The following is a 144,179-nucleotide window of genomic DNA, read 5'->3' on the forward strand; positions in this document are numbered from 1 at the left end:
CAGTAGATGTTGGACTTTGTCAAATGCTTTTTCTGCATCTATTGAGATGATAGTGGTTTTTGATTTTCTTTTGTTAATGTACTGTATGATGTTGATTGATTTGTGTATGTTGAACCGTCCTTGTGAACCCAGGATAAACCCCACCTGGTCATGGTGTATGATCTTTTTATATGTTGTTGGATTTGGATGGCTAAAATTTTGTTGAGAATTTTTGCATCTGTTTTCACCAAAGATACTGGCCTATAGTTTTCTTTTTTGGTGATATCTTTGGTTTTGGAATGAGGGTGATGGTGGTATCATAGAATGTCTTTGGGAGTGTTCCTTCTTCTTCAACCTTTTGAAAGGTTTAAGGAGGATGGGTATAAATTCCTCTTTGTGTGTTTGGTAGAATTACCTGAAAGCCAATTGGTCCTGGGATTTTATTTGTAGGAGTGTTTTTATGATATATTCCATTTCATTTCTAATGATCAGTCTGTTCAGTTGATTTATTTCTTTTCAATTCAGTTACAGTAGCCTGTAAGTCTTTAGAAAGTTGTCCTTTTCCTCTAGGAAGTCAAATATGTTGGTATACAATTGTTCATATTATTCTCTCATGTTTTTTTCTGTTTCAGTAGTATTGGTTGTGACATTTACTTTTTCAATTTTTATTTTTTTTTATTTGGTATTTTTCTCTCCTCTTTGTGAGTCTAGCTAGAGATTTGTCAATGTTGTTTACCTTTTCAAGGTACCAGCACTTGAATTTACTGATATTTTCTATTGTTTTTTTAATTTCTTTTTTTTATTTCCTCTATGATATTTATGATTTCCTTCCTTCTCCTGACTTTAGGTTTTGTTTGTTCTTCTTTGTTGATTCATTTAGGTGGTGGGTTAAGTTGTTAATTTGAGATTTTTCTTTTCTTTTCTTTTTTTTTTTTTTGAGGAAGGCCTGTATTGCTATGAATGAATTTCCCTCTAAAAACTGCTTTTGTGGCATCCCATAGATTTTGAGTGATGTAACTTCATTATCATTTTTCTCGAGTTATTTTTTAATTTCCTTCTTGATTTCCTCATTGACCCATGTGTTTTATAGTAGCATGTTTTTTAGTCTTCATGAAGTAAGTTTTTTCTCATTTCTCTTCCTGTGGTTGATTTCTAGCTTCATGCTATTTAGTCAGAGAACATACTTGATATAATTTGTATATTCTTATATTTGTTGAGGTTAGCTTTGTGCCCCAGGATGTGATCGACCCTTGAGAATGTTCCATGTGCACTTGAGAAGAATGTATATTCTGAATTTTTTGAATGTAATGTCCTGAAAATGTTGATTAAGTCTAACTTTTCTATTGTGAACTTTAGGATCTCTGTGGCCTTTTTGATTTTCTATCTAGAGGATCTTTCCATTGATTTGTGGGGTGTTAAAATCTCTTACTATGACTGTATTCCCAGCAATTTCACCTTTTATGTCTGTTAGTTTTTGTTGTAGGTATCTGGGTGCTCCTATATCAGGGGCATATGTATTGAAAATTGTAATATCCTCTTCTTGAATGGATACTATAACTGTTAAATAATGTCCTTCTTTTTCTTTCATTATGGCCTTTGTTTTAAAGTCTATTTTGTCTGCTATGAGTATTTCAAACCTGCTTTCCTGTCTTGTCCATTGGCATGAAATATCTGTTCCCATCCCCTCACTTTCAATCTATATGTGTCCTTTGCCCTAAGATGAATCTCTTGTAGGCAACAGATTGAAGGTTTTTTACTTTTTTACCCAATCTGCCACTCCGTGTCTTTTGATTGGACCATTCAGTCCATTGACATTTAAAGTGATGACTGATAGATATGTATTTATTGCCATTTTAAACCTTGTTTTCCAATTGATTCTATGTTTCTTTTTTCTTCATTTCTTTTTTGGGTTGGATGGTTTTGACTTATTTTATGCTTGAGTACTTTTCTTTTCAGTTTTTGTGAATGTAATATTTGGTTTTGATTTGTGGTTGCCCTGTTTTTAAGTATGTTAACTTCTTCTGATATCTGCTTGATTTTGCCTGATAGTCATATGGGCTTAAACACATCATTAAAATAAAAAATAATATCTATTTTCTTACTTACCTTCCCCACATTGTATGATTTTGATGTCTTTTTTTAAAACATCTTCTTGTTTAGATCTGTATGCTGGCTTATTTAAGTGATTGCTTTCCATTGTGGTTTCCTCCATCCTAATTCTTCTTTTTTCTTTTCTCTCTCCTCTCTCTCTCTCTCTCTCTTTTTTTTTTTTTTTTTTTTTAATTTAGAGAAGCCCTTCCAGTATTTCTTTTAGAAGGAGTTAGTATTGCTGTACTCTTTTGCTTTTTTGGTTGGAGAAATTCTTTATTTCCCCTTCTATTTTAAATGATATTCTTTCTGGACACAGCATTTTAGGTTGCAAATTTTTTACTTCAGCACTTTAACTTTATCTTGCCACTCCATTCTGGCCCACAGTTTTTCTGTAGAGATATCAGCTGATACACTTATGGGGGTTCCCTTATAATTAACACTTTTCTTTTCTCTTGCTGCCTTTAGAATCCTCTCTTTATCTTTAACTTTTGCCATTTTTAATATATTATGTCTTGGTGTGGGCCTATTTAGGTAAAACTTATTTGGGACCCTCTGTGCTTCCTGTATCTTGATGTCAGTATGCTTTAGATTTATAAAGTTTTCAGCCGTAATTTCTTCAAATATATTTTCAATCCCCTTTTCTTTTTCTTTTCCTTCTGGAATTCCTATTGTGTGTAGATTGGCCCACTTTATATTGTCTCATAGGTTTCATATTGCTTTCATGTTTTTTTCATTTGTTTTTTTTCTGCTGTCCTGATTAAGTGATTTCCATTATTCTATCTTCCACATCACTAATTTGTTCCTCTTTATTATTCATTCTGCTCTTTAATGCCTTTAGAATAGTTTGTATCTCTGCAAATGAATTTTCTATTTTTTCTTGGCTCCTTCTTATATTTTCCAGCTCCTTTCTAAAGGAATCTGCATTACTGTTGATATCCTCTTAATTCCTTTAGTACTTGCAATACCTCCCTTTTGAACGCAAAGTCTGTCAGACTGTAGAGGTCTGTTTCATTGTTGACTGCTTTAGGTCATTTTCCGTTCCTTTCACTGGGAATGCTTTCTGAGCTTCTTCATCCTGCTGGTGTTTTTCTTTTTATGCGAGTTTGGGGAAGCCAAACTAGTCTTGTAAGGCTACTTCTACGCAAGAATACCCCTTTGTATTTTTGGGGGAGGTCACTATTTATTTTTGGTGTGGGAGTTTGAATGTTTGCTGTCTTGAATATTTGCTGTCTCTTTCTTTGGTGTGAGAAGGCTGTTGTTCCCAGGATGCTCAGTGTGTTTTCAGGGAGAAGGAGGCAATGGGTATGGCCAGCAGTCAGAAAGGATGCATTACTTTCTAACCAGTTTCCTACAAATATATAATTATTTTATTTTCTTACTGAAATCAGATTAGTAAAATGATAAGCACTTCCATGTGAGGAAAGGTAAAATGAATAGAAGTCACATAATTTTTAGATAGATGTAACTTTAGCAATCCAATATTTATCTGACTTGTTTGGAAACTTAGAAATTTTCCTCCAATGAAATATTATCTTGGAGACGTGGAATCACATCTCTGCCTGTGGCAATTGAACTTTAATGAAATCATCTGAAAAAAAAATAAAACAAAAAATAAATAAATTAAAAAAATCATCTGGGTACCTTGTTAAAATGAAGATTATGGTGTGAGTAGGGCCCAAGATTCTACCTTTCTTACCAGCTCATTCTGGTAGCCACTGTTGCATGAAGATCCATATGGCAGTGGTAAGGCTGTAGTTCATTGGTTTTAAGTTTGTCTAAAACTTGGACCCATTAGGGAGTTTTAAAAAAATGCAAGTGTCTGTTCTCTCCCTACCCCAACCTAGGATTCTGATTTGATAGAAATTTATCCTGAGTAAAATCTCTTTAGGAGATTATAATGTGCCATAAAGTTTAAGAACATCTGCTCTATTAAAAAAAAATAGTGTATGGGACGAGCAGATATCATAGATCCCTTTTTTTTCCCCTGTATTTCTCTCCTACCTTCTAATCAAAATACACTTAAAATCAGATTGTGACTAAAACTATTCTCTGGTAACATTTTCTTGAACATAATGTAATACAAATACAGTTAAAAACAGATTGTGAGTAGAATTTTTTTTTTTTGTATTAGGTTTGATTTAACAATACACCAGACTAGCACTGTGATTGTGAAACATGAATGTTCTATGCTTCCACACACAACACATATAGGATCATTGAAAATTCAATATTGAGTTTTTGTATCCTGCCTTTCATTTCCATAGCATTCATTTTTTTTCTTTGCTTTTTCATTATTATTTTTAATGATAACATATTCTGTTTTTACAATTTATCTTGGCTAATCATTTTTAAGACTTAAATCCTCTTGTATTAAGCCCTTGTAAACATTATAGTAAAGTGTTTTTTTAATTTTTATTACAGTATAGTTGATTTACAGTGTTTTGCCAATTTCTGCTATGCAGCAAAATAACCCAGTTATACATATATATACATTCTTATTTTTTTATTATAATTTTTTTATTTTCCCACTGTACAGCAAGGGGGTCAGGTTATCCTTACATGTATACATTACAATTACATTTTTTCCCCCACCCTTTGTTCTGTTGCAACATAAGTATCTAGACAAATTCTCAATGCTATCAGCAGGATCTCCTTGTAAATCTATTCTAAATTGTGTCTGATAAGCCCAAGCTCCGATCCCTCCCACTCCCTCCCCCTCCCATCAGGCAGCCACAAGTCTCTTCTCCAAGTCCATGATTTTCTTTTCTGAGGAGATGTTCATTTGTGCTGGTATTAGATTCCAGTTATAAGTGATATCCTATGGTATTTGTCTTTGTCTTTCTGGCTCATTTCACTCAGTATGAGATTCTCTAGTTCCATCCATGTTGCTGCAAATGGCATTATGTCATTCATTTTTATGGCTGAGTAGTATTCCATTGTGTATATATACCACTTCTTCTGAATCCAATCATCTGTTGATGGACATTTGGGTTGTTTCCATGTCCTGGCTATTGTGAATAGTGCTGCAATGAACATGCGGGTGCATGTGTCTCTTTTAAGGATAGTTTTGTCCGGATAGATGCCCAAGAGTGGGATTGCAGGGTCATATGGAAGTTCTATGTATAGATTTCTAAGGTATCTCCAAACTGTTCTCCATAGTGGCTGTAGCAGTTTACATTCCCACCAACAGTGTGGGAGGGTTCCCTTTTCTCCACAGCCCCTCCAGCACTTGTTATTTGTGGATTTATTAATGATGGCCATTCTGACTGGTGTGAGGTGGTATCTCATGGTAGTTTTGATTTGCATTTCTCTTATAATCAGCAATATTGAGCATTTTTTCATGTGTTTGCTGGCCATCTCTATATCTTCTTTGGAGAAATGTCTATTCAGGTCTTTCGCCCATTTTTCCATTGATTGATTGGCTTTTTGCTGTTGGGTTGTATAAGTTGTTTATATATTCTAGAGATTAAGCCCTTGTCAGTTGCATCATTTGAAACTATTTTCTCCCATTCTTTAAGTTGTATTTTTGTTTTCTTTTTGGTTTCCTTTGCTGTGCAAAAGCTTTTCAGTTTGATGAGGTCCCATGGGTTTATTTTTGCTCTAATTTCTATTGCTTTGGGAGACTGACCTGAGAAAATATTCATGATGTTGATGTCAGAGAGTGTTTTGCCTATGTTTTCTTCTAGGAGTTTGATGGTGTTCTACATTCTTATTTTATATTCTTTTCCATCATGGTCTATCACAGGAGATTGGATATAGTTCCCTGTGCTGTACTGCAGGACCTAATTATTTATCCATTTCAAGTGTAATAGTTGGTTTCTACTAACCCCAAATTCCCAGTCCCTCCTACTCTCTTCCTCCTCTCCCTTGGCAACCACATGTCTGTTCTTTATGTGAGTCTGTTTCTGTTTTGAAAATATGTTTATTTGTGCTATATTTTAGATTCCACATAAAAGTGATATCATTTGACATTTGTCAAAAAAGTGTAAAATAAAATTTTATCTTAAAATAATGAAATAAGGAAAGGGTCTGTTTTCCCTTCATGAAAAATCAAAAGAGGAATTTTTAAAAATACATGAAACAACTGCTCTTAGGAATTGGAAAAAGGTAACATAAACTATGATCCATGAGAAAAGGGAAACAAATGATGTAAGCCCTGCAAACTTTTTAGGAAAGATAGTGTGAAAGGGTATCTAGCAATCTAATTTGGCTGAGGGAATGGATGTAAGTCTGAGGAACCAGGTAGCTAAAACTTGTGGGTTAGATACTTAAAAGGAGGGAGATACAATGAGAAAGAGTTTGAGAAATCTGCATAGGTTTTGTATATCTTTGCTGTATACCAGGGTGTGTATGAATAGGGTGAAACTACATGCAGCTGGGGAAATTTATGGGGAGGGAAAAATTACTAGGGAATTGTAAGGTGGAAAATCTCCAGAGCTCACTCAGAGCATTTGCTTGAGTTTCTGTGAGTTAAAGTGAAAACATATTATTGAAAATATCAGACATGCAATGGAGCCTTCAAGGGTACCATCCTGTAGTGGTGGAGCTAAAATATCACTAAGATGATTCAAGACTCATCATTTAAAAGCTAAAAGTCAAGATTTTAAAGATTGAGCTAATTCATAAGTAACTTAATTGACGTACCGAACAAACTAATAATCAATAAAAATACATAAATATGTAGCACTCAATAATGTTTAGTTTTAAATGTTAGAGATACATTTAAAAATTAATACATGAAGAAAAAGGAAATTATGATTCATAACCAGGAGGAAAATGAATCAATGTAAATAGAAATGACAGGATAGAATTAGCATACAAAGACATTAAAGGAACTACTAAAATATGTTTAATATGCTCTGGCTTTATAGAAAATAGGAAAATGAAAATCCTAAAAAGAAAACAATTAAATTTCTGCAATGGATTTACTAGTTGATTAACCATAAAAAGAATAAAATGTAGAAATAATTTGCAAAACAATGTCAGTGAACAAGAAGAAATAGCAACAGAATTATAAAGAATGAAGCACAGAGAAAATACCCAGGAATATGTGGAGATACTTCAGGTACCTTAACATATGAACAATTGGAGTTCAAGGTATGAAGGTTCAGGAAAAGTATTCAAAAAATAGTGATTGAGGAATTTTTTTTTTCCATGTTTGAGAATATTGCAAACCATAGGTCCAGGGGGTGTGAAGAATGAAGCAGAATAAGGCGAAGAAGAAGAAGAAGAACTAAGAGGAAGAAGAAGAAGAAGAACAACAACAACAACAACAACAACAAGATTCCACCACATCATTATGGTCAAATTTCTGAACAGTTGTTAAAAACAGAAAAGTTTGAAATGAGTCGGATAAAAAGGCATAATAGCCATACAAGTACAAAGATAATTACCATAGACATTTCATCAGAAACTGAAAAGCCAGAAGGCAAAAGAGTGATGAGTGAGTCAGAGTTCCCATTGTGTCCCAGCAATAATGAACCTGACAAGTATCCATGAGTATATGGGTTCAATCCTTGGCCTTGCTCAGTGGGTTAAGAGCTGGTGTTGCCAAGAGCTGTAGTGTAGATCACAGACATAGCTCAGATCTTGTGTTGCTGTGGCATAAGTTGGCACCTGTGGCTCTGATTGGACCCCTAGCCTGGGAGCTTCCATATCCCATGGGTGCAGCCTTAAAAAAACAAAACAAAACAAAGCTGAGTGGTAAGAAAGAAAAATGTGTCAATATAATATTCTATACTGGCAAAATTATTTTCAAAATTAAGGTAAAATTTAAGGTTTTTTCAGATAAAAAAGTATGAGAGATGGAAAGTAATTTTAGAACTAATCCAAGAAATGAAAAATATTAAACATGATAAACATGTGGATAATTTTTTAAAGAAAATTTGTCTCATTCTTTAATTTTCACCAAAGGCACTGGCCACTTAAAGTAAAATAATAACATGGTGTTCCTGTCATGATGCAGTGGAAACGAATCCAATTAGGAACCATGAGGTTGTGGGTTCAATCCCTGGCCTCGTACAGTGGGTTAAGCAACCAGTGTTGCCATGAGCTGTGGTGTAGGTCACAAATGTGGCTTGGATCTAGAGTTGCTGTGGCTCTGGTGTAGGCCGGCAGCAACAGCTCTGATTAGACCCCTAACCAGGGAACCTCCATATTCCACAGGTGCTGTCATGAAAAGACAAAAAAAAAAAAAAAGTAAAATAGTAACAATACATTGCAGGGTTTATAACAAAACAAAAACAAAACAAAGGCACAAAAGATGGAAAGACAGATATAAAAGTGGAATATGATTCTTATAAATGAATTGGTATAATTGAAGGTAGACAGTATGAAAATTACAAATGGATAAAATAAACTCTAAAAAAATCAATGACAGAAAGAGACCTTAATAATCAGGCATATATATAATATAGAGTCATAAAACTTCACAATTCATCTAAAAATATCAGAAAGGAGGGAAAAGGAGTAAGAAAACAGATGAGAACATTAAGAAGCAAAGACCAAAAAGATACATTTAAATCACTCATATCAATGATTACATTAAATGTAAACAGTCTGAATTTTACAATTAAAAAAAACAGAGATTATCAGTTTGGATTAAAAAGAAAAATTGAATTATATGATTTCTAAGAAAAAGCAAAAACAAGGAATAAAGACAGCTGAGAAAAAAAATTGTGGGAAAACATAGACTTACTAATCTAAGAAAGCTTGCATGACTGTATTAATATCAGACAAGGTAAATATCAAAATGTTGAATATTGCCAGGAGTAAAGGTAATCATTTCATCATAATAAAGAGGTCAGTTCATCAGGAAGATATTAGTCTAACATAAGTGTGCATTTCAAAACATTGCTTCAAAATATATTAAGCAAAAACTGACCTCACTAAAAAAAGGGGGAAGTAGACTAATCCACAATTCTAATTATACTTCTCCCTTGATGCTCATAGGGCAGAGGTGGAAAATTAAGGGGAATACCAAAAAATTAAACATCACATTCAATTTAGTTGATTCAATTCACATTTATACAGCATTCCTATCCAACAATTGCAGAATATGTAGGAAAATAGCAAATTAAATCCAAAATGAATAAATGCAATGAAACAATGAAAGTAAGGTAATCAACAAATCATGAGGTGCTTTACAAAATTAGTACAGAAATACCTACTTATTGAAGACCTGAGGTTGTAAATCACCAGTATACTAATAACTTACAGAGGCCAACGATCTTAACAAGAAAATCCTTTCAGGCAAGACCATGTTATATTTATCTTCCAATCTCTAACACCTGGAATGGTGCTATATATATTAGTGGCAGCTCAAAATATCTGTTAAATTAATTTATTACATCATTATTCGTGTTTTACCAGTGTCATCTCTGAATCCATCAGTTTTGGAAACACTCACTGTGAGACTTCTGCTAGTTCAATTAAAAAGCTAAATAACTGATAGTGTTCTATTAGCATCACTGAACTTTCAAGCTTAAAATTTCAGATAGTAGAACCAGTTTCTAGAAATGTTCCAACAACAATATGTGTGCCTAATAATATGTGATTCAAAATACACACAGAAAAAAATCAACTACATTGTCATGAAAGCTCGCTGCTAAAGCTGTCATGAATAGTTCTCATCTTATGGGAAAAGGACATTAAATGAAGGGTGAAGGCAGGCACTTAATCAATACTCATGATCTGAAATGAGGCAGTTATTTGAAATGGACTGGATTTGTTTATCTTCTGGTTGCAACTACTCCAGTAAAGAAAGATGAGTCATTTTGTTGTCCAAGTGTATGTAACTTTGCCTGTTGGAGACCAGGAAGAAGTCAGACAGGGTTAGTAAATGGGAGAGAGAGAGTGATGCTTTAATTAGAGAGGAGATCTTTTCCTTTTAGTATAAGTTTAAGTTTTTAGGTAGATAATACTATTTTGTTGGGTAGTTTCAAAACTCATACATGGTTTTTCAGTTTAAGCATCATTTTCTTAAATAAAGCCTTCTATAATTTCCAGACTAGTTTTGCTCCCTTTTCATACCATTATATGAATCTCTTGTCCTTTTCCTCAACATTCACTTGACTTTTAATAATCAGTTCAATGTCTGCCCCCCCCCCACATTTTTTCTCTAGATTTTAAATTCTATGAAGGCAGACAGAGTCCATGCTTGTTTTGTTAGCTGCTGTACTCCAAAGACTCTTCAGGTGTCTTGAACACAGTATGTGGCCATTAAATGCTGAATGAATAAATGAATGAATAACTAGAATTTAACAACATTAGTAGATTTTTTTTTTTTTTTTTTTTTTTTTTTTTTTTTTAGTGAGCGCCATTTGGCGATTTTCTTTTCATTTTTAGATCTAGCTTTGGCTTTTTTGGTCTGTCTTTATAATTTTAGTTTTTAAGTATATTTTGAAAGCCCAGGGATGGGAGTGTTACTAGCAGTGATTCAATTATGTTGCATAAATCTTAGGCATAATACAAGCTATTTTTTCAAAAGTGTATCCTATAACAGTCAGGGTCAAGTAGTTATAATAATTAAATATAATCTATAATCCATAAAATTTTTATATTTTAATTTTATCTATGTTGTTATCTTCAAAGGTAGTTTTCTAGCATGTTAAAAAGCTTCCTCATATTTTTGGCAATTATCCTGATATAATGACAACAATCATGTATAAAGCAAACACTTCAGGCAATTATAATGTCTTAAACTTTTAACTTTAGTAAGTCCCCTCATATTATGTAAAAGAGGACTTTAAGCACAAATTTGGGAGTCTCTGATCATGTGAAAGTAAAGGTTTTTTTTGTTAATCATAGAGAGATTAGCTAAAAAAAACTTAATTGTTTTAGAGTTTCTGCAACATTTTTCAGTTTACTCTTAACATTCCCAAAATAATACTCTACATGAGTTTACACTATATTCTTTTCAGGGTAAAAAAATTGGGGGAATAGAAAATATTCTGTGGTTGAGGAACATGAGTTTCACAGTGTTGGCTCTTTGATACATCTTAGTTCTTTAGTAATTAATGGCCCTTTTACAGATGAAAAGCTCTGAGCTTGCTGCTGCCATAGATATGTTAACTATCTCTCTAGTCTTTGTAGCCAATATCCCAAAAAGGCAATGGGGGTGTTTGCACAGTATATGGAATAAGTCCCATTGCCTGGGGGAGACACACACCATCTTCTAGGAGACTTCTGCTGCTGCTATTACAGGTCTGCTTCATGAGTTCTATAATGCATTCATGGAGAGAGAGAGCAGAATACTGATTTTAGTATATGCTTAGTTATAGATAAATATCAGGCAGGTAGTCTACACTTGAAGTTGGCTTCCAACATATTTATCTGTCATTTTACTAGCTAACACAGTTATCAACTTACTATTGTTTGGGGTCCCACCTTATTTAAGAATAGGATATGCAGTATATCTCATAGAGAGTCATAGAAGAGTAGACATGCATTGTAACATGATATTGACTTTGGGGAAGGAAAATAGTTTGTATTTATGGGACTTTTGACTTTTTTTTTAGCCCATCTCAAACAAACTATAATACAACTAGGGCCTTTAAAGTCAGAGCTCAAAAAATACAATAAAAATATTAATCTGGAACAAGAAAGATGTTTAGGTTTTCTGGTGCTAGTGCTGGATGTGCTTTCCTCTAGGAGAGTTTCTGGTGTTCTGGAGTATAGATGGAAGCAAGGATGATGTTAAGTTCAGCCCACTAATATCCCCAAGGCCACATTTAAGTGTTTCCCCACTTTAATTAACATTTGCCTTCAGAGTCTCTAGATGCTCTGAATTTTGACTGAGAAACCCAGCAGTAAATTTATAATGAAGGAAGAAAACTAATTTTTATTAATATCATGAGCTGGGCACTGTTAGACATGCTCAAAGCTATTGTTCCATCTGGTGCTTATAACTACTCCAAAATTCAAGTACAAATCCATCTTTGCAGTACAATATGAGGTTCAAAGAGGTTTATGACTTCCCTCTACAGTGAATAATTTCAGAAAAGCATTTCAGCCTTATTTTTCTCGCTCCAAAATGCAATTCTTTCCTTATACAACTTTATTGCACAGTAACTATACAGAAGAGGTTGATAAACTATTGCATGGTTTTACCTAAAAGAATCCTAAAATAACTGCATAAAGACTCAGGGCATTTCCTAAGCAGCAGCCTTTGAAACGTTATCTGCTAAAGAAGGCTCTGGAGTCTCTTTCACAAGGATATTTGTAAGTTAAGTGAAATGTACTGCTCTTTGTGCTCTTATTACCTGAGAATAGGAAGACATGGATTTTGAGGATTTTAAACATAAAAGGTAATGCTGATATGGTTTCCCACCCACATTCATCTTTTCCTTTGCTTCTATCACAGGAAGAATCTGAGACTGCTGCTTGGTCCAACTGTGTGACTGCAAATATGTGACTATTTTTCTGTGTAAAGAACAGATGTGGAGGGATCAACCTCACAGCATTGGTTCCACTTGAACCATGCAGCATCTACCTGAGACCAGAAATATTCTTATTTTCTGACACTAAAATTTTATTTTATCCTGTTTAATATATCTGTATTCTCATTTCAAAGTAACTGGAATTGCTGTTATTGTGAGTGGCACCATTTAATTTGATTTCTGCTCATTGTTTTAACAAGGACTTCTCAGCTGGTAAACCTTTCAATAAATATATTGAAATTAAAGGTCCCATGAGTTGCATGAGTTATTTAGTGTTTGCGTTTCCACTCCAGGTACATGTCATTTATTTTTGTATTTGTTTTTATGACTAAATTTCAATTTCTATCTCACTCTTTTCTTGGTTAATTTAAACCAAGCCTTACAGGATTTGAAAACTGTTTCTTGTATTCTTATGCAATGAAATTTTAATGGAACACAGAGGTGTCTCTCTGGATAAGAGTATAAGAATTTATCAAATCATTTGTAATGCAATGTCATTGGAATAAGAATGATGATAACACCTCTCCACATCAAAATGAGTTATTAAACTTTATAGTGCTTTCATAGTGCTATGTCTTTCCACTGCACCAGAGAAAATATCTTTACAGCTAAAAGTAGTATTAAATCTAGAACTGAATCCATAGACGGGAAAGGATTGATTTGGCAACAAAGATTATAACACTCCATTTTAGGACAAAATATAGAAAGAAGACATACATTGCTATATTATATTCACTATACTTTCCTTACCTAAAACTTGAATTATGATTCTCCAAATGAAAAACATATGATATAAAAATAACCTCTGGAGTTCTTGCTGTGGCCCAAAAGGGTTGGCTGCATCTTGGGAGCACTGGGATGCAGGTTGGATCCCTAGCCCAGCACTGTGGGTTAAGAATCCAGTGTTGTGGCAGCTGTGTCTCAGATCTGATCCCTGGCTGGGGAATTCCATATGCTGTGGGATGAACAAAGTATTAATAATAATAATAACCTCTAATTTCAAATTTGATGTATTCAAATGTTCATTCTATTGATTTGAAAACTGAAAATAATTTGCCACTAGAAAACCTAAAGAGGTTAAATAAAAGCATAATTTTTATTAAAACTGGTGGTTTCTAGCTTCTCAAATACATTTACCATGAGACTGGAAATGGGTTTTCATTAAGAGCCCTTTTACATATGTGTACAATATATGTGAATTTAGGAGTGTTTTATTTATTATCTCCTATACTTATCTGAGCTAATTAATATCTTGTAATAACTCAAAGTCCATATATTTTTTCATTTTAAACCACAGGTAAAGGAATTGAGTCCCATTTAAGAACTATAACAAATTTTAGGACAAAAATTCATTAATATTATCAGCATATGCTGAGTAGCATTGAGAACTATGTCTAGATACTCATACTGCAACAGAACAAAGGGTGAGAAAAAAAATGTATACATGTAAGAGTAACTTGATCCCCATGCTGTACAGCGGGAAAAAAAAAAATCATTAATATTATCAGCATACTCTGGTTTTTAATTTGGAAATAACTTTTGATAATAAAATATTCTAAAAATCCTGAAATGGCTCTTCAAGTCAGTGCAGTAAGAGTCAGTAGGATATAGATTTTAAATTTAAGAGTTGTTCTTTTTGCATCTATTAATTATGCACATTTAATGTATGGTCATTCAGAAGAGATATGCAAAGATTTTAGGCTTGTTCACTTCTAATTGCTTGAATTTGAGGCAGATAGTTTCTTTACATATTCACCTATTCATTCATATACAAAATTAACTCATTTATTCATTCATCTATCTATCCTAAATTTACATATTAAGGACACTTATTGAATGATCTTGGTATTTGAGAGATACTACCAAGTAGTATGGGGAAAAGAAAAAATAAGGCAGGTTAGGAAAGTTAGGATTGCAGCAGTTTTAGATAAGATAACAACTGAAGACAGTTGAAGGGGGAGAATTAGCTGTGTGCATATCTGGAGGAATAGCATTTTAGGCAGTAGAAAATGGCTGCTGCAAAATACAAACATGACAGTGTTTAGTGTTGTCAAGAAGTAATAGGTATTACTCTGAGTGCATTTTTTTTTTTTTTTGGTCTTTTTTTTTGCCATTTCTTGGGTCACTCCCACGGCACATGGAGTTTCCCAGGCTAGGGGTCGAATTGGAGCTGTAGCTACAGGCCTACGCCAGAACCACAGCAACGCGGGATCTGAGCCAAGTCTGCAATGTACACCACAGCTCACAGCAATGCCATATCCTTAACCCACTGAGCAAGGCCAGGGATCGAACCCGCAACCTCATGGGTCCTAGTCAGATTTGATAACCACTGAGCCAAGACGGGAACTTCCCGAGTGCATTTGAGGTAAACAAAACTGAATGGATTATTGAGAAAAAAATCTTCTGTTGGAATCAAAGACAAAAGAGATAAAGTGATTAGGGAATTCAGAGAATATGCATCTACATCATAAGAGCTAAAAGGACCACAGAGATCTAGCACTAATTTTATATGATTTTCTGTATGTAACAGACTTTCTAATGATACCTCAAGTTTTTATTATGTACAGGTGTATTTAATTTTATTTAATTTAATTTTGTACATAGCTCCTCTTCCAAGTATACTCCTTCCTTTGGTGAGCTCATTAATTTTCATAGCTTAGTTGAATATTTCAATGCTGATGATTCTCTAATTTATGATTCTCATCCTCTGTTCTCTTCTGGGGACCAGATACCTAATGTCAAATGACTCCTTGGTCTAACTCAGTTGAAAGGTTGACACTGACACATTTCACTGAACTAATTTCTAGTCATCTTTTCAAGGTTTTGCTTAAATACCACTCCCTTCTGGAGGGCTTTGACTTCTGTCATACTTTACTATGATAGCCCTCAATGTACTTATAGGCACTTGAATAGTGTTTTCTTTTTCACAAAACTACAGGTTCTGTGAAGGTAGAAACTATTACTATCTCGCTTTTCATTGCATCGCTAGTGCTCTGTACATTTTTTTTGACAAACTGAGCCTTAACTTTCTTATGGAGTTGCTATTTTACACATTTTACCATTGAATAGATACTTTTTTTTAAAGATAGTGGTAACTCAAAATATGAAAATTAATCAAGGATAACAACTTTTATTTAAGTGCTCAGATCAGTAAACATGATATAACCTCAAATTGCATTATTCCAAATTTATTATAGTATTAACATATGTGTAAGCTTGACCTGGAAAACTAATATCATTGCAAATGAAGGAGTCATGAAGTGACCACAAAATGGAGTTAAATTAAAAGTATGCCTTAGCTTCATTTATTCTCAGTTCTCTATAAATATATTAAGATGGTCCTACCAAGCTTAGAAAGTTTTGAAAGGAAAGTATTTTGAATATTTTTTGTTTGTTTGTTCGATCTCAGTTCTAATGATTGACTTTCTAAGAGAGAAAGGCACCTGCGATGCAATGAAAAGCGAGATAGTAATAGAGTCAAATGTGACATTAAGGCTTCAATTTAATGGGGAAAAAGAGAAAAATTAATCCTAGAGATTTCTAGGTATATTACATGCATGACATTGGAGAGAGAGGGAGGGATTAGGGAGATTAGAATTTGTGTTGTAGTCTTGGAAGTCTACAAAGTCAAGCCTACATTGGCAGTAAAGGAGTAGTACTTTTACTCTATACATGGAAAATTGAGGAATGGAGAGATAAAATGTACAAGGTACATAGTGTAGAATCTCCTTTGCTGTCTATGACTGATGCTATCACAACATTGTTTCCCTTCTTAAATGGAGTTAATCCAGACTGTTACTGTTCATTCATGACTTGGATTTCTTTTGTTCTTCCTCTTTTGCAATTAGTAACATATTAAGGAGCCATTAATATAATTAGCAGTTATTATTACAGTTGTAGATGAACATAGTATATTAGTTCAGTCATGTTTACTTCTCTAAGTATGAATACTACACAAAAGCTGCTTTTGAAGGTTGTAATTACATCAGGAATTTTAGTCAGCAGATGTCATATTTTATCCCATTACCCTCTGATTAAATAGTAGTTGTTTGTGTTAAGACGAGATTTATATGATTTTTAGCAAGACTGGAAAAATATTGAACGATTTGATATGTTGATAATTAAAATCTGGTGAGTTGAAGGTGATTAGAAGCTCAGACAGGTCTATTCAAGTAGTCAAATAACTTTTAGAATGTGAAACACTTCTCCCTAGGAGGTGTAATTCATTTTATAATGATTGAAATTCCATGGTTTGTAGATTAACAATCTATGATGTCTACCCTGGAGTTAAATGATGTGCATTTGGTATGGCTTATCATCTTTTAATTAATACATTGGTATCCTTCTCTTGTTTTCTGACATTGACTGAAGAGATATCTCACTATGTTCTCAACAGCTCCCATTCTGACTTGATGATGTATTTTATAGCAACATGAAATGGCATTTTCATTTAAAAAATGTGTTGACCTTATTTGGTATGTACAAAAGATATTGGAAACTTAAAAACATATATATTCAGGAAGTTCCCGTGTGGTTCAGTGGTAATGATCCTGACTAGTATCCATGAGGACACAGGTTCAATCCCTGGTCTCATTCAGTGTGTTAAGGATCTAGCATTGTTGTGAGCTGTGATATAGGTCACAGATGTGGCTTGGATCCTGTGTTTCTGTGGCTGTGGCATAGGCCAGCAGCTGTAGCTCTGATTTGACCCATAGCCAGGGAATTTCCATATGCTGTAATTGCATCCCTAAATGCAAAAAGAGAAGGAAAAAAAAAGACATGCTCAGTAACATTTAAAAACTGTCAAAATGAGTTTACACTCACCCTTACTACATGATTAATAGTTAAATACTTGCCAAGATAGCCTTAAATAGTTCCCCTGAGCTTGACTAAACTTTAGATAGGTTTCTTTCTGACCTTTCTTTTCTTAGAACACTTTCTTTAGAAAACATGCAATTGTAAGTTCTCTCTGCCCCTTTGAGATGTAAACCTTCTACAACTCAGAAAGGCCTTTCTCAAGGATCTGAGTGCAATGCCATGGAAATATAATCATAAAAATAATTGACTCTCTCTTGTGGGAACATGGGAGCCTAACTCAGTAAGCACCAATCAGCAAACACAGATGGTCCAATTACTCATGACCCCTAAAGTCCTCTGGTACCTAAAAACACCCCTGCCTTTTGTTTCAATGGAGTTAAAAACTCAATTCAGTATCTTTCTTCTATTGAAATAGTCTCTTTTCCCTATTGTAGTAATCTTGAATAAAGTTATCCTTGCCTTTTTAACTGCTTTGGTGAAATTTTTTTTATATGTATAAAAATCACTAATAAAGCACTTGGTATCAGGCATATTTCTATAACATTTCTTTATATGTTAATTAATGTAAATTCATGGAAACCCCATGAAATAGGCACTATTTTCATGATCCCTAGTTAACCTCGCCACATAAAGGTGAAATGACTCTTTCAGAGGACAGCAGGAAGAAAACAGACTTAGTCCCTCACTCTTAGCTCCCAGAGACACTCAATCCTAAAAATTCAGTCATTCTTTTCTCTTTCAATTAATGCCAGTCATTAATTTTTGCAGATTTTTTCATTCACTCACTTGGTCGATATACATGTATTCACTTCTATTGTGTACCAGATCATGGGATAAAACATCAGATAAGACAGACATTACTCCTTATCTCTTTGATCTTAGCAATGCGGATGTGGACATTACCCAGCAATTTGATAGAGACAGTAAATGCCCCTCTGTAGTGAATAGATCGGGTTCCAGTGCTTAGTGAGACTGGGAGAGCCTTCCAGGGGGAAGTGACGCCTATGTGGAGAAATAAGTCAAAGGAGGATGAAATGGGGTGAGTATTATAGGCTGAGAAAATATCACATTCAATGAAAATATTACATTCAGTACCTAGAGGCAAGAGAGGGCCAGGAAAATAAAAAGAATTGAAACAATAAAGCATGACTAAAACAAAGACTACATGTGCAAAGAGCTGGGGATAGGGGTGAAGAAGAGAATTAAGGTAAATACTAGGGGTTCGGGGCTTGGTCATCACAGCAGTAAGGGGGCAATTTGAAGAATTTTATGTAAGGGAGTTAAGATGGTTGTGATTTTTGAGTATTCTTTGTAGTATAGAGAATAAAATTTTAAATTATATAAATTATATATATATGCAATAAAACAGAGACAGATTGAATAATAGCTAAATTCTATATTTAAAAAATGGCTTTTAAGTAGAAAAGAAAAAGACATTTTATTTTTATATTTTTTTAAATTGTTATTTCCCTAATACAATTTTTTTTTTTCTACTGTATGTCATGGTGACCCAGTTACACATACATGTATATATTCGGAAAAAGACCTATTTTAAATGAATCTCCTAAATTTTACCTTAAACATTGGCTGCACCTTTGCAAAGAACATTAAGTTTAAGATTACAAAGGCATATTTGTTAAATAATGCCTGGAAAAAATGTGCATCTAGTTACTGGCTCAAATCATTCCTAGTGTATACAGTTAGCCTATAACCATTTGCAATTCAGGTAGTTAATGTTACAATTAGCTCCAAGCAGGTGTGTACATTTTTATAATACTCATTCAAAACAAGGGCCTTTGGCAAACAAAGTGTTTGTTCATGTTAAAATAGAACATAATGTGAAAAAATAGTGTTTTACATTTTGAGATAATTTCCCATTTGCTTGTAATTATCTTGCTATTGAATAAGCACAGTTCTTTTACAGTGTTTTTTCATAGATATGGTGCAATTTCTTTAGATCTAGTCAATTTAGATAAGCTGTGTATCAAAAAATGTCTCAAAACATCTTTAACATTCTAAATGGTTTCCATTTGGCTACACTCCAACTAAACTGAAATAGGATATAATGGAGGTTGAAGTTTTAATATTCTTTTGTGTATTATTAGATTGCAGCGTGACTATTCCTTTTTATGCTAGTTTCCAATTGATAGAAATGAAATTGGCTGAGTGACACAGTGCTGGACAGAAGGGTGGGAATGAAAGTTCTGAGGCCAAATCAACTATAACATTTTTAATCAAAGTTAATTGATACCAACTGTGTGGTCTGTGTGTTATTTTGCATTATGGATGAAGAAAGGTGTGGTTACTGTTATTTCAATTTATAAACTAGAACTTGTTCTCAATTACTTAGAGGGGTGTGCCTCGTGTTTTTTTTTAATATAATTTTTTCTACTGTACAGCATGGTGACCCAGTTACACATACATGTACACATTCTATTTTCACACATTATCATGCTCCATCATAAGTAATAGACATAGTTCCAGTGCCTAGTGGGTTGTTTATTTGGTACAGACTTAAGTGGTTCAAGTGATAGAGTGTAATTTGGATAATCGGTATGAAATGTTTTAGTTCTTTCATAATCATGTAGAAGCAAATAACAGACCGCTATCTAGTTTCAAAGCTGAGTTTTAGAAGATATTATAGGGTTCCTTGAAGATGTAATTTATTAATCTATTAAAACATTATATCTCAACTGCCCATCACTGCTTATTCCCTAGAACTTATTTCTGAAGATTAACTGATATAATTAAACCCATTCAAATTTAAATTGGTATAAATCTGGGCTGAGCACAGAATAGTTTCTTAAAATGCACACACTCACACATACAAAACACACTCATATATGTACACATAATATACACATGTAATATTCATATGCACTTAATACACATATGTAAGCACATAGCTTGCACACACACCCAAAAGAAATCCTGAATCATTTAAAACTAATATAGTGATGGTGAAAGTCACTTGTTTACATATTTACACAAATTTTTATTTGCTGAGTTAGATTTAATTGCAGAAAATGTCAGTTCTAAATGTCCCATTGCCTTTAACATAGGTTTATTTTTAATACTCTGTTTCAATCTATTTCTTGGTTTAAGCTAATAAAACATGTCACACAGTTATCATATGATCATTATTATTTGCATTGCACTGAGACCATTTTTTAAATGATAGATGAACTGATTTAAACATATTGTCCAATATATACCAAATACTGCAACAATAATGGATTCACCATTTAGTTGAGCACCTACTTGAGCCCCTTTGATGGGCAATCATGTTTAAAGAGGAAATTGTCATCTTAGTGTGATTAAACTATTGGAGATGAAGACATTTTCCCCAATTTTCATATATTTTTATGGCTGTCAAGAATTAAATTGACATAGATTAACAGGAGGAAATAAAACAAAAGTTTAAAAACATGTATCCATGGGGGAGACCCAGGAAAACTAACTTACCAAAATGGATGAAATATCAGTGTAAATAACATCTTCAGCTGAAGGCAAAAGAGGATATTAGAGGAAGTGCTTTGGGACTTCAAAGGGGGTGAACCTATGGAGAGGGAAAAGCAAACATTGCAGGTCCATACGGAGATGAATTTTAACAGATTTTTCTAGGTTCCTTCCTGTGTACAGTCCCAGTTCATACTATGGTTATCTCTGGTGATAACTCCTTCCTGGAACATGTTCTCTATCTAAATTCTTTTAGACAGTTATGGGGAAGATCACAGGTTCTCCCTGAGTCTTTTGGCCCTTGATTGTTTACAGCTAAAAATAATCCACATACCAAAGAGATATATTTTGTGATGGCAAATTTTGCTCCTTTACAAAGTAAATCTAATCTTTAGGTAATATTGATTGTTAGAACATATATATATTTAATGTTGAGTCTTAAGTCTTTGCCTTTCATTTTTCAGCTTATAAATAAAAGTTGGATCTGCTCTAAGTACCTGAGTGGGGGGGGAAAAAGGTTTATTTCCAACTGGGCACCTTAGAGCAGGTTTCAGATATTCAGGGACCTTTCCCTTTCTAATTACAATTTAGGGTGCAAATATTAGAAAAAAATGGAGGATATGTGTAATTATATAAAGAATTATCACTGACTGGAACGTACCTTTCCATCAATTTTTACTTTATAGATAATTTGTTACTTACAGACTTTAAATTGTGAAATGTTTTATTTAATACTCAAAATTACCTGTTTGGCACAACACAAAGGATGAATTTTAATCTAAGTCATAGGCTTGATTTAATAATATTGCATTAATATTTGCTCATTGATTATAGCAAATATACCACACTAATGCAAAAGGTTAATAATAGGGACACATTGGTGTGGGATGGGGAGAGAGTTGATTCACAGGGAATGTTAAAATGCTCAAAAATAGTCTATTAATTATTTTTAAGTAGTTAAAAGCTCATGAAAATAAACAGAATTTTTTTCTCTAATGCCCTTCCATATATCTACCAATATCTGTCTGGTACTGATTTATATTCAGAGGTTTTTAAATTAACAAGTTGTTAAAGTCTGAAGTGTTTTGGGTTACAAATACTGGTTTCAAAGTGCCTATTTAATGAACCTGAAGTCAGAATGACAATTTGATATCTCTATTCTTAACTTTTAACACATCTAGGAAATTCCTTTTAATAATCATATGTCTCTGATATAATTATTTCATAAAAAGATTATTATGCCCAAAAAATCTTGTCACATATAACTATTTTTAACTGAAAATGTTATAGTATGGTGAATTCTATGGTAATACCAACTGGCTCTTTTCAGATATGAAATTTTAAGTTTCCAAATAACAGGACATATGAGAGTTTATATCCAGGATTTTTGAGGACATTTAAAATTTTTCCTCCTATACATAGGTAGAATCATTCCTGGCAAAAGAAAGATTCTTGTCTTGTCACAGAAAGAATTCAGAAATGAGGCAGGAGATCAAGAAAGTAAAATGAGGATTTATTTAAGCAAGAATATGCTCTCAGAGGGAGAGTGGGCAGACAATGCTGCTTTGGGTTTCTTTGGCAAGCTGGTTATGAGAGGCATACAAATAAAGGGGCAGAATGTTCATTGGGGAGGGGAGGTTTAGGGTGGTACTCCCTGATTTTTGTTCCAGCTCCACTTTCCCAAGGGGAGGAAGGTTGTTGGCTTTATTTAGCCTCAATCATAAGTGTCATGTGTCAGTGCATGATGGATACTTCTTATCTGTAAGGATGATTGTAGTGGGGGCATGATGAATAGACATTTACGTTAGGAAGATGGAGATTCCCTCCTTTCCCCCCTTTCTTTATATGCCTCCAGGACAATTGCCACTCAAAATATGTGGTTTCCTGTCAGTCTGGAGGTTCCTGCTTTTCTTTGCCTGCCCATGAACCCCACTGTTTATAAGATGCATGGTTTCCTGGCACCTGGCCTCAGCCCCCTTTCTCTGCTCATATGTAGCTACCTGCCTGCTTTAACAGAAAGAATAAAATAATAGCTACTGAACCTACTTTGCCAAACTATACAACTTTTATTTCCTTTTACACTCTTCAGTGTAAAGTAGATTTAGACATTTTCTAATCCAAATCACTCCTCCTGTAAATCTCTAACATAAACCAGGTAAGAAAAATGTAACTCAACTTTTCACTGCAAAGATTTTGCCTGTCAATGATGGAGGAAAATGTGAGAAAAATACTTTATATATATGTGTGTGTTTGTGGTGACCGGGTCACTTTGCTGTATAGTAGAAATTTGACAGAACACTAAACCAACTATAGCAGGAAAAATAAAACTCATATAAATTTACATTAAAATATAAAACATTGATGAGTTATTTTTATACTCATTGTTGCTTCAATTGAAATGCAAAATACTAAAATGGTTTGTTTGAATGTTAAATTTTACAGAGAAATTCATTTCCATTTCAAGGTAACCATAAGTGAGAGAGAGAGACATTGGTGGGAGAAAGAGAAAATGTAGAACCTCTGTGTGGTTGCCCTCTTATACCATCTTTTTAAATAAACTCATGATTTCTCTGAACATTTATTTTCTTGTATTGTTGAATTGCTCCACATGCAGGTAGATATAAAATAAACAAGGCAAAAATAGACATTCCTCCCTTTTTATTAACTTTTAGAGTCTTATTAATGAAAAAAATATGCTATTAAAGCGGTAAAGAAGACTATTCAGGACTATCACAATAGTAGAGAAATATCAGACTCAATTTAGAATCCTGAAAAGAATAAGTGAGGATTTGTATCTAAGGAATAGCCTAGGATTTGGTGGGTGGAAAATTACGAAGAGGCAATAACAAAGGTACAGTGGATTCTTGCTAAACTGACCTTACAAAATTCTTGCTGAAGGCAGGCCAGAGTGATCAGATTGTTGCCAGAATTTGGCCTCTGTCTTCCAGTGTCAGATTGAAACACAGAGACAGAGTTTTGGGTAATGGAGAAAAAAATAGCTTTATTGCTTTGCTAGGCAAAGGAGGGTCACAGCAGGCTAATGCCTTAAAGACTGTCCTCCCATTTGGGAAGAATTGCAAGAAGTTTTATAGTTAACAGGAGAATACAAAAGATTTCTGGATAAGAATCAGGGCTGGAGGTGAATACACATTCTTTTCATTCCTTTTTTTCCTAGGGTAGAATCTTTAGTTAGTTGTGGTTTGTGTCATGAAGTCTCAGTGTGACCCTGGTGATCTTCTGGGTTATCATGTCTGGATCTTCCCTAGGAATAAAAATACTGGCAAGAATGGCATATTGGCTAGTGAGAAGGGCAATTTAGGAAGGACCTCAAAAGAAACATCACGTGCCTGTAATTTGTGACTCACAGGCTGTTGCATTCTAAGCTTGTTCAATTGTGGAGTATATACTTCAAAAAGAAGTGTAAGGAATATAACTTTTCTTTCACGGGTATGAGGCACCTGCATCAAGATGTCAAGGGTAAGGGATTCTCTCTAAACTGACTTAGCAGGATTCTTATTAAAACTGGGCTGTACAAAGCTAGCAAGAAACGTGCAGGAAATATCTTGTCAGAATAGCAGGTGTGAAGACAATGTTGATGACCAATTTAAAACACACTGGGAAAAGATGACTCTTTTTGCTTTTCTCCATAGTTAAAGATAAACAAAAAATTATTTTTCATAAAAGTCTTACTGCCTTTTTGCTATATATCTTAATCAAAAAAAAATTCTTGTTTAGTTCTCTGGGGAAAGAACATTGTTAAAACTTTGTGTTTCTTATTGATCTTTCATATTGACATGTAAAAGGCAATTGGCTGAATTTATTTCATTTTTTTTGCAAAGGATTTAAAAATATTCCAACTATAAAATCAAACATATTTATAAAATATCAGACTACTCTGTATTTGAACAGAATGACTGGTGTTTATCCTATGTCAAATTTGAATTAGTCACATCCTCACTTCCACTCCCACTGCTATCTCTGCTGAAAGTTAAAATGTTTATTGTTTTAAAAAATATTAAAATATAAATTGATTATATAATATCCTCAGGTGAAACGATGCATAAATCAAGCATAATGTGAAAGAGTAACTGATCCAAATTTATATTTAAGGTTTATAATTTTATTTCAATGAAAACAAAAGTAACACACTATTTAAATAAAGAAAATTACTAATTTAAGAAATAACTAGGAGTTCCCGTCGCGGCGCAGTGGTTGATGAATCCAACTAGGAACTATGAGGTTGCGGGTTCGATCCTTGCCCTTGCTCAGTGGGTTAATGATCCGGCGTTGCCCTGAGCTGTGGTGTAGGTCGAAGACGCGGCTTGTATCCTGTGTTGCTATGGCTCTGGAGTAGGCTGGCAGCTACAGCTGCAATTAGACCCCTAGCCTGGGAGCCTCCATATGCCGCGGGAGTGGCCCAAGAAATGGCAAAAAGACAAAAAGAAAAAAAAAAAAAAAAAACTATATTAGACAAAAGAACCAAGGAGGAGATGCTTTGCTTCATTTTTCATATTTATTTTTTTTGAGTCAGTAATTTCTGCTTTCTTTTATTTACATAATGTGTTACTGTTTTCATTGAAACGGAAACCTGAAGCCAACTGAAAAATGTTTTTTTAAATGTTTTTTATATCAACATATATTTGATATTAAATCTATTTTAACTAAACCATATTTTAAAAATATTCATAATAATATTTATTGGACTATATACTAAACATTGTGTCAAATTTTTTGTTTGTTTGTTTTTTGGCTGTACCCATAGCATATGAAAATTCCCAGGCCAGGCACTGATTTTGAGCTGCAGCTGTGACCTACGCCACGGTTACAGCAATGCTGAATCTTTAAATTGCTGCTCCACAGCAGGAACTGCACAATATGCCATGTGTTTTATAACCATTACATTTGTAATTTTATCAACCTCTATGTGAGTTGGGCATTATAATTTTGCACTCTGAATATTTTAAATATAGGAAATAAGTGACTTGCCCCAAAGATCAGAAAAGTGGCTTAGATAATAACCATTCATACATTCCTTATCTGTCCATCAGAGTTTACCCATGGATGTAGATGAAGTTTCCTTTCCATTTTGGGGAAATCAGAGCCCTGTTTCTAAGGACTTTCTACTGATTATCCCTTAAGTCAATAGGTTAACCTTTAATTGCATTTGCAAAATATTTTCACAGAAACATTTGATTTGTGCTTTTTTGAATTAATGGGTATTATAAACCTACCTTGTTGACATCTTAAAAACACCATCCTACATTTATTCATTCTTTCAACAATATATTGAGTTTCTACTATATACTTGGCATTATGCTACATTCTGAATACAGAGTAGTAAACTAACAAATACCACCCCATTATTAAAAACTACTAAAGGAGAATGCAAGCAATAAACAATGCCTGTAAGATATAGACACTAAATTGATTAGCACTATGAAAAATCAATATTTCCATAAAAATGTTATAGAAGTTGCTAATTTATATTGGACTCATCACAGGGAAAGTGATTATTTTAAGATGGGATCTGAAGGAAGCGTGATCTAGCAAGCAAAAAAGGAAGAGAGAGTTTAGGCAGAAGGGCAAGTAAAGAGTCTTAGAATCTTAAAGAATTGAAAGAAGGCTGGACAGGGGCAATTAGTGCAGACTCTGAGGATTGTATTTCAAGTAATGGATTTCTTCTTCCCTCCCCCACTCCCACCTAGCCCATTGTGAAGTCATTGAAAAGTTCTATAGTTTGTTGGTGCCTTATATTAGATTCCAGATATAAGTGATATCATATGGTATTTGTCTTTCTCTTTCTGACTTACTTCACTCAGTATGAGAGTCTCTTGTTCCATGTTTCTGAAAATGGCATTATTTTTTGTTCTTTTTTTATGACGGAGTAGTATTACATTGTGTCTATATAACACATCTTCTTGATCCATTATCTGTGAATGGACATTTAGGTTGTTTCCATGTCTTGGCTATTGAGAATAGCGCTGCAGTGAACATGTGGGTGTATGTGTCTTATTCAACGAAAGTTTTGTCCAGATATATGCCCAAGAGTGGGACTGCTGGGTCATATGGTAGTTCTAACTAGGTCACATTACTGTACAGTAGAAAATCAACAGAATACTGTATACCAGCTATAAGGGAAAAAATAAAAATCATTATAAATTAAAAAAATAATAAAAGATGATTAAAAATAAGAACTATGAAACAAACAAAAAAAGAACAGTTCTACGTAGGGTGATATGACTTTATGTTTTAAGTCGATCACTCTGGGAAGAGTATGGGAAATGGCTTGCAAAAAAGCAATAATGGAAATGGGAGGGGAGATTATCTGTAGGAACTTTTCTATGTAACCTATTATCAGAAACTTCAACTTCTCTCAGAAAAGACATAATCCTACCCCCTTGAGATTTAATGCTGTGGTGAGACTCTAGTTTTCTTAGGGATATTGGAACTTTTCCAAATGTGAAGGAACTGGAAAACATTTAGAAACTTGTGAATCAAATCATTCACATGACAAGATGGCATCAGGGTTTGTGACAGAAGTCAGTGACCCTGAGGCCAGAGTGAGGGTACAAGTACCACAATGTTGTAGCATCTGATTGTCTTGAGTAGATGTGGGCATGTTGCATTAAAAGCAATAGTATCATCAATATTTCATATTAGTAGCTATAACTCATTTCCATGCACTCAATTATGCAATATGAGGAACATTTTCTAGCCTTTTTAATGAGCCCATTCTATCCATTACAAACCCACTCAATATACACATTTACCAACTTGCAAGAGAGAAAAGATGGGAAAATTTTGAATGTTATCTCCATGCAATTATGTTCCTATTTACCACTCATATTTTTGTCTTCAACTCTCCCCTATGTACTCAAATGAGTCCTATGTAAGACTTAGATGTTTTGAAAAATATATCTATTTTGTAAGCATATGGTTCAAAGAAGCACATAGTCTTTTATCATTATTATAATAAGTAAAACAAATAAAATGAAATGGCTTTTCCATATGACCAGAAAGTTCCTCTCTATGAAAACCTAAAATACTATAAAATTTAATTTACACTATCGGATATTTGGCCCAGTAACAGCTATACTTTTCAACTATTTTCTGAGACTCTTATTTTTAGAAATTGCAGTGGGGAATAGTCAACTCTGAGAACAATTACTACACCACAGCTCCATAATACTGTTATTTCATCACTGATGATGCTATAATAGTTTGAGGTATTGAATCCTGGATTATTTACTGAGGCCCAGAATTTTTGCCATCACAATTTTCAGAGCTTCTGGTTACCCAGATATTCATTGAATCTAGGGTCACTTATTCTGGCTTGTTTTTTTATCATGAATAAAAATACACATGTGTTTCTTCTATTTTTTTAATTGTTTATTGCTACTAATATGATTTATCTCCTTAGTTCCCTGACTAGTTATGATGTAAATATCAGATATATATACAAATAAATACATTTGTATTCAATGGTAACATTTTCCACAGCAATGATTTAAGACATTATTTTGTGGTCCTAAATCAATCTTAAATGATGAAATAAGAAGATTTGCTAATACCCTTGCATGTCTTTTTTTCCTTGCCTTTTTCCCTTGCTTTTTATCTTGATCTACTGAATGTCATTGTCATCTTATTAGTTCCAGATAATCTCCCACTTTTCTTTCAACAATTGAAGCACAAGTTAAATTGTCTTGTAATGACTGTTGCACAGCAGCGTCATTTTTTCTGAGCCATTTATAAAGAACACACAGCACAATGTTCCAATCAATGTGTACAGATAGGGTCAGGCTAATACAAAAGTGTATTAAAATGGCAGGATACCAATTTATTTCATTCTTTGTGAAATGTTGAGTTATTTTATTGCTACAAAGATTGAGCCTTTGAAGAATACTGAAAGCTTTGAAGAATGTTTCTTTCATTTCTTTCATTTTATTCTATGCTTTTAGGAAGAATATTCTGCAAACTTGAAAAAAATACATACTAGGTTAAGCAGTCCATATATACTTTACTAAGAAAACTTCCCTTAAAACACTTGTAGAATGATTGAAATTAAATTGTTTGGTAGTCAAGATAATTAAATTAGTAAGATATTAGGGGAGGACATTTAGCTAAAGCTGCAGGCAGTTTCTTGTGTACTAGAAGCACAGAACCTCAATTAAGTCAAAAACAATTCTAATTGATTATAACAGAAATTATTTAATTTTCAAGATTTAATTTATAGATATGTGAATTTAAGCAGTATTTTATAATATTAAATCAAACAATGTTTTATATTAGAAACTGAAATCTTGTTTTGTAGTCCGAGAACTAACACTTACATTGAGTCTCAGTTACAAAAAATAAATAACATTTACTAGAAAACTGTTTTATTACATACCATTTTTTTCAAGTTAGAATAAGTACAAAGTACAGTAAGATTCTATGTAAATGAACAATATGAACTAGCATTTAGAGGAAAATTTTTACTACAGAAGGTTTAGAGCAAGCAAGAAAAGTATGACATGACAATAATTCCTTTTTTTTTTTTTTTTTTTTTTTTGTCTTTTTGCCATTTCTGGGCCGCTCCGCGGCATATGGAGGTTCCCAGGCTAGTGGTCCAATCGGGGTACGAGCCGCATCTGCAACCTTCACCAAAACTCACGGCAACACCGGGCCCTCAATACACTGAGCAAGGACAGGAATCGAACCTGCAACCTCATGGTTCCTAGTCAGATTCGTTAACCACTGTGCCACAGTGAGAACTCCAATAATTCCATTTTTAAATCCGGCCCACTGTTATCATAATTTATGTAAACTCTTCCTAAATTCTATAACTGTTACCCATATTTTCCTGTGCTGTTTGAAGTGTGCTTTTTCATATGTGTCTACATTGCCATTTCAATGAAAATTTGAGAGAGAACTTCTGGAAAGTAAATGCAGTATGAAATGGAGTCATTTGCATATTATATACACATTTACATTAAAGAGATTTCGGGAGAATTCTTCTGGTGTTTTTTCCCAGAAGAGCTAGACATACATTCTAAACTAGATGTTTAGCACCTGGAAAATTTCCTGTGAATATCATCAGATATACATTTCTAGATTTAAATAATACGAAAATTTTACCCATTCCATTCTTTAAGACTATAAATTCCCACATTAGAGACAAATAAAAAATTAGCAGCCATATACAGAGTTTAAAATATTGATATTGATAAGTTAGGTTATAAATGATGTCAAAAGGAAATTGTCTATACATCAAATTCACTCAATGCTATGGAGAAATGTTATAAAAGTGGTTAGTTTTCATAAATCCATTCCCCCCCCGATCTGCCGAGAAGATGAAGCTTCTTTATAATGTTTGGTAGGGAATACTTTACAATTTTAAGATGCTTCAGACCAGCACAAACTGAACAATTGACATTTTAGGAAATGGGTTTTTTTTCTTACTTATCTCTAAGTATCAGTATCTGCAAGCATCTGTTCTAACTTAACATGTTAGAACAGTGATTTTATGTATTTTTTTGGTCCCTTCTATGATTTAGACACCTAAGAGTAGGTCTGGCTATAATGTGGTAGGTCAGTGCAATATCCTTGCTAAATAAAACAAAAACAAGTTTTTTTTTTTTTTTTTCTTCTTATAGCTACCACTTTACCTTGAAAATAACTGATTCTTTCAACATCCTTAAATTCATTGTATTTTTTCTGCCTAATCAATAAAGTGAGGGGAATATACGTTGTACGATTAAACTCTATATTTTGCCAAAGCAGTAGATAATAATTGTTCAAAAATTCATTTGCAGTGGATAAGAAATGAGATGCTGCTGTATAGCATAGGAATCTATCTCTAGTCACTTGTGATAGGATATGATGGAGGATAATGTGAGAAAAAGAATATCTATATATGTATTACTGGTCACTTTGTTGTATAGTATAAATGACAGGACACTGTAAAATAACTATAATGGAAAAAATAAAAATCATAAAAATATACACACATGCCTTTAAATCAATGATTTCAGTCAAATCAATTGTAGCTGGACCTCATTAAATTGTAGCTTTAGCATGAAAAACCATAAGGTTCAATTCAGTCAATGGTTACAGGGCATAAGTTGCATACATGCATGTATATGTGCGTACACGTGTGTTTAAGCAGTTAAATTATTATCTGCTCAAACCCTCAATATCCATATAAATTTGTTATATGACAATGATGACTTTGAAATATTGTTACCTATAATGATAGTGTTTTAGACTACTTAAAGAAGTTATAATATCAATTGAGCATCCAGATATAATTCTCATGAATATCTTAGTACTCAGTAGCTTTTTTCAACTATAGTGTAGTGAATATTAAATAAATATTTTCAAGATATTTTTCTTTCTCTTTGGCAGTGATAAGGACATTATTAGGGAAGAATTAAGCTTTTGTAAGAGGTAAATCATATGATTCCAGTGCTTCTTTTTAACAAAATAACACAAAATAATAAATGTATAATTAAGTATAAAAATGAGTATCTAATTAGAATGAAAAACAAATTATAATTAATAATACCTATGAAAAAAATGATTGAAAACCACAAACATTGCAAAAATCCAGAAAATTAGCCTGACATATGCTCAATTAATTGCATGATATCATCTATGTTTTTTTCTCTACATTTTTGGCTGCATACTCATTAATCAACTCCATATTATGATGGTTTCCTTATACATAGGTTCGGAAACCACTGATTTTTCTTTGCCAAGAAAAGAAAAATAATGTTCTTTTTTCTAGCATATTTGATCAAAATATATTCATTTTTGATAGCTTTTAAGAGTTCTTTTTATCTATTAGTGAAAATTTCATGCAATTACTAGATTTGTTTTCAAATTTGTGAATGCCTCTGGGAGGTTTTTTGAACATATAAGTAATATTTAGAAAAAATTTACACAGACTAGCTTCTGGCTCCAGACATTTTACAATTAGACTCTCCTCTCCAGTCACAGTTTGAGATGTCATCAGGCCTGCTCAGATCATGATGTGACTCTGACATAGCATCCTATGTCAATGCATGGAAGAGTATTTCTGAAAAACATTCCCAGGCTGAAACAGGTAGCAATACTTTATTTGTGTACAGACATGACTGTGAATCACATAAATATCTTCCACTAAATGCAAACTAAATGAATCTCCACCTTAACTTCCTCTTACCTCTATCTCTAAAATACCCAAAGTCATTCAATGCTACCTAATGAGGGGAAAGTGAATGGCAAAAACAGTGGTCTTCAATTTCAGTTAAATTCTTTCACTTTCACAAACATTTCAAAAATCACATTTCCATATGAACACATTGCTGGATCATTTTCTGGGAAGGAAGATATAGAAATGATGGACCCTTACATTAGCTTCATTGATGGATCTCCATCAGCTTCAAGATGGATCTGTGTCTGAATATGATGTAAAAATATGATCAAAAGTCAAATGATGGAGTTCCTGCTGTGAAGCAAAGGGATCTGCAGTGTCTCTGCAGCACCAGAAGACAGGTTCATCCCTTGCACAGAGGGTTAAGTATTTCAAGTTGCCGCAATTGTGGTGTAGGTACAACTGTGGCTAGGATCCGATTCCTGGCCAGGGAACTCTGAAACTCCATATGATATTGGTTCAGCCAAAATAAGAAAAAATAATCAGATGAATGTCAAGCTCATTGTAAATGTTTAAAAAATAAAAAGAACTCATTAGAAATGGCTTAATGTGTGGATTTGAATTATTTACTGTTGAATTGGAAATGACTTTGGATTGTTTGAAAAATCAAGTCTGAAAAACATTAATGTTTAATACACTAAAGTTCCCTCCTCTGAGTGAAAGAATTTGACACTATGCTTACACTCTGTTTTACTCATTGCACTCTTTCCTGGGTGACTTAACCAAACCCTACCATGTTTAACACTTTATCATGTATACTTTTGTCTACCTTTCTCTTGAGATTCAGATCTGAGTATCATATTAGTTGCCATAAGTTGGCCACTGATTCTTTAATATTTTAAAGACACAGTCTGTGAGATACTAGGTCAAAGTTGCTTTTCACCTTTATCATTTGCAACCTTGTCATCAATGAATCCCTGTGTGTATATTTATGTCAGTCAGAGACCTCTTAATCACCTTTCTCTGTGAAATCCTTTAATTCTTATATACTCTTAACTCCATCCCCATATAAGTATCTTACTTTTGGTTTACCTTTTTGATCTAGGTCATTGCAATAGCATATTCACTAATTTCCTTTGATAATATCTGAATCTCTTGTCATAACACATGCTGTCAGATTGTGTCAACATGATGCTTAGCTAAATACATGCATTTCTATAAAATTATTCTATGGTTTCTAGACTTCAGGTTAATATTCAGACTTCTTAGTTTACTGCAAAATATCCTGCTTTTTTTTAATAGCTCCATCTATTGCCCTATATGAAATCTCTGCTTAAGCCATTCTAAATAATATCCAGGTTTTTAACTCCTGATATCGACTCAGTGCTTTGTATGCCTACATGCTATTCTTCAGGTATGGAGCATTCTTACCCTTTTCCTCTATTTGAGAAATTTCTTCATGAACTTCAAGACTCATCTCAAGAAAAACCAAACATTTATGAGAAAATTGCCCAGATCTGATGAGCTAATTGAGAAACCAAATCTTTCCTTTGTTTTCATAGTACTGTGGTATAGTTTATGAAGGCAGTAACAAAGTATGTTGTAAGCATTTTTTTTTTACTTCTTTCATAGACTGTGAGTTCAATGAGATTAAAAAACTATGTTGTTAATTTCTTCACTGTGAGAACAAAATATATCTTGTACATAGAAGCTGATCTCAAATATCTTTTAAATGAATGATTAATTAAAGAGAAATTTCTAAGGAATAGATTAGTGATTAACCTACTAAAAATTGAATGTATAGATGGGTGGGAGAATAGGATTATCATAAGACTGTGAAAATCTTTAAAGCAGGGGCAACATTCAGCTTTTTTTTTCTTAGTTTGTTGATAACTTAGTAATACTAAGCCTACTGCTTCTTTTCCCTGCTTACCACATCTTAGAGCATCTTAAAATCTTAGAATATATAAAAGGAATTAAGTCATTAGGACATGATAAATCAGAAAGTAGGGAAATAAGATCAATGTATTAAAGTAATTCACAAATTGGAAACCTTCAGAGTGTACAAAGATTGATGCAATATCTAAGAGAATTCAATGTACTTGAGGAGAGTATGCTTTGGGCAGCTCTGACTGAGTAATATTTTATTATTGATGATAATGGTTATGGAAGATAAGACCATACTCAGAGAAGGCTTAAAATGTTTATTATAATCAATATGTAAGAAATAATAGATGTACCTGTTCATCTACTTCATTAGAATATCTCTTCTTTGTTTTTCTCGCTCACTTCTTACAGATATATGTGTACCTATATCAACAAAAAAAGGAGAGATAAAATAATGAATTTTGTGTTTTATTGATGAGTAGACAAGCATCTTTACTAAATTGATTTTTTTCAAAACAAATATATCCCTCTCTAACCACTGAATGTTTCATTTCTTGATCTAGGTAAATTTTTTATTTATTGATACTATCCATATATCTTATATCCCTCAATATACTCAATTTTATAACATGACCTTCCTCATAACATGGATAACCAAAACTTATTTGAATAGTTCAACTTCATATGTAATATAGGATATGGAGGTGCTTGTCATATCTCATTAGTTATGCCTAAATAATTAGGAATTTATGATGACTTAAGAATGATGCTAAAATTTATTTTTATGCTCAAAGAAAAAAATGTGTTAATAAATTTTTAGTGTACATAATGGTTTAGGAGAATTGTCTAATGGTAAAATAATGCTTCGTCTTCAGCAGTGTCAATTTGTATGGTAATACTCAATGGGCCAATTTAAATTATTTTACTTTATATATTTTATTTTATATTGTGTTACTTTACCTAGAATTTTTTTCCCTATGGTGTTATTTAAAACATAAGCAGAACACTCTGACATAAATTTCAGCAACATCTTGTTTGGTCTACCTTCCAGAATAATGATGATAAAAGCAAAAATAAACTAATGGGAACTAATTAAATTCAAAAGTTTTCTGCAGCAAAGGAAACCATTAACAAAAAAAGACAGCCCAAAAATGGGAGAAAATCTTTGCAAATGCTGCAGCCAACAAAGCCTAATCTCCAAAATATGTAAACAACACATGTAACTCAACAACAAAAAAATCAAAAAAACAAATGAAAAAATGGACAGGGAGTTCCCATTGTGGATTGGTGGGTTAAGAACCTGACTAGTATCCGTGATGATTTGGGTTGGATCCCTGGCTCACTCAGTGTTAAGGATCTGGCATTGCTGCGAGCTGCAGTGAAGGTCACAGACATGGCTCAGAGCCTGGGAACTCCCATATGCTACAGGTGTGGCCATAAAAAGGAAAAAAAAAAGGGGGGGGGAAGAAAAAAGAAAAAAGAAAAAAAAGGCCTAAAGAGACATTTCTCCAAAGAAGACATAAGAATAGCCAATAGGCACATGAAAAGATATTCAACATTGCTAATAATTAGAGAAATGCAAATCAAAACTACAATGACTTCACACCAGTCAGAATGGCCATCATTAACAAGTCTACAAATAACAAATGCTGGAGAGGGTGTGGAGAAAAGGGTTTCCTTCTATGCTGTTGGTGGGAATGTAAATTGGTACAACCACTATGAGAAACAGTATGGAGTTACCTCAGAAAACTAAATATAGAACTACCATAAGATCCAGCAATCACCCTCCTTGGCATATTAGACAATGTTATAATTCACAAAGATATATGACAGAATGGGATCAAGACAGGAGAGGAGTAAGACATGGCACTAACCTTCTCCCACAAACATATCAAAAAATGTAAAATGGTTCACACAGAACATGTACGGAATGCTGGCAAAAGATCTTGGACCCTCCATGTAACTGGGCAGAGTGAAAGGGAAAAAAGAGGGAGAAATAGAGATAGAAGAGGAAAAAAAAAAAAAGAATAAGGATGGGACCAGAACTTCTGAGAGGGAGCTGTGAAAGAGGAAAGGACTCTGCAACTTGGAAGGCTGCCTAACTGATGGGAAGACCAGCCAAGATGGAGAGGGAACCTCAAAGCCTTGATGAAAAGTGCAGCAGCTAGACCAAAGAGGGTAAAGCGGAGAGACAGCACACAGACCATTGGTACCACTGCCCGGGTCACCACAGCCTGAAGCACTCAGGTGGGACTAGGCACTGAGACTTGGGCATCAGAGGTTGGTTTTGGGGAGAGGATGAGGATTGGCTGGGTGGAAACAGTCTGTGGGGACTAGGGAGTGTTGTGCCAAGGGCTAGGATGTGGAGTGCCACAGCCTAGAGAACAAGGGAGCATGGGAAGAGACCTGGAACCACAGGAGAAGAAAAGCACCCTAGTTGGGGAGGGCAAGAGGAGGAGTGGGACTGCCATAGGAACATATTTCTCTGTGCACTGCATTGGTTCTTGGGGTGGTGGGCCACCTCTTATGTGGAATACAGGTGGCAGATGCAAACTGCCACAGTCATCTTGGACTCCAGAGGTGGGTGTGGTCTGCCAGCACTAGGGCTCCCCTGAACCCTGTACCACCTGCAGCCCAAGTCGCCTCAGGGGTCATTGCTGAGGAGGGCACTACAACCAAGCACCACTCATTGCCTTCATTCTCCTGGGAATGCACATGCCTCGACACTGCTGCTGTCAAAGGCTCTGGGGCCTGCCTCCACTTCCCTATCTCTAGGGTAATTGCCACTGCCCAGTGTCCTGCAACCAGGAACAGCCTGTGCCCTCCTAACTACCATGGTTCGTCACCACTGTCGAGGGCCTGACAACCAGACACTGTCTATAGGCCTTGCACATTACCTCCATCTCCCTGGAAGCAGGAGCAGGTTTGATACCAGAACATCCCACAGCAAGAGAATAACAGCTGGCACACATTGAGGAAAGAGAAAGAAAGAAAGCATCCAAATCAAAAGTGGACTTTATGCTAAAAAAAAAGTAAATATTCACAAACGACCAAGGCATGGCCCTGTATATAAAGAGCCCTCCAAGACTACTGTAGATAATTGTTTTCCCTAAATCCACAGAATAAGAAAACTATAAATGAAGAAGCTCAGGAAGCATTCTCAGTTAAAAGAATAGGATAATTTCCCTGAAGGAACAATCAATGAAACAGGCCTTTGCAGACTAACAGACACAAGGTTCAAAAATGAGGCAATGAAAATACTGAAGGAATTAAGAGTGAATATGGGGGAATGCCAATTAAGATGGTGGAAGAGAAGGACTGGAGTTCAACTTCTCTCCTAAAAACAACAAAATTCACAACTAAAGACTAAGTACTCTTCACCCAAATGGACCAGAAACCTTAAAAAAGATATCCTACTCCAGAAGAAAAAGACGAGGACACATCAGGAGGTAGGAGGGGTGATTGCATGATATAACCAACCCCATACCTCCTGGGTGGAAAGCTCCACAGACTGGAAACTAACTGGATCACAGAGACTCACCTACAGGAGTGAGAGTTCTGTGCCACACATCAAACTCTCACGTGTGGGGATCTGGCACAGGGAGAAAGAGCCCCGGAGCATCTGGCATTGAAGGCCAGTGGAGCTTGTGTGCAGGAGCTCCACAGGACTGGCAGAAGAGGAGACCCCATTCTTAAAAGGTGCACACAGACTTTCACGTGCACTGAGTCCCAGGGCAAAGCAAAGTCTCCAAGGGAATCTGGGTCAAACCTGACCACAGTTCTTGGATGACATCCTGGGAAAACAGGGGTGAACAAGGCTTATTGTGAGGGAAGGACATTGAAAGCAAAGCTCTTGGGAATATTCAGCAACAGTGCCTTTTGCTGGAGGTGGCCATTTTGGGAAAATCTAGCCCCAAGCACCAGGGCAAACAACAACCCAGGTGGGATCACAGCCCCACCCCTCAGTAAACAGGCTACTTAAAGACTCCTCAGGCACCAGCTGCCTCTAATCACATCCAGGGACTAAGCCCCGCCCACCAGAGGGATTAGAATTGACTCCTCCTACCAGGGGGCAGGCATCAGCCCCTCCCATCAGGAAGCCTACCACAAGCCCCTATACTGACTTCAGCCACAGGGGGGCAGACCCCAGAAGTAAGAGAGGCCACAAATCTATTATCTATAAAAGGTCACCACACCAAAAACCTATCAAAATGAAAAGACAGAGGACTATAACTCAGATGAGGGAGAAAGGAAAAACCCCAGAAAATCAGCTAAGCCATGAGGAGATTCTCAGCCTCCAGGAAAAAGACTTTAGACTATTGATGCTGAAGATGATGCAAGACATTGGAAATAAACTGGAGGCAAAGATGGATAACTTACAGGAAACACTGAGCAAAGAGATACAAGATATCAAACTTAAACAAGAAGAGATGCAAAATACAATAACTGAAATAAAAAATTCACTAGAAGCAGCCAACAGCAGAATACAGGAGGCAGAAGAACGAATAAGCTAGGTGGAGGACAGATTAGTGGAAATTACGGATGCAAAACAGAAAAGAGAAAAAAGATTGAAAACAAATGACAAGAGTCTCAGAGAACTCTGGGAGCACGTGAAATGCACCAACATCTGTATTGTAGGGGTGCAGAAGGAGAAGAGAGAGAGAAGGAGACAGAAAAAAATATTCCAAGAGATAATAGCCGAAAACTTCCCTAACATGGGGAAGGAATCACTCACTCAAATCCAGAAAGCACAACGAGTACCTTATAAAATAAACCCAAGGAGGAACACCCTGAGGCACATACTAATCACACTGACCAAAATGAAAGACAAAGAGAAAATCTTGAAAGCAGCTAGGGAAAAGAAACAAATAACGTACAAGGGAACCCCAATAAGGTTATCGGCAGATTTTTCAACAGAAACACTGCAGGCCAGAAGGGAGTGGCATGATATACTCAACGTGATGAAAAGAAAAAGACCTCCAACCAAGATTACTCTACCCAGCAAGGCTCTCATTCAGATTTGAAGGAGAAATCAAAACCTTCTCAGATAAGCAAAAGCTGAGAGAATTCAGCAACACTAAACCAGCCCTACAACAAATACTAAAGGAACTTCTATAGGCAGAAAAGAACAAGAGAAGAGGGACAAGAAAAAGAGCAGCAAAAACAAATCCAAAGTAATTAATACAATGGCAATAAGAACATACATATCAATAACTACCTTAAATGTGAATGGACTAAATGCCCCAGCCAAAAGACATAGACTGGCTGAATGGATACAAAAACAAGACCAATATCTATGCTGTCTTCAAGAGACCCACTTCTAGGGACACATACAAATTGAAAGTGAGAGGAGGGAAGAAAATATTTCATGCAAACGGGGATCAAAAGAAAGCTGGAGTAGCAATACTCATATCAGACAAAATAGACTTTAAAATGAAGAATATCTTAAGGGACAAAGAAGGTCATTACCTAATGTTCAAAGGATCAATCCAAGAAGATGTTATAACAATTTTAAATATCTACGCACCCAACACAGGTTCACCACCATATATAAGTCAACTGCTAACAACCTTAAAAGGAGAAATCGACAATAACACAATCATAGTGGGGGAATTTAACACCTCACTTACAGCAATGGACGGATCAACCAGACAGAAAATCAATAATGACACACAGGCCCTGAATGAAGCAGCATTAAACCAGATGCACTTAATAGATATTTATAGGACATTTCATTCAAAAGCAACAGAATACACATTCTTCTCAAGGGGACATGGAGTATTCTCTAATATTGATCATATCCTGGGCTACAAATCCAACCTCGGTAACTTGAAGAAAATTGACATCATATCAAGCATCTTTTCTGACCACAATGCTATACGACTGGAAATCAACAACAAGAAAAAAACCGCAAAAAACACAAACACATGCAGACTCAACAACATGCTACTAAACAACCAATGGATCACTGAAGAAATCAAAGAGCAAATTAAAAAATACCTGGCAGCAAATGACAATGAAGATACGACTCTCGAAAACCTATGGGTGCAGCAAAAGCCATTCTAAGAGGAATGTTTCTAGCAATACAAGCAGACCTCAGGAAACAAGAAAAAGCCCAAATAAACAAGCTAACTTTACATCTAAAGCAGCTCAAGAGAGAATAGACAAGACCTAAATTTAGTAGAAGGAAAGAAATCATAAAGATCAGAGCAGAAATCAATGAAGTAGAAACAAAGAAAAACATAGAAAGGATCAATGAAACGAAAAGCTGGTTCTTTGAAAAGATTGACAAAATTGATAAACCCCTAGCCAGACTTATCAAGCAAAAAAGAGAGAGGACTCAAATCAATAAAATAAGAAATGAAAAAGAAGTAACAACGGACATCACAGAAATACAAAGGATCATAAGAGACTACTGTATGCAACTATATAACAATAAAATGGAAAACCTAGAAGAAATGGACAAATTCTTAGAAGAGTACAATCTTCCAAGACTAAACCAAGATGAAATAGAAAAGATGAATGGACCCACCACAAGAACTGAAAATGAAACTGTGATTAAAAAACATCCAAGAAACAAAAGTCCAGGACCAGATGGCTTCACAGGCAAATTCTATCAAACATTTAGAGAAGAGCTAACACCTATTCTTCTGAAACTGTTTCAAAAAATTGCAGATGAAGGGATACTCCCAAATGCATTCTATGAGGCCACCATCACCATGGTACTAAAACCAGACAAAGAATCCACACAAAAAGGAAACTATAGACAAATTTCACTGATGAACACTGATGCAAAAATCCTCAACAAAATACTAGCAAACTGCATCCAACAATACATTAAAAGAATTGTACATCATGATCAAGTGGGATTTATCCCAGGGATGCAAGGGTTCTTCAGTATCTGATAATCCATCAGTGTGATACACCACATTAACAAACTGAAGAATAAAAACCATATGAGCCTCTCAATAGACATGGAAAAAGCCTTTGACAAAAACCAACACCCATTTCTGATAAAAACCCTTCAGAACGTGGGCATAGCGGGAACCTACCTCAACATGATAAAGGCCATATATGACAAACCCACAGCGAACATCATTCTCAATGGTGAAAAGCTGAAAGAATTCCCGCTGAGATCAGGAACAAGACAAGGATGTCTGCTCTCACCGCTACTCTTCAACATAGTTCTGGAAGTCCTAGCAAGAGCAATCAGAGAAGTAAAAGAGATAAAAGGAATCCAAATTGGAAAGGAAGAAGTAAAACTACCACTATTGGCAGATGACATGATACTATACCTAGAGAATCCTAAAGACTCTACCAGAAAACTGTTAGAGCTCATCCACAAATTTGGCAAAGTCGCAGGATATAAAATCAATACACAGAAATCAAAGGCATTTCTATACACTAACAATGAAAAAGCAGAAAAGGAAATTAGGGAAGCAATCCCATTTACCATTGCATCCAAAAGGATAAAATACCTAGGAGTAAACCTACCTACTCTGAAAACTATAAGACAGTGATGAAAGAAATCAAAGATGACACAAATAGATGGAAAGATATACCATGCTCATGGATTGGAAGAGTCAATATTATCAAAATGACTATACTACCTAAGGCAATATACAGATTCAGTGCAATCCCTATCAAATTACCAAGGATATTTTTCATAGAACTCGAACAAAATATTTTAAAGTTTGTTTGGAAGCACAAAAGACCCAGCATAGCCAAAGACATCCTGAAAAAGAAAAATGGAGATGGAGGGACCAGGCTCCCCCACTTCAGACTATACTACAAAGCAACAGTCCTCAAAACCATATGGTACTGGCACAAAGACAAACATATAGATTAGTGGAACAGGATAGAAAGCCCAGAATTAAACCCATGCACCTACAGCCAACTCTTCTATGACAAAGGAGGCAAACATGTACAAGGACAGCTTGTTCAGTAAGTGGTGCTGGGAAAACTGGACAGCCACATGGAAAAGAATGAAAGTAGAACACTCCCTAACACCATACACAAAAATCAACTCCAAATGGATTAAAGACCTAGATAGAAGACCAGACACTATAAAACTCTTAGAGGAAAACAAGCCAAACACTCTCTGACATAAACAACAGCAACATCTTCTCAGATCCATCTCTTAGAGTATTGACAATAAAAAGAAAAATAATCAAATGGGATCTAATCAGACTTCAAAGTTTCTGCACAGCAAAGGAAACCCTAAACAACACAAAAAGACAACCCACAGAATGGGAGACAATCTTTGCAAGTGAATCAACTGACAAGGGATTAATCTCCAAAATTTATAAACACCTTCTGCAGCTGCATACCAAAAAAACAAACAAGCCTATCAAAAAATGAGTAGAAGATCTAAACATACAATTCTCCATAGAAGACATACAGATGGCCAAGAAACACATGAAAAGATGTTCAACGTCAGTCATCATTAAAGAAATGCAAATCAAAACCACTCTGTGGTACCACCTTACACCAGCCAGAATGTCCATCATCCAAAAGTCTACAAACAATAAGTGCTGGAGAGGGTGTGGAGAAAAAGGAACCCTAGTACACTGTTGGTGGGATTGTAAATTGGTACAACCACTGTGGAAAGCAGTAGGGAGATGCCTCAGAAAACTAAACATAGAACTCCCATTTGATCCAGCAATCCCACTCCTGGGCATCTATCCAGAGAAAACCATGGCTCGCAAAGACACATGTATTCCAATGTTCACTGCAGCACTCTTTGCAATAGCCAAGACATGGAAACAGCCTAAATGTCCATTGACAGAGGAGTGGATCCAGAAGATGTGGTACATATACACAATGGGATATTACTCAGCCATTAAAAAGAACGAAATACCAGCATTTTTGGTAACATGGAGGGACCTAGAAACTATCATGCTAAGTGAAGTCAGCCAAACAATGAGATACCAACATCAAATGCTTTCACTGACATGTGGAATCCTAAAAAAAGGACAGACTGAAACTTCTTTGCACAACAGATGCTGACTCACAGACATTGAAAAATTTATGGTCTCTGGAGGAGACAGTTTGGGGGGTGGGGGGATGTGCTTGGGCTGTGGGATGGAAATCCTGTGAAATCAGATTGTTATGACCATTATACAACTACAGATGTGATAAATTAATTTGAGTAATTAAAAAATGGAAAAAAAAGAAATGTAATCTAAAAGAGAGTAAAAGGAAAACTTGAAAAAGATATTGCATAATTGAATATATAACGACTTGAGTCTTAGTTTGCTAGAGGAAACAATAAAATAGTTGCTTGAACTTAAAAATAAATAGTGAATATGAACAGTAATTTAGATTATTTTAAAAATGAGCTAGAAAGTATAAGGAGGAGCCAATAAAAATAGGAAAGCTCATTTGCAGAGACCAAAACTGAGTTAAAGGTATTGAAGAGAAGAATGAATAATGCAGAGGAATAAATAAGTTAATTGAAAGATAGAATAATGGAAACAACCCAATCAGGACAGCAGACAGGTCAAATTAAAAAAACATGAAAGCAGTATAAGAGTTCTAAAGTACAATACAAAGTGGGCCAAACTACACATAACTTGGACTCCAGAAGAAGAAGAAAAAAAAGGTGGATTTAAAATATATTTGAAGAAATTATGGCTGAAAACTTTCCAAAATTAAGGAAGCTGATATCAAGAAGCAGGAAGCACAGAGGATACCCAAAAAAGTTGAACCTAAACCCACCTACAAGATGTATTATATTAAAAATGGCAAAATTAAAGATATGGAGAAGATTATAGTGTCAAGAAGAGAAAAACAAAGAGTGAATTATATGGAAACCCCCATAAGACTATTAGCTGATTTCTCTACCTAAACACTACAAGACAGAAGAAAGTGACAGATATATTCAAAGTTCTAAAACGGAAAAACTCTTACTAAAGTGAGTACAGAGGGAACAGATCTTAACATAATAAAAGCAATTTGTGACAAACCCACAACCAGTATAATACTCAATAGAGAAAAGCTAAAAATTTCTCACTAAAATCTGGAACAAGACAAAGATGTCTACTCTCAGCACTTTTATTCAACATAGTATTGGAAGTCCAAGCCACAGTAATCAGACAAAATAAATAAATTATATTTGAATTGTCAGAGAAGAGATAAAATTGTCTCTGTATGCAGATGACATGATACTACATATAGAAAACCCTAGGAACTCCATGCAAAACTACTCAAACTGATATGATGCATATATACAGTGGAATACTATTCAGCCATAAAAAGAATGAGATAATGCCTGCTATTCACAGCTACATGAGTACAACTAGAGATTCTCAAACTAAATGAAGATAAGTCAGAAAGAGAAAGAAGTATAGCATATAATACCACTTTTATGTGGAATCTAAAATATGCACAAATGAACCTATCTACAAAATATAAACAGACTCACAGACATGGAGAACAGGCTTGTGCTTGCTAAGGGTGGGGAGTGGGATGGATGTAGATTTTGCGGTTGGCTAGGTGTAAACAATTAAATTTAGAATGGATAAATAATGACGTCCTACTGTACAGCACAGGGAGCTATATCAAGTCTCTTGGGATAGAACATGGTGGGAAGACAGTATGAGGAAAAGATTGTATATTTATATATGACTAGGTCACTATGCTGTACAGCAGAAACTGGCACAACACCATAAATCAACTATATTTCAATTAAATAATTAAGAATTAATCATAATTTTGTGTTAGATATTATTTAGTTAATAATCTAAATTTTAAATGTTCTCTAGTTAGGAATTTTCACCATACTCTATTTGTGTTTTTCTCATTTCCTGTAAGTTAAAGAAATTTTTCTACATAATTTGATTAGTAGAGGTCCCAAGAATTTGTTGGATAATATACCAAGTTAAATTAATATTTATATGCTTCAGTTAAAACTGATTACATTCAAGTCACTCATTGTATATCAGAAAGAAATAGCTAGTTCAAAATGGACTCATTTTTTTCAGTAGTGAAGACATAAGAAAGTCAATGTGTGGATATTTAATTCTTTTTTTAATATATAATGATTTTTTTCCATTATAGCTGGTTTACAGTATTCTGTCAATTTTCCACAGAACAGCATGGTGACCCAGTTACACATACATATATACATTCTTTTTTTCTCACATTATCATGCTCCATCATAAGTGACACAATAGAATACTACTCAGCCATAAAAAAGAACAAAATAATGCCATTTGCAGCAACATGGAAGGAACTAGAGACTCTCATACTGAGGGAAGTAAGTCAAGAGAAAGACAAATACAATGTGTGGATATTTAAAGCTATTAATTATTTTAAATTGTGGTAAGTCAAGAAAGGCCAGTCAAACTTTAATCGACTACTAAGAATGTATTTATCTCTACTTTATTTCCCTTAGTGCCCAAATAAGATTTAATATTAATATTTTTTGATACTAATCAGCCTAAACTCACAATTTTACCACTTATAAACTCTCTGATCATGACCAAGTTATCTCATTTCCTTAGATTCCAGTTTATTTGTAAAAATTGGGTAACAGTAGCTGTTTTATAAGTATTTAATGAGGAATAAATGAGATTATGAGTAAAATGTTCTCAGCATGTTTTCTGGCATATAGAATTCAATGAAGAGTGCATAAATTAAATAATTTTAATACAATTAAATATAAGCATACATAATACATGATGTATAATCAATTAATTTTGGTTTCAATGATAATTACTAAAGAAAGCACATTTTCATGATCCTTAACAACAGCCACTTAAAGAGTATCATTGGTGAGAAGTGGAGTATTACACTGACTCATGCATGCATGTGTTAAGTACAGCCAAAAAATTTCTGAGTCTTTGCAGGCTATATCCTTGATATTAGTAGGTAGTATTGGCTATTAAAATATAACCTGCATTTAATTTTATTGGGTCATTTTATGAATTAATTTATTATTAATTTTATTTACCCTACTTCATTAACCTCTTCTTGCAACACACTTCTTATGTTTCTGGACACATTTAATAGTGGAGCTCTCTTCAACTTCTTATCCCTTAAAAGTTGGCTTTAATGACTGATCTCTGTTCTCATCTACCATTCTTCAGATAATTTCATTTACTCCAAAGGCTTCAATTATTATCATTTTCTAATAAATTCCACATTTATTGCTCTAGCATATAGCTCTTCAGTTCACAAAATCCAGTGCCCTATTGAACATCTGTCTTGATTCTCATAGGCACTTTAAATTCATTGTGCTCCAAACTGAAGGCAGCATCATCTGTCTGTAAACCATTCTTCCTCTTATAATTTTTAGTGCACTAAAAGCTACTACCATCACTCATATGTGAAAACTGACAACTTGGGTATTATCTTTGACTTATCTCTTTATCTCAGCCCCCACAGTAATCAAACACTAAGTTCAATCTAATTATCTTCATTCCTACTGTCACCACTCAGCATTCAAGAATATCAACACTTCCTAAGAATATTTCAACCTATTATTAAATACTGTGCTTCTAAACAGTCCTATGTGCCTCCATTCCATTCTCTGCAACATAAACAGAGTGAGCTTTTAAAGAACAAATATAATAATCAGACCCAACCTCAACATTTGTGGAACTCAGATAAGTATGTAAATGGAGGTGTCATGGCTCTTCCCCTTCTCCACCTTCATGCTTCATCAATTGTGGCCAGAATAGTAAGTGCTATTAGATGCTTTTTTATGTAGACACTCCTACCTGTAGATCTGATCATTGTCCACAGCCATACTCCCCTTAACAGCTGTTCATAAACCTTCCCTCAAGCCTAGGGTTAAGCCCACAGGTGAGATCTTCCCTTAGGGAATAGACCTGGAGAGGAAGCCACACAGGTCACAAAAGCAGCTTGGAATCATCTGGGTATGGGATTCCCTATGAATATATACACAGATCATGCTCTAGAAGGATGGGCATAGATCCAGGTGGGCTTGTGTCTTTGGCCCTTTAAGATTCCTTGACCTCTTGATAGCCAGAGGAAACCATGGGCAAGTACCAATTTTTCTGGGTCAAAGTGTGATATTGTGATATTATTATACTTCTATTTAAAGTCTTATAATGACTTTTTATTTTCCAAGGTCAAATCCAAACTCTTTAGTACAAATTACAGGGTCTTTTATGGTGTGAAACTTGTAGATTCTTTTGTTTTATTTCTCAACATACTGTGTTTCTTAGTCTAAAATCTAGTAAATAAAGAATATTTTTATGTTGTTGAATATGGAATATTCCCTCTTCCACCTGTGCTTTTGCATAAATAATTTTTGCTTTCTTGGATATTTCCTTTCCATATTTCAGATCTCAGCTACATGATACTTTTTCAAGGAAATTTTTCTTGGACTCATCCATGATAGACTTCTAAGCTTCTTTACCACTAAATGTTCATGCATCCCATGTATCATGCACCTAATGTTTTATTTACAAGGATGCTAAACATTCATCTTATGACTCTGACTGGATCCTGTGGAGAGGGTATGATGAATCCTATGTGGTTTTGGAATATGATCCATGCTCAATGCCGTTATCCATAAAATGGTGTTTTCTGCACTTCTTTGCCTCTACTCTCTTGTTTTGATTCCTATCTTATCCTGTTGCAAAATTTCAGCTTCTTCCTTGATTTTTTACAAGAAGCATTCATACCAAGTTTTTAATAGGATTTTGTTGATGGTTATTTAGTTGAAGATTCCAGGAGTCATCAGGAAGAGTCAAAATCATATTGCATTACATTTCAACTGAAAACTCTTTTCTACATGTTTTACCCCCCGAAGTTTCTCCTAAGCTCTGTCTCCCAGTGAGAGTCTTCCCCTTCCTTACTCTTTCCCCACCAAACCTCAAAGCCCAGTCTTTTTTGTTCTCAGTTTCCTTCAGAGAAACCTCAATAGCACCCCTTCTTCATTTTGCAGGTTTTTCAGTTCTGCCATAGTTTCTGCCCCCCAGAAATCTTATTGAAATATATTCTAAAACAAATCCAATATTTCTCTCCAAAATATTTTTTGACCCCAGTTATTAGAAAAGAAAAACATGATCTGTGCTTACATTATGGTCAAGATGTACCAAAGTTGGGTCCAGTTTCTTGTCCCCTGTTTGAGCTCTATCAGGAAGTTGAAGAATTATTACAGTGCTTATATCCGACTTGAGTAAATCCTGGGTAATATTTGTCTGTCTCATCACAGCAGCTTGTACTTCTGCAACAAAAATTAGGAGTTAACCTCCTAAGATTTTGACTCATTAAAAAAATCAGTGAAAATTATGCATTAAAGCGTAACTGATCACCATTAGCAAAAGTCTTTCAAAAAACAGATGTCTATCTGCTTTCTACAAAGTTGCATCTGCCATATTTGCCATCTCCAGAAGTGAATCTTTGAGTTTTTATTGCCACAGGATAATTGAAGAAAATGTTAAGTCTCAGCATTCTGATTCATACATATTGACTGTATGGTCAGTGAAGGAGAAAGAAACCAGAGATTTTATGGAACAAAGACCATCTGTATCTTATTTTAAAACTGATTAAATATAGTGTAATCTACAGAACAATGATGTAACTTATAGATTTCAGTAGGTAAGTATTTTAAAAAATCACATTTAAAAGTTGGTAATTAATAATTATTTGCAAAGTGGTATTTCACCTTAACAATTTTCACAGACATCTTTTGGCTATGGGCACACTACTGAGTGAAGGGAATATTGAAAGAAAAAGGCATTTTTGATTACCGTGGAAAACCTTATATAAATGCTCACCTTTTCTCTGAAACTGCTGTTAGATGAGCTCTTTACTTTTATTTTTAACACAAATTCACTTTAATACAGTACTACAACATAAATACAAAGTCAGGTGTTCTGCTGAATTTATTATGCAGGAGATAGTGCTCTTTGTTAGGTAGCTGGCCTCACAAAATGAAGTCTAATTTTTGATATTGTAAATGACATGTTATAAATCTACTTCTTTAAAAGTTAAGGTAGGAATTCCTGTTGTGGTGCAGCAGAAACAAATCTGACAAGTAATCATGAGGTCGTGTGTTTGATCCTTGGGCTTGCTCAGTGGGTTAAGGATCTAGCATTGCTGTGAGCTGTGGTGTAGGTCACAGATGCAGCTTGGATCCTGCATTGCTGTGGCTGTGGTGTAGGCCAGCAGCTGTAACTCCGATTAGACCTCTAACCTGCAACTGCTGCTGGTGTAGCCCTAACAAGCAATAAGTAAATAAATAAATAAAAATAAATAAATAAATAAATAAATGTTAAGATAAATTGACTAATTTGAGAGCATCAGCTATAGTGTGGCAAATATCAATGAAAACTTACAGTCCCTTTGTTCCATTATTAATTCATAAGTATGATATAATACCTCTTATGGAATGGAACTTCTAAAACTCACCATTTTCTTGATTTGTATATTTATCGCAAGAAAAATACAATATAAAACTGGAAAACTCTCAATAGTTGACTCATTAGAACTCACATTCGACAACCAGCCAGAGTATTAAAGATTTTGTAGGCATCCTTTTAAGGCATTTATGAGGATGTGGTTACCAGGGTAATAACTGAAGTGACAATTTATTTCTATAAAGTATTATGTGACTTCCAAAAATTTTAGGGTTAGGAAAGCCCTTAGAAACTATAGAGCCCAAATATCTAATTTCACAGAAATAGACTTGGAGATCCAGAGGGTAACTAATGTCTTAAAGTTTTTGTAGAGAATTAGCTACAGAGCTAGAATCTCCTCACTTCTGCTTTTTCTGTCATATGAAATAATAGTGAAAGGTAGAATTTGATTAATGCTAGGGACAGCTCTAAGCACTTTACATATATTCATTTATTTAATCTTCAAAACAACACTGTAATATAGTTACTATTATTATCTTCGTTTTATTGATGGTCAAATTGAAGCCCAAGCAGATGAAGTAATATATTCAAGATCACACAGCAGGTAGAGAGATAAACCAGGATGCAAACCAGCAATCTGGCTTCAGAGTCTGTGACATTAACCACCATACTTTTTAATTCCCCATAGCTGATTATTTAAATGTGCAAATAATAGTTCCCATAATAGCACAGTGGCAATAAATCTGACTAGGAAACATGAGGTTGCGGGTTTGATCCCTAGCCTCACTCAGTGAGTTAAGGACCTGGTGTTGCCATGAGCTGTGGTGCAGGTTGCAGACAAAGCTCAGAGCTGGTGTTGCTGAGGCTGTGATGTAGGCCAGCAGCTCTAGCTCCAGTTAGATCCCTAGACTGGGAACCTCCATATGCCATGGGTGCCATCTTAAAATGCCAAAAAAAAGTGCAATTGAGAAGTTCAGCATAGTTATTTTTAAAAAATTATTTGCAGAGGTGATTAAACTAAATTTATGTGTATATATAAATAAATATCATTTATACGATAATATGTATTTATGGCTATATATACATCATGTATTTATGGATATATATATATATATATATATACTTAGGGCCACAGGTGCAGCATATGGGAGTTCCCGGGCTAGGGGTTAAATCAAAGCTACAGTTGCAATGGAGGAACTGAGGCACGTCTGTGACCTATACCCCAGCTAACGACAACTCCAGATCCTTTATCCACTGAGTGAGGCCAGGAATCAAACATGATTCCTCATGGCTACTAGATGAGTTTGTTTCTGACGAACCACAGTGGGAACTCCCATATATATATTTTTTTTTCTTTTTAGTTAAAATATTTATTCTTTATTTTTTAATTGGGTAAAGTCCTGATTGAGTTTGTGATTTACTATTTTTTAAAATTTTTAATTAAAGTGTAATTGATTAACATGTGTCAATTTCTGCTGTACAACATGGTGATCCAGTCATACATACACATTTTTTTCTCATATTGTCTTTCATCAAGTTATATCCCAAGAGATTGGCTATAGTTCTCTATGCTGTACAGTAGGATCCCATTGCTTATCTATTCTAAATGTAATAGCTTGCATTTATTTCTAGATCTTGTTTATTTATTTTGTTTTATCTTATTAATTTATTATTTTATTTTTTATTTTAGGGCCACACCCAAAGGATATGGAGGTTCTCAGACTAAGGGTTGAATCAGAGCTATAGCCACTGGCCTATACCACAGCCACAGCAAGGCTGGATCTGAGCTGTGTCTGTGACCTACACCACAGCTCAGGGCAATTCCAGATCCCCAACCCTCTGAATGAGGTCAGGGATCAAATCCGCATCCTCATGGATACTATCCAGATTTGCTTCCACTGAGCTACATCAAGAATCCCCCCAGCTCCTTTTTAGGATCTCTAAAACCTAGTAGACAGAAAATAATGCACATTTCCCACTTATGTACAAGAAATACCAAGTTGCAAAATTCCTAGTCAAAAGTTCCCAGATGTGCTCTTTTTTTTTTAATACAAATGGGGAAAAAGGAAGTAAATAGAATGGTAAATACTATCGAGAATGCAGTTTTTCTTTCAAATTTGAGCTGCTAACTGATCATAGTTATCCTCTATCTTTAAATAATTTACATCTCTCAAATCAATATTAGATAAGACAAAATAGATTGACAAAGATAAAACCAAAAGAAATTAAACATGGATTTGTATGCAAGATATATAAATTTTTTATGATTAGTTCTTATCATTTTGGAGAGACATTGTTAATATCTTGGAAAAATATGAAACTCAAGAAAATTAATACAGCCTCTCAACTTATTCCTGAATGGCATTTCTATGAAGAATCATTTGTTTCTTGTGCCATATTAACCTTTTCAGATTTCATTCAGTAATTATTTATCAATAAGAAATAGATTTTGGTATTTTATTATATTTTCTGCAACGATAATTATGAGACCAAAAAAACCCACATTAAAATGCAGATGTTGGACAGCTCGATAAATCCAAATACTCATTAAAAAGCACGTGTACTCAAACATCCTTTAAGATATTAAAATTTGTGTCTCAGCAAATGTACAAACTACTGCACATAATGAATCTTTGGTATTCTTGGGGGAAAAAAATCAGAGGTATTAAATCTATGAATGCTAAATGACTATATTTTACCAAAAGAATCTTAGGGTATATTTTAATTAAGATCAAACTGAATTCATGTTTTATAAGATTTAAGATTCTTTTGATGATGGGACACAATATTTGGATTAATGAAAGACAGAATTATTTGCTACTTACAGCTCTAAATAAGAGAATGCTGCTAGGCAGGGTCACAGAGGTAGTTGTACACTGGGACAGAGTACAGCAAGCTGGAGCAGTAGGGGTCACCTTAAAATACAAGAGGAATTGGGTTATCTAGGTTTCTTGGGCTCTTTGTGGACTGGCTAATTTGAATAATTTCATGGGCTCTTGGACTATAAGGAATGTTGTTAGTTATCTTGTGCCTGGCTCCAGGCTGATTAGGGTGGGAGCTTAGTGGCCTAGTGTATGAGAGCCTAACAAGGGAAGTGGTAGGAGTGTAGTCTTAGCTAGCTGTCAAAAAGGGAAACTGATCAGCTCTAGCCAGGGCTTCAAAACTGGGTCAAGCTAATATCTGAAAAAAGCAAAAACAAAAAGCATATATTAAAAGACATTATAATTTGCTGTCAAATAAATCTCAAAATATCTGATTTAACCCAACATAAGTTTATTGTTGGCTTATTAAAAATTCATTCCATGCAGATGATTCTGCTAGATGGGCAGCCTTTTACATAGGGATTCAGAAACTTGTGATTTCTCCATCTTGTAACTAGGACCTTGGAGTCCTACTCTGGATTTTCTGGATTCTGTTGGCAGACAAGGGCAGGGCAGTGTAGAGAAAGCATATGTGTTCTTAACTGAAGCATCCCTATAATCATATTCCTTTGACTCAAAATAGTCATCAACTCACCAGGGGTAAGAATGTTTAAGGGGCTAGTAAATGTAGTTCCTGGCAGAGCAACAACTTCCCCACAGAAGCTCTCACTACTGAAAGAGATATGATACTTTGGTAGACACGTAGCTGTTTTTGCCAAAGGAAAATTTTAGAATATGTATCTGTATGCACATATATGTATATATGCACATATAATGTACCTATGTATAGTGTGAATGCATTCATGTTTATGCACATAGGTTTTATATTATATTTTGTATTTGTAATATATTTTATAGCAGAGGTCCTTCTATAAAAGTGAATCAATCTTATTGCAGAAAATTTAAAATTTGATGTAAGTTTTAACTTCTAATAGCTCATTAGAAGTCCATTGAGATTCTTAGAAGAATTTTTTCCATGGCCTAAAATGTAGCACATTTGGCCTGGAAGGAGTTATTGTGGATTTTTGATTACTTTATACAAATGGAATCTCATGAACATTATATTGCGTGAGCAAAGACAGAAACAAAATACTGATCTTTCTTGTTCAATGTTCTGCTTCCCAGATTTGTCCATATTGTAGCACATACTCATAGGAGGTTCATTTTCATTGCTATGTAATATTCAACTGGGTGAATATTCACTGTTTATTCATCCATTCTACTGCTGATGGGTACTTTAATAATCTCCAGTTTGGAGTTATAATGAATAGTGTTTCTAAGAATAATTTAAAACATATCTTTTGATTAACCTTTGTGCACATTTATATTGGGTATATGCCTAGAAGTAAAATTTTTGGCTTATAGGGTATAACTATTTTTGGTTTATATACTCATAAGTTCTTAGCCTTCTTTTACTAGCATAATTGATTATAAATAAGACACATCTTCTATACTTTAATTTTATTTTGTTGCCAAAAGTTTTGTGTAAACAATAAAAAAATATAAAAAATTTAGGGAGAAAGTCCTGCTAATTTCACTAATTAAAGTATGAACTATTTTATTTTTATTTCCACCTAGACCATACCAATCCTAAGTAGTTAAATGTAGACTTTGTGTTAAGCTTATTTACTTAACATCATCTTATGAATATCCCTACATATTTCTGTGCTTTTCATAAGTATGAATTTTTATGACTGAATTGAATTCTTTTACCAAAGGTAGCAATTTCCTTTTCTAGACTATTTAACATACACTCAATTTTCACTTTCACTCATACTTTTTAAAACAATTTATATTTTTAACTGCACTGTACCTTTGGTACACAATTTCTTGAGTTTGCTATGTGCTTGGGAAGAGAAAGTAACAAATGGTTTCTGTCTCTGAACTTCAACAAACTTAGAGAAAACCAACTTTTTATGACAGTAAGTCAGCATACTTAGCTTCATATTAACTTAAATTTCCTCTGCCTCAAGCCTGAGTGATAGTACATTTATTTCCAGAAGGTTCAGTCAGTAAGGTTTTGACAACCAACATCCTGGTTGAAAATTGGACGTCTGGATCTACCTTGATTATTTACTTTCTCACATGACCCAACATGTCTGATACAGAAGTAAGATAAAGTTTTTTCTTTATCCCCAAACTTTGCCTGTTTCACAGTTCTTCTCAGGGTCTATCTTCCTTTATACTATTCCCTACACTCACATTCATCCCCGGAGCTTTTACATTTACAATAACTGTAATTTAAAGGCATGTGAACAGTCAAAAGGAAGTAACTTTAGTAGAGAAATGTCACTACTAAATAAAGTAAAAGCACTTTTTTCTGAACCTAATTTTGTAACCAGGAATTTCCTCAATCTGTTGGTTTTTGTTTTGATTCCCAAATAGTGTATATTTGAGAAGATTAGGATGCAAGTGTTCTCATTGACTAGATAAGTTAAGGCAAGGACTATATTTTTTTAATGACAGATCTAAATGCAGACTATGGACAGTTCTGACCTCATAGAGTAATACCAGCAAAGATAAGATGCCAATGTAAAATAATTAAACATGAAGCACAAAAGGATAAATTTAATCAGCACTTAGAGCCAGTTACATTTTGGCAAAGTGTCACTACTGTTTCTAAAATCATTTGATTTTCATTTAAGTGATTAAGAGGAAAAGTTACAAGGTAATTGGGATATCCTTATTTCATTAATCATTTTCTCCCCTCAGTATATCATTTGAAAACTGTCAAGAAGTTATAGTGTTTAAAAATTGACAAGAAAAGTTTGGAAGTCTTCACAGAATGAAAATCAACTTTTTTTTTTTTAAAGAATGAATGACTTCCATAGTCAAATAATAAGTTAATCTTTATGTTTTTAATTAAGTGGTTGTATGAAGCTAAATATTTTGAGCTCAATATTTTCATATGGGCAAACTTCATTATATAAATCATACTATTATTTTTAACTATATAATTTTTACCATACTCCAGAAAATAACAAGTCTGTCAGAGGTATAACAATATTCCTTAAGAGCTTAGTAAAATTCTGGAATAAGGACTGCTAATAAGAAGCTTTAAGACATAAGTATTTCAGCATTAAAAAAAAATCGCTTTATCAAGGTATGATTGTGAGGCAAAATAGCCCTATACATTTAATGTGCAGAACTTGAATTTATTTACTTTTTCTCTTTAGGGCCACACCTATGGCATATGGAGGTTCCCAGGCTAGGGGTTGAATTGGAGCTGTAGGTGCTGTCCTACACCACAGGCACAACAATGCCAGATCCAAGCTGCATCTGCAACCTACACCACAGCTCGTGGCAATGCCAGATCTTTAACCCACTGGGTGAGTCCAGGGATCAAAACTGTGTCCTCATGGATTCATTTCCATTGAACCACAGTGGGAATTCCCGCAACTTCATGAAATTAGAGACTTATAGACCTGTGAAATTATCATCACAATCTATCATCATAAACATATTCATCACCTCCAAGTTTTTTCTCACCCTCTTTATTTATTATTACTATTATTTTAATGAACACTATACCTTATAAAATTAAAATTTGCTAAGAGGATAGCGTTTATGTTAAGTGTTCTTATCACAAAATAGAAAGTAAATATTCCAGCACTTATGTGCTTGCTTATAAGACTTGCCCTATTTTATGCTCAGCCACTAGAATGACCAATTTGAGTTTAATAACCAAAATTAATAGAGCAGAGTACATTTGTCAATGTGATCGTCTCTTAAAATTTATGTCTAAGTGAAAACAATAAATATGCACTACATATTTGAAAATATTATTTTTAAAGTATTGTTTTTTTCTAAAAGAGTTATGATAAAACACATATGTCTATACTTTTCTCAAGAATAATCAGTTAAAATGAATATTCTTTAACATGGAGAATAATATTTCATTTGGATCTCACTGAAGAAGAAATAGGAAGAGCTAATTGTAAAACATGGCCAAAGATTACACATTAAATATATACTGGTATTCTCTAAGACGTATTATAACTGATTAATAAAGTTTTCTCTTAGTGCTTGAATAGTCAGTTATTGACATAGACAATCCTTTGTACTTTACCAGCATGAAATTACAATAAAAGACTGAACTGAAGAGATGTCTAAAATGTCCTTGAAATGAAAATAGATAATGACTTAGGCCATATTTCAAAAGTTAATATATATTTCTCATCACAGGAGAAAATGAATTAACTTTGTATTCATTAGACAGACTTTGAAATAATCTTCAATTAAACAGACAATAGATTTCCAAGTCCTACAAAAATAAAACCTTAATCTTACACAGAATATTTTCTACCATTTACTTACTTGTCAAACTTTAATTTTTTTCTTATTGTATTTGAGCTCATGCTAACAAATACTTTCTGGGAAAAGGAGAGGTAACCAAAAGGCTTTTTAATTCCTGAAGAACCTATCATACTAGCATGAGATACATCAACTTTTGTTGATTAAGGAATATGGAGTTGTGAGAAAATCTCTCTTAGAAGCATTTCTTAAACAAAACCGAGTTGATTTATTCTCAGAATTATTTGGCAAATGTAGCACATTAATTGCAATTACCTTAAATATTTATAGGTGCCAAACTTTACAATAACTATTTTACATGGATTATATAACTTAAACCTTCTAATAATCCATTGAGTTGGTAAAATCATTAGGCCTTATTTTGCAGGTGAGGAAACCTTTGCTATGAAGTTATAAATTCCCAAACTCACATAGCTATAAGGGACAGAACTGGCATTTATACACAATTTTCTTTGCTGCAAAACACATGCTTTCTTTCTTAAATATTACATTGCACCACCATCCAAGTACTGCAGTGTCACTCCTTTGGTGCCATAGTTTTAGTAGTGCTTAGCTTAGGGATGATAAGAGGATGCCTGGAGATGCACTTCTCTTGGCCTTTTCAATTTTGCAACTTTATATTATTTGCAAGACCCACACATGGGAAATAAATTCAAAGTCTGATATGGTATGTTTTATTTTCTTTGGCCAATGCATTGGCTTCTCCATGTGTGGATAGCTGTGATTTTATCAAAATTTTGGAGGATTATAGCACAATGTGATTTATAATTTACATTTCTTTTAGTATAGAGTTTTAACGAAAAAGTAAATGGCAGGCCTTTTTTTGTTTTTTTTGTTTTGTACTTTTCTAACATAAAGAAGCTTGAGTATTTTATAATAGGATGCATGTAAAGTTTTTTCCTAAAGGGTTGATAACATGGGTAATAACTTAAAACATGCGTTAATCCCCATGTGGTTTTGGTTTAATATTTTCCCTGAAATTTTATTTCCAAATGACTAATAATTAAAAAATAAATAAAACCAATGGCAGGCAACCTGTTAAAACAAGTTATTAAGGGTGTTGTGATTTTTTTAGCTGTGTAAACCAGAGAAAGATGATAATCACTGGGAAGATGTAGGATAGGTGAGCAGAGGGAAGCACATGAGGCTGAGGAAAACTCCTTCATCTGGAATTAGGATCAAATGATGAATCCTGGTTAAGAGTAACATGAGAGGGCTCTTGAATTTGATGCGTAAAGAAGTTGAGCAGGATGGCTCCGGGAATGAGATCTCTGACCTTAAGAGGTAACTAATTAGTTGGGACAGATATAAGCATCTATTTCATTCAACAAATATTTTTCCATCTCCGTGTTGCACAAGTTAATGAGCAAAGTGGGGGAGATGTAACAATGATCCAATTAAACATGCCTTCAAGTTTCATGAGCCCTTAGCTTATTAGATGCTAAAAGCTAATACAAAATTAATTTTAATATAGTTTTTAGTGTCATTGTGGTAAGAAATATGATGGAGATTTGATTAGGTTATATACTCAGATTTTCATTTTCAAAGACTGAGTGTCCAGTGAAATTCTAGATGTAGTTTCTTTTTAGAAATGGGCTTGCTCATTCATAGTAGGAGCTTGATATTTGTCAATACCTATCATCAAACCTTATTGATGATGAGGTTTGGGCTCTTGAGGAGTTAGAAAATAGAATCCTCATAGACCATGGACACTGGGAAAGAAAATCTGAGGAAGACTTACAGACTGAGGAAATGTATTGAGCAAAAATGAGGGGAGGCTAGAATCTATGGAATCTTGACATCTATCTTATGAGGAGGTACTAGTTGTGTCCACAGAGTGAATGCTCAACATTTATGCAAATAAAATAGTAAGAGACATGGAACTGGTGGAGGCCTGTTAGTGCTGATAGTGTATATCCAAGGATATTTGGATCAGGGAAGGAAGGCATGTGTGTTATGTACATTTTAATCAAAAGGAGAGTCAGCAGTTACCTGAGTGGCAGCAGTGGTATTTATAGCCTAGAAGTGAAGATCTACAGAGGCCTAATAGCAAGTAGTTTGTGCAAAGGTGCATCTGAGAACAAAAGTATTTTCTATACTTTATAAGGTAAGTAAATAGAACCAATATTTAAATGAATAACCTTTGGAGGACCAATTTTAAAACAACACAGGTCAGGTAGGATTGATTCCAAAGTCAGATGAGATGTTTCATATGGCATCCTTATGGCAATTACCATGGTGTACAAGATTATAAGTGCCTGATGTGATGGTAGATTTACACCTTTGTGGGAGTTTCTTATATATTAGCTAAGAAGAATTTAGAAATCTGTATTTTAAAGTAAGGAATGATGTTGGTTCTGTAGGCTTGCCAGTTAGGGGCCTATCAGGAGATTTTCCATACTGTATTCTATTTGTCTCCTTATCCCTGACACATAAATGATGATGGTCATTTATCTCTGTATCCTTAGGATACAATTATATCATTTGTGCATAAATGTACAATTGTACATTCTTTTTCCACACATTAACCTCCATCATGCACCATCATGACTAGAAATAGTTCCCAATGCTCTACAGCAGGATCTCATTGCTTATCCATTCCAAAGGCAATAGTTTGTATCTATTAACCACAGATTCCCATTCCATCCCACTCTCCCCCTTCCTCCTTGGCAACCACAAATCTGTTGTCCAAGTCCATCAATTTCTTTTATGTAGAAAGTTTTCTTTGTGCTGTATATTAGATTCCAGATACAAGTGATATCATATTGTGTTTGTCTTTCTCTTTCTGACTTCCTTCACTTAGTATGAGAGTCTCTAGTTCCACCATTGTTGCTGCAAATGGCATTATTTTCTTTTTTTTATGGCTCAGTAGTATTCCATTGTGTATATATACCACATATTCCTAATCCAATCATCTGTTGATGGATATTTAGGTTGTTTCCTTGTCTTGGCTACTGTGAATAGTGTTGCAAAAAAACATTTAGGTGCATGTGTCTTTTTCAAGGAAAGTTTTGTCCAGATACATGCCCAAGAGTGGGGTTGCTGGGTCATATGGTTGTTCTGTATTTAGTTTTCTGAGATACCTCCATACTGTTTTCCAAGTGGTTGTACCAATTTACATTCCTACCAAGAGTGTAGGAGGGTTCCCTTTTCTCCACACCCCCTCCAGCATTTATTAATTGTGGACTTATTAATCATGGCCATTCTGACTGGTGTGAGGTGGTATCTCATAGTTGTTTAGATTTGCATTTCTCTGATAATCAGTGATGTTGGATATTTTTTTCATGTGCTTGTTGGCCATCTGTATATGTCCTTTGGAGAACAGTCTATTCAGTTTTCAATTGGGTTGTTGCCTTTTTTGCTGTTAAGTTTATAAACTGTATATTCTACAGATTACGCCCTTGTCAGTAGAATTACTTGAAACTATTTTCTATCATTCGTTAGGTTTTCTTTTTGTTTTTTTTATTTTGTTTTGTTATTGTTGTTTTTTGTGATTTTGTTTGCTATGCCAAAGCTTGTCAGTTTGATTAGGTCCCATTGGTTTATCTTTGCTTTTATTTCTGTCGCCTTGGGAGACTGATCTAAGAAAATATTCATAAGCTTGATATCAGAGAATGTTTTGCCTATGTTCTCTTCTTGGAGTTTGATGGTGTCTAGTCTTATATTTAAGTCTTTAAATTTTATATAAATTTTATAGTATTGGTTCCTTCATCAAAGATGAATTGACCATAAGTGTATGGATTTATTTCTGGGTTCTCTATTTTGTTCCATTGGTATATCTGTCTGTTTTTGTACCAGTACCACACTGTCTTGATGACCGTGGCTTTGTAATATTGCCTGAAGTCTGGGAGAGTGATGCCTCCTGCTTGGTTTTTGTTCCTCAGAATTGCTTTGGCAATTCTGGGTCTTTTATGGTTCCATATAAATTTTCAGATTGCTTGTTCTAGTTCTGTGAGAAATGTCATAGATAATTTAATAGGGTTTCATTGAATCTGTAGATTGCTTTGGGTAATATGGACATTTTACCATATTAGTTTTTCCAACCCAGGAGCATGGAATTCCATTTCTTTGAATCCTATTTATTTGTTTATGTATTTTGCTTTTTCAGGCCACATCCATGGCATATGGATGTTCCCAGGCTAGAGATCTAATCAGAGCTATAGCTCCCAGGCTACCCCACAGCCACGGCAATGTGGGATTCAAGTTGCATCTGCAACTTACACCACAGCTCATGGAAACACCAGATCCTTAACCCACTGAGTGAAGCCAGGTTTTGAACCCACAACCTCATGGTTCCTAGTTGAGTTGGGTTCATTTCCACTGCACCACAATGGGAATGCCTGAATCCTCTTTAGTTTCCTTGATTAATGTCTTATATTTCTCAGCAAATAAGTCTTTCACCTCCTTGGTCAGGTTTATTTCATTTTTTTGGGTGCAATTTTAAAAGATATTGTATTTTTTATTCCTTTTCTAATATTTCATTGTTAGTATATAGACATGCAACTTATTTCTGAGTGTTAATCTTGTGTACTGCTACTTTGCTGAATTTGTTGATCAGTTTGAGTAGTTTTGAGGTTGAGTCCATAGGGTTTTCTATATATAGCATCATGTCATCTGCATACAGGGACAATTTTACCTCTTCTCTTCCAATTTGGATAGGCTTTACTTTTGTTTGTCATTGTTTGTCTGATTGCTGTGGTTAGGACTTCCAATACTATGTTGAATAAAAGTAGTGAAGTGGGCATGCTTGTCTTCTTCCAAATTTTATTGAGAAGACTTTCAGCTTTTCTCCATTAAATATTATATTTGCTGTGGGATTGTAATAAATGGCTTTTATTATGTTATGTTCCCTTCATACCCACTTTGATAAGAGTTTTTATCATGAATGAATGTTGGACTTTGTCAAATGCTTTTTCTGCATCAATTGAAATGATCATGTGGTTTTTGACTTTTCTTTGTTAAGGTAGTGTATGATGTTGATCGATTTGTGTATGTTGAACCATCCTTGTGAATCTGGGATGAATCCCACTTGGTCGTGGTGTATGATCTTTTGTATATGTTGTTGGATTTTTTTGGCTAAAGTTTGGTTGAGAATTTTTGTGTCTATACTCATCAAATATATTGGTCTATAGTTTTCTTTTTTGGTCATATCTTTATCTGGTTTTGGTATTAGGGTGACAGTGGCTTCATAGAATGTCTTTGGGTGTGTTCTTTCTTCTTCAATTTTTGGAAAAATTTAAGGAGGATGGGTATAAGTTCCTCTTTATATGTTTGGTAGAATTCTCCTGTGAAGCCATCTGGTCCTAGACTTTTACTTATGGGGAATATTTTTATGACATACTCAATTTCATTTCTAGTGATTGGTCTGTTCAGTTGATCTACTTCTTGATTCAGTATTGGCAGGCTGAAAGTCTCTAGAAAGTTGTCCATTTCTTCTAGATTGTCAAATTTGTTGTCATTTAATTGTTCATAGTATTTTCTTTTTTTCTTTTTCTTTTTTTGTATTTCTGCAGTATATGTTATAATTTCTCCTCTTTCACTTCTTATTTTGTTTATTTGGTTTTTTTCTCTCCTTGGTGAGTCTGAGCAGAGGTTGGTCAAATTTTTTTTACATTTCAAAGAACATTTCAGTTCTTGTTTTTTTTGATGTATTCTATTGTTTTTTGAATCTCTATTTTATTGATTTCCTGTCTGATCTTTATGATTTTCTTCCTTCTAATGACTTTAGATTTTGTTTTTTATTCTATTTCTAATTCATTTAGGTGGTGGGTTTGTTATTTTTCTTCTTTTTTGAGGAGGCCTGTATTGCTATGAATTTCTCTCCTGGCACTGCTTTTGCAGCATCCCATAGATTTTGAATGGTTGTGTTTTCATTATCATTTGTCTCAAAGTATTTTTTAATTTCCTTCTAGATTTCCTCATTGATCCACAAGTTTTTTATATTGTTTAGTTTCCATGTAGTAAGTTTTTTCTCATTTCCCTTCCTGTGGTTGATTTCTAGTTTCATAACATTATGGTCAGAGAAGATACTTGAAGTAACTTCTATACTCTTAAATTTGTTGAGGTTAGCTTTGTGCTCCAGTACGTGGTCAATCCTTGAGAATGTTCCATGTGCACTTGAGAAGAATGTGTTTTCTGATTTTTTGAATGTAATATGCTGAAAATGTCAATTAGGTCTAACTTTTCTATTGTGTCATTTAGGATCTCTGTTGCCTTATTGATTTTCTGTCTAGATGACCTGTCCATTGATGCGAGTGAGGTGTTAGTCTCCTACCATTATTGTATTCCCATCATTCCCTCCTTTTATGTGTGTTAGTATTTGTTGTGTGTATCTGGGTGCACCTATATTAGGGGCATAGATATTGACATTTGTAATGTCCGCTTCTTGAATGGATCCTTTTACCATTAAGTAGTGTCCTTCTTTGTCTTTCTTTATGGCCTTCGTTTTAAAGTTTTTTTTGTCTGCTATGAGTATTGCAACTCCTGCTTTCCTGTCTGGTCCATTGGCATGAAATATGTTTCCCTGTCCCATCACATTCAATCAGTTTGTGTCCTTTGTAGACAGCATATCATAGGTTTTTGCTTTTTTATCCAATCTGCTACTCTGTGTCCTTTAATTGGAGCATTCAGTCCATTGTCTTTTAAGGTAATTATTAATAAATATGTATTTATTGCCATTTTGAACTTGTTTTCCAGTTGATTCTATATTGCTCCTTTGTTTCTTTTCTTTTTTTTTATTTTTTTGGTTGGATGATTTCCATTTATTTGATGCCTGTGTACTTTTCTTTTTACTTTTTTTTTAAATGTAATGTTTGGTTTTGATTTGTGGTGCCCTCTTTTTTAAGTATGTTAAAAAATAATATACTTCCTATATCTGCTTGCTTTAGCCTGATAGTCATATATGCTAAAACACAATACAAAAAAAAAGTAGTCTGGATTTTCTTACTTTCCTTCCCCACATTCTATGATTTTGAAATCCTTTTAACATCTTCATTTTGTCCTTTTGCTATTCCTTATGTGCATCATCACTTTTACACTAGTTTTTTTTTCCCTTTTAGATCTATGTACTGCCTTATTTAAATGATTGTCTTCCAAATGTGATTTCCTCCATCCTATTTCTTCTTACTTCTTTTTTATTTAGAGAAGCCCTTTCAGTATTTCTTTTAGAATGGGTTTAGTATTGCTGTACTCTTTTGGCTTTTGTTTGTTGGAGAAATTCTTTATTTCTCCTTCTAATTTAAATGATATCCCTGCTGGGCAGAGTATTCTAGGCAGCAAATTTTTCACTTTTAGAACCTTGAATATATCTTGCCAGTCTCTTCTGGTCTTTAGTGTTTCTGTAGAGAAATGAGTTGATACCCTTATGGGGGGGTTCCCTTATAATTAAAAATTTGTGTTTCTTTTGCTGCTTTTAGAATCCTCTCTTTGTCTTTAACTTTTGCTATTTTTACTATATGTCTTGGCATGGGTGCATTTGGGTTCAACTTGTTTGGGGATCTCTGTGCCCTCTGTATTTCAATATCTATTTTCTTTAGATTTGGAAAGTTGTCAGACATAATTTATTCAAATATATTTTTAGCTCTCCCCTTTTTTTTTTTTTTTTGTCTTCTCCTTTTGGAATTCTTATTATACATAGATTGGCCTGCTTTGTATTATCACAAAGATCTCCTATATTGCTTTTGTGTTTTTTCATTTAGTTTTCTGTCTGCTCTCTTGATTGGGTGATTTCCATTATTTTATCTTCAAGTCACTAATTCGTTCCTATGCATTATTCATTCTCCTCTTTAGTGACTTGAGCTCAGTTTGTATCTCTAGAAATGAGCTTTCTAATATTTCTTGGCTCCTCTTTATATTTTTTAGTTCCTTTCTAAAGTCTTCTGCATTACTGCTTATATCCATTCTTAATTTCTTGGTATTCAGCCTTAATTCCTTCAGTATTTTCACTGTCTCCCTTTTGAACTCAGCATCTGTCAGACTGCAGAAGTCTATTTCATTATTTGCTGCTCCAGGTGAATTCTCTTGTTCTTTTAACTGGAAATGATTCCTGAGCTTCATCTTGTTTATATTTTTCTTTTTCTGTGAGTTTATGGAGACAAAACTGTAGTCTTGGAGGTATTTTCTATGCAAGAGCACCCATTTGTATTATGCAGGGTGTTGCTATTTATTGACAGCATGGGAGATTGGATATTTGCTGTCTCTTTCTTTGATGTGAGTGGTCTGTTATTCCCAGGGTGCTAAGTGTGTATCCAGGGAGAAGGCAATGGGCATAGCTAGTAGTCAGTGCCTGGTTGCTGGGCTCTTGACAGTAGCAAGAACCTGTTGGAGGGTGGCAAAGGCTACTCCTAGTTGTGAGGGCCTAGGAAGTGGTCATGAGCCTTAGGCAGTTTTAAGAGGTATCCAGAGCATTTGGCAGTGGCAGCAGCAGTGTGTGTGAGTTCCCAGAGGAGTGAGAGCAACAACAGGTAGTGCTGAGTCACAATGCCCTCCTCTGGTTCTTTCTGAGGTGATTGAGGCTGCAAGTCGTGGCTCTTCAGGGACCCCTAGTGGTAGCTGCCATGCCCACCTCTGGAGTCAGAGAAAACTGCAGTGGTTTGCCCCCACCACCTGTAGACCACACAAGAATCACCCTGCCCCACTTAGCCCACATAGGAGGTGCTGCTCAGGCTGCTCCTAATTGCAGGGTCATCAGAAGGGACAGTGATCAAGCATGTGGACACTGCCCAGAGTGTTTAGCACTGGCAGAAGCAAGGAAGGTGTGTTCCCAAGGGAGTGAACAATGTTTGGTGCTAGTTTGCAGTGCCCTTTTTTACAGAGCTCTGAGTTAACTGGGGCTTTAGGTTGAGCCTGTTCACAGACCCCTAGTGGTGGCAGGCCATGCCTCTCTCTGGTTTCTGACATTAGTGCTGTGATTTGTCCCTGACACCTGTAGATCATGCAAGAGGCACTGCATAACACTTAGCCCCCTCTGCCCTTATCCCACACAAGAAGCTCCTGGTCTCTCATAGCCCAAGTAAGCCCTCTCACCACTTGTAGCCTGCATAGAGGTGCCCCACCCTCTGAGAGCCTGGCTATGGTTTCTGCCCCTCTTCTTTCACCCTCCCCAACAGTGGCACCTTGCTTCTCCTGTGGGACCAGATTGCCCACGTTCCCTCAGCTGTAGCATTCTTCTCTGCAGGCCATGGAGTTCTGCTCCCCAGTCCATGACACACTGCTTCTTAGCCCTGCAGGCTGTTTCTGCACAGCCAACTCTAGTCCTCTTCTTGTAAGAGACCTCCAGAGCCTGAAACGCAGCACCAGCCCCCACCAGAAAATCTCAGGCTGTGGTGTCTGAGGCAGTGGTGCAGATGATCTGTGCTGCTCTCACTCTGCTTTGCCCTCCTCAGTCCAGCTGCTGCACTTTTCTCCACAACTTTGTGGTCCTTCCATCTTGGCTGATCTCCATATTGGGTGGCTTCCCACGGTGTGAGTTTCTTTTCTTTTTCACAGTTCCCATTCAGGAATGCTAGTCCCATCCTGATTTCTTTTTTCTCTCTCTCTTTTTCTTTTTTCTTTTGTTCTACCCAGTTATTTTGAGGGTTTCTTGCCCTTTTTGGAGGTTTCAGTTATTCTGTCAGCTTTCAGTGAATGTTCTGGGTGAATTATTCTACATGTTGATGTTTTTTGATGTGTTTGTGGGAGAAGGTGAGTGTGATGTCTTACTCCTCTGCCATCTTGATCCATTCTATCCTACATTTTCTAATCATAAATTTAGTGACTTTTTACTTTTACCTCTTCTCAATCTAATTTTTATTTCACAACCTCATGATAATATCTCTTTAGATGCACATCAGAGTATGATCCTTAATTGCTTAAAAACCTCCAGTTAAAGATTAAAAATTGGTCATCAATATCAAAAGTATTGAAAATGTCTAATTACTAAACATTGAGTCTACAAAAGATTATTAAAAAAGGAGTTATGTCTGACTAGGGGAAATAGAAAAGTAGAAACCACAAAAAAAGGCAAATCCATAATAGAAGTATGTGTACAATGTTAAAGAGCATATAGGAAGGCTGGCAATGTCAATCAATCAAGGGAAGGGTTGTAGCTAGTGGTGAAGATCAAGTCACTGAGTGAATTTTGCCTTATATCTTGAGTAAATGAATTGGAATATACTGACATGAAGATTGGGGGAGATCCCATGGGAAATGATGGGAAAAGGTGCAGAGGTGCATAAAAGTATTTTAAGCCAGGAAAAACAAATAGTTTTGTAGGACTAGATAGTGGACATCACTAGGTGGTTACCAGATGTCCATTTGAAAAGAATGATGGTACAGCTGAAGTTGTACTATGGGCATGCATAAGATCATGAAAGTTTATATGCTTTCCTGAAAAGGAGGCTTCTCTTCTTCAATGTTTGGTGGGTCCCAGGATCAGTTTTTGTACATTATAGAAAAGCTTTTTTTTTTCTTTTTTAGGGCTGCACCTGTGGCATATGGAAGTTCCTGGGCCAGGAGTAGAATCAGAGCTGCTGCCTACCAACATTACAGCTACAGCAACACTAGATCCCAACCACATCTGTGACCTATGCCACAGCTTGAGACAATGCTGATCCTTAACCTACTGAGTAAGGCCAGGGATGTAACCCACATCTTCATGGATACTAGTTAGAGTCTTAACCAACTGAGCCACAATGAGAACTCCAAAAGCAACTTAAAACATATTATTGAAGTATAGTTGATTTACAATATAGTATTAGTTTCAGGCATACAACATAGTGATTCATTTTTATTGATTCTATTCCATTTAAATTATTATAAATTATTGGTTATATTCCTTGTGCTATACAATATATCCTTGTAACTTATTTTATACATTGCACTTTGTACCTTTTAATTACCTCTCCCTTTTCTGCCCCCCCATCCCCTCTCCCAACTGGCAACCATTACTTTGTTCCCTATATCTGTGAGTCTGTTTCTAAGTCTAAGATGTGCTTTGAAAGAGGTTTCCATTCACTGTGCAGTGGATGGAATAAAAGAGAATAGAAGAAATGTTGAAAAACCAGATGAAGACTAATGAGAAACTTGCTTTGTTCTGCTTACCAGGTATACTGGTATGTGTTTCTCATACAGCAAACACTACCAATAAATTGATAATTATAGGAATAAGGCTTGCATCAATTTTGGAGGAACCAGTGGAAGTAAAGTTCTAAAAACCTGCAGCAGAAATAGTTATGAATGACTTCTGCAAACAAGTGAAGAAGCTGAAGTTTCTGGGGAGTCCAAAAATGTGTCACTGACTGTGCAACCAAGAAATGTGGGCTCACAGTGAGATTTGTTGAACTGTTGAGGTTGACCTCCATGACCTGAGAAGAAAAGCTTCCACTTTACTTTTAAAATCTTTCTTGAATGCACGCATTAATCCAGGACCTTACAGCAAGTGGTTGTGAACTCAAGCTGACAGTAGATAATTCAACAGAGTAGGTACAGATTTTCTGTGCCTGAAAACACAGACCCTCCAACTCACCTGCCCACCTTTCTGTTGCTATATGCCTAAATTGGATTCTTGCACTCATTCTCCAAGACCTACACCTTGAGTACACACAGCTATTCCCTCTGCTTTGTTCAAATTTCCTTCTTTTTTCTGTTTCTTGCTTCTATGCTTCTTTGAGGGCCCTGCCCAGAGTTTTCAGGTGAAGAATCTTTGCATAATGGTTGAAGCAGAATTATCTTACCCTTCTCTGTCATGTTATTTAGGATTAGATTAAAATGTGTGTAACAAAACTGTCTGCAACAGTGGCTGAAAGAAATCAGGCTTTTTTTTTTAATATCTTACAAAACTTGAAATTCAGGGCTAGTAGTTAAATTTTGACGTTGGAAACATGTTCTTTCATTCACAGCATTTGGTTTTGCCCTCCCAGTTGCAACTCAAATGGCTCTATAACCAGGCGTAACATCCACATTCCAGGTGGAAAGGAGAAAAGGAATGAGGCAGCCCCAGCACATACTTATATATCATTGACCAGAACTGAATAGCAAAACAGCCCCCAGCTACAAAGGGTCTAGTTAATCTAAAAATTAATAATTAGTTTTTGATTTATAAATCTCTAGAGAAGAAATTAGTAAAGGAGTAGGACTAAGCATTATTGTGGGGTAACTTAACATACAATATCTTCCACACTGTGGTTCTCAAAGCGTCTTAAATACAATACTTTTCACAAATATAATTACTTATGGTTTTGTCTATCTCACTAAATGGGATATCAGAATCATGTGGGCAGAAACAAGGTCTCATTTATATTTCCAGTCTGAATGTATAGAACATTGTAGGATAAATGAATGAACACCATGTGGGGGTATATTGATATTTCAATAAGATAGAACTAAGTAATTCTGAGTACTTAGTTTATTCTACTAGTGTATGAACACCTTGACCTCTCAAAGGACATGATATTATGATATTAAGTGATTGAAATACTTGTGTCCATAGTTTGAAGTATAGATGGTACATAGTTAAATAAAGTAGAAATGAGTATTATAAGTACCCCTGACTAGTTGAGCTATGAGCATATGTAATATTTCCAGATCAAGTGTTTACATAGTTTGTTGTCATTTAGATTCAGAGCATGAAATAATGTCATTAACACTGTGCTTTTTTAAATGCCATATTCCTCAATCTGTGTTAGAACTGTTATATTATTTATTAGAGATATTAAGTAAGCCTAAAACCATATCCTGTACTTTCCTCATTTAACGATTTTGAATTGTGAGTCACATCATACCACTTTATTTATCTCTATGAATAATTATGAGGAGGAGTTTTTCTTGGCATAGGAAACTATTTGACAATCCAAACACTCTGTTTTATTTACAACAAAAAGGAATATAGTGAACTTCATTAATGAGAAGATTTTTTTCTTTTTTTTTTTTTTTAATTTTATTTTTTTATTTTCCCACTGTACAGCAAGGGGGTCAGGTTATCCTTACATGTATACATTACAATTACAGTTTTTCCCCCACCATTTCTTCTGTTGCAACATGAGTATCTAGACATAGTTCTCAATGCTATTCAGCGGGATCTCCTTGTAAATCTATTCTAGGTTGTGACTGATAAGCCCAAGCTCCCGATCCCTCCCACTCCCTCCCCCTCCCATCAGGCAGCCACAAGTCTCTTCTCCAAGTCCATGATTTTCTTTTCTGAGGAGATGTTCATTTGTGCTGGATATTAGATTCCAGTTATAAGTGATATCATATGGTATTTGTCTTTGTCTTTCTGGCTCAATTCACTCAGTATGAGATTCTCTAGTTCCATCCATGTTGCTGCAAATGGCATTATGTCATCCTTTTTTATGGCTGAGTAGTATTCCACTGTGTATATATACCACATCTTCCGAATCCAATCCTCTGTCGATGGACATTTGGATTGTTTCCATGTCCTGGCTATTGTGAATAGTGCTGCAATGAACATGCGGGTGCATGTGTCTCTTTTAAGTAGAGCTTTGTCCGGATAGATGCCCAGGAGTGGGATTGCAGGGTCATATGGAAGGTCTATGTATAGATTTCTAAGGTATCTCCAAACTGTTCTCCATAGTGGCTGTAGCAGTTTACATTCCCACCAACAGTGCAGGAGGGTTCCCTTTTCTCCACAGCCCCTCCAGCACTTGTTATTTGTGGATTTATTAATGATAGCCATTCTGACTGGTGTGAGGTGGTATCTCATGGTAGTTTTGATTTGCATTTCTCTAATAATCAGGGATATGGGCATTTTTTCATGTGCTTGTTTGCCATCTGTACATCTTCCTTGGAGAAATGTCTACTTAGGTCCTTTTCCCATTTTCCATTGGGTTGTTGGCTTTTTGGTTGTTGAGTTGCGTAAGTTTTTTGTATATTTTGGAGATTAAGCCCTTGTCAGTTGCATCATTTGAAACTATTTTCTCCCATTTCTGTGAGTTGTCTTTTTGTTTTCTTTTTGGTTTCCTTTGCTGTGCAAAACTTGTCAGTTTGATTAGGCCCCATTGATTTAATTTTGCTTTTATTTCTGTTGATTTGGGAGACTGACCTGAGAAAAACATTCATAAGCTTGATGTCAGAGAATGTTTTGCCTGTGTCTCTTCCAGGACTTTGATGGTGTCTTGTCTTATATTTAAGTCTTTCAGCCATTTTGAGTTTATTTTTGTGCATGGTGTGAGGGTGTGTTCTAATTTCATTGCTTTGCATGCAGCTGTCCAAGTTTCCCAGCAATACTTGCTGAAAAGACTGTATTTTTCCCATTTTATATTCTTGCCTCCTTTGTCAAAGATTAGTTGACCAAAGGTGTCAGGGTTTATTTTTGGATTCTCTATTCTGTTCCATTGGTCTGTATGTCTGTTTTTGTACCAGTACCACACTGTCTTGATGACTGCAGCTTTGTAATATTGCCTGAAGTCTGGGAAAGAGATGCCTCCTGCTTAGTTTTTGTTTTTCAGAATTGTTTTGGCAAGTTGGTTTTTTTGAGGTTCCATATAAATGTTTGGATTGTTTGTTCTAGTTCTCTGAAAGATGTCATGGGTAATTTGATAGTGATTGCATTGAATCTGTAGATTGCTTTGGGTAGTATGGCCATTTTTACAATATTAATTTTTCTAACCCAGGACCATGAAATAGTTTTCCATTTCTTTGAATCCTCTTTCATTTCCTTGATTAACATTGTATAGTTCTTGGCATGTAAGTCCTTTACCTCCTTGGTCAGGAGTATTCCCAGGTATTTGATTTTTGGGTATTTTAAAAGATATTGAATTTTGTATTCCTTTTCTAGTATTTCATTGTTAGTATGAACAAATGCAACCAATTTCTGAATGTTAATATTATATTCTACTACTTTGCTAAATTTGATGATCAGTTCAAGTAGTTTTTGGATTGAGTCCTTATGCTTTTCTGTATATCGTATCATGTCATCTGTATACAGTGACAGTTTTACCTCTTCTCTTCCTATTTGGATGCCTTTTATTTCTTTTGTTTGACCAATTGCTGTGGCTAGGACTTCCAGTACTGTGTAGAATAACAGTAGTGAGAGTGGGCATTCTTGTCTTGTTCCAGATTTTAGTGGGAAGGCTTTCAGCTTTTCTCCATTGAGTATTATATTTGCTGTGGGTTTGTCCTAAATGGCTTTGATTATGTTCAGTAATGCTACCTCTATACACACTTGGGTAAGAGTTTTGATCATGCATGGATGTTGGACTTTGTCAAATGCTTCCTCTGCATATATTGAGATGATCATGTAGTTTTTGACTTTTCTTTTGTTGATGTGGTGAATGACTTTGATAGATTTATGTATGTAGAACCATCCTTGAGAATCTGGGATGAATCCCACCTTGTCATGGTGTATGATCTTCTTGATATGTTGATGGATTTTGTTGGCTAAAATTTTGTTGAGAAATTTTGTATCTAAATTCATTAAAGAGATTGGCCTACAGTTTTCTTTTTTGGTGTTTTCTTTATCTGGTTTTGGAATTAGGGTGATGGTGGCATCATAGAATGTCTTTGGGAGTGTTCCTTCTTCTTCAACTTTTTGAAAAAGTTTAAGGAGGATGGGCACCAGTTCCTTTTTATATGTTTGGTAGAGTTCTCCTGTGAAGGCATCTGGTCCTGGGCTTTTATTTGTAGGGAGTGTTTTTATGACATATTCCATTTCATTTCTAGTGATCGGTCTGCTCAGTTGATCTATATCTTCTTGATTCAGTTTTGGCAGGCTGTAGGTCTCTATAAACCTGTCCATTTCTTCTAGGTTGTCAAATTTGTTGGCATATAATTGTAATAATGTTCTCTTATGGTTGTTGTATTTCTGTCGTATCCATTGTGACTTCTCCTTTTTCATATCTTATTTTGTTTGCGTTTTTTCTCTCCTCTTCTGTTGTGTCTAGCCAGAAGTTTGTCTGTTTACCTTTTCAAAGAACCAGCTCTTGGTTTGATTGATTTTGTCCATTATTTTTTGAATCTCTATTTTATTGATTTCCTCTTTGATCTTTATGATTTCCTTCCTTCTGTTGACTTTAGGTTTTGTTTGTTCTTCTTTATCTAATTCATTTAGGTGGTGGGTTAAGTTGTCGATTTGAGATCTTTCTTCTTTTTTGAGGAAGGCCTGTATTGCTATGAACTTCCCTCTGAGAACTGCTTTTGCAACTTTCCATAGATTTTGAGGGGTTGTGTCTTCATTATCATGTGTCTTGAGGTATTTTTTAATTTCCTTCTTTTTTGTTTTTTTTTTGTTTGTTTGTTTGTTTGTTTTGTCTTTTTGCCATTTCTTGGACCACTCCCGTGGCATATGGAGGTTCCCAGGCTAGGGGTCTAATCGGAGCTGTAGCTGCTGGCCTACACCAGAGCCACAGCAACATGGGATCCAAGCCGTGTCTGCGACCTACACCACAGCTCACGGCAATGCCAGATCGTTAACCCACTGAGCAAGGGCAGGGATCGAACCCGCAACCTCATGGTTCCTAGTCGGATTCGTTAACCACTGCACCATAAAGGGAACTCCTAGTTTCCTTCTTGATTTCCTCAATGACCCATTGGTTTTTTAGTAGCATGTTATTTAGTCTCCATGTAATAGGCTTTTTCTCACTTATTTTCCTGTGGTTGATTTCTGGTTTCATGCCATTGTGGTCAGAAGAGATACTTGAAATTATTTCTATACTCTTAAATTTGTTGCGGTTAGCTTTGTGCCCCAGGATGTGATCAATTCTTGAGAATGTTCTATGTGCACTTGAGAAGAATGTATATTCTGATTTTTTTGGATGCAATGTCTTGAAAATGTTGATTAAGTCTAAATATTCTATTGTTTCCTTTAGAATCTCTGTTGCTTTATTGATTTTCTATCTAGAGGACATGTCCATTGTTGTGAGTGGGGTGTAAAAATCTCCTACTATGATTGTATTCCAATCAATTTCTCCTTTTATTTCAGTTATAATTTGTTGTAGGTATCTGGGTTCACCTATATTAGGGGCATATAAATTGACGATTGTAATATCCTCTTCTTGAATGGTCCTTTAACCACTAAATTTTGTCTTTCTTTATGGCCTTTGTTTTAAAGTCTATTTTGTCTGATATGAGTATTGCAACTCCTGCTTTCCTGTCTTGTCCATTGGCATGAAACATCTTTTCCCACCCCCTCAATTTCAATCTATAATTGTCCTTTGCCCTAAGGTGAGTGTCTTGTAGGCAGCAGATTGAAGATTTTTGCTTTTTTATCCAATCTGCCACTCTGTGTCTTTTGATTGGAGCATTCAGTCCATTGACATTTAAGGTGATTATTGACAGATATGTATTTATTGCCATTTTAAACTTTATTTTACAATTGATTCTACATTTCTCTTTTCTTCCTTTCTTTTTTTGGTTGGATGATTTCCATTGATTTTATATTTGATTACTTTTCTTTTCATTTTTTTGTGAATGTAATGTTTGGTTTTGATTTGTGGTTGCCCTGTTTTTTGAGTATATTAACCTCTTCTGATATCTGCTTGATTTTGCCTGATAATCATATAGGCTCAATCACATCCTTAAAAAAAGAAAAGAAAAAGAAAAAGTATCTAATGTTTCTTACTTCTTTTGCCCACATTGTATGAATTTGATGTCTTCTTTCCTTTTGCTTTTAACATCTTCATGTTTATATGTGTATGATGGCTTATTTAAGTGTCTACTTTCCAATTGTGGTTTGCTCCATCCTAGATTTTCCCCCATTTTTTTTTAATTTAGAGAAGCCCTTTCAGTGTTTCTTTTAGAATGGGTTTAGTATTGCTGTACTCTTTTTGCTTTTTTTGTTGGAGAAATTCTTTATTTCCCCTTCTATTTAAATGATATTTATGCTGGATTGAGTGTTCTAGGTTGCAATTTTTTCCTCTCAGCACTCTAAATATATCTTGCCACTCCCTCCTGGCCTGCAGTGTTTCTGTAGAGAAATGAGTTGATACCCTTATGGGGGTTCCCTTATAATTAATGCTTTTCTTTTCTCTTGCTGCTTTTAGAATCCTCTCTTTAACTTTTGCCATTTTTTATTATAATATGTCTTGGTGTGGGCCTGTTTGTGTTCAGCTTGTCTGGGGCCCTCTGTGCTTCCTGTATCTTGATATCAGCATCCTTTTGAAAACTTTGATTTGGCAAGTTTTCAGCCATAACGTCTTCAAATATATGTTCAATCCCCTTTTCTTTTTCTTTTCCTTCTGGAATTCCTATTCTGTGTAGATTGGCCCACTTTATATTATTCCACAGGTCTTTTATATTGCTTTCATGGTTTTTTTTGTTTGATTTTCTGTCTGCTGTCCTGTTTGGGTGATTTCCATTATTCTATCTTCCACATCACTAATTTGTTCCTCTGCATTATTCATTCTGCTGTTTAGTGCCTTTAGTTCAGTTTGTATCTCTGCAAATGAATTTTCTAGTTTTTCTTGGCTCCTCCTTATAGTTTCTAGTTCCTTTCTGAGGAAATCTGCATTACTGTTAATATCCTCTCATAATTCCTTCAGTATTCTCACTATCTCCTTTTTGAACTCAGAGTCTGTCAGACTGCAGAGGTCTGTTTCATTGTTCACTGCTTTAGGTGAGTTCTCCTGTTGTTTTAACTGGTAATGGTATCTGAGTTTCTTCATCTTGCCTGTGTGGTTTTTTTTTTTTTATTTTTTTTTCCTGTGAACTTGGGGAAGCCAAACTGTAGTCTTATAAATCTATTTCTATGCAAGAATATCCCTTTGTATTTTTGGGGGTGTTACTTTTTTTTTTTTTTTGGTGTGGTGTGGGAGTTTGAATATTTGCTGTCTCTTTTTTTGGTATGAGCAGTCTGTTATCCCCAGGATGCCCAGTGTGTTTTCAGGGAGAAGGAGGTGATGGGTAGGGCCAGCATTCAGTGACTGATCATTGGGCTTTCAACAGAAGCAGACCCTTGCAGGAAAGTCACACAGGTTATGCCTATTTTCAGGGCCCTGGGCAGTGGTAATGAGCTCTAGAACGATCTGCAAAGTGACCAGAGAATTTGGCTGTAGTTGTAGCATTATGCATGAGTTCCCAAGTGAGTGAGAGCAACAATGTCCTGTGTTTGCGATGCCCTCCTTTGAGGTGATTGGAACCACAGATGGTATCTGTTCAGGGACCCCTAGTGGGAGTGGGCTGTGATCATCTCTTTCTTCTGTGATAACTGTGGTGGTTTGCCTCTGCCACCTATAGACCATGTATGAGGTGCTCCATCTTACTTAGCCTACATAGAAGGTGCTGTACAGGCTCTTACTAGTTGTAGGATCCTGGGAAGTGACAGAGATCTGGCATATGGGTAGTGCCCTGAACATTCAGTGGTGGCAACAGCGGGGCCAGTGTGTTCCCAAGGGTGCATGAGAGCCAATAGTTGATTCAGTCACAATGCTTTCCTCTGTGATGCCCTTGAGGTGAATGGGGCTACAAGCGGTCCCTCTTCAACAACCACTAGTGGTGTCAGGCCCCTGCCACTTCTGGAGGCAGAGATAACTGGGACAGTTTGCCCCTGCCACCTGTAAATCATGCAAGAAGCACTTGGTCCTGCTTAGCCCCCACAGGATGTGCTGAACAAGGTGAATAATTGCAGGTTCCTAGGAAGGGACAGTGATCAAGCATTTGGGCCCCTCCCAGAACATTTGGCAGCTACAGTGCATGTATGCTCCCAGGGGAGTGAGAGAAACATCAGGTGGTATTCCGTTGTAGTGTCCTTCTCTGTGATTCCTTCTGAAGTGGTTGGGGCTACAAGTGATTTTTTTCCAGATATCCCTAGCTGTGGTATGCCATGCCCACTTCTGGAGTCAGGGATAATTGCAGTGGTTTGCTCCTACCACCTGCAGGTCCCATCCACCTTGGGTTAGCAAGTGGCTTCCCACTTCTGGAGACACCAGTTCTACAGTGAGCTAGCAAATGGCTTCTGGTCATGAGGGGCTGAGCCTGAGAAGCAGAATCTAGGGTGGGTAGCACCGCTTCCTGCAAGGTGAGGCATGTGGAGCAATGCAGATCAGCACAAGGCTTCCTGCAGTTCAGGGCTGGGCTGGAACACTGCAAAGCAGCATACAGCTTCTCAGAGGGTAGGGCGAGGTGGCCCGGAGCTATGCAGAGCTTTTCAGAGCTTTCCTCAGTCTGGGCAGCCCAGAGTGCTGCAAAGTGGTGCTTGGCTTCTCAGGGGTGAGGCAGGGCCAAGAGCACTCTAAATTGGCCCACGGCTTCCTGCAATGTGGGGCAAGGTGGCCTGGAGCTTTGCGAAGTGGTGCAGAGCTTTCCTGGTGTTGGGGCAGCCCAAGCACTGTGAAGCAGCAGCTTCTGGCAGGTGGGGTGGTGGTGGTGGGTCTGGAGTGCAGCAAAGTGGCCCATGGCTTTTTGCGGGGCAGGGCAAGGCAGCCCAGAGCTATGCGGCTTGGTGCAGGGTTTTCCCTGGGTTGGCACTTGGCCCAGAGCATGGCTTCTTCAATTCCTATTAGGAGGGGTGCTGCACTGGAGATGCTTCACCCTCTACAATTTGGGGGGGCAAGCTCATGCAAGCTGGGGCACAAGGAGTTTTCTATGGCAGTGGCCTGCCCCTTCTCCTCTCCCCTCCCCAACAATGGTGCCTTATCTCTCCTGTGGGTGTGGATCTTCTCCCATGTTCCCTCTGCCTGTGGCTTTCCACTCCCCAGCCCTTAGTGTACCACTTTCCCCACCCATGGTGCACTGCCCCTAGACTCTTAGGCTGTCTCCACACCTCCAACACCAGCCCACTCCCAGGGAATGACCTCTGGAGTCTAAGTCTCATCACTCAGCCCCACCCAAGCTTCTCAGGCTGTGGTGTCTGCGCCAGTGGTTCAGATGATCTGTGCTTCTCTCTCTCTGCTTTTTGGTTCTCAGACCTGCTGTTGTGCTTTCCTCGGCATCTTGGAAATCCCTCCAACTCTGCTATATTTCCGTTGGTTGGTTAGGTGGCTTCCCAGGGTGTGGGTTTCCTTTCTCCTTCACAGCTGCCTCTCAGGAATGCTTGCCCATCCTAGATTCCTTTTCTCTCTTTTTTTTCTTTTATTCTACCCAGTCATGTCAAGAGTTTCTTACCCTTTTTGGAGATTTAAGTTCTGCCAGTATACAGTTTATGTCCTCTGCAAGTTGTTTTACATGTAGATGTGGGCTTTTTTTTATGTGTTTGTGGGAGAGGGTGAGCGTGTCCCCTTACTCTTCTGCCACCTTGCCTCTCTCCGCCAAAGCACTTTAGATTCTGCTTACTCATGTTCTAAAACTTCTGTATTTTTCTTGGAATGGCATTGAATTTACAGATGTTTTGGGAAGAATTGAATGATAATTGTATAATTCTTCTTACCGTGAACATGAAGTATCATCTTTTAATCTTTTAAAATGTCTTTTATTCTTTTATCCTTTGTATTTCATGGCAGTAGTATGAATAATTTTTACAAATCAATCTTTAATTTCTCTAATTGTCTCCTTAGCTATGTCTAATTTGCTATTTAACTCATTCATGGAGATGCTTTTAATAAAAAGCTAAAGTTATTTCAATATTAGAAATTATATAATTAAAATTTTTTCTTAGTTATTTAAAAAATTGTTCAGGACCATATTGTAAGTTCCCCTTTAATTTTTAAACATTATTTATTTATTTATTTAATTTTTTATTATAGTCATTTCCAATCTTCTGTCAATTACTGCTACATTCTTTTTCTCCTAATATCTTCCATCATGTTCCATTAAAAGTGATTGGATATAGTTCCCTATGCTATACAGCAGGACCTCATTTCTTATCTACTCCAAATGCAATAGTTTGTGTATACTAATGCCCCAAACCCAGTGCATCTCACTCCCTCCCCCTCCCCTTGACAACCGCAAGTCTTTACTCTATGTCTATGCATTCATATTTGCTCTATAGATAGGTTCATTTTTTTGCCATATTTTGGGTTCCTCATATATGTGATTTCATGTGGCATTTGTCTTTCTCTTTCTGACTTCACTTAGTATGAGAATCTCTAGTTGTATCCATGTTGCTGAAAATGGCAATATTTTGTTCTTTTTTAGAGCTGAGTAGTGTTCCATTGTATATATATATACCACATCTTAATCCATTTATTTATTGATGGATATTTATGTCGTTTCCATGTTTTAGCTATTGTGAATAGTGCTGCAATGAACATATAGGTGCATACTTTCAAGGAAAATTTTGTCCAGCTATATGCCCAAGAGTGAGATTGCTGTGTCATATGGTAGTTCAATATTTAGTTTTCTGAGGTAACTCCATACTGTTTTCCATAGTGGTTGTACCAATTTACATCCCCACCAAATCAGTATAGGAGGGTACCCTTTTCTCTACACCCTTTCCAGCATTTGTTATTTGTAGAGACTTATTAATGATAGCCATTCTGACTGGTGAGAGGTGGTACCTGATTGTAGCTTTGATTGGTATTTCTCTAATAATTAGTCATGTTGAGCATTTTTCATGTACCTGTTGGCTATCCATATGTCTTCTTTGGAGCAGTATCTTTTCAGGTCTTCTTCCCATTTTTCAATTAAATTTTTGTTTGTTTGCTGTTGAGTTGTATATGTTGTTTATATATTTTAAAGATTAGGCCCTTGTCAATTGCATCATTTGCAACTATTTTCTCCCATTGCATAAATTGTCTTCTTTTTATGGTTTCACTTGCTGAGCAAAAGCTTGTAAGTTTGATTAAGTCCCCATTGGTTTATTTCTGTTTTTATTTCTGTTGCTTTGGGAGACTGACATAAGAAAATATTTGTATGGTTGATGTCAGAGAGTGTTTTGCCTATGTTCTCTTCTAGGAGTTTGATGGTGCCTTGTCTTACGTTTGTCTTTAAGCTGTTTCGAGTTTTATTTTGGTACATGGTGTGAGGTTGTGTTCTAGTTTCATTGATTTGCACGCAGTTGTTCAGTTTTCCCAGCACCACTTGCTGAAAAGACTGTCTTTTCCCCATTGTATAGTTTTGCCTCCTTTGTCAAAGATTAATTGACCTTAGGTGTCTGGGTTTATTTCTGGGTTCTCTATTTTGTTCCATTGTTCTGTATGTCTGTTTTTGTACCAGTACCACACTGTCTTGATGACTGGCTTTGTAATATTGCCTGAAGTCTTGGAGAGTTATGCTTCCTGCTTGGTTTTTTCCCTCAGGATTTCTTTGGCAAATTTTATGTTTCTATATCAATTTTTGCATTGTTTGTTTTAGTTCTGTGAAAAATGTCATGGGTAATTTGATAGGGATTGCATTAAATCTGTAGATCGTTTTGGGTAGATTGTATGGACATTTTAATGATATTAATTCTAATCTAGGAGCATGGAATAGCTTTCCATTTCTATGAATCCTCTTTAATTTTCTTGATTAATGTTTTATAGTTCTTAGTATATAATTCTTTCACTTCTTTGTTCAAGTTTATTCCTAGGTATTTAATTTTGGGGGGTTCAATTTTTAAACATGCTATTGTAATTATTTATATATTCCATATAAAATAATTTCTAGTTAAATTTAGAGATTTAGAAATTATCTAAATTCAAAATATCTAAAAAACTGTACATTTTTTGTTGTTTTGTTCTCCTTCTTTCTTTCTCCTTCTTTCTTTCTCTTTCTTTCTTTTGCCAAAGTTTTTCTTGTTTCTTATTCCTCCTCAGGGAACTGACCAATAAATAGATTTATTAGGAATTTAGGGCTGACCCTCAGCTTGACTAAACTTTAGATTAAGCTTTTTTTTGACTCTAGGCCCTTTATCGCCCTCCTATTAGAGCATTTACTACAGAAACTGTGTAATTGTAAATTCTTACTCTACCTCTTTGAGATGTAAATCTTTTTAAAATCCTCTTGCCAGCTTTACTAGTTCACTGTCTTGCAATTTCTTCAAAGAGCCAATATATCACAAGGATCTTCTAATATTTGCATTAATTTCTTTATTACATTTCCAGCCTGCTGAATATTTTTAATACTACAAAACTTTCAAATGCCTAGATGAGAAATAATTCAAAATCTACCTATGCAATATTTTCAACCCCCCAGAGAAATTCATACTCTGAATTCCTGTAACATTCAATTTTTCATGAACCTCATTCCAGATTTTCTTTTATTGATTTATCATCCTATAATAACTCTCTAACCACCATATATTGGCCAATTTTCTGTTGAGCTCTCAAGAACCAGCTAATATCCCTTCTCTTCAGCTAAGTTCACCTCAGATTCTCAAAGACAATTAAAAATGGTCCACTGTTTTAAGTTCCTACAGAGCTATTCTCTATTACAACTGAATATATTTTGAGATTTTTAAGTTAACAGTTTCTAAGTATCCTCAGGTATGTAGACGGTGAGCTCCAGGAATGCAGAACCTCCCCCATTTTTAACGTTCCTGATATCTAGCATAAAATATGACAGATAGTATAAATGCAATATATAAGAGGAATGAGTGTTAGTTTGCAATCACTTTTTATAGATTTTAATTGCTTTTTTTTAACTTGAGATTTCTATTTTCATCATTATGGGGACTATATTTCTTCAATAGCTCTACTATGGAAAATAATTTAAAATGCTGCATAAATTATGAGAGGTATAATTTTAAACCAATTACTGAATTGACAAGAGAATTAGAAATCCCTGATGATACAAAAACGAAGGCAGAGGAGAACCTTGTGATTTTGAGGTTCTCTTTTAATGTCTGCAGAGTTTACAATGTGTTAACCCTTCCTACTGACAAGGGACTACTCATTAATTCTGAAAAACTAAAACATTACACCCTCAATGTAAGGGTTAACTAGAAATAAACTGTGGGAGTTCCCCTTGTGGCTCAGTGAGTTAAGGTTCCAGCAGTTGTCTCCATGAATATGTGTGTTCCATCCCTGGGTTCACTCAGCTTGTCACAAGCTGCGGTGCATGTCATGGATATGGCCCAGGTCCAGTGTTGCTATGGTTGTGGTATAGGCCTCAGCTGCAGCTCTGATTTGACCCTGATTTTTATCTCCCATTAGACTGATGGAATGGATTTCCAGAGTCAGAAATAATATAGTCACACAAAATACAGAACTCAAGACTTTTGGCACAGCTGTGTGGCCATTGAGATTCATTAACCCACATTAAAGATTAACTATTTTTTCTCATTTACACAATCCTTCATGAACAGTCCACCCAAACTACAATCAGACAGAAAGTAATAATCACTAACCACTAATACAAAAATTAAACCAGTACTTTTTAAAATTCAAATCTATCCACATGTGATAAGACCAATAGAATATTCATTATGTGTAGGAAAATCATTAAAAAGTATGGTAAGTGACTGTAAACTCAATAATCAAATTGAAGGAAGATGGTAATTTATCAGTTATGAACATGTGTAATAGAGAACACAAAATCTGCATTTAAAATTATATAAATAAATAAATTTTAAATTGATGTGAATAAATTGTATGAGATAGGAAACATTGAATATTCAATTGTATATGCATATAAATAGGAATATATATTTTAAGTATGTAAGAATATGTGACAAAATATTTCCAGAAATGAGAAAATGCAGATGTGTAAAAACACAATAAATTTCAATAAAATTACTCCTCCATTACAATTTATTTTCTATATCCTAATTTATTTTCTATATCCTAATTTATTTTCTATATCCTAAATTATTTTCTGATAAATTCATAATATTAATAGATCTGTAAATGACATTGAATCCATTTTTTCATACCGTATTTGAGATAATATAAATTATGAGGTTAAAATTCTGTTAAGTGTTCTGTTAGGTAACCAAAATGAAAAAAATGTCAAAATTAAGCACCTTGGATGTTTTATGTTATACCGAAAGTTGATGTCCGTCAGATGGGATTTTCTTTACTCAAATTATTTTGTGTTAGCCATTTAATCTGAGTTTGTTTTTCCTAATAGAGAAGACTGTCAGTTTCTTATTTTTTTAATAATCTAATATGCTTAGATAACCTAAAGATATTTGAAACAAGAAAATAGAAGTGTCCATGGAATATACTCACTGAATTTTTGCTTCAGTGGGCACACTTCTATTTTTATATTTGATTTGCGTATGGCCTATTGTCCTTGTTTTTTTTGCCTCTCTCTTATTCTCTTATTCAATTATCAATGGGGGAAATGCCATTAAAAAAGCTCTTTTTGTCTTTTTTCCCTTTTTGTTTCTATAGTAGACCTGAGCTCAAAAAAGAGCAAAAATGTTTATGATAATCTTTTCATGTCAAATGTCCTTGGTTAATACTTGACTAATAAAGAGTATTTATTTCAAGTGTTGCATTATTTGTGCAGTAAATGCTTATTGAAGGTGTATGTAAGTTGAATTTTTAGGACATCAAACCATGTGTTAAGTATGTGTAGGAATGGTTGTATAGAAATTGTTGTCCCGTCTCTAGGAAATATTTCTGCCTGGTTCTATTCATTTCTGTATTAGTTAAGGAGCAAGTTATAGTTTCACCCTTTCATTCCTTTACCCTCTGTTAATGAATTTACAGCAAGTTATTGTATGGGGAGAAAAAAAAAACACTAGTTCTTCTTGACCAATCTCATTATTCAAAGGGTTTATTTATGTCTTTGTTTATGCTTGTTGTAAGTATCTGTGAGAAAATGGGAAACAAGTGGATTGAGAATGCACTTACTGTTTTGGAAATGGGATACACATTTTGTGGAACAAATGGGAAAAAGCAGGAAGTTAATATAAAATGAATGCTTAATCTAGTAATACCCATCTTTCTTCAGGAAAGTTACTGTAACAAACATTACAGATGAAGAAACAGGTTTAGAGAAATCTGGGATTTTGCCAAGACAGTACAGAACGAAGTCTAATATCTAAATCCATATATGTTGCCTTAAAATGAGCTGTGTCCTATAATGATAACAGTTCACATTTATTAAATGCTTGCTATGTGCCAGAAAATGTTCAAAGTGTTTTAAAAATGTCAATGCCCTCCAATGACTCCTATGGTTAATTTTGGATCATAACTTACTGTAATGAGAAAAAGCTCACATAATGGGGAATCATGGGGTATCTCAGTGAGAAATATTAAAAAGATTATGGGATTTAGGTTCATTATCCTGATTTGGATGATATTTCAGGAAGATTTAATGGAGCAGGGTTTTGTTCTGTATTGAATACTGTTAGGAAGTGGGGGTAATTCTATGATTGGTTGAATAAATCTTATTTAGAAGGAAGGAAAACTAGAATGAGGCTAAAGGCAGAGAAATCACTCATTAGTCAGGACAGGGAAATATTTGGGTCATTTGTGTTATTTGGACAATGTTCACGTTTTTGTCTATGTTTAGACATGATTATAGAATTTTGTCTGGTTTTGGTCTTGATCCATCACAGTCATATGGCCACTTGTATCCTTTTATGATGCTCATTTTCCATAATACTTTTTATGTTATACAGGTGGAAACCAAGACCAATTTGACAGTACCCAAGCAGTTTCCAGGTGTCAGGGCCCCCTTTTTTCATTCTTAGTCCCCACTTCTGACAAAGGTTGGATGAATTCAGGCTATAGGACATTAATCCATGGCGTCCATATTTTACCACTGATTAGACTCTACAGATCAGGAGTGCAGACTGTGGTTGAACTAGAGTTAAGTCCCTCCTCCTCTCATTGCAGGATAAGCTGTTGAGTTATCTGTGGGGATGATGGCTGCACAGACATATTTAAGATCCTGAGCAGGATACATTTGTTAAATGTAATGCAAACAATGATCACAAACAGAATGATTGCTGGTCCGTGAAATAAGTTTTGAAGTCACGAGCATAGATCATACATCTCTTGGGTCTGATAGTCACTATAGCCTTATTTATTATACTAAACTATTGAGGGGAACCCATCAATATCTATAAATAGGTTTATACAAGTTGTAATGTATTAATAAAATGTAAATCTTTTATCCAGTAATAAATGATATTGTAGATAAATATCCATTGACACAGATGTTTATGATTATAGTTAAGTGAAAATTTCAATTTATAAGCAGAATATTGCCATTGTAATATATATGCATGGAAAAATGTGTGGAAATAATTTTATGAAGGAGTAAATGTTAGTTATCTAAGAAAAATTCTTGTGGAAAATTGTACATTTATTTTGTCTTTCAGTTTATCTGTAGGTTTACATTTATTTATTTGTTTATTTTTATTAAAGTATAGTTGATTTACAACATTGTGTCAATTTCTACTGTATGGCAAAGTGACTCAGTCATATATATATATACATATATATATATATATATGTTTTTTTATATATTATTTTCCATCATAGTCTATCACAGGAGATTAAATAGGTTCTCATTTTTATGTTGTCTAAATATATTGCTTTTTGTAATGATTAAAAAATAAACAAATGTTTCTTTACATAATAGAATTGTGATTGATTCCTTTTGTATGCACTTTATGGTTTAAAAAAAATCTTAAAATAAACTATTATCAATGTTATTAACTAAAAATGAGACCATAAAAAGAAGTTAACATGGAAAATGTCCCACCATATATAAAAATAAGAAATTATGAAACTAATAATTTTAGGAGTGACTGTCAATTCAAATGCAAAGTAGTATATAGCAGAGTGACTATTTTATTTTAGATTTATATTAAGTTTTAGTAGCTGGCTGAGTCTGAATTCTGATTACTATTAATTTTCAACTGTTTTTGAGAGGGAGTAAGGTCTATTTCTTTACTTTCTACTTCAAAATATACTATAATGTATAATTTTTAATTAAATAACCAAATAATATTTGTTGCACCTACAACTATGTTGTATTATTTTAAAATAATACATTTTTTTCTCTTCCTTTTTAACACATAAAGCTCTTTTTGGAAATTCTTTCTCTTTTTTTTTTCCATCTTTATTGAGATATAGTTCACATGCAACATTGTATGTGTTTAAGGTGTATAACACGATGCTTTGACTTACATATATGTCTTGAAGTGATCACCACAATACATTTAATGAATATCCATTATTTTAAATAAATACAAAATGAAAGAAAATAAAGAAATATTTTATATTATTCATGTTGTATATTATATTCCTAGTACTTACTTATCTTTTAACTACCTCATCTCATTTCACCTCCTCCAGACCCTGGCCTCTGGTAACCACAAATATGATCTCTTTTTTTCTGAGTTTTTTGGTGAAGTATAATTTACCTAAAATACTATGTTAGTTCCAAGTGCACAACACAGGGATTCAATATTTCTAAAGATTACAAAATTATCACCATAAGTCTAGATACCCTCTGTCACTGTATAAAGATGCAATATTATTACTGACATATTCTTCATACTCTATATTTCATACTAGTGACTAACATTTTTTAACTGCAAGTTGATACCTCTTTCCCTCCCTCCTCTTTTCTCTCATCCTTCCACCCCTGACCCTTCTGGGAATGACCCTCTAGTCTTTGAATTTGTGATTCTCTTTCTGCTTTGCTATGTTTGTTCATTTTTGTTGTTTTTTTTTAGATTCCACATATAAGTGAAATCATGTGTGACTTTCTTTGACTTATTTCAAAAAGCCTAATTAATACCCATTATGTTCAAACATATCACCACAAATGGAAAATTTCATTATTTTTTATGGCTGATTAATATTCCGTATTTATACACACACACACACACACACACACACACACACACACACACACATATACCTCATCTTTTTTATCCATTCATCTACTGAGACACTTAGATTTCTTCTATATTCTAGCTATGATAAATAATGCTTCAATAAAAATGGGGGGACATATATCTTTTAGGATTAGGGCTTTTATTTCCTTAGGATAATCAGGAATGGAATGACTGTATCTTATATAGTTCTGTTTTTAATTTTTGAGGAAACTACATGCTGTTTTTCACAGTGATTGTGTGGATTTACCCCCCACAACAAAGTGCAGAATGGTTCCCTTTCTTTACATCCTCACAAATACATGTTATCCACTGTCTTTTTGAAAATAACCACTTTATAGGCAAGGGATGATTTCTCATTGTTCTTTTGATTTGCACTTCCCTAATTATTAGTGATGATGAATATCTTTTTATGTGCCTGTTGGACATCCGTACACATTCTTTGGAAAAATATGTATTCAGGTGCTCTGTCCATTATTGAATTAAGATGTTTATTTTTTAATGGTAAGTTATATGAGCTGTCTATATATTTTGGATATTAACCACTTATTATGTTTTGCAAATATTTTCTCTCATTCAAAAGGCAACATTTTGATTTGCATATAGTTTCCTTCATTGTGCAAAAGATTTTAGTTTGATGTAGTACAATTTGTTTATATATTTTATTATATTTTATTTTTTTAGGGCTGAAATAAATATTTCATTTGTCCCTACTTGATATTTTTCTCTAAAAATTCTATGTAAAGTATATTAAGTTACCCTATTAAATACCTTGAATTTTTTCTTTCTCAACAAAAGCTATGAAATTTGAGCTTGCTATAGAAGGTCATTTAAATCAGTAAAAACTTCAAATGGAAAAGTAAATTCCATCAATGCTGAAGACTTTGTGGATTTTTTTAATTGAAAAGTATTTTTTCCTTCAATAATGGACACATTACATTAAAATTTTATACAACCAAAATCTCAAAAAAATTAGAATCACAATAAGATATTTTTATTGTTGTCTCTGCTTCATTTTATCATCCATAAAAATATTGCAAAATACTTGTAACTTGAATGTTTCTGTTTGTTTGTTTTTTTTTGTTTCTGTGTTAATATAAACAATTAAAACTAGAAATTACAAGAAGAGGCAATGGATACATACTACAATTAGCTAATAATGGACTAAAATAATAATTAAATAGTAATGTGTAAGAAATAATTACAAAGTTCCCTGGAGTAGCAGGGGGCCTAGTGGGCTGGCAGAAAACTGCAATCTGCTTAGAGAGTGGAAAGTGAATTTGGAAACAGTACAAAGGATCCCAGGAGTTGCAAAAGTCCTAGTGGGAGGGTCAGTGGAAAGTCACAAAAAGCCCAGTAATGGGGCAAAGGAAGTTCTGAAACAGCATACACTGCCTGGGAGTCACAAATGGCCCAGCAAATCAGAAGTGATAGCAGGAATAACTTAAGCTCCTTGCTCCCTGCCAAAGCAGGGGACTGTGGAAGCAGCATACTTTGCTCAGCTAGCCAAAGGAGCTTAGAGTGAGCCACTAACACACATTTTACTTTTCAGTTGATACAGGGAGCATTCTGCCATTGGTCCAGTAGGGGAGGGACTGCAGGAATGGTGCAGGTCCTACAGCTACAGAGAGAGACTTTTAGCAACAGTTAGGGAGCAGTCCCAACTCTTGGGGCTGCAAAGAAGGCTCCTTAGACCAGCAAACAAAGGGAGTGACTACAGAAAGACCTCTGCCCCCACAGTGAGAGAATGGAGTCCCAGGAGCCTCCCTAACAAAGGGAAGGACTGCAGGAGAAAATGCTGATGTTGTAAACTACCTGGTAATCATTTTGAGAGCTACCTCATATCAGGAGGAGTCTCAGGAGGCCTTGCTTCCCAACTTTTACAAGATCTACCACCCACAAGAACTCTAAGGCTAGGAACAAGCTGTTGCATCTACATACTTGCAGTCAAGGAGAAAACAAATATATAAAGTTAGACACTATGAGATGACAAAGAACTTTCAGACAAAGGAACAAGACAAAAACACACAAACAACTAAATGAAGAGGAGATAGGTAATCTACCTGAAAAAGAATTCAGAGTGATGGTAGTGAAGATGATCCAAGATCTTAAAAAAAAAAGTAGGCATAGATAAAGAAATTACAAGAAATATTTAACAAAGAGTTTAGAACAAAGCACAAGCAGACTAAGATAAATAGCACAATATCTTAAATGAAAACTACACTAGAATGAATCAACAAGATAATCGAGGTAGAAGAATGAATAAGTAAGGTGGATGACAGAGTGGTGGAAATCACTGCTCATGGGAAAAGAGTGAAAAGAATGGAGGAGAGTATAAGAGATCTCTGGGAAAACATTAAATGTGCCAGCATTCATAACACAGGGATTCCAGAGAAGAGAGAGAGAGAAAGGGCCAGAGAAAATATTCAAAAAGATTATAGCTGTGCATTTCCCTAATATGGGAAAAGAAAACACTCAAGTTGAGGAAGCACCCAGGATAAACCCAAGGAGAAATACAGCAAGATACATGCTAATAAAACTGACAAAAATTACATACAAAGAAAAAATAAAAGCCACAAAGGAAAGGCAGCAAATAACTTACAAGGAAACCCCCACAAGGATAACAGCTGATCTTTCAGCAGAAACTGCAAGCTAGAAGGGAGTGGCAAGATATATTTAAGGTTATGAAAGGGAGAAATCTAGAACCAAGAATACTATAACTAGCAAGGCTCTCATTCAGATTTGAAGGAGAAATCAAAAGCTTTTCAAGCAAGCAAAAGCTCAGATAATTCAGCATCTCCAAACCAGTTACACAACTTCTAATGGAACTTCTCTAGGCAGAAAAGAAAAAGTCACAGATAGACATAAAGTTATGAATGAGCAAACTCACTGGTAAAGGCAAAGATAATAGAAAGGTAGAAAATCACCCATTGACAAATGTGGCATCAAAACTAGCAAGAATGAGAAGAGGAGATGACAGATGCAGAAAATTGAAAATGCACTTGAAAATAAGAGACCCACAACCCCAAATAATTTTGTAGACGTATAGATGATTATATCCAAATCTAATAGGAACCACAAACCAAAAAAACTATAATGGACACACACATAAAAAAGAAAAAGCAATCTAAACACAACACTAAATGTAGTCAGAAAATCACAAGGAAGAAACAAAGAGGAAGGGATGAAAAAAAGACCCAAATAACAATTCAAAACAGTTAACAAAGTGGCAATAAATACAACTTAGTCATAATTACACTGAATGTAAATGTAGTAAATTTTCCAACCACATTACACTGATGGCCGAATGGATACAAAAACAAGACCAGTATATATGCTGTTTATAAGAGACCCACTTGAGTCTTAAGGACACATACAGACTAAAAATGAGGGAATGGAAAAATATATTACATGCAAATGGAAATCAAAAGAAAGTTGGGGTAGTAACACTCATATCAAATAAAATAAACTTTAAAATAAAGAAAGTGACAAGAGACAAAAAGGACACTATATAATGATCAAAGGATCAATTCAAGAATAAGATATCCCAATAATAAATATATATTCACTCAACATAGGAGCACCTCAATATATAAGGTAATGGCTGACAGCCATAAAGGATGAAACCAACAGCAACATAGTAATAATGAGGGACTTTAACACTGCTCTTACATCAGATTATCCAGACATAAAATCAATAAGGAAACACATACCATAAATGACACCATGGACCAGAATGATTTAACTAACATTTATAGAACATTCTTACCCAAAGCAGCAGAATATACATTCTTCTTTAGTGTACATGGAACATTCTCCAGGATAGATAACATCTTGGGCCATAAGATGGTATCACTTCTTGTGATATCAAGCCTTGGCAAATTTTAAAAAATTGAAATTATTTCAAGAATTTCTCCACTACAATGCAATGAGACTAGAAATTAATAACAACAACAACAACATAAAAACCCACAGACTCCTGGAAGCTAAACAATATGCTAATGCACAACAAATTAATCATTGAAGAAATCAGAGAGGAAATCAAAATATACTTAGAGACAAATGACAATAAATATACAACAATCTAAAACCTCCAGGACAAGCAAAAGCATTTCTGAGAAAGAAGTTTATAGCGATACAATCCTATCACAGGAAAGAAGAAAAATCTCAAATAAAACAACCTAACCTTATACCTAAAGCAACTAGAGAAGGAAGAACAGACTAAGCCCCAAATTAGTAGAAGGAAATAAATTATAAAGAAATGACTATACAACCCAAAGTAATCTACAAGTTCAATGCAATCCTTTTGGCATAAATCACAGTGATATCTTGTTTGATCCATCTCCTAGACAGATCAAATAAAATTTAAAAAAAAACCAAAATTCAAAAACTCAAAACTCAAAAATTTTCACACAGCAAGGGAAACAATTTAAAAAATGAAAAGTCAACCCACAGAATGGGAGAAAATCTTTTACTAACCATGCAACAGACAAGAGCCTAATCTCCAATATATACAAACAGCTCATATAACTCAACCACAAAAAAAAAAAAACCCATTTGAAAAATGGGCAGAAGACCTAAATCTACATCTCTCCTAGGAATACATATGGATGGCCAATAGGCACATTAAAAATGTTTAATATCACTTATTAAGAAAGAAGTGTAAATCAAAACTATAATGAGGTACCACCACACACTTAGAATGGCCATCATTAACAAGTCAACAAATAATAAATTCTGGAAAGGGTGGGGAGAAAAGGGTACACTCCTACACTGTTTGTAGGAATATAAATTTGTACCACCACTATGGAGAACAGTATGGAGATACCTCAAAAAGTAAATATAGAACTACCATACGATCCAGTAATCCCACTCCTGGGTTTATATCCAGGCAAATCATTCATTGAAAAAGATACATGTATCCCTATATTCATTGCAGCACTATTAACAATAGCCAAGGAATGAAAACAACTTAAATATCCATCAATGGATGAATGGATTAAGAAGGTGTAGTACATCTATACAATGGAATATTAGTCATAAACAGGAAAAAAATCTGTCTTCTAATTGGCCTGAACTCTTGATCATTATGATCATTATGTAATGTTCTTTGTCTCTTGTTACAATTATTACTTTAAAATCTATTTCATCTGCTACAAGCATTGCTTTCTTTTTGTTTCCATTTCCAAGGAATACCATTTCCCATTCTCTCTCTCTCTCTTTTTTTTGGTTCATTTATGTCTTTACATCTGAAATGAATCTTTTATAAACAGCATATATATGGGTCTTGTTTTTGTATCCATGCAACCACTCTACATCTCCTTATTTAATCATTTATTCCATTAACATTTTTTCTTTTTTTTTCTCTTTTCTTCCACATTTCTTTTTTTTATTACTCAAATGAATTTATCACATCTGTAGTGGTATAATGATCAAAACAATCCAATTTCATAGGATATCCAACCCATAACCCAACCACAACCCCAACCCCTCAAACTGGCTCCTTCCAAGACCATAAGTTATTCAATGTCTGTGAGTCAGCATCTGTTCTGCAAAGAAGTTCAGTCTGTCCTTTTTTCAGATTCCACATGTCAGTGAAAGCATTGGATGTTGGTGTCTCATTGTATGGCTGACTTCACTTAGCATGATAGTTTCTAGGTCCATCCATGTTGCTAAAAATGCTGGTACTTTGTTCATTCTAATGGCTGAGTAATATTCCACTGTGTATATGTACCACACCTTCTGGATCCACTTCTCTGTCAATGGACATTTAGGTGGTTTTCATGTTTTGGCTATTGAATAGAGTGCTGCAATGAACATTGGAGTACATGTGTCTTTGCCAGTCATGGTTTTCTCTGGATAGATGCCCAGGAGTGGGATTGCTGGATCAAATGGGAGTTCTATGTTTAGTTTTCTGAGGAAGCTCCATATTGTTTTCCACAGTGGTTGCACCAATTTACAATCCCACCAACAGTGTACTAGGGTTCCTTTTTCTCCACACCCTCTCCAGCATTTATTGTTTGTAGACTTTTGGATGATGGACATTCTGGCTGGTGTAAGGTGGTTTTGAGTTGCATTTCTCTAATGATGACTGACGTTGAACATCTTTTCATGTGTTTTTTGGCCATCTGTATGTCTTCTTTGGAGAACTGTCTGTTTAGGTCTTCTGCCATTTTCTGATAGGCTTGATAGTTTTCTTAGTATTAAGCAGGAAGAGGTGTTTATAAATTTTGGAGATAATCCCTTGTCAGTTGATTCACTTGCAAATATTTTCTCTCACTCTGTGGGTTGTCTTTAGGTCCCATTCATTTATTTTTGTTTTCAATGTTAATACTCTAAGAGGTGGATCTGAGAAGATGTTGCTGTCGTTTATGTCAGAGAGTGTTTGGCCTATGTTTTCCTCTAAGAGTTTTATAGTGTCTGGTCTTCTATCTAGGTCTTTAATCCATTTGGAGTTGATTTTTGTGTATGGTGTTAGGGAGTGTTCTACTTTCATTCTTTTCCATGTGGCTGTCCAGTTTTCCCAGCACCACTTACTGAACAAGCTGTCCTTCCTCCATTGTACATGTTTGCCTCCTTTGTCATAGAAGAGTTGGCTGTAGGTGCATGGGTTTAATTCTGGGCTTTCTATCCTGTTCCACTAATCTATATGTTTGTCTTTGTGCCAGTACCATATGGTTTTGAGGACTGTTGCTTTGTAGTATAGTCTGAAGTGGGGGAGCCTGGTCCCTCCATCTCCATTTTTCTTTTTCAGGATGTCTTTGGCTATGCTGGGTCTTTTGTGCTTCCAAACAAACTTTAAAATATTTTGTTCGAGTTCTGTGAAAAACGACCTTGATAATTTGATGGGGATTGCATTGAATCTGTGTATTGTCTTAGGTAATATAGTCATTTTGAAAATATGGTATGGTATATCTTTCCATCTATTTGTGTCATCTTTGATTTCTTTCATCACCATCTTATAGTTTTCAGAGTACAGGTCTTTTGTCTCTCTAGGTAGGTTTATTCCTAGGTATCTTATTCTTGTGGATGCAATGGTAAATGGGATTGCTTCCCTAATTTCTCTTTCTCTTCTTTCATTGTTAGTATATAGAAATGCTATCAATTTCTGTGTATTAGTTTTGTATCCTGAAATTCTCTCAATTCCATGGATGAGCTCTTAACATTTTTCTGGTAGAGTCTTTAGGATTCTCTAGGTATAGTATCATGTCATCTGCCAATAGTGGTAGTTTTACTTCTTCCTTTCCAATTTGGATTCCTTTTATCTCTTTTACTTCTCTGATTGCTCTTGCTAGGACTTCCAGAACTATGTTGAAGAGTAGCGGTGAGAGCAGACATCCTTGTCTTGTTCCTGATCTCAGCGGGAATTCTTTCAGCTTTTCACCATTGAGAATGATGTTCACTGTGGGTTTCTCATATACGGCCTTTATCATGTTGAGGTAGGTTCCCGCTATGCCCACGTTCTGAAGGGTTTTTTATCAGAAATGTGTGTTGGATTTTGTCAAAGGCTTTTTCCGTGTCTATTGAGAGGATTATATGGTTTTTATTCTTCAGTTTGTTAATGTGGTGTATCACACTGATGGATTTGCAGATACTGAAGAACCCTTGCATCCCTGGGATAAATCCCACTTGATCATGATGTACAATTCTTTTAATGTATTGTTGGATGTGGTTTGCTAGGATTTTGTTGAGGATTTCTGCATCGATGTTGAAATTGGCCTGTAGTTTTCTTTTTTGTGGTGTCTTTGTCTGGTTTTGGTATCAGGGTGATGGTCGCCCCAAAGAATGAGTTCAGGAGTACACCTTTCTCTGCAATTTTTTGAAACAGTTTCAGAAGAATAGGTGTTAGCTCTTCTCTAAATGTTTGATAGAATTTGCCTGTGATGCTCTCTGGTCCTGGACTTTTGTTTGTTCGAAGTTTTTAAATCACAGTTTCAATTTCAGTTATCATGATTGGTCCATTCACCTTTTCTATTTCATCTTGGTTTAGTCTTGGAGGACTGTACTTTTCTACTGTTCTAAGAATTTGTCCATTCTTCTAGGTTTTCTATTTTATTGGCATATAGTTGCATATAGTAGTCTCTTATGATCCTTTGCATTTCTGTGATGTCCTTTGTTACTTCTCTTTTTTCATTTCCAATTTTATTGATTTGAGTCCTCTCTCTTGTCTTTCTTGATAACTCTGGCTAAGGGTTTATAAATTTTGTTGATATTTCCAAAGAACAAGTTTTTCATTTTTTTGTCTTTTATATGGTTTTCTTCATTTCTAATTCATTGATTTCTGCTCTGATCTTTGTGATTTCTTTCCTTCTACTAACTTTAGGTCTTGTCTGTTCTTCTCTTTTGAGCTGCTTTAGCTGTAATGTTAGCTTGTTTATTTGAGCTGTTTCTTGTTTCCTATGGTGGGCTTGTATTGCTAGAAACTTGCCTCTTAGAATGGCTTTTGCAGCATCCCATATGTTTTGGAGTGTCCTATCTTTGTTGTCATTTCCTTCTAGGTATTTTTAATTTCCTCTTTGATTTCTTCAGTGATCTATTAGTTGTTTAAGAGCATGATGTTTAGTCTCCACGTGTTTGTGTTTTTTGCAGATTTTTTTCATGTTGTTGATTTCCAGTCGTATAGCATTGTGGTCGGAAAAGATGCTTGATATGATGTCAATTTTCTTCAAGTTACCAAGGTTGGATTTGTAGCCCAGGATATGATCAGTCTTAGAGAATGTTCCATGTGCACTTGAGAAGAATGTGTATTCTGTTGCTTTTGGATGGAATGTCCTATAAATATCTATTAAGTGCATCTGGTTTAATGCTTCATTAGGGCCTCTGTTTCCTTATTGATTTTCTGTCTGATTAATCTGTCCATTGCTGTAAGTGGGATGTTACATTCCCCCACTATGATTGTGTTATTGTTGGTTTCTCCTTTTAAGGTTGTTAGCAGTTGACTTATATATGCTGGTGAACCTCTGTTGGGTGCATAGATATTTAAAATTGTTATAACATCTTCTTGGATTGATCCTTTGATCATTATGTAATGACCTTCTTTGTCCCTTAAAATATTCTTCATTTGAAAGTCTATTTTGTCTGATATGAGTATTGCTATTCCAGCTTTCTTTTGATTCTCATTTGTGTGGAATATTTTCTTCCATCCTCTCACTTTCCATTTGTATGTGTCCCTAGAAGTGAAGTGGGTCTCTTGAAGACATCATATATATGGGTCTTGTTTCTGTATCCATTCAGCCTGTCAATGTCTTTTGGTTGGGGTGTGTAGTCCATTAACCTTTAAGGTAATTATTGAAATGTTATGTTCTTATTGCCATTTTATTAATTGCTTTGGATTTGTTTTTGTTGTTCTTTTTTCTTCCCTTCTTCTCTTGTTTTCTCCTCTTCTGGTTTAAAGATTATCTTTAGTGTTGTATTTATGTTGATTTTTGTTTGTGTATCAGTTGTAGATTTTTGGTTTGCAGTTATTCTGAAGTTTTATGAGTTTATATGTATATGAGATTGTCTTAAGTTGTTGTTCTCTTATTTGCAAGTTCATCTCCAGTGTTCTGCATTTGTACCCACCTCTTCTCATGATTTCTGATTTTGGTGGCATAACTGTGCGTGGGTGATTTCGTATCTTTACTGTATAAATAACTTTACTGTTGAGCATTTTCATTTGCAGAATTTTTGTTTCCTGTTGCTGTCTTGTCTTTTCTGCCTAGGGAAGTTCCTTTAGTATTTGTTGTAAGGCTGGTTTAGTGTTGCTGAATTCTCTCAGCATTTGCTTAGCTGTGAAGCTTTTGATTTCTCCTTCAAATCTGAATGAGATCCTTGCTGGGTAAAGTAATCTTGGCTGGAGGTTTTTCCTTCCATCACATTAAGTATATCATGCCACTTCCTTCTGGCCTGCAGAGTTGCTGCTGAAAAACCTGCCGTTTACCTTATTGGGGTTCCCTTGTATGATGTTTCTTTTCCCTAGCTGCTTTCAAGATTTTCATTTTGTCTTTAATTTTGGTCAGTTTGATTAATATGTGTCTTGGTGTATTCCTCCTTGAGTTTAGTTTATATGGTACTCGTTGTGCTTGCTGGATTTGAGCGGGTGGTTCCTTTCCCATTTTAGGCAAGTTTTCAGCTATTATCTCTTGGAATATTTTTTCTGTCCCCTTTCTCTCTCTCGTCTCCTTCTGGCACCCCTATAATATGGATGTTGGTGTGTTTAACGTTGTCCCAGAGTTCTCTGAGACTGTCTTCATTTGTTTTCAATCTTTTTTCTCTTTTCTGTTCTGCATCTGTAATTTCTACTACTCTGTCCTCCACCTTGCTGATTCATTCTTCTTCCTCCTGTTTTCTGCTGTTAACAGAAATTTTTATTTCAGTTATTGTATTTTGCATCTTTTCTTGTTTAAGTTTTATATCTTGTATCTCTTTTCTCAGTGTTTCCTGTAAGTTATCCATCTTTGCCTCAAGTTTTTTTTTTTTTTTTTTTTTTTCCCCAATGTCTTGCATCATCTTCAGCATCAACAATCTAAAATCTTTTTCCTGGAGGCTGTGCTCCTCATCGCTTAGCTGATTTTCTGGGGCTTTTCCTTTCTCCCTCATCTGAGTTATAGTTCTCTGTCTTTTCATTTTTATAGGTTTTTTGTGTAGTGACTTTTACAGATAATAGAGTTGTAGCCTCTCTTACTTCTGGTGTGTGCCCCCCTTGTGACTTAAGTTGGTATGGTGGCTTGCTGTAGGCTTCCTAATGGGAGGGGCTGATGCCTGCCCACTGGTAGGTGGAGCTGATTCTAATCCCTCTGGTGGGTGGGGCTTAGTCTCTGGATGGGATTAGAGGCAGCTGTGTGCCTGAGGGGTCTTCAGGTATCCTGTTTACTGAGGGGCAGGGCTGTGATCCCACCTAGGCTGTTGTTTGGCCTGGGGCTTCTCAGTGCTGATGGGTGGGGCTAGATTTTCCCAAAAGGGCCACCTCCAGAGAAAAGCATGCTGCTGAATATTCCAGAGAGTTTTGCTTTCAATGTCCCTCCCTCACAACAAGCCACGTTCACCCCTGTTTTGCCAGGATGTCTTCCAAGAACTGCAGTCAGTTTTGACCCAGGTTCCAATGGAGACTTTGCTTTGCTTTGGGACCCAGTGCATGTGAATTCTGTGTGCGCCTTTTAAAAATGGGGTCTCCATTTCCCCCAGTCCTGTGGAGCTTCTGTGCACAAGCCCCACTGGCCTTCAATGCCAGATGCTCCAGGGGCTCTTTCTCCCAGTGCCAGATCCCCGTATGTGAGCCTTTGATGTGGGGCTCAGAACTCTCACTCCTGTAGGTGAGTCTCTGTGAACCAGTTAGGTTCCAGTCTGTTGAGCTTCCCACCCAGGAGGTATGGGGTTGTTTATATTGCAAAATCACCCCTCCTACCTCTAGATGCGGCCTCCTCTTTTTCTTCTGGAGTAGGATATCTTTTTTAAGGTTTCTGGTCCATTTGGGTGAAGATTTCTCAGCCTTTAGTTGTGAATTTTGTTGTTTTTAGGAGAGAAGTTGAGCTCCAGTGTTTCTATTCTGCCATCTTAATCCCCCCATCATCATTTAAAACTACTATTGACAGGTATGTATTTATTGTCTTTTTGTTAATTTTTTTTGTCATTCTTTTTTTGTTCCTTTCTATTGACAGGTATGTATTTATTTTCTGTTTGTTAATTGCTTTTGTAGTTCTTTTTTTGTTCCTTTCTTCTTCTTTTACTCTTTTTCCTGGTGAATAGATGGTGCTCTTTAGTATTATGTTTGGATTCCTTTTTCTTTTTTCTTTTTTTTTTTGTGTGTATGTGTGTGTATCTTCTGTAGGTTTTTAGTTTATCATTCCTTTGAGGTTTATATAAAACCATTTTTTATGTATGATTCTTATTAAGTTGATGATCTTTTAAATTCAATCACTTTTTAGAAACCCTGAATATTTACTCTCTCCACATTTAATATTTTTTATATCACATTTTATAATTTTTTGGTATACCCCTTATATACTTAATATGCATATCAATGGTTTTATGACTTTTGCTTTTTAACCTTCTTATTAGCATTATAAGTGGTGGACTACTACCTTTACTGTATATTTTCTTTTGCCAGTGAGTCTTTTCCTTTCATAATTTTAATTTTCCAGTTGTGGGCTTTTCTTTCCTGTTTAGAGGAGTCCCTTTAACATTTTTATAAAGCCAGGTTAGTGGTAGTGAACTCTTGCTTGTCTATAAAAACCTTTATCTCTCCTTGAAATCTGAATGATACTTGCTGGGTAGAGTGTCCTTAGTTGTAGCTTTTCTCCTTTCATCACTTTAAATAGTCTGTGCCACTACATCCTGGTCTTCAAAATTTCTGTGAAAACTCAGCTGATTGTCTTATGGGAGTTCCCTTGTATATAACTTGTTATTTTTCCCTTGTTGCTTTTAATATTCTTTCTTTTTCTTTATGTTTTGCCATTTTAATTCTAATAAGTCTTGGTGTGTGCCTCTTTTGATGATCTTGTTTAGGTCTCTCTGTTCTTCCTTGACCTAGATATCTGCTTCTTTACCCAGGTTAAGGAATTTTTCAGCTTTTATATCTTCACATATGTTCTCTGACACTTTCTCTCTCTCTTCTTCTCTTTGAACCTCTAGAATGCAATGTTAATACGCTTGGTATTGTCTCAGGGTCTCTTAAATTATCTTAATTTTTTTTTCTCTTTCTTCTGCTCAGCTTGAGTGATTTTTACCTCAGACATCGCATTCCCATTTGCTGATGCATTCATCTGTGTCATCTAATCCACTGTTGATTCCTTCTAGTGTATTTTATTTCAGTTAATGCACTATTTAGATATTTTTGGTTTCTAACTCTTTCTTAAATTGTTCATCCACTGTTTTTCCTGAATTAAGCATCCTTATGATCATTATGTTGAACTCTTTATTGTGTAGATTCCATTTTGTCGACTTTGTTTAGCTCTTCCTCTGAGATTGTATCATCTTTTTTCTTTGTTTTGAAAGTATTCCTCTGTCTCCTCATTTTGTCTGATTCTCTATTTTTATTTTTATGTATTAGGTAGATCAATTAGGTTTCTCAGTCTTTGAGAAGTGGCCTTATGTAAAAGATTTTCTATAGCACTCAGTAGCGCATTCCCCTCTGTTAACCAAAGTCATATGCTCTACAGATTTCTCCTATTTGCACTGAGTGGACCCTTCTGTTTTGATGGGCCAACTACTGTGTGTGTGCTGGTAGTTATGAATGAACTTTGGTCCAGACAGATACTAGGCCCAGTTTGTGTAGAAGCTATTAGATGCTGGCGGGTAGGTCTTGGTTCCCATATGGCCTGGAATTCTTAGTCCTGGCACTACTAGTGGTTTGGGTCAGGTCCTAGCATATCTGTCTTCAAGGGATTGACAAGGTGTGAGTGCTGTATCAGCTTACTAGTGTATGGTACTGGGTTCTGTGTCACTGGCTGGGAGTGTTGAAGTGTCCTGGGACTGGTTCCTTCCTACTGGTGGGCAGGGTTGGGTCCTAGGGAGGCTGAATATCATATGCATATGGATGCTGCCAGCCTTCTTTTGGGTCTGTATTTTTATGCATCTGGCTGCTTAGCTTGCAGCTTCCCAATACTGGTACTAACCAGCTAGCATGTAGGGCTAGGTCCTAGCCTTAATATGTGGAATTTTCCAAAATTATGCTTTAGAGCACCAGTGTCCTTGTGGTAGAATGAGTTCCCAAATATATCTGCCACTAGTATCTATATCCCCAGGGTGAGTCCCATTGCCTCCTTCCTCTTCAGGAAGCTCTCCAAGATCAGCAAGTATTTCCAAAGCATTCTCATTTCAAATTACTGCCTCTGAACTGAGTCTCATAGCATGTGAAATTTTATGTGCTCACAGAAGAAGGTGAGCTCAGTGTCTTCCAGCTCCACCATCTTGGACACTCTCTCTCATAGTGTCTTATAATTACTTTCCAAATCTTAATATTTTAAACAATTAAATGATAGATTCCTTATATATTCATGACCTCATTGGAAATTTTCCAACAATTTCCTCTTTAGTTGTTTAATCCCTTCCTAATTCACTTGACAAATATTCTATCTGCATGGTATAGGCATCTATCTTAATATATCTTCAAAAAGGTATTACATATTTTATCTTAATATTTTGAATAAGTAATTGATGCCAAATTTTATAAATATTTTGGGAACTTTATTTATATGAGTATACCAAATATAATGTTACTGCTATACTTCCATTGTGACATTTCCAGAATACACATGACTTAAATACAAAACCTTATTTTATAATAGGAATGAAATTAACTTGAAATTTAGTAATTTTTCTTTAAATGTTTTGCTTCTTTATACCTTTTTTTTTGAAGAAATTTCTCTATGTAGTTTCCAATTCTGATTTACATATTAGGTTTATGCCGGGTTTATTCAAAGAATTACCATGTTTTGTTAAGAACTGCAAAGGTGCTGAAATTTTTACCTTACTTGCAAGCTAAGAAGTTAGTTTGCTACAGTTTAATAGATTCTGGCAGAAGACAGGAGACACTTGGCTCAGTGACAAAAAGAAAGTATTGCTTAAAACAATAGCAATAGCAAGAGTCTATTGTTGTTTTGCTTCCTTGAGCCCCAGTTCCCATAGGGTAATAAGACATGGGCCAGGTGATTCCTACACCCAGAGTAGGGTTTGTTACAGAAGAAACTTGAGTTTAGGAAGCCCAGTCTTATTGATGACCTTGATATCACATCATGCATGAACAATTGCTTTAGAGGGAAAACTTATATTTTATTATATTGAACAGTAAATCAATTATCTTCAGTGGTAGACCATGTCTGTATTCAAAAGCTGCTTGCTATAAAAATATCTTTGATAAGATTGTCTGAAGCAAGCAAAATGTTGCAGCACAGTTAGAACTTTTCCATTGCTTTACAAAGATTGCTTTACATAGTCTTAGCCTGAATGATCACTTTTATGTTCCTGCACCATTGTGTAAAGTGAGGACTAATCTTAGAACTTGAATCAAGTTTTAAAATATGACCTAAAAAATCTATACATATTTTATTATAGATGTTTTATTATTTACTAACAGCTTTTTTCACACTGCACTTCCATATTCTTGAGTTCATAAATTTATATTTGTATTTACATATAAATCATTATATTTACATATCATATCATCTCATATTTATATATAGTACAAACTTTAGGGCAAAATTCTGCTAGTGACACTTGGCTTATTCTTATTTTCCCATACTTGAATGAGTTTAAATGAACTTCAATTAATTTATTCCATGCAACAAGGTTGGCTTTACTCCACAACTGTCGGAAGACACTACCCCTGCTGTACTGAGAAAATTTAGGTCAAAGTTAATTTTAATGGCTTTGAAAGAATCTTGAAAAAATGGAACTCTCTGCTTCTCAAAGGAATGCACTATTACCATTGAGGTCACATGATGGTGTTCTAGGCATAAGGACATATAAATATATCACTACTCATCTTTCTTAAGAGTCATTTTTACATAATTTTTTTCCTTTCCCCATGGCATGTGGAAGCTCCTGGGCCAAAGGTCAAATTCATGCCACAGCATCTACCTGAGCCAATTCAGTGACAATGACAGATCTTTAAACTACTTTACCACAAGGGAACTCCCATAAAATTGTTTTTTAAAGATACATAAGGTTTCAAATACTATAACATTCACACATATGTTATAATTTAGAATAGAAGGATTTCCTGTCCTGGCCCTGTAGTTAACAACTCCAACTAGTATCCATGAAGATGCAGGTTCAAACCCTGGCCTCTATCAGTGGGTTAAGGATGTGGTGTTGCCATGAACATGGTGTAGGTCACAGATGCAGCTCAGATCCTATGTTGCTGTGGCTGTGGTGTAGGCCAGTGGCTATAGCTCCAATTCATCCCCTATCTTGGGAACCTCCATAAGTTGTGACTGAAGCCCTAAAAGGAAAAAAAAAATAGGAAAACCATGAAATTTTAAGATAAAAGAAGAAAATTTGAGGAGTTCCCGTAGTGGCGCAGTGGTTAATGAATCTGACTAGGAACCATGGGGTTGTGGGTTTGATCCCTGGCCTTGCTCAGTGGGTTGGAGATCTGGCATTTCCGGGGGCTGTGGTTTGGGTCACAGATGCAGCTCGGATCCCTCATTGCTGTGCCAGTGGCTACAGCTCCAATTAGACTCCTAGCCTGGGAACCTCCGTATGCTATGAGAAGCGGCCCTAGAAAAGGCAAAAAGACAAATAAAATAAAATTAAATTAAAAAAAAGAAAAGTAATTTGAAAATTTGTATGTGTGACAGGAAATTTAGGCTATATTCTTTAACTTCACTGGAGACATTTTTCCCTCTACATTATCAGTAGTGACACTATGTTACAAATATTTGAAAATGACTCAGAGAAAATCCAGATTCCAGTTACCAGATTTCTTTCTTTTTCTTCCCATGTCTTCATTACAGTTTTTGGAATTCCATATCTCAGAATTCATGGCGTCACAGTCTTCCTTGTATTGCCAAGCTGTTTTATACTAAGTTAGAATTTGGGCAAGAAGGGTTGAGAGGATTACTATACCAAGTAAGGTAGAGCTATCAGAGTTAAAGAAATACCTCATTACATTTTCTAATTGAAGGGTTTGGATATTTATGAAAAAAATGCCTTCTTTACCATGTATATCTAGGTATACATTTGTAATTATATACATTTAAAAACCCAATTTGGAAATAATCTAACAGTTAAATATTTACTGTGTGTTGGCATTCTTCTGAGTACTACATTTATTTATTCATTTCACTTCACTATGGATAAATTTGTCCTCTATTTTATCTTAAATATATTTATAACCTTTCCTCTATCATCAAATATATTAAATACAATATTTTATAGTATACATAAAAAAATAATTACTTTAATCTGTATAGTATTCCATGTATCATGATATTTTAATAATTTCCCTGTCCTTGCATCTTAGGTAATCTCCAGCTTTTAATTATTATAAGTATCATTTAATATTTATCATATTAGCATCATAAATAGTCTGTTTTTAACCTTAGCTCATGATGGGATTCTTTAAGCTGTATGTATCAACAAATGAAGTAGGGAAATAATCAGAGCTTATTTGTCCTGAGTTAGAGAAATCAGTGTTACTATCAATTATCTTACTTATGTGGACCAGAACAATTTTCTGAGCAGTATGTTATTTACTGATTTCTAGGTAGATATTTGAGAGTTGCCTTCACCAACATTATAGAGGGTCAAAAGGATCTGGGTAGAGTCTCTTGAGGGAAAAGTGATGCTACTCAAGTGCTATGGAAGGAGTGTGAGAGAGAGAGAAGTCAGAGTTATGTTGTTCAGATATCCTAAAAACAAAGAATAAAAGATGAGCAAGCTAATATTAATTAGGAGATTCCCAGGCTAACAAAAGTAGATATGTGGATAGTATTAAGCCTATAGTGGAAGAGTTTCTGGAGATGATGATGATAAAATGTTCTTTGAGACAATGCACTCAGGCCCCTTAAGGCTTTGCGGTGCATTGGAAAAAACAAAGATGTCAAGAAGCCTAGGTTCTGGCTTTTTGTTCTACATGTCTATATGCACTTCAGTAAATCAATTAACTGTCTAATAAGCAATGTACTGACTTAGGAGAAAATATCTGGCTTATTTTGTAAATTCACCAACTTGAAAAAAGATATAAAAGATCTAAAAAATGTTCTGAAAAACTAAAGCGCTATTGTCATTATATTATTAAATGTAGAGACTTTGTTAAAACCTGACCACTGTTACTAGATGGTCAAATTAACATTGAAGTTCACAGTGAGTCCTATGCATTGCAGTCTGAAAAGTTTAGCAGAATAATGATTAGTGCTTATTGTTGAACTTGTCAGTTAACAGCATACTAAAATCTACTATTAACACTTCAAAAACTGCAAATATGTGTACTTGGCAGTAGTTTTTGGCCAGCTGACATTCCATTATTTTCAACTGGTTGAACATGGCTAAAATTTAAATTTAGTATTTTTTCTGGATGATTAAAATTTTTTTTGAATTTTTTTAGTCAAGATCATAGTTAGACTTCTGTTTCAACTAGTCCAACAACTAATGTAACATTCTCTAGCAGTAGGCTGAATGATCAGATAACAAAATAACAATTCCTAACAATTTTTCCATTAGATATTTTAGTCTTCACCATGTATTTTCACACATTCAGGCATGAATGACTATTTTAGATTCTTAATCATTTCATTTTTATATATCTTTACATTAAATTGGCTCTATTTTTGAAGATGATTTACATTATGTCTAGAAGCCAATGCAACTAGTTCAAGGTATGTTAGTATTATTCTGATCTTATAATTTCTATAATATATAATTTAATATCATGATCAACTATTGAATTAGTATGTACAAAAGAATTCAGAGAAAAATTACTTGAAGTTGGAAAATTTTAATTCGTCAAGAATTTTATTGTTTATAATAAACATAGCTTTTAGCCACATTCTTGCTTCAAGACTTGTATAGCAGTATTAAATCATAGTTAGAAACTTTAAGTAGTGTTTGTAGTGATAAGCATGCAAGTAGTTTCATACATTGTAAATTTTACTTTAGTAATAAAAATCATTTAACTCATTTATCTTTGTAGAGTCCCTTCTTAACAGTTTCAAATGTCTCTTCATATACTCTTACTACAATTTCCTGTTGAGAACTCTGAGTTCATTTTAAAATAATTTTAACTTTTTCCAGAAATACAATTAATTCTGCATGAAAGTAACTTGGTTCTCTTCTATAGAACTATTATAAGGTCATTCTATTATTTATAATAAATCTCAAAATTATAGTCATCCTCTCATACTTTTAATCAACATTATCCATAATACATGAAAAATAAGATGTGATTTTGCAGTTAAAATTCTCAACTTTGTTGGAAGGGTGCATTTTGTCTGTAAACTTAAATAAATGAGGAATAAAGAAGTTAACATAAAATTAGTTACTGACAAGAGGGAAAATAGTTTAATTTGAAATTTTTATAAGTCCATGGGAATTATGGTTCTTCCCTACCACCCTCACATCCAGCAACAATTCAAAAAGCGATTCATGAGGACAAGTAAAATATCAGGGTAAAACATTACAGAAAATAATTTTTTTCTTGGTGACTTAGGAAAATTAATAATAGGTGAATTTTAACCAATATTGTATTGTTTTATTCTTCAGATTTTTATGTCAAATGAACATTAAACATCAACAGAATGGTTACAAATCTCTAGGAAATTATTTACATATATTGGGGCTGGAGAAAGTTGAAGGCCATTGTGGCTGGAGAACCAACCCTGTAAATGGGACCAGAAATGATCTCGAGACAGGTCACCATGACTGTTTAGATCCTGGTAAGGGGTTTAGAACTTTTTCTAAATGTACAGACAGCTCCTGGAGAATTCAAGCATAGCAATGACATTCGTTTTAATTTTTAAGGACTGTCTTCCTTCTGCTGTGGGTAATGTAGATTGGAGATGGGCAAGACTAATGAAATTATTTGCAATAGTATCAATAATAATATTTGAATATTTACTGTTGCAAAGCATGGAATTATCTGATTTAATCTCAAAACAGCTGATGTTTAGGGACCATTATTAGTCACAGTTTAGAAATGAAGCTGTGGAGGCACAGAGGAATTAAGCCAGTTGCTCTAGTTCCCACAGTTAGCATGTGGTGAAGCCCCAAAACACTCAACACTCTGACTCCACAGCCTGCCTCACCACCACACTGAGATCTCAACTCTGGGAATTTATAATCATTAAAGTTGTCTATAACCCAATGAGCAATGTTAAAGTCTCCCAGAATAATCTTAACATATGAAAACCAGTGTCAGAGTAAAGTGCTGGAGATAAAAAATACTAAGAACATTTACAGCAATAAAGAATAAGATGAGATAGTGAATAATGAAACATAAAAATTTTGAGGACAAGCTGTTCTCTTTTAAAAGCTATCCTTGCTGAAGATAGCATTTATATATCTCACCTCTATTTTCCTTGCAAATACCTCTTTTAAGCCACATATGGATTCATAATGCCAGATTATTTGAAACATTTGTTCATACGGAAATTTCAGTGATCTCATCTTAAAAGCCTAGAGAATTTAATATAGAAATTCCCCACATATAAAGATTAAAATATATCCTTACTCCAATGACTCTTCATCCAAGAAGTTTCCTTTTTAAGGCACTTCTAAGAATAAAACAAAATGTGGATGCGGGTTACAAAGGATACTTGTTCTGGTAATGGCAAGTGGGGAAGGGGTGGTGAGTGACTACACAAGTTCATTAAAGATGACATGATGAGGCTTAGTCACCTCTGGCAGGAAATACGCCTTCAGACAAAATGAGAATGACCCAGAAAGGGCTAAACACTCAGAAGCCTGAGGACATATCTACACAAATTAACTAAATGACCAAAAATCTGTCCATTCAGTTTGGCCTTTCTAAACCTAAAAGTTTGGATCTGTGCACAAGTGATTTGGCCATAGTGAATAGTAACAATTGTAGAGATGACTAAGATTGGTTCTAACCCTCTAGCCGCTGCCTAAAAAATAGATACTGATGAATTTTTCTGGAATATTAGCCGAAGTCATTCAATAAGCATTTTTTAAAAATTTTTTAAACATAAATGAAATAGAAAAATGAATGTTTAAAATGTTAACATAAATATACCCCATGATTGGAGACAAATCCACATGTTTTATTTTATTTTTTGATTTCTTCATGCTCCAAGAGCACTCTGATGTTTTTAATGAAGTAAAATTGGGTTAAATTTTTAGCATATACAAAAACACAATATGTATATATATTTATAATTAATATTTTGAATATGATTCAAAGTTTCTATTTTTTTTTTACAGTAGCTGTATTTTTTCTTTTTACCTTTTAAACCCCTTTTCCCATTTCTCCCCTCCTCGCCTCTGGATATGCAAATTTTTAACATAAATATACCTTAAGATTGCATACAAGACCACCTTCAATGTACAGAAAAAGAAATCTTTTTGTCTATATCTCTTCTAAATAAATATAGATTTAAATAGTATTAATGTAAGTAAAAGCTGTCTGATAATATTGATTTATTTTTCTTACAAAGCTTAAAGCATCATGTGATTTCATACAACAGCTCTACCTATTTTGTTGACCAAGTTCTAGAAATTTATATTGGCCTCCAACAGCATAATTTCTAGCAATTCTTTATACATTTTTGACAGATAGTTCCTGTGTTCCTCTATTATGCCTCCACTCTAGAAGCCACAGACACTTATAAAATGTCATGAAGATTGAAGAGCAAGATATATTCTTTCACTCTGCTAGAAAATTCTACTACCTATACAAAAATCAAAAATATCAACTTCAAAAATCTCTCCGATTTTCAAATTGGAAAGAAAATGTTATGTTAAATTACCCTTTAAGAAAAGCAATGTATTCAGTAAGTGGCAAGTAAAATTAAGTGATAATTAAGAATGTTGCTAAAATTTTTAATTAACAAAAATGTTAGTAATTTAAAACAGATTTTAAATAATGAGTAAATAGAAAAATAATAAAAGGGAAAGGTTATGTAATATTTTTAAAAACATTATTTCCTTAAAAATATTAATTAAAATAAAAAATATTATTGCTCATTGTTTTTTCCCATGACATCACTTGTATTTCTACTTTTTTTTTAAAGCAGAGAAAGTGAAATTGTGTTTATCAAAACTGTGGTTGTAAAATTCTGTGGCCACTTAGTTATTAAAAAGAAACAAAAGTTGGACCCCTTTTTTTTGTCTTTTGTCTTTTTAGGGCCACACCCAGGGCATAAGGAGGTTCCCAGGCTAGGGGTCTAATCGGAGCTGTTTCTGCTGGCCTATTCCAGAGCCACAGCAATGCCAGATCTGAGCTGCATCTGTGACCTACACCACAGCTCACAGCAACACTGTGACTACTTTTTAAAAAAATCTAAGTGTAGAATAAATTCTGTTTGGATAAAGTACAAGTCAAAACATTTAAGTCATATATTTTACATCAAAGAAACTTCCATGGTTTAAAGAAAAAAAATAGGAAACTAAGTGAACATCATATTGAGATTTAAAAAAATTTAAGATAGAGAAAAGTTTAATTATGATGTATAGGGAGTTCCTGTCATGGCACAGCTGAAATGAATCTGACTAGGAACCACGAGGTTGTGGGTTCGATCCCTGGCCTCAGTCAGCGGGTTAAGGATCAGGCATTGCTGTGAGCTGTGGTGTAGGTTGCACACGTGGCTTGGATCATGCATTGCTGTGGCTCTGACTTAGACTGGCAGCTGTAGCTCCTATTAGACCCCTAGCCTGGGAACCTCCATATGCCACAGGTGTGGCCCTAAAAAAAAAAAAAAAAAAAATGATGTACAAATAATATAACTTTTAAAAAAATATCCATTTTATTTATCTCCTTTGTCTCTTTTCCCTCATCACTATAATCTGTCACTAAGACTCAGCAGAACCCTAGATAAGACTTGTAAGTTATATCATATGGGAACAGATATAACCATTTTGAATGACGTATAAAATTCAATCTAAAATTGTAGTGAAACTACAATTAAAACTTCTTGAGGCACATATTATATTGCTGTTTCAGATGCTCAATGGCTTTCAGTAATGGAAGTGATAGGGACAGAGTAAAGGGCCAAAGTAGGTTATTAAATGGGTAATCCCACTGGGGGATTGCAGTTAGGAAAAAAAAAATTGTGGGAGTCCCCTGTAAATTACCGATCTCAATAAAGCTGGTTTTGCTTAACAAAACCAAGCAGACTTGTTTAGCAAAAAAAACATGCAACAGAAGCATGTCATGTTCCAAAGAGTAAAACAATAGTGAAATGAGACCCACATCCTGCCCAGTGAGGTCAATAAGTTAATGATTCCTAGGACATGTTTCCCTATTCAAAAATATAGGGAGAAGTTCCCGTCGTGGCGCAGTGGTTAACGAATCCGACTAGGAACCATGAGGTTGCGGGTTCGGTCCCTGCCCTTGCTCAGTGGGTTAACGATCCAGTGTTCCTGCGAGCTGTGGTGTAGGTTGCAGACGCGGCTCAGATCCCGCATTGCTGTGGCTCTGGCATAGACTGGTGGCTACAGATCCGATTGGATCCCTAGCCTGGGAAGCTCCATATGCCACAGGAGCGGCCCAAGAAATGGCAAAAAAAAAAAAAAAAAAAAAAAAAAAAAAAAAAAAAAAAAAAATCAAAAATATAGGGAAAGGTGACATTACACTAAAATTTGATATGATTTACCATATTTTAGTATATAAGTTGTTGCTTTTGCTCATTTCCATTGCACCATGATAGTCCCAGATTGATCATGTAGGGACAAGAAAACTCCTCCAACTGATGATAGAATTTTGACATCCACTCTCAAATGAGGAAGGGGAGTTCCCATCATGATGCCATGGAAACAAATCCATCGAGGTTGCAGTTTGATTCCTGGCCTAGCTCAGTGGGCGTTGCTATGAGCTGTGGTGTAGGTAGCAGATGAAGCTTGGATCCTGCATTGCTGTGGCTGTGGCTTAGGCCAGCAGCATCAGCTCCAATTAGACCCCTAGCCTGGGATCCTCCATATGCCACAGGAGTGGCTCTAAAAACACACACATCCAAAAGAAAAAAAAAAAAAAAAAAGACAAAAAAAAAAACAAAAAAAAAAAAAAAAAAAGAGGAAAGAAGTGGTCTTCTTCCCCTCTCCGGTTTCCTTTGATTATTAAACTGTAATCCACTAAATAACTTCTTATCTATCACTTTACCTCTGGGTGAATTGTTTCTGTGCTGAGACATAAAAAGCCACAGCTCTCAAGCACCCCAGATCTTTTTTTTTTTTTTTTTTTTTTTTTTTTTTGCAATTTAAGCAAAACTTGTACAATTGTAGGAGGAAAAATAAGACCTATGGAGGAGTTCCCATTGTGTCTCAGTGGTTAAGGAATCTGACTAGGAACCATGAGGTTGCAGGTTCGATCCCTGGCCTTGCTCAGTGGATTAAGGATCCGGCGTTGCCATGAGCTGTGGTGTAGGTCGAAGACACGGCTCGGATCCAGTGTTGCTGTGGCTATGGTGACAGCTCCGATTAGACCCCTAGCCTGGGAACCTCCATATGCCATGGGTGCCTCCCTGGAAAAAAGCAAAAAGACAAAAATAAAAAAAATTAAAAAAAACCTTTGGAAATAGACCTGTGTTTAATCCTGGAACTAAATAACAACTTCTAAACATTTTTAAAAAAAGCAAACATTGGCAGTTTTTTTGATAAATTATTTAAATCCTAATGATTCCAGAAAACTTGTTGCCTTTTTTAGCCATTAACTAAATAGTTACTTGCAAAATGGAGTTATAGCTTAACATGCATTTAAGAAAATGCCGAATGAGACAAGTTGGGGGATGGGGGATATGCTTGTGGTTTGGGATGGAAATGCTATAAAATTGGGTTGTGAAGATTGTTGTACGACTATAAATGTAATAAAATTCATTGAGTAATTAAAAAAACAGATCTATGGGGAGTTCCACTGTGGCACACTGGGTTAAGGACCTGGTGTTGTCTCTGAGGCAGCATGGGTTTGAACCCCAGCCTGGCACAGTGGGTTAAAGATCCAGTGTTACCACAGCTATGGCATAGGTGGAAGCTTCAGCTTGGATTCAATCCCTGTCCCAGAAATTTCCATATGCCACAGGTGTGGCCATAAAATAAAAAATAATAATAAATTTGCAGTAAACTATGTAAAAATCAATTTGACATTCAGTACTTAATTTCCATAAAGGCAGAATCATTTTCTTTTTTTTTTTGGCTTTTTGTCTTTTTCTGTGGCCACACCCACGACATATGGAGGTTTCCAGGCTAGGGGTCTAATTGGAGCTGTAGCCTCAGGCCTATGCCAGAACCACAGCAATGAGGGATCTGAGTGGCGTCTGTGACCTGCACCACGAGGGAACGCCGTGAATCATTTTTAAAAAGATTAAAAATAGTGAAATATTTTTGGATTTCCTAAATATAATTTGACTATTTCTTTTAGTCTTATCTTTTCAAAATGGGCCTTCATGTTTTCTTCTTTGTTAGAGCAGATAATATTATTTTGGAGAACAGTTTGAATGTCAGAATGATTTAAAAATTCTCTGAATAAAATGCAATTCAAAAGGAAAAAAAAAAAAACAAGAAAATGACATGCAGGAGTTCCTGTCATGGCTCAACAGTTAACGAACCCAACTAGTGTCCACTAGTGTCCATGAGGATCCTGGTTCACTCCCTGGACTTGCTCAGTATGTTAAGGATCCAGCATTGCTGTGAGTTGTAGTTTATGTCAAATGTGGCTCTTATCTGGCATTGCTGTAGCTGTGGTGTAGGTCAGCAGCTATGGTTCTGATTTGACTCCTAGCCTGGGAACTTCCATATGCTGTGAGTGCAGCCCTGAAAAGACCAAAAAAAAAAAAAAAAAAAAAAAAAAAAGAGAGAGAGAGAGAAAGAACAAAAGTGACATGCAGCAAAAGTTGGGAAAAAATGAGAAAGAAAATTACATTCTCTATATTAGGAAGACCATTACTCTGAAGATCTATTATATTTGATCCAAATACACAAACTCAGGTATCATTTAAAGCACAGAACTCATTTTCAATTAGAGAAGGAAGTGCTGTTGGAGTGATAAAAATGACTGTATATCAGTAATGGTGAATAGAAAATATGTTGTAAATCCGAGGATATAATCTCTTTTTCCATCTTTTATTTCTTCTCCTCTTCATTCTCTTCATTTGTTCTTTAATATATATTTATTTTCTGTTCAGTATGGTCAAGATTCTGATAGATGCTCAAATATCTGGCCAGCGTCTGGTAGGGTGATTTACATTTTTAAAGATACATAAGAAATAATATGACAAGAATTTTGGCCAAAAAATATATATTTGGTGCGACAAATACACTTACTGGGCAAGCATATTGAGACACATTTTTTTTCTGATTCACTCACTCATTCATTCAGAAAACGTTTATTAGGCATTTAGTGTATGTTTAATAGACAGTGCTGGATTTTTTTTCCTTCATTATGAGCCATGTTTTCTGGCTTCTTTGCATACCTCGCAACTTTTGATTAGATGCCAGGCATTATTAATTTTTACTTGATGTTTATGTATATGCAAATCTCCTTGAGATTTGTTCTAGCCATACTTGTTCTTAAGTTCCTTAGACACATTTGGTCCTTTTATGACTTGTTGTGCTGGATCAGGACAGTATTTAGTCTAGGGCTAATTATTCCCCACCTCCAGTTCAGGACACTTCTTTGTACTCCACCTTAGTGTCCTATGATCATAAGGTCTTCAAATCTGGCTGTTGGGAAGAGGAATTATTCCTGACCTTCCTTCATCATTGATGACTGCCTCTCTATTCATTTAGAATGGTTCTTAATCCTACTCTGAGAATAGTTTCCCAGAATTGGAAAGGATATGTGGATTTGGGAGAAGTATAGGAAAAACTATCATCTACTTATCTATCTCCTATCATCTGTCTGTCTATCTATATCTATCATCTATCTATCTATCTAATCTCTATCTTTTATCTAAGCAATAGTTACAGGGATCAATGTGTGGAGGGAAACAAATATTTGTTAATGTAAAAGTTATATGAATCTTAAAAATTAATGGAGTGTTAAAATAGTTTGAATTTAGGATGAAAATGTTCTGGACAGATCTTAAATATATAATGAACTACTAAAAATAATGATGAGCTGTTTATATTTCACTGAAATTGTTTTTCAGAATAAAATAAATTGAATTGGATTGTAGATTGAATGGTGGATAGCATGTCCTTCTGTATCTTCTGGATAGAATCCAGAGTCTAATGGGGAAATTAGCAAATAAATTGGATATTTTTTTCTGAACATTATAAAATCACTCTGGATAAATGAGGACATGCATCAGATGAGAAACAACTTTTAGAGAGAGCAACATTTTATAGGGATCTTGGTGGACCTCACAAAGGACCAGTCATTTAAGTATTTTGGAGCTTAGGTTTTACCTCTTTACCTAAATCCCAGGATCAGAATTGTTGTTTATTAGACTGCATTTAGTAAAAATTAATCATAGCCACTAGATAGGAAGTATGTGTTTTTACCTATTCTTGAAAAGTACAGACTTTGTGATTTTTATTGAAAAGATCCATTTTCAGTTTAATTAAACTCAAACAATATAAAGCAGAAGAAAACAGTATTTCAATATCTCAATCCAAACTGTACCAAGTTTTGTACATGTAGTCATTTGATAATTATGATTTATTTTTGATAAGTCTAGATACATATCTATCATTTAGAATTGTTTTGATGCTTACTTTATTCCCTGAATTAGTTCATGTTTTCAATGTTTTTCTAACTTGAAGGAGAATTTGTCTAGGTATGTTATTGAGTCAAAATGTTTTTCTCAAAATTTTTAACAAATTATTCCGTATCTTTAGGCATTTATTGTTTCTGTGAAGTCTGAGATCATTGTAGATTTAATATTTAATATTTAAGTAATTTACTTTTTGTAACAATGTCAGAATTTTAGCTGTAACTTTATAGTTCAATAAATTAGCCATAATTTATCTTGATAATGTTTTTAGTCACTGTTTTCATGAACTATTATACCTTTTAATCTGTACTAGTCATTATACTTCAAATCCATTTTCCTATATCCTGAATATTTTTATGATCCATATCTTATATTCATTATCTCAGCAATCCTTTTATTTTGGATTTTTATTCTATCTATATCGTTTTCATCTCCTCACTAGTTATTTCTATTCTTGCCTTTAAAAAAAAATCTCATGATTGTGTCAAATATTTTCTTAATAAGCTACTCTGTTCTATTCCTCACTATTTTTTAACTTAAGCAATATGTCTGTGATGGACTTATTTATTTCTACATCTGTTCCTTAACTTTAGAGTATATTTTCATATTATTCTGTTGTTTTAAATATGTACTTTTTAGCTCTATTTATGCTGTGGTAATTTTAAAACATTATTCCGTAGCACTTGCATAGTGTTTCTTTTATTTCTTAGTTGATGTTTTCTCCATACTGAGTTCTTTGTTTCCCTTCTACATATCTCTTTTTTTGCTTTTGATCCTTTGTTCATTATTTCCTTCAAATGTGTTTATAGTATGTTTGCAAAGGTGTTATGTCATTACAGTACATTTATCTCTCTGGTACAGGCATATTTGTCCAAACTTTGTATTTGTTCCGATGAAATGTGCACAATGTGTCTTGATACTCGTCTTATCTATGATTTTTTTTTCCTTTCCCTTTCCAAGTTACAACTTCTTTCTATTCGTTTTCCGGAGGCTTGAGCTTTCTAAAGTGTAGAGGGAGAACTGAACTGAGGCTGGTTTCAGGTGAGAACGTTGGTCTTTCTTCAAAGACCTGCGAGTATTTCTGTTAGGAAAGCCCACTCCATTCAGAGTAAAACCTCACTTGAAAAGGGTGCTTAGTCCTCAGCTATCTATCTTTTACCAATAGGACATTTTCCCTGAGTAGACCTGACCACTACATTTCCCATTACCTCTGGACGTGAGGATAGCTGGAATGAGTTACGCTTGATGTTTGGGCCATGGAAGTAGGCACTCATGGCCAGGCCACTCTTCCCTCTTGGGAATCAAGGTACCTCTGAGAACCATGGACTCTTGGATTTTAAGAATTTTGCAAGGTGTACTTTCCCATCGGGTGTATGCAATTTTCCAGTGCTGGTTGTTAATGTGTGCACAGGTGAGTTTAATTCTACGATATAGTAGGAAGCTCACTATCTTGCTACATCTTCCCATTAAGTTCATCTGTTGTAAGAACAATTTTTTGCTTCCATGTGCTGATTCTTTTGTCTTATTTTGAAAGGTTCAGATACTGATTAAGGAAAAGAAGGCACTATTCACTAGTTCCTTGGTAACTCCATCATCTCCTTCCCTGTTAGCATGGTGTCCTGGAGAGTAGAAAGCCCTGGTTGTCCCTTTTGTCTCTGCTGTACTCTCATGAGTTTTGTTACATCATGAATTCAGTGAATGAGTTATGTTACAGAAATATAGACATTTTATGTCCCAAATTATCTGAGCAATAGAATCTTGGCATTTCCTTCCTTCGCTTTCCTAGGAACATACTTGTTTCCAGAAAGGGTAGGAGCTAATCTCAAAAATACCTCTTCTAGATATACATTATATTTTTAGATGTTGAAAAAAGCTGGTGATCAAAAATATATGTTAAATAATTGACAAGTAGTAGCTAGAGAATAAATAACACTCTAATTAGACTCTTGTGAAAGGCTTCATCTGTAAAAGACTCACATAGGAATCCGATTACCCAAAAGGTAACTTATTAGTGCTAATTATGATTTATTTTTATCTAACTGCATGGGCTCTAATAATAACAGAGCAAATAGGATACAGGAAAGGTAGCATAACAAGTAAGTGAATGTCCCCTATCACCTTCATTTGACCTATTGAATTTGTTGCTGCCCTTTGTATTTACAGACATAAATCTTGGGTTGGGAATGACCAACATGTTGTCACTGAGCTTCTTAGAGAGCTGTGCTTCCCGTCAGTTTTCTAAGGTAACTTATAACAAAAAATATGTGAAGGCACTATATAGTTCTAAAAATATTAGTATATAATACAGAATATTTAGTAAGGAACAAATCACCAAAAATAACTGCATATTTCCAGAATGTTAGGATAAATAAAATGATGACAATATGGGCAATTTAATTACAGTGACCCCCCTAAGCCAGAGTTAGCAATCAAGCCATCACAAAAGCCTGGAAGGGGAAAAATTGCTTTTTGTGCTCAACCTTTGCTGTTTGAAGTGTGAATGTGCACCAGCGGGTGGATAAATGTTTGAATATAATCATCCTTGCCTGCCTGGCAGATTTTCCTGGCTTTCTTGGCTGTGACTCATACACTGTTTACCTTGTTCTCTAGACTGGCAGCTGCCGATCCTTTGGAGAAATACTCATGCATCACCTTCCCTGCCTAAGGGGAAGTTTTACTTTTCCAAGTTTTATCTTTTATACTTAAATCAGTGAAAGCAAAGCTCACTTACTAATGTCTCATGTTTCCATCTTACTCATCAGCCTTCAGCCTGACATCCTGGGCTGTCTCAATACAGTTTATTATTCCCATTCTTGGCTTGAGGTTCCTCAAGTAAAATCTAGCCAAAACCTTACTAACACTTCCAGTTAGCTACTCAATATCGAAATGTTTACTCTAAAATATTGGCCATGTCTTTCACTGCAGTATTTTTTCACTATACTTGCACATACTAGGAGCTCATACATGTTCTTTTTAGTGAATGATAAGAAATACTGGTATAGATTTTTCACGGACATTTTTGTTTAAAAAATATAAACCTTATAATCAAATCTTTCTTTCATTGTATTCTGAGAAACACGATTTTTCAAAAAAGAAGCATATTTGTTTAAATTTTGAAAATTATTAATAAAATTCTTGCTTTCACAACTGTGTCTTAGGAACTGAAGAAAAATAAGAATGTTTCTTGATTTAATAATGTTTCCAAATGAAGTAGGACTTATAAGATCTATCTGATTTCTCACTTTTATCATCTGATCTCATTTTAGCTTGTATTTACATTGTAAAATGTATTTTAAGAAATAAATTGAAGCAAATCAAGTTAATATGAAGAAACTACATTTAGTTCAATAGTGATAGACACCATTTAGAATTTTCTAAATTTAAACAATATTACTGAAATCAAACTTATTTTACTAAAATGGCTTAACTACTTGGGGATACTTTGAAAGTCTATACATTTAATAACAACAATTTAAAAATTTTAAATTTAGAAGAGTCATGGTTCTTTATCAGAAGTAGTTAATAAAAAAAAAAAAAACTTCCTCCATCAAGGAGAGTAGCGAAATTGAGATTAAGAAGGAATGAGTCAGGTGAAAATTGTACTCCTGTGATCACAGAAGGACTGTGTGGCTTTTTCAGGTAATGTTGAAGAAAAAGTATAAAAGTATATGTATATTTAAGAATAATGTGGTGGAGAAAAGGAAACCTTTATACACTGTTAGTGGGAATTTAAATTGCTTCAGCCATGATCAAAATCAATATGAAGTTCCTTAAATTAAAAATGGAACAAACATATGATCTAGCAATTCCTCTTCTAGGTATATATCCAACAAAAATAAAATTACTATCTTGAAGCGTTATCTGCACCACTATGTTTATTGCAGAATTAGTCACAATAGTCAAGGCACTGAAATAACCTAAGTGTTCATCAATAAATGAATGGATGAAAAAATGTAATAATAAACATGTAAATAGAATATTATTCATCCATAAAAAAGAAGGAACTCCTGCCATTTGCAACAACATGGGTGAACCGTGAGAGCATTATGCTGAGTGAAATAAGCCAGATAAAGTCACATGCTGTATTAACTCATTTGTATGTGGAATCTGAAAAAGCCAAATCGTGGAAACAGGAAGTAGATTGGTGGTTGCCAGTGGTTGGGGGGCAGGGGGCAGGGGGCATGAGAACTCTTTGTAGTGGTTTTGCAACTTTTTTATAAATCTAAAATTGTTTCAAATCTAAATATATATATTTAAATACCCTCATTGAAGCTATTAAGATACTAAATCAGCCCAGGGTTATCCACTGGCTCAGATGTTATTTTTGATGGTTATTACATGAATGTGGGCTGTGTCCTTTTTGATGATTTTCCTATTATGATACATTACTTAAGCCACTTTTTGACCTGGTATAAGGTCAACACATTGGGAACTATTTCATTTCTTCTGCATATATACTGCACTATTAAATTAACTTGTACAGTGACAGGATGATTAATGCCTTTTTTTTTTTCTTTTTGTCTTTTTGCCATTTTCTTGGGGCGCTCCTGCAGCATATGGAGGTTCCCAGGCTAGGGGTCAAATCAGAGCTGTAGCCACTGGCCTACACCACAGCCACAGCCACACGGGATCTAAGCCATGTCTGCGACCTACACCACAGCTCATGGCAATGCCGGATCCTTAGCCCACTGAGCAAGGCCAGGGGTTGAACCCGCAACCTCATGGTTCCTAGTCGGATTCGTTAAACACTGAGCCATGACAGGAACTCCAATGCCTTATGTTCTAAACCAATAGGTTACCCATAGATATGGTTTTATGTTAAAATAAAACATTAGTAAAAAAATAATGATTTTAGTATTAATTAAAATCTCTAATAATAAATATTAATGTCATGCCATTCATCTCTGTTCTCTAAATCTTGTAGATCTTTATTAAACTTTTTTGCATTTTCTCAGTCTGTGCCTCCATCCTTTTTCTGAGATCATAAATAATTTTTGCTATCATTATTCTGAATTCTTATTGCCTATCTCCATTTTACTTTGTTGTCTTCTAGGTTTTTATCTTGTTCTTTCATCTGGAACATATTTCTCTGCCATCTTTTTTGTCTACATTTCTGTGTTTGTGGTCTCCATTCTGCAGGCTGAGGGATCATAGTTTCTCTTGCTAATGGTATCTGCCCTTTTGTGGATGAGGTTGGTCCAGCTGCTTGTGCTGGCTTACTGGTTATAGTTTCTGCCCACTGGTGAGTGGAGCTGGGTCTTGTTCCATTTGTGGGCAGGGCCATGTCAAGTGGTGTGTGTTTAGAGGTGGCTATAAGCTCAAGTTGACTTTAAGCAGTATGACTGCTTGGGGGTAGGGCTGTGTTTCCACTCTGTTGGTTTTTTGGCTTGAGGGATCCCAGCCCTGGAGCCTCCAGGGTGTTGGGGAGGGGGATAATTCTCAGTGCCAAAATGGCAACCACTGTGACAGCTGAAGTTGATGAATAATTCCTTGGGCATGTGCTACCAGTGTTTCCCACACAGTGAGCCACAGCCAACCCCTGACTACCCAGGAGACCCTACCAGACCAACAAGTAAGTATGGCCCAGATTCTTAGGAGTGCTTCTTTGTTCTAGGACGTAGTGCACATGAAAACTTGCATGTGGCCTCCAAGAGTAGAATTTCTATTTCTCTTAGCCCTGTGGAGCTCCTGCACTCAAACCTTACTGGTTTTTGAAATCACATACTTTGGGAGCTCTTCCTCCTAATTTCTAGACTCCCAGGCGTGGAAGCCTTACATGGGGTTCAGAACTCTCAGTCCTGTATGAGAACCTCAGTGTGATATAATTATTTTCCAGTTTATTTGTTGCCCTCCTGGCATGTATGGGATTGACTTATATCACAAAAGTTCCCCTCCTACCATCTCATTCTTCTTTGTCTTTGAATGTAAAATATATTTTTTGGTAGATTCCAGTCTTCTTTGTCAATGGTGGTTCAGCAGTTAGTTGTGATTTTGCTGTTTCCATTGTGGTGAGCCCAAGTCCTTAGAGTCTGCTATCTTGTCCTGAATCAAGGGACTGCTTTCCTCATATCCCCTTAATAGAAGCTGCACAGGTGTGGCAACCTGTTCTCACTCCCAGGATGGTAGGGGCAGCATTTGGCACTTGCTCAAGGGTCTCTTAGAGGCAGAAATGGCCTGTGGTCTCCTGAGACAATAGGGGCAGTTCTTTGCACCTGCTCATGGGTTCAGCAGTGACGGTGGTCCATGTCCACCTCTGAAGCCCATGATGATGGTGGTAGCTTATGCCCACCACCAGAGATCATGTAAGTAGTGTCCTGTTGCCTGACAGTGAGCACAGGGAAAGAAATTTCTGAGGGTCATCCCTATTCTCTGGTGCCTCTCAACAATGGTGCCTTGCCTCCTTTGCAGGTCCAGGCTTCTTCTAGGTACATCCTCAGATGCCACACTCCAAACTCTTCAAGGTTGTCTGCATGCAGCCAATCCCAGTCCTCTCCCTGGGTCTGATCTCTGAATCCCAAGCTTTGGCACTCAGCCCCCACTCACACAGGTGTATGAGCATCTGGGGAGCACAAGGCTGACCATCTATGCAGGTCATTCTCTGTTTTGTTTTATGTAAACTGGTTGCTGCATTCTCTTTCTAGCTCTGAAGTTCCCCTTCTGTCTAGGCTTATCTACCCACAGGAGAGACCCCAGTGTGCAGAAACATTTTCTCCTTCACATTTCCCTTTCTGTGGCGCAGGTCCCAACCCAATTTCTTTCTCTCTCTCCCTCTCTCTCATGTGTGTACTTTTTTTTTTTTTTTTTGTCCTACCTGGTTACTTGGAGATTTTCTTGCCTTTTCAGAAGTCCAAGGTTTTCTGCCAGTGCTCAGTGTATCTTCTATGTGGATCTCTCTATTTGTAGAAGTATTTTTGATGTATTTGTGGGAGAATGTGAACTCCATGTCCTACTCCTCCACCATCTTGCTTGCTCTCCCCAATAGCAAGTTTTTAAGTAAAGATATAAAGTTATTACTCAAAATAGCTTGAAAAATCAGTGAGTTTTTCTGAGCCTTTAGTTCCTCCTACAAAATGAAGCTAGTCATTCCCTCAGTTAATTACCAGAGTTCTGTGAAGAGCAGATAAATAGTAATCTTTAGGGAATGTAATGTAAGAGAGGAATAACAGTGAACATTGATGAATAACCAGACACCTCTGATTAAGTGCTTGAAATTTAATTTCACTTGAGGGAAATACATAATTCTTGTAAGTCTCCTAATATTCCTAAAAGTGAGAAGGAGGTTTTAGGGGACAAATTAAATTCAGGGGCTTTTAAACATGTTGTCAAGAAGGAGAACAATGTTGCTTACTGCAAAGACCCCTGAAGAAAGATTTTGACCAATATGTCTAGAGGGTCATATGTTACTTTAATTTCCTCACCATTTGTCCTCTCTAATGATGATAATTTGTTCTGCAATGTGTATTAATTTTGAAACCCTCTTTATAGATTGCAAAGTTTTTTTTTATGCAATACATGCTTAATAAATGTTCGTTGCTGATAACAAAACGGAAGTTTATAATTTTTGTTTATTTAAAAAATCAGTTGTATCTTTATTTATTTATTTTTGGCCATACCCACGGCATGTGGAACTTTCTAGGCCAGGGATCAAACCTGAACCAGAGTAGTGAGCCAAGCCATTGAAGTGATGATGCCGAATCTTTAACCTACAGTGCCACAAGAGAACTCCTATTGTACTTTTTTTTTTTTTATTTATTTTCCACTGTACAGCAAGGGGGTCAGGTTATCCTTACATTGTGCATTGCAATTACAGTTTTTCCCCCACCCTTTCTTCTGTTGCAACATGAGTATCTAGACATAGTTCTCAATGCTACTCAGCAGGATCTCCTTGTAAATCTATTCTAGGTTATGTCTGATAAGCCCAAGCTCCCGATCCCTCCCACTCCCTCCCCCTCCCATCAGGCAACCACAGGTCTCTTCTCCAAGTCCATGATTTTCTTTTCTGAGGAGATGTTCATTTGTGCTGGATATTAGATTCCAGTTATAAGTGATATCATATGGTATTTGCCTTTGTCTTTCTGGCCAGGACATGGAAACAATCCAAATGTCCATCAACAGATGATTGGATTCAGAAGATGTGGTATATATACACAATGGAATACTACTCAGCCATAAAAAAGGATGAGATAATGCCATTTGCAGCAACATGGATGGAACTAGAGAATCTCATACTGAGTGAAATGAGCCAGATTGCAAAGTTTTTAAGGAAGTTCTTTTCATGCTTTTTAGAACTTGTTTAATGTAGAGCACATTGTTCTGCATGTAGTAAGTGCTTAGTAAGTATTGTTTAAATTAAAATAAGAAAATGTAAACCATTTTAACACTTCAGTTAAAAATAATTTTTTAAAATCTGAAAGAAATGTGTGTGTGTGTGTGTTATGTGTGTGTGTGTGTGTGTGTGTGTGTGTGTGTGTCTGAAGAAGACCAAGCCAAGGAGAGGGAACAGTATGTGTAAAAGTTATGTGAGGGGACTGTGCCTTGTGCTATTCTAGGCAGTACTATGTAGGGCAGTGGTTCTCTGAGTGTAATTTTGTTCCTCAAATGGACATTTGACAATATGTGAGGACGTTTTTAATTGTTGTAACAATAGACATTTTTTTCCCCCTTCTAGGCTCTTTAACAGTCAAATCGATGTAAAATCAGAAGAAAAACACTCATAAGTTTAATAACATGTATGATTCCTGCATACATGGGAGATACCTAGAAAAACTGAGTAAAGTCCTGAAATGGCAGAAATCTTCATCTTAAATACTGTCTTAAACTAAACACCAAAAAAGAAGTTGGAGTTTGAGAGTAGGTTATGGGAGGTTATCAAGAAAGTCACAGTAAACAATAGTAAGGTAATTATGCATATTTAAGTCACTGCTTTCTACATTAATAAGAGTTTCCAGTGATAAGGCTATCTTTTTTGTAGAGGAAGGAACACTCACTTACAAATGGAGATTTCTCTAATATAGATCTGTTTTTACTTATGAAGATGTTACATCCCAATAAACACATCATTAAATTTAAAATATGCTTAAAAAGGCATTTAATACACTTAACCTACTGAACACAGTAGTTTAAAATAGCATACTTTAAACATGTTCAGAACACTCATATAAGTCTATAGTTGAGCAAAATCTTCTAATACAATGCCTATTTTATAATTAAGTATTGGATATCTGTAACATTGAATACTGTACTGAAAATTAAAACAAAAAAAAGATGGTTGTATGTATACAGAATTTTTGTGAGTTTATCAGTTGTTTACCTTTGTGATTTTGTAGCTGAAAGGAAAATCTGGCCCAGGAAGAGGTCAATTTTTAAATTCAAAATATGGCCTCTACTAAATGTCTATCACTTTTACATCATCATAAAGCAAAGAAATTAAATTGAATCATCATAAGTTATGGACCAGTTGCACATGGTAATTATACTCTTACAAAAAAGTATATTCTGCTTTGTTTTCAGAGCTTCTCCTGTGTTTTCTCCTGAGTTTCTTAAAAGTATGAAGCCCCTATATTGATATATATTCAATGCAATCCCTATCAAATTTCCAATGACATTTTTCACAGAACTGGAAAAAAATGTAAATTTGTGTGGATACATAAAATACAGAAAAAATAAAACAATCTTGAGAAAGAAAAATGGAGCCAGAGGAATCACACTCTCTGACTCCAGATTATACTGTAGTAATCAAGAGTATGATACTGACCCAAAACAGACACATAGATCAATGGGACAGGAATAAAAGCCCAGAAATAAACTCATTTGGTAAATTAATTTTTGACAATCTTTGGCAAAGGAGGCAAGACTATATAATGGAACAAAGACAGCTCTTCAATAAGTGATGCTGAGAAAACTGAACAGATACATGTAAAAGAGTGAAATTAGAACATTCTCTAACACTATAACAAAAAAATAACAACCTGAAAATGGATTAAAGACTTACATGTAAGACTGGGATATTATAAAACTCCCATAGGAAAACATAGGCTGAACACTGACATAAATTACATCAATCTTTTCTTGGATAAGTATTCTACAGTAAAGTAAACAAAAGAAAAAATAAGAAATGGAACCTAACCAAACTTATACACTCTTTTTTTTTTTTTCTTTTTTTTTTTTTTTTTGGTCTTTTGTCTTTTTGTTGTTGTTGTTGTTGCTATTTCTTGGGCCGCTCCTGCGGCATATGGAGGTTCCCAGGCTAGGGGTCAAATCGGAGCTGTAGCCACCGGCCTACGCCAGAGCCACAGCAACGCGGGATCCGAGCCGCGTCTGCAACCTACACCACAGCTCACGGCAACGCCGGATCGTTAACCCACTGAGCAAGGGCAGGGACCGAACCCGCAACCTCATGGTTCCTAGTCGGATTCGTTAACCACTGCGCCACGACGAGAACTCCCAAACTTATACACTCTTGTACAGGAAAGGAAATCATAAACAAAATGAAAAGACAACCTACAAACTGGGGAAAAAAAAAAAAAAAACCTTTGCAAATGATGTGATCAACAAGGGATTAATTTCCAAAATGTACAAACAGCTATGCAACTCAGGGAACTCCACCCAATATTCTGTGATTTTATATTCTGTGATTTTTATATTTTATTTACATTGGAAAAGAATCAGAAAAAAATATATTTGAGTATAACTGAATCACTTTGCTGTACAGCATAAATTATCACAGCATTGTAAATCAGCCATACTTCAATGAAATTTAAAACAAACAACCCAATCAAAAAATGGGCAGAAGAATTAAATAGATATTTCTCTAAAGAAGGCATACAGATGGCCAACAGGTACATGAAAAGCTGCTCAACATCATTAATTACTAGAGAAATACAAATCAAAACTATCATGAGGTATCATGAATTGAAAACTCTAATTTAAAAAGATATTTGCACTCTAAAATTCATGGTGAAACTATTTACAGTTGCCAAGACATGGAAGCAAACTAAATGTCCATTGATAGATGAATGGATAAAGAAGCAATGGTGTATGTGTGTATATATTACTCAGGAAGAAAAAAGAATGAAATGATACCATTTGCAGCAACATGGGTGGACCTATAAATTATGATATTAAGTGAAGTAAGTCAGACATAGAAAGATAAATATATGGTATCACTTATATGTAGAATCTAAAAAATGATACAAAGGAACATTTTTACAAAAGAGAAATAGACACTAGACACATAGACATAGAAAACAAACTTATGGTTACTAAAGTGGAATGAGGGGAAGGGACAAATTAGGAATTTGAGATTAACATACACACACTTCTATATATAAAATAATCAACAATGACCCACTGTATAGCACAGGGAACTATGGTCAGTATCTTGTAATAACTTATAATGGAAAGGAATTTGAAAAAAAATATGTATAGCTGAGTCACTTTGCTATACACCAGAGACACTGTAAATCAACCATTCCTCAATAAAAATAAAAATAAAACAAATAATCACCTTAAAATAATCTTCATGCCAAAGATATATTTTGGGGTGGCAAATTCTGCTTCTGTATATTGTTGGAGGGCCCTGCTACTGGCATATATTTAAAGACCAGCAATGCTGCTGAATACTCCTGAATATGCAAGAAAGGGAATTATCTTATTCAATATATCAGTAATGATGAGGTTGAGAAATATAATATATTATGGAAATAATAGAGAGTATATTAGGATTTCTCTATTCTCTAGATAAATATAAAATAATTTTTATTATGTACCTGATTTGTTAAAGATTTTGTTTTTGGTTTCGTTTTTGTTTTTTTACTTTTTCTCCTATTTCATACAATAGTATTGTAATAGAAATGAAAACATTTGCTTTTAAAGTTTGACTAGAAGCAGGACCTGGAATAGCCTTTTTTCAAAGACTTTCTCCTGGCTACATGAAGTTTTCCCTTTCACTATGATCTTACCAGACTGATGGGCAGACTCCTTATATAGCCTCACACCTAGAAGTATTAACAGTTTCTGTCTCTGGAGAAGGCAAATTTAAATTTACCTCTTTAATAAATTTTCCTTCTCTACTTTTTATTTATGTAATTTTTGTTGTTGTTATTAAATGATTGTATCTACTCCAGGATTGCAGGTTAAAAATTAATATAACAAAAGTGAAGTGTAAAAAGAGAAAGTGCAGATGAATAGATTAAGAAGATGTGGTACATATAAGCAATGGAATAATATTCAACCATAAAAAATAATAAAATAATGCTATTTGCAGCAACATGGATGCTCATGCTAAGGATCCATGAGATTCTCATACTAAGTGTAGTAAGTAAGAAAGAGAAGGATACCATGATATCACTTATATGTGGAATCTAAAATATGGCACAGATGAACCTATCTATAGAACAGAAACAGACTCACAGGCATGGATAGCAGAGTTGTAGTTGCCCAGGGGGAGTGGGGAGGGAGAAGGGATGGGACAGATTGGGACTTAATAACCCCTATTAACACTGGGATTAATAGATTCAAACTGTTACATTCAGAATGGATAGACAATGAGGTCCTGGTGTATAGCATAGGGAACTAGGTTCGATCACTTGTGATAGAAAAAGATGAAAGATATTATGAGGAAGAGAGTGTAGAGATGTGTGTAACTGGGTCACTTTGCCTTACAGTAGAAATTGACAGAACAATGTGAATCAGCTATAATAAAAAATGTATTTAAGAAAAAAAAAGAGAAAGTGGAAACCAAATTACAACCACAAAGGTGGAAATCAGGCAACCAAACCACAACTACAAAGGTGGAAAATTGCTAAATCACTTTAGCAATGTGGCCAAATTTAACTTGAGTGAGGGATTTCAGCTATTCTTTGGGATGTATTTTTTTGAATTTATATATTACTTCAATTAAATTAGTTTAAAAATGATTGGGGCAATTGAAATTACTTATGATGTCAGATATTTCACAATCATTTGACTCTGAAGGTCATGGCACAGTTTGCCCAGGAAGCCTTTCTGGAGCCTGGGAGCCCTGAGTTAGTTTGATAATGTCTTGGTTTCCCTCATACTTTCTGGATATAGGGTGACCTGGAACAGAGTCACACTTCTTGAACTGTTTGCAGTTGCAAATCTTGAGGATATTTCAGCCAGCCAATGAACCAATAATCAGCGCAAGGCTCTGGGTGAGCTGTCAATATTTAAGGCTTAAATCCATTTTGTTGAAATAACCCCAGGCCATTGATATTACTCAGATAATAATATACTCTACTTATAATACAATATCCTCCAAATTTTGACTCTAATCTGTAATATTTACATTTGTTTCTCAACAGTATGAGCAATTTGCCTATAAGCCAAAATGTGAAGTATAATACTATCATAATAAATTGACCCTCACTGTAAGCATGATTACGAATGTGAACAAATTATCTTCTCCTTTTTACTTTCAGCTTCTGAATTTTATTGTCTAAGTTTTTCTTGTGCTGAAGAAGGAATTTCATAGCTCAGCATAGTCTTAGAACTTTTTTTACCAGTCTCTAAAAGGCCTCTGTGTTTAGCTATAAGGCATCAAGTGAGTAACCCAAGACTTACTTTTTTGTTTACCATTTCTGTGTAGCTAAGGCAAGGGCTCTTTCTTGGCCTCTATTCAGTGATATGCAAAAACCTAAAGCTTTAAAGTGGGAGACAAAAAAAAGAAGGTAAGCTTTTGTTTCACAATGAAATGCCAGCAAGTTTTCTGGTAATAAAGTATTAATCAGCTACTCTAGTTGATAGTACAGGATTAGTTTGTTGATATTCATCATGCCTGTTGGCAAAAAAAAGGGAGATTTTCAATAACTTATAATCATTTCCATTTTTGCCTCATGGTTAGAAAATTTAATATAGTAGTACATGGTTGTTTCAGTAATTGTGGTAAAATAAACGTCTGTAGAAGATGACTTGAAGAGTTTGTCTCTGCAAAGTCCAAATAACATGTATGTCATAAACTCTCTAATAACTAGTAGAGATGGCCTCCATCTACCAGTACACATCTGGGAAAAAAATGTGAAAGAAATTTGATCTGTTGGGAATTACTCACTAACTATCTAGAGATGTAATAGTTGTATTGCCTGGTTTGGTCAGGAAAGTCTTCATTTAGCATGTACTTTGAGTCTATAAACATTTTATCCTGCTGAAACACAAAAAAATTCCACACTGCGAAACCTAATTTTCTATATCTCGTCCCTTGTAGAATTTCCCAAACATGAATTTACATGCTTTGAGGGCATATATGCTCTTTCTTAACAAGCAGCTTTGTTTGATTAAATTGCCTGTGGGAGATGACTGACTACATACTTTGTCAGATATAGCAGCAAATGACAATGAGAGGCCCCTTTTAAGAATTAAGAATCTTAGGATATTTTCTGACGTTATCACGTTCCATCATATGTGACTAGACATAGAATGTGTACATGCATGTGTAACTGGGTCACCATGTTGTACAGTAGGAAAAAAAATGTATTGGGGAAATAATTAAAAAAACCAACTCCCCCAAGCCCCCCCAAAACAGTAAATAGATAAAACGATAATTAAAAAAAAGAAGAATCTTAGAATAGCACCAGCAGAGAATTAAACCAGGCTTAGAATCCTCTGTGACTGCATGGGTTGCACAATCACAAAGCATGTCCATAAAGCTGGTAAATCTAACAAGATGCATGCCTATGGTTGAAAATGATACCCATTAAAAGCCATTTTGCACAAGGAAAGCCCTATGTATATAATTTTAAAAATTATAATGTTCTTCATATTATTTTATAGTGCTTCTGATGTATTTCTCTTTGTGTGCTGAAGAATACTTAAAAAACCCAACTCATGCCATTCCTTGGTAGTTTTATCAGGCATAGTTAAAGCAAACTAAATTGCACATATTTATCTAAAATTTTGCAAATTTCAACATATGTATCCACCCAAAAAACATGGAAAAAAAAAGGTATTTCTGTCATCCTCAAAATGTCCTTGTGATATTTTGTAATTCATTCTTCCTTCTGTCCTCCTTGTCCCTTGGGGATCACTAATGGACTTCTGTCACTATAGAGTAGTTTAAATTATCTGCAAGCATAGAATATGTACATTTGCTTGGCCATTTTTCACTCAGTGTAATGATTTTGAAATTCATTCGTATTGTTGTATGCATCAACATTCTATTCCTTTTTATTGCTGTTGACTACTACTTTGGATAAACAATTTATCCAAATATTTATCTTTCAAATGTTAATAGACATTTGACTTCTTTCTGGTGTTTTGCTCTTATGCGTAAAGCTGCTATAAATACTTGTTCTCATATGGGATTTTTAAAAATTTTCTTCAGTAAGGCCCTCAAAGCATGTCAGTTACATGATAACTATATGTTTCAATTTTTAAGAAAATGACAAATTGTTTCCTCAAGTGGTTGGACAATTTTACATTTCCTCCAGAAATGATGAGGGTTCTAGTAGTTCTTGAGGAGTTCTCCTGTGGTGCAGTGTTGTCATTATAGTGGTTCATGTTTGATCCCTTGCCCATGAATTTTCGCATGCTCTGGGTGTGGCCAAAAAAAAAGCAAAACCAACTCATGAAATATTTACTTCTTTTCTAATTTTTTTCTTTCTCAGCTGTGCCTGTGGCATATGGAAGTTCCCAGGCCAGGGACTGAATCCAAGTTAACCGCGTGACCTATGCCACAGCTGCAGCAATGCATGATCCTTAACCCACTGCTGGGCCAGGGGTTGAACTTGTGCCTCCACAGAGATAATGCTGGATCCTTAACTCACTAAGCCACAGTGAGAACTACTTTACTTTGTTTTTATTAAAGTAAACTTACAAAGTTGAACCTAAGTGCAAGTGTACAGCAAAGTGGTTCAGTTACATATACATATATGTATATATATATATGTATATTCATATTCTTATTACTAAATTTATTTGCAGGGAACTTATGTTAGAATTCTGATTTTTATTTCCCAAATTTTATTATGAAAAATTTCAAACAGAAAAGTGGAAAATATTTTACAGAGAACACTCCACAAAGATTTAAAAGTTATTATTTTGCTATATTTGCTTTTCACATATGTATACACCTATCTTTCCCTCTATACAGACACCACATAAATTTAAAGAATAAGGGAAATATATGTATATATATATACATATGAAAATAACACAGCTCTTAAGCACAGATTTTCACCCCATAAAAATGATGTTTTCTTCTAAGAAATTTTGCTTACATCTGGTATTTTTTGTTAGATTAAAAAATTAAATATAGAATAAAATTTGTACATCATGTAGTTTCATGTAGTCTCATTTTCTTCATTATACAAATGATACAACTATGACCAAATTAATGATTTGTTCAAGGTAATCAGAAGGTTAACATGTGAACCAGATTTCAGGATTTCTAGATCAACATTCTATGCACAAATCTGTATTTCTTTATAATACAGATCTTAAAATATGAATCTTTAATATTCATATTTTATGTGAATAACATGTTCTTACTACTGAATTATAAAAAAATTTCAGTTCACTTATGGGGATATAATTCTCTATTATAATTGTATACAAAATAAACACTTTTAAAATTGGAACAAATCTTGGTAGCATGTAGATTTTAGTCCAACCCTAGAGCCCATTTGAAACCTGATTCTAAAGAGAGTGAATCAGTATTTTGAAACAACATTTAAGGCAATTCAGTAATTTTTTTCCTGATTTTATTTATTTGGAGTGAAACATCAAGTATGTAAAGGATCCATATTTCTATCCCCTCTTTCCTGTATTTGGAATATTTATCTTTATGCCAGCAACTCCATCAGCAGATTTTTCAGATGAAGGAAGAGATAATGGAACTTAGAGAAGTCCAATTTTATTTGTTAATAAGAAGGAAGTTTAAAGTAATGGTTAAAATTGGATTTTTAAACTAGCAGTGGATGTAATTTATTCCATCATGCCAATTCTCCATTTACCTTCCCTTTATTGCAGGTAATTGAGAATTAGTCACGTTTGCTATTTTTAGAACTCCTCAATTTTGTGGGAAATGGAAATGAAATTACAAAAACGGGTAAAGAAGAACTCTCAAAATATTAAAAAAAAACAGTATTTCTGATTCAGTTAACAAAAAGATATTAGGAAATGTGTAAAATTATTATTTCAAGATAAAAATTAGGTGGAGTTTTTTGAGTTGATTAGTCAGTTTCATTTAAATAACAGATTGGGCTGACTCACTGAAAAGATCTTCCTGTTACATATCCTAAAGGAAGTGTATTAATGTATAGAAGAGAGCAGGGGACACTTATTTCATTAGTTTTATTACCAGTGCTTAATTCTGAGGAAGCTAGTTTTTGAAGCACTTGCTATTTATTTTTTCTTCCTTATCTCTGACATTTTACCCATTAACACAAACTATGTGTTTCAGAAAAAAAGAAAAATGTTTTAGATGCAATTAAAAAGTCGATGATTAGTAGGCTAAGATTAATCTGAAAAAAAGGGGGAAACACTTTTATATTCCTGGGTACCCTCAAAAGGGAGCTTATATTGCTATTTCTTTGTAGGGATTTAAATTTATGTATAGGCTGTTAATTTGAGTGGCATTTGAAGTTTGAATTATAATGCATCAGTCTTCCTAGAAAACCTAAGCAATTAATATACACAAATACAAAATTTCCTAAACAATATTTTTGTCTACACCACATTTATATATGCTTATAAGAATTATTCATTGCTAAAATGCAATTTATAAAAACCCCGGTAAAAATACAAATCACCCTGTCATTTTATACTTAAACATGTCAACATTTAACACTATTTTTTTCAAATACAAGTTTGGCCTTTGATTGAAAATACTTAGTAATGCCAGAATTCTCATTTTAATATTGAGAAGGAAAAAAAAATTCTACTTTAAGAATCACTATGCCAGTTAACAATTATCTATGTTATAAATTACTGGTTTTTATTTTAAAATGAGCTTGCAACATCCTGGGAAATTTAACACATCTACCAAATTGAAGTTATTCATATGTCACCATAGAGATCAGAATCACCATTTTTTTTTTTTGTCTTTTTTTCTTTTTTTTAGGACGGCACCTGTGGCACATGGAGGTTCTCAGGCTAGGGGTCCAATTGGAGCTACAACTGCCAGCCTACATCAGAGCCACAGCAATGCCAAATCCAATCCGTGTCTGCAACCTACACCACAGCTCATGGTAATGCTGGATCCTTAACCCACTGAGCAAGGCCAGGGGTCGAACCCGCAACCTCATGGTTCCTAGTCAGATTCTTTCCACTGTGCCACGACGGCAACTCCTGGAATAACCACTTTTAAATACATACACCTAAAATAATAGCAGGGCTCTATGACCTAGTCTTAACTTTAAATAAATGAATTAACCATGTGGCAAACCTCTATATCTCAATAGGTAAAAAGAACTTCTGAATAAATAACTTTAAAGAGTGATATCTATTACAGGAATTTCAAAATGATTTGGTAATGTATCTGGGGGAACTAAATGCCAACATTTTGTTCATTTGACTTTTGAAGTTTAATTTTAGAGTCAAAAAACTGTTTTCTGAAGTTCCTGTCATGGCTCAGTGGATAACGAATCCAACTAGGAACCATGAGGTTGTGGGTTCAATCCCTGGCCTTGCTCAGTGGGTTAAGGATCCGGCATTTCTGTGAGCTGTGGTGTAGGTCCAGATGTGGCTTGGATCTCATGTTGCTATGGCTCTGGCATAGGTCAGCAACTACAGCTCCAATTAGACCCCTAGCCTGCGAACCTCCATATGCTGTGGGAGTGGCCCTCGAAAAGGCAAAAAGACAAAAAAAAAAATGAAAAAATTAAGCTGTTTTCTTATCTTAATTTTTCCTTTCAACATGCTTATTCAGGACCTTCAGAGTGCACAGAAATTATTTTTTTTATATTTTATTTATTTTTTTTCTGCTGTACAGCATGGGGACCAAGTGACACATGCATACATTTTTTTTCCCACCCTTTGTTCTGTTGCAATATAAGAATCTAGACACAGTTCTCAATGCTACTCAGCAGGATCTCCTTATAAATCCATTCCAAGAACAATAGTTTACATTTGATCCCTCCCACTCCCTCCCTATCCCCCCGGGCAGCCACAAGTCTATTCTCCAAGTTCATGATATTCTTTTCTGTGGAAACGTTCATTTGTGCTGTATATTAGATTACAGTTATAAGTGATATCATATGGTATTTGTCTTTGTCTTTCTGATTCATTTCACTCAGTATGAGAGTCTCTAGTTACATCCATGTTGCTACAAATGGCATTATATCATTCTTTTATATGGCTGAGTAGTATTGCATTGTGTATATATACCACATCTTCTGAATCCAATCATCTGTCAATGACATTTGGGTTGTTTCCAGTTCTTGACTATTGTGAATAGAGCTGCAATGAACATGTGGGTGCATGTGTCTTTTTCAAGGAAACTTGTGTCTGGATATATGCCCACGAGTGGGATTCCTGGGTCATATAGTAGTTCTATGTATAGATTTCTAAGGTATCTCCAAACTGTTCTCCATAGTAGCTATACCAGTTTACATTCCCACCAGCAGTGCAGGAGGCTTCCCTTTTCTCCACAACCCCTCCAGCACTTGTTATTTGTGGACTTATTAATGATGGCCATTCAGACTGCTGTGAGCTGGTATCTCATGGTAGTTTGATTTGCATTTCCCTAATAATCAGGGATGTTCAGCATTTTTGTCAAGTGCTTGTTGGCCATCTGTATATCTTCCTTGGAGAACAGTCTATTCAGGTCCTTTGCCCATTTTTCCATTGGGTTGTTGGCTTTTTTGTTGAGTTGCATAAGTTGCTTGTATATTCTAGAGATTAAGCCCTTGCCATTGCATCATTTGAAACTATTTTCTCCCATTCTGTGAGTTGTCTTTTTGATTTCTTTTTGGTTTCCTTCACTGTGCAAAAGTTTGTCAGTTTGGTTAGGTCCCATTGTTTTAATTTTGCTTTTATTTCCGTTGCCTTGGGAGACTGACCTGAGAAAATATTCATGATGTTGATGTCAGAGAATGTTTTGCCTATGTACTCTTCTAGGAGTTTGATGGTGTCTTGTCATATTTAAGTCTTTCAGCTGTTTTGAGTTTATTTTCCTACATGATGTGAGGTTATATTCTAGTTTCGTTGATTTGCATGCAGCAGTCCAAGTTTCCCAACAATACTTGCTGTAAAGACTGTTTTCATCCCATTTCATATTTTTGCCTCCTTCGTCAAAGATTAATTGACCATAGGTGTCAGGGTTTATTTCTGGGTTCTCTATTCTGTTCCATTGATCTGTCTGTCATAGCAATATAGGTCTTCCTCAAAAAAGAAGAAAGATCTCAAATCGACAACTTAGCCCACCACCTAAATGAATTAGATAAAGAAGAACAAACAAAACCTAAAGTCAACAGAAGGAAGGAAATCATAAAGATAAAAGAGGAAATCAATAAAATAGAGATTCAAAAAATAATGGACAAAATCAATCAAACCAAGAGCTGGTTCTTTGAAAAGGTAAACATAAGAGACAAACTTCTGGCTAGACGCAACAGAAGAGGAGAGGAAAAACGCAAATAAGATATGAAAAAGAAGTCACAATGGATGTGACAGAAATACAACAACCATAAGAGAACACTATTACAATTATATGCCAACAAATTTGACAACCTAGAAGAAATGGACAGGTTTATAGAGACCTACAGCCTGCCAAAACTGAATCAAGAAGATATAGATCAACTGAGCAGACCGATCACTAGAAATGAAATGGAATATATCATAAAAACACTCCCTACAAATAAAAGCCCAGGACAAGATGCCTTCACAGGAGAATTCTACCAAACATACAAAGAGGAACTGGTGCTCCTCCTTCTTAAACTTTTTCAAAAGGTTGAAGAAGAAGGAACACTCCCAAAGACATTCACCCTAATTCCAAAACCAGACAAAGAAAACACCAAAAAAGAAAACTGTAGGCCAATCTCTTTAATGAATTTAGACACAAAATTTCTCAACAAAATTTTAGCTAGCAAAATCTATCAACATACCAAAAAGATCATACACCATGACAAGGTGGGATTCATTCCAGATTCTCAAGGATGGTTCAACATGTGCAAATCAATCAATGTCATTCACCACATCAACAAAAGTCAAAAACCACATGACCATCTCAATAGATGCAGAGGAAGCATTTGACAAAGTCCAACACCCACTCATGATCAAAACTCTCACCGAAGTGTGTATAGAGGGAGCATTACTGAACATAATCAAAGCCATTTAGGACAAACCCACAGCAAATATAATACTCAATGGAGAAAAGCTGAAAGACTTCCCACTAAAATGTGGAATAAGACATGGATACCCACTCTCACCACTGTTATTCAACATAGTATTGGAAGTCCTAGCCTCAGCAATTGGTCAAACAAAAGAAATAAAAGGCATCCACATAGGAAGAGAAGAGATAAAAGTGTCACTGTATACAGATGACATGATATGATATATAGAAAACCCTAAGAACTCAACCCAAAAACTACTTGAACTGATCAACAAATTCAGCATAGTAGCAGGATATAAGATTTTCAGAAATCACTAGCATTTCTGTATACTAACAATGAAATTCTAGAAAAGCAATACAGAAATGCAATACCTTTTAAAATTGCACCCCAAAAAAATAAAATACCTGGCAATATACCTGACCAAGGAGGTAAAGGACTTATATGCCAAGAACTGTAAAACATTAATCAAGGAAATTAAAGAAGGTGTAAAGAAATGGAAAGCTATTCCATGCTCCTGGGTTGGAAAAACTAATATTGTAAAAATGGCCATTCTACCCAAAGCGATCTACAGATTCAATGCAATTCCTATCAAATTACCCATGATATTTTTCACTGAACTAGAACAAACAATCCAAAACTTTATATGTAACCACAAAAGACCCAGAATTGTCAAAGAAATTCTGAAGAATAAAAACCAAGCAGGAGGCAAAACTCTCCCAGACTTCAGGCAATATTACAAAGCCACAGTCATCAAGACAGTGTGGTACTGGTACCAAAACAGACAGACAGACCAATGATTCTTTTTTTTCTTTTTTTTTTGTGTTTTTAGGGCTGCACCCTTGGCATATGGAGTTTCCAAGGTTAGAAGTCAAATCAGAGCTGTAGCTTCCGGCCTATGCCACAGCTACAGCAATGCCAGATCCAAGCCATGTCTGTTAGCTACACCACAAATATCACGGCAAGCCAGATATTTAACCCACTGAGCAAGGCCAGGGATCAGTCCTGCATCCTCATGGATACTATTCAGATTTGTTACCGCTGAGCCACTACAGGAAGTATGATTCAATGATCGTTATTAGTCATCCAATTGGAGATTTTGGATTGGCAGGTGTAATCTCAAGTTCAGAAGGTAGATCTTGACCGAAGAGATGTTATTGTCAACATGTATGTATGATACATAAAGCCATGAGTTAACCAAGAAAATGGGGATAAATAGAAAAAAGGAGAGGTCTAAGGAATGGGTTTTAAGACTCTCCACTTATATGGTCAAGACGAAAAGAGGAACCAGAGGGAGTTCCTGTTGTGGCCCAATGGTAATGAACACAACTAGTATCCATGAGGATATGGGTTTGATCTCTGGCCTCACTCAATGGGTTAAGGATCCGGCATTGCCTGTGAGCTGCGGTGTAGGTTGCAGAGATCTTGGCTCAGCTCCCATGTTGTTATGGCTATGGTATAGGCTGGCATCTGCAGCTCTGATTCATCTGCTGGCCTGGGAACTTCCATATGCTGTGGGTGCTGGTGCAGCTCTTAAAAAAAAAAGAGAGAGAGAGAGAGATTAAGGCTCATGTAAATAGTGTTGCAATAATCAGTAAAACACTTTTAAATACTTTAAATTCTTTCTCAAAGATGCATGTATAAAGATTTGAAACTAATAAACCTAAATACAATAATTCTTTTTGAAGGTCAATTATGTCTAAGTAGAAAAATAAAGCACAAAGTTTTGTATTTTTTTGTAAGTTGAGAAGATGTCACTTATGATTTTTTTTTCTCATCTCTAGTGATTTGAACTTGTAAGTATTTAAAATATCACTTAGGCCACTGCAAACAAAGATTTTAAGTTTCATAGTTTAATAAGCTTCAAAAATTATCTAATTATTTTTTCTTTGGATAATCTAAGATATTAATTCCTTATTTGCCTCCGTTAATGTGAAATTCAGATATTCAGAGAAGTCAGAACAATGTTACTAGATATTAGCAAAGGAAACAGGATTTGTGACAAATGCTGGGCTTTTCTCTCAAAAAAGTGGGGTTAAATCATTATCTTCCTGCCTATTCCTGTTAGCTCTTACCACATTAAGCATGATTATTGTTTTTCTTAATGAACTGTATGATTTTATTTTAAATTGTATCAGCATCAGGGACAGAAAATATGTGACCTTTTCCATTGTCATTGATCATGTGTTATTTCACACTTTTCAGCTGATTTAGGACATTATAAAAGAATCTTTCTTAACTCAGTATTCAAGGCGGCACTATCAAATGAGAAGTATGATGATTCCAGATTAAACCATTTGCCATCCCTATTGTTCTAGTATCTCTTGAATAACACATTAAGGATATAAAACATAAGTACTTCTTCCTCATGTACTGCCCCACAATCTGGTAATTGTGTCAATATACTGCATTTGTCAGAAAAATGTATATCTTAATTGGTAGAGGACTTCAGTGATGATAAATAACTTTTTGATATCACATATTTCATCTCCTCCCACACATCACTAGTCAAAATATGTTTCTTTTCCTGTTGATTAAAAAAATACTTGAAGAGGAACTATGTACACAGTTTCAGGAATCATTTATTAACTCAGCCTTTTTATAGTCATACAGACATATATCTTTATCTTTGTCTTTTTGTGATCATGCAGAGGACTTGAGACTTCATGGAGATCAACAGATTCCTAAAACAAACATGCAATTTGGAGTTAGATAAAATCAGAGATGTTTTTGGCAAATCATCAGCCTGGAGATATTCCATGAGGATGGCTTCTCCAGTCTTATTGATCAACACAAAGAAGTGCTTGGATTGGTGACAATGCTGTTCTTGTGGGCAAAAGTTGTAAATGAGTCCTTAGAACTATCTCAGTCTCTAACTATCACTTCCTGTGGTTGGAAAAGTGCATTAATCAGCCACATCTCCTGGATCCCATAATGTCTATGGCCTTGGTTTCATATGCCACTCAGTGGTGCCTGTGGTATTTTTTTTTAAAGTTTTATTGAAGTATAGTTAATTTACAACATCATGATAATTTCTGCTCTACAACAAAGTGATTCAGTTATATATATACACACATCCATTCACTATCAGGTTCTATCAGAGAATATTGTGTAGAGCTCTCTGTGCTATACATCAATATATGGAATGTGCCAATCATTCCATATATCTCAGTGAGCATATACCAGTCCAAAACCCCCAGTCCATCCATTCTCCCCAACCTGTCATCATTGGTAACTGCAATGACCAATCTGTAGACATGCATTCTTGGTTGTCTACATGAGCAAATGGGCATGGCTCCTGGAAGACCTGACGGACACACAAAGAAGTTCAAAGGTACACACACACACACACATACACATAATTAATTATGTCCTCCCACACATGCCACTTGATTTTTTCCTCTGGCATATCTTTACCCTGGATGCTATTGAAATATTGTTTCATTTTCCATCTCATATCATCCAAATGACAAAAACCAATACTCTGCCTTTAGAGGTGAGGGACTGTAAGGACTTTTTTTCTTCGTGAGTTTGAGTCAGACTGGTTATTCCCTAGCAAAACTGATTGTTAATGATCATCTACATAGAAAACCCCTCATTTCTCTCCTGGTCCATGAAAATCAACATCTTCTGAGCTTTTACTGCAGTCTCTTCCTGCTGTGTGGACTTTTCAATTATCTTCATTTTTTGGTCATTTTGGCCTCTAGAAAATAAGCTCCTCAGTAGCAGGCAGCTTGGAACAATATCTAGCTAATGGTGCTTAATAAATATTCCTTGGGGAGTTCCTGTCTTGGCTCAGGGGTTAACGAATCAGACTAGGACTCATGAGATTGCAGGTTTGATCCTTGGCCTTGCTCAGTGGGTTAAGGATCTGGTGTTGCCTTGAGCTGTGGTGTAGGTTGCAGATGCGGCTTGGATCCCACATTGCTGCGGCTCCGGCATAGGCCGGTGGCAACAACTCCGATTAGACCCCTAGCCTGGGAACCTTCATATGTCGCAGGTGCAACCCTAGAAAAGGCAAAAAAAAAAAATTCCTTGGATGAATCAAGCTATTAAATAAGCAATACATTTTTATCAAGATAGGATAATGGAAAAGAATAAAAGACCTACTAATTTTCTCTCAACTGAAATCTCAGATTTTTTGGTACATTGGTTGATTTTTCCTGAATCTGAGTCCAGTGGACATAACATGAACTTTTAAGGCTATTCTAGATAATAATTTCAAGCAAAGTAGAAGGTTTGGAAAATGAGATAAATCTTGTCTTCTTTGGAAATTTAAAAGATGTATTTTTGCAATAAAATTTTCTCCTTTTCACTATTGGTAAAGACCATACAATCCTCTATAAATCAAGCTAGGCCAGAGCTTATTTAATTTGTATGCATGGAAGTTAACCAAACAAATTTACAAGTGTCACTCATCCTTTTGTTAATCCATCTCACTGACAGGCTATGAAAAGAATGTAGAGATGTTTCATCATCAGGTCACCTGTGGGCCATACTTAGCACTAACTGGAAAGATGGCTCACCACAAGTGAGGTTAAAACATAGAGAGGAACCTCTTATTTCAAGTATTTTTATTTATTTCTTAGTCATGCCTTGCTGATGGATTATTATGTGTCCTTCAGTACTACCATTTTGCTATTTAGTATATGTCTGTGGCAATCAAAACATGAACTGTAATTGAAATAAATAGCACCCTCACTTTCAAGTGGATTCCCCTTTTACCATTTCAGAGGAATGGAATGTAGATAACTACTGTGATTAGGCTCAAAATTAAACAGATTATTATATATGGAAAAGCCCATTGCAGAACTGTGAACAGCTTTATGATGACTATTTACTAGTTTGAAGATAATTGAAGTTTTCCTTAGCTAAAGACTGAATAATTTTAGAGTTTACACACAAACTTTAATAAACTTCATTAGTGGATGTGGGACATATTTGACCTTTGACTCTTTTGGTCATTATTCATTTTGCTGGTTTATTTGGCTGAAAATGAAATGTGCCCTGAAAGAATCTCCCTGGGTAATGATGTTTTGTAAACTATTCATTGCTATAATTAAACTAACTATGTATTTCCTAGTTCATTATAAAAATAATTCAAAGCTGTCAGGACAGTTGGCTTAATCATTCACTCATACAAAAATATTTATTGCATGACTACTATGTGTTCCTATTCTAAGGGCTATAGAAAAACAAAACAAAACAAAGAAACAAAATCCTACCTTTTTGGAATATGTAGACAGTGCAGTTTATAAAGATAGAAAATGTGTAAAAAGAAATAAGAAAATTTGTGACATGTTAGATGGTGGTAAGTACGATGGAGAAAAATCAAGCACAGAATGGAGACAGAGTGATGGAGGACATGCTTTTTAAAGTGGTCAGGGAATGTTTCATTTAGAAGTTCACACTTAAATACATTGCTGTTGACAACTACGGGGCATCTGGATAAAGAGTACAGCAATTGGAGTGAAAAGCTCTTGTCTGGGAAATGTATGGTAAGTTGGGTATGAGTAAGGAGGCTGGAGCACTAGATCAATGTGAGCACAGATAGGATAAAAGGAAGTAAAGTTGAAGGAGAAATGAGGATTCAATTTTACTAAGCCTTGTAGGTCAGGATAACAGGATAATGACTGGGATTTACTCAGGGTAAGATGGGATGATGTCCTGGGGGGGGGGTTTAACCAGATACATGGCATAACTTGACTTAACCTTATAGCAGATGATGTGTCAAACATATATGTAGTTGTGGGAGGAGCAGAAGCAGGAAGGCCTGCCTTTCATCCATTTATTATATAGTCATACAGAAAATATGCATTCAATATCTACAATGACTCTAGAAAAAAAGATATTTTCTAGGATTCAGTTCACTCCTGAAATTCAAATAATTTTTATAAAATGTCTAGAAAATTTCTCTTTTTTTATGAAAATTATTTGAAGTCCATGAGTGAACTGAGTGCCGGAAAGATGACTTTCTTTCCAATAAATGGTAAACTCCCTGTCCATATTAAGTGTAGCACATTCAGTTCTCCTAAGCCAGATGGACCAATCTGGAAAAAAACAAAACTAACAAAAGCACTGGAACAACTTGTACTTCATTGGTTGTTTTATAAGAAGAGATTCTTCTTGACTAGGAAAAGCACTAGAGTACTTACCACATATTGCATTTTTATAAACATAATTACAGAACAACTGACATGTTATAAATGTAAGATGTCTTAATACTTTGGAAATATAGATAGCAGTGCTATCATGCCCAATCCAAAAGAAAAGCCAATGAGCGTGTTCAGGAAACAACAAATGGATTCACTGAGAAGGTTATCAGAAATTACTCCAAGGATATTCAGATGGCATTCAAAATTTATCATTAAGGAAAATTTGTTATTTATATACTTTATGAGGTAGGAGAGAATATAGTTATTTGTCATTTTGTAAACCTATTTTTGTGTAGTACTCTATTTTCTTTGTCTATTAAATACATCAATATTATGCTGTTTCAATTATGCTGTTTTTACTTTTACTTTTTTTTTGCTTTTAAGGTCTGCACTCATGACATATGGAAGTTCTCAGGCTAGGGCTCGAATTGGAGCTGCAGCTGCTGGCCTATACCACAGCAACAGCAACACAGGATCTGAGCCATGTCTGTGACCTACACCACAGGTCATGGCAACGCTGGATACTTAACCCACTGAGCAAGGCCAGGAATGGAACCCACATCCTCATAGATACTAGTTGGGTTCATTTCTGCTGCACCACAAAGGGAACTCCCACATATTTTTCACTATTAAATAATCATTTGCTTTTTTGAATAAAAGTAATATGTAAAAATCTTTAAATTTAATTTTCATTCAGTAATTTTAATTCCATATGTCACAAGTCACTTTGGTTTTAAGATTTCCCTTTTATGAACTACTCTGTATCTTTGACAATACTAGATGAATTTTACTAGTGACTCCAACCTTATATCTAAGATACTTACTGCTTTACAAAGACATAAAAACTTTATTGAAAGCATTATTGGGAGCAATTCTCTAAAACCCTTAGGGGAATAATAGGTTTAGTTTAGAGATGTTTTCAAGAGCTGTATTTTATAATTATTTGATCCAAATTTTCTGGCTTAATGATAGGAGAGAGGTGCAATTCATTTGTAGAAAATGAGTTCTTGAATTCCATTGAGATAAATCTCTGCAATAGGAATATTTTTTATATTTGCATTGTTCTCATGAAGCACTATAGATTTGTTTTAGGAAATACTTTTCTTTATGCTTGTTGAAATACTCATTGTTCACAGAGGTCGAACTGTCTCTGTTCTTGCAATTTTCTCTCTTCCCTAAATTTCAACTTCAACCTCAGTCTTTTACCTCAGAAAATAGCCCTGCCTTCACCTGAATGCTCAAGCAAGAAATACACTATGGAGAACAGTTTGTAGATACCTTAGAAATCTATACATAGAACTTCCATATGACCCCGCAATCCTACTCTTGGGCATCTATCCGGACAAAACTCTCCTTAAAAGAGACACATGCACCCGCATGTTCATTGCAGCACTATTCACAATAGCCAGGACATGGAAACAACCCAAATGTCCATCAACAGATGATTGGATTCGGAAGATGTGGTATATATACACAATGCAATACTACTCAGCCATAAAAAAAAAAGAATGACATGATGCCATTTGCAGCAACATGGATGGAACTAGAGACTCTCATATGAGTGAAATGAGCCAGAAAGACAAAGACAAATACCATAGGATATCACTTATAACTGGAATCTAATATCCAGTACAAATGAACATCTCCTCAGAAAAGAAAATCATGGACTTGGAGAAGAGACTTGTGGCTGCCTGATGGGAGAGGGAGGGAGTGGGAGGGATTGGGAGCTTGGGGTTATCAGACACAACTTAGAATAGATTTAGAAGGAGATCCTGCTGAGTAGCATTGAGAACTTTGTCTAGATACTCATGTTGCAACAGAAGAAAGGGTGGGGGAAAAAATGTAATTGTAATGTATACATGTAAGGATAACCTGACCCCCTTGTTGTACAGTGGGAAAATAAAAAAAAGAAAAAAGAAAAAAAAAAAGATTGTGTGATTTAAGCAGTATATTAGAAATAGGAAAAATAGAACTTCTAAAAAAAAAAAAAAAAGAAATATAGAAGTCACCTTTATTTCTACCATCTGGTTTCATCTTCCTCAAATCAATCCATCAGTAGTGTTCAAATTTCATGTGGTAAATCTCTCCTTTTTTGTCCTTTCCTGAATTCCATCCTCTCTTAGCTGGACTACATAATGAAAATGTTACAGCCTAATTGTTCTTCCTTTTTCCTCCATCTACACCTTAAACAAAACAAAACAAAACAAAACAAATGAACAAAAAAAAAACCCACAAAAGAATCCTTTCTTTACATGTCAGAATTTGAGCAGAGTTTTTTTTTTTTTTTTTTTTTTTTTTTTTTGTCTTTTGTCTTTTTGGTGGTTGTTGTTGTTATTGTTGCTATTTCTTGGGCCGCTCCCGCGGCATATGGAGGTTCCCAGGCTAGGGGTCGAATCGGAGCTGTAGCCACCGGCCTACGCCAGAGCCACAGCAACGCGGGATCCGAGCAGCGTCTGCAATCTACACCACAGCTCACGGCAACGCCGGATCGTTAACCCACTGAGCAAGGGCAGGGACCGAACCCGCAACCTCATGGTTCCTAGTCGGATTCGTTAACCACTGCGCCACGACGGGAACTCCGAGGATTTGAGCAGAGTTAATCCAGGTAATATAATTGTTCTCTCCTGTAAAAACTATGTGGTACATTATCATTTGAGGTTTGTTTGTTTTTTAAAAAATCATTTAGAATATTTTTCTCAGTGCTCTTACTATAGAACTTTCTGAAATTCTATATCTCATGTGCATTAAGTACCAACTATGCCACATAGTATCAGCGTAAGTCTCAAAGTAAAAACAGCTCTAATCAGTGTGAGCTCTAGATGAGAAAGTGCTCAGAAATCCCATAGATTGATGGAATGAAGTTTCATTTTAATATTCAAAAGTGGGTCCATTTTATTTCCATAGCTTGATTTTTTGTGACATTCTTTGGGCCCCTTCTTATTACAGTATTCAAGCATACAGGGAATTTATTAACATTAATTTTCCCAGTGTTATGGAGGTGTTAATAGGAGAAAAATGTTTGGGAAAAGAATGTACTGTGAGTAGTGTATAGAAACTTTACACAGGTGAGAAACAGCCTTGTGTATTTGAGAACCTTAAGCCATGTATGACTGGAACAATGTCTTGTTTAGGGGTTGGAGAAACTTGCTGTTTCTGAGTCATAAAGGAGGCTTTCTTACCATAAAGTCTGGCTTTCTTGTCATACTAAGGAGGTGGGATTTTATCTCGAAGGCTGTGGGAAGGCATTGAAGGATTTTATTGTGTCTACCATTGATTTTCAAAGTCTGGTGGGTTCAATATTTCTTCAGAGTTTGAAAAAAAAAACCCTCCAAACTCTGCTAGAAAGTAGAAATCAAGTCTAATAGCTTCACATCAGTGGAGATGAAACATGCCTTCAAACTTGTCAAAATTAAATGAGGATGGGGTTTGTTCAGAATAACACTTCTTCAGATTGCTGCTCCCACACTTTCAAAGTAATCGTTGAGTTTCAGG

Source organism: Sus scrofa, chromosome 11 (genome assembly GCF_000003025.6).
Source record: "Sus scrofa isolate TJ Tabasco breed Duroc chromosome 11, Sscrofa11.1, whole genome shotgun sequence".
Taxonomy (NCBI): Eukaryota; Metazoa; Chordata; class Mammalia; order Artiodactyla; family Suidae; genus Sus; species Sus scrofa.